The 144,179-nt window shown below is 36.6% G+C and overlaps 6 protein-coding genes and 2 non-coding genes across 8 annotated transcripts; 2 read left to right on the top strand and 6 right to left on the bottom strand.

Moving 5' to 3' along the window:
- Positions 1 to 69,664: 69,664 nt before the first annotated feature.
- Positions 69,665 to 78,356, bottom strand: LOC145627121 (uncharacterized). Its single transcript, XM_081679518.1, has 5 exons — positions 78,091 to 78,356; positions 76,871 to 77,075; positions 74,742 to 75,036; positions 70,945 to 71,994; positions 69,665 to 69,967 (listed from the first exon to the last, which is right to left on the bottom strand). Exons 1-5 carry the CDS (start codon positions 78,183 to 78,185, stop codon positions 69,861 to 69,863), a joined length of 1,752 nt encoding a protein of 583 aa, XP_081535644.1. The 5' UTR covers positions 78,186 to 78,356; the 3' UTR covers positions 69,665 to 69,860.
- Positions 78,357 to 78,479: 123 nt separating this feature from the next.
- TRNAF-GAA (transfer RNA phenylalanine (anticodon GAA)) lies at positions 78,480 to 78,552 on the top strand. The gene has a single exon. It is a non-coding gene; the product is annotated as a tRNA-Phe (tRNA).
- A 6,857-nt stretch (positions 78,553 to 85,409) lies between these two features.
- TRNAF-GAA (transfer RNA phenylalanine (anticodon GAA)) lies at positions 85,410 to 85,482 on the top strand. The gene has a single exon. It is a non-coding gene; the product is annotated as a tRNA-Phe (tRNA).
- Positions 85,483 to 85,702: 220 nt separating this feature from the next.
- On the bottom strand, positions 85,703 to 87,636 carry LOC145627120 (peptide-N4-(N-acetyl-beta-glucosaminyl)asparagine amidase A-like). Its single transcript, XM_081679517.1, has one exon. It carries the CDS (start codon positions 87,634 to 87,636, stop codon positions 85,828 to 85,830), a length of 1,809 nt encoding a protein of 602 aa, XP_081535643.1. The 3' UTR covers positions 85,703 to 85,827.
- Positions 87,637 to 89,912: 2,276 nt separating this feature from the next.
- On the bottom strand, positions 89,913 to 103,575 carry LOC145627119 (uncharacterized). The gene is made up of 8 exons (XM_081679516.1): positions 103,034 to 103,575; positions 101,266 to 101,400; positions 100,610 to 100,801; positions 95,187 to 95,248; positions 94,919 to 95,076; positions 91,104 to 91,252; positions 90,874 to 91,011; positions 89,913 to 90,293 (listed from the first exon to the last, which is right to left on the bottom strand). Exons 1-8 carry the CDS (start codon positions 103,382 to 103,384, stop codon positions 90,108 to 90,110), a joined length of 1,371 nt encoding a protein of 456 aa, XP_081535642.1. The 5' UTR covers positions 103,385 to 103,575; the 3' UTR covers positions 89,913 to 90,107.
- Positions 103,576 to 106,948: 3,373 nt separating this feature from the next.
- Positions 106,949 to 131,170, bottom strand: LOC145628048 (uncharacterized). The gene is made up of 4 exons (XM_081680376.1): positions 130,824 to 131,170; positions 112,660 to 114,367; positions 112,112 to 112,528; positions 106,949 to 112,015 (listed from the first exon to the last, which is right to left on the bottom strand). Exons 1-4 carry the CDS (start codon positions 131,168 to 131,170, stop codon positions 109,883 to 109,885), a joined length of 4,605 nt encoding a protein of 1,534 aa, XP_081536502.1. The 3' UTR covers positions 106,949 to 109,882.
- LOC145628049 (uncharacterized) lies at positions 109,475 to 109,864 on the bottom strand. The gene has a single exon (XM_081680377.1). The coding sequence runs from the start codon at positions 109,862 to 109,864 to the stop codon at positions 109,475 to 109,477; it is 390 nt and encodes a 129-aa protein (XP_081536503.1).
- A 1,783-nt stretch (positions 131,171 to 132,953) lies between the features above and the next one.
- On the bottom strand, positions 132,954 to 134,354 carry LOC145628047 (uncharacterized). Its single transcript, XM_081680375.1, has 4 exons — positions 133,807 to 134,354; positions 133,366 to 133,685; positions 133,273 to 133,324; positions 132,954 to 133,086 (listed from the first exon to the last, which is right to left on the bottom strand). The coding sequence occupies exons 1-4, from the start codon at positions 134,352 to 134,354 to the stop codon at positions 132,954 to 132,956; spliced, it is 1,053 nt and encodes a 350-aa protein (XP_081536501.1).
- Between the last annotated feature and the right edge of the window lie 9,825 nt (positions 134,355 to 144,179).

Below are 144,179 nucleotides of genomic sequence, written 5' to 3'. Positions count from 1 at the left end.
AGTGTATGTAGACGAGAGCTCGACAAAAAACAGTTGTGGTGCAGGAATTATTTATGATTCTCCTGAGGGGGACAAATTTGAATATGCACTACGGTTCAAGTTTCAGGCCTCGATTAATGAGGCGGAATATGAAGCCCTGCTAGCTGGAATCCGCAAGTGTAAGGCAGCAGGGGCAACAATTATTGATGCCTTCTCTTATTCACAGTTGGTTGTAAGCCAGTCTCAGGGTCAGTATGAAGCTACCCATCCGACTATGATCAAATACCTTCAGGCATTCAAAGAAGAGGCTAGGACACTTGAAGAATTTCATCTAAGTCAAGTTCCCAGGTCTTGCAACAACCAGGCGGATGCCTTGGCCAAATTGGCTTCTTCCGCCTGCTGTGACACGCCTCGATCAGTCTTTTGGGAAGTTCTTAAAAATAGAAGCATATATGAAGAGCCCATTAGAATCCTTGACCGAAGCTCTACCTAGATGGATGGCATCCGGGCTTATCTCACAGACGACATGCTCCCGGATTCACCACAGGAGGCAGCCGTCATGAAGAAACGAGTTGCAAACTTTGAGATGAGAAATGGAGAACTCATTATAGCAGGGATTTTGAAACCTCTTCTGAAGTGTGTTACCTAAGAAAAGGGGAAGGAATTTCTTGAAGAATTGCATGTAGGATATAATGCCTCCCATATAGGCGACAAATCCTTAGTCGTTAGGGCCAAGCGGCAGGGTTATTTTTGGCCCACCCTTGAGTCACACGCTAAAGCGATGGTGAAAAAATGTGACAATTGCCAAAAAAATTGGCAAGCTTATTCATCTTCCGGCTACTTACCTGATGGCAATCCACAGCCTAGTCCCGTTTGCTAAATGGGGCATGGAAATTTTAGGTCCTTACACGCTTGCACCAGGCGGAAAAAGATATATTCTGGTGGCTGTGGATTACTTCACCAAGTGGGTGGAGGCGGAGGCGGTAAAAAACATCAAGAAAAAGGATGTCATCTCTTTCATATGGAAGAACATCATTACCCGGTTTGGGGTACCTATGTCTATGGTGTTTGATAATGGACCTCAATTTGAAACGCCTTAACTCAAAACTTGGTTGGGAGATCAAGGGATTTTAAATTATTTCGCATCAGTAGGCCGAACCCAAGCAAACGGCCAAGTTGAAGCCTTCAACAAACTCATCTCAGACAGCATCAAGAAGAAAATTGAAAGAGCCGGTGGCTTATGGGCAGAAGAATTAATTCATGTCCCATGGGCCATCCGGACAACTACGAAAGGGGCAACCAATGAAACCCCATTTCTCGTAGTATATGGTGCTGAAGCCGTCTTGCCCGTTGAGCATTATGGGCCGACTCTACGATTCATGCTTTACAATGAAGAGGAAAATTGGGAGGCAATGCAGCTAGCATTGGATTCACTCCCGGAATGCAGGTGCAATGCTGCCTTGCGACATGAGATTTACCGTCTGAGAATGACTCGTGCCTATAACAAGAGAGTGCACAAACGACCCTTTAAAGTTGAGGACTTTGTGTTACGAAAAATGGAGGCAATCGATAGGGCCAATGAACTTGGAAAGCTAACTCCAAATAAGGAAGGCCCCTATTGGATCTATGATGAAGTTAGGAATGGCACCTACCGCCTGGAAACTCCAGACGGCAGACGCTTGCCTAGAACTTGGAATGTAGACAACTTAAAAAAGTACTACTTCTGAGGGTGTAAATTTTTTGTAAACAAGAAGTCTATCAATGAAAATTTTCTTTTTGTTTCAATTACATTATTATCTTTGTCTTTACGCTGTCTGGGAAATGCATAGACGGACTTTAAATGTTTACTTTAAAAAGTTAAGTTTGAAACTTGACAACATAACAAACTAAGCACAAAAAAGCTTAGTGGCTTCACAACTGGTCTTGATTAAGACATGAGGCCAACGGCCGGATGGTTGCTCATTTTACAAAATCGTCTGTTCCAGTATGAACCTTGGCGTCCTCCGACACCCCTCCGGGTGCAATCGTCGTAGAGAGCACTATATAGTTTTCTCTACGTATAAACACAGACGGCAAAGATTGAAGGACCTAATTGGTGAACTCATAGCCGTCTGACCCGAATAATCTAAAGAGCGACTAAGTACGCATAGACCGGATGTCCTCGTACATCAACTGGCTATCGACCTAAATTCGTACTTAGATTATTTATTCCAAAATTTCACAGGTCTCCCTGTTGGGACTAATGAATTTTGTGTAATGGCTATGCAACCACCCCAAACAGTTATTTACAACCTGGGTAAGAGGCTGGAAATGTCTGTTTCAATGCTCGGCTGTGCACTTGGTTTGGGGCAATCACCATTGTGATTGATTGGCTTATAAACATCTCATACTCCTCAAAATATCAAACGTTTCCCAGCCAATCAATCAATTTGAAATAAAACCAACCACACAGCCGTCCAGGGGCAAGAATAGCTGGATTACTATCTGTCGCATGCTTTTCATAAGTTAGGCAAAATATCAAGTATATATGCAAAATTCAATTAAAAAATTAAAATTCAAACGCAAATGCAAATATGTGCAAAACCGACTAAGTCGGAATACTTCATAAAAAGAAATCGGCACAAAGGCCGAATAAAATTGTTAACCGGATACACATCCGATGAAAAAGAAAAGAAAACTTGTCAACCCGACTCCATAGTCGGCAAATTTAAAACATACTCAGCACGCAGGCCGGAAAGAAAGATTAATGGCATACTGCCGCAGAAAGAACGGGTGGCTGACTCAAGGCTGCTTCTCCGGCTGGTCCTAGTCGGTGGGGAGGGATCCTTTAGTTGCATCAGTCGCCTGGGATTGATTGGCTAGGGCCTCAGCATTGACATCAGCTGTTTGGGGCTGGGAGGCTTGATTCTCTTGGCCTTCAGTTTACTCCCCATCACCATCTGAAACTTCATATCCCAGTTCAGCTGCCCAGGTCTTGAATGGAGGCGGAGCTGCCTCTCCCAGCACTTGGACATCATACACCGCAATGGCGTAGTCATACCTAAGTTTGTAAACCGCAAAATCTATGTATAGACACCCATTTGTGTCTCCTCAAACCCAAACCCGATGATGATTACATTTCACGTCGAATCATAATCGAATGAAGTGAAAGTGTGGAAAGTCTAGTGTTGTGGATAGTTTTAATTTCTTTTCTTTTCTTACTGTTTTTAAAAACCTATTTTAAAAAAAACAGCCAATCCAATTTGGTTGGTCCATGATATGGGTCCAATAGTAGTGTAGTTGGATGGGGCTTGAAAAGAGCTTTCTAATGATATATAGTAAGCCCAATTCCGATGAATATTGAGGAAGTTATAGCCAAATTACTAAATTGGGCCCGGTTTGAGCCTTATATGCTGCCCAATGATATGGAGGAGGGCCTAATATGGATTTATCATTCCTAATGCAAGTAGGAATAGTTTTAGTCTTCTAGATTCTTCTAGAAGGTTCTTTTCGTTCCTAATTCAATTAGCATTGATAAATTGACTTTTGTTTACTTTTTAGAGTTTTAATCAGAATAAATGAATGTTTTTGAGGAAAATACAATTTTATCCTTATGTACGGTAAATTTCTATCTGATTTTAGAAAACGCGTCAGAAATTTAATTAGCGCAAAACGCAAGCCATTAGCGCCCGGCGCCTGGTGCTAGCGTTAGCGCCTGGCGCTAATGTCAGTGTCGGCGCTAATCAAGTTTTATTCACGTCAGAACTCTTATTTGTTTTTTTTTTTTATCTTTTTTTATCTTATTTGTTTTTTTATCAAGTTTTCTCTATAAATAGCCTGCTAAAAACCCCGTTTTGAACAACCGAATCTACAATCTACAATCATCAACTCTCTCTAAGCTAAAGCTTCTCTCTCTCTTTTCTAAACCTACTTTTTTTACAAAATTCCGCATTCACAAGACCTAGACACACCTAGCATAATTCGAAGTTGCCTTCGCCCTAGACGTGAAAGGTTTTAATTTCTGAGGGTTTGGTCCCAAATCTCTTTTTTAATTATTATTTAATTTAATTATTGTTTATTATTTTTCTTGAAGTTACTAACGCGTGTATTTTGTTATTAGAAGGAGTTACGAGGCATCCAAGTAAGTGCTTTTAATTGTTTTTATTGTTATTATGATATAGAAATTATGCTTAGGTTGTTATTATGATTCCTAATGTTATGTTAGGGTGTTTTGATCTTCCTAGTATCATGTCTAGGGTAACTTTAATATCAAGTATGATTAAAAGTATGATGCCTTTTATGTTCTTCCTAATATTTATGATTGTTAGTATCGTGTTAGGGCTAAAACTTTAATCTTTATTGTTTAGTGACATGCTAGGGTTTGTTATTAATCTTGTTAGTATCATGCCTAGGATCTTGCTATTAATATTATGATTTATTTTTAACATGATTATTTTCATGATTATATTGATTATTATTATTATTATTATGATGATGATTATTATTATGTTGCTTGATATTTATTTGTTATTGCTTGATTACGCCTTTTATGCATGTTTAAAGGGAATTGGTACTTGTAATCACGCTTAATAAGATATTTAATAATCTTGTTTAGGGTTAATATGAATATAATTCAAGTGATCGCCAATAATAGATTTATTTATGTATTAATATTCAATCAACATAGATAAACAGGTTTAGGGTTAAACATATTGATTGCATGTTAGTCAGAAAGCGCACATGAATACGATCAGAATAAAGTAGAGGCCTATCAATAGGGCAGGTTCAATCTCTTTTAGGTTGGATTTGTACCTTCATCCCCGAACTACCAGTCACGATTCCAGGCCTATTGGAGTTGACGATCTCTTGGATCGTTAAGGGGTGTAACCTTCACCTCGTGAACGGTTTACAAGTTCCTAAAACTTGTTGGCGACTCTTTTGCTCTATCTTCTTTCCCTTTGGACGCCACCGTACTTTAGTGTATGACCACAGTGGGGTTCAAGCTAGGGGTAATGCTTGAAATATTCCCTAAAGTTTTTGGCGACTCCGCTGGGGATGATTTCTATTTTAATTACTGAAATTTATTTCGGCAATGATTTAGAATGAGTGGATGAGACTCGAAAAGTTCTAAGCATTTCATGTGCGTAATTTTGATGAATAATATTGTCATATGCATAAAAAAGATCTCATTGGAAATACTGTCCGTAATGAGTTAAAACATAGGATTTTTACCCACGTAGGAAACTTGAGGAATATCTTTCACAACTAGGATTAAAATAACACTGCGCGAAACTGGAAAATTTTATCGAGCACAGAAAGCTACTGAGAAATGTAGGAACTACCGTTAACGAATAGAGATTAGCGCCAATGTTTTTACTTTAGCGCCAGACGATAGCCTCAATCGCCAGGCGCTAAAGCCAAAAAGTGGCGTTAGCCTCTTTTTGCTGGCGCCAAGTTCTTCCAATACCGAGCCAGAAATATGCGTTCTAATTTCGACCAGTTTTTACCATTGTTTGCTCGATCCTACTTCCTGATTGAGTTTTTCTCACTTTTTTCAAACCCATATGTGTTCTACATATGGACATAACCCTCTGGGAATTCATGCTCCATCTACCTGATTGAACGCTCTGAGTAACAAAGGGTACATCCGAGAATGTTGAATTCACCAAACCATGGAAGCGAGTTTTTCTAAATTCGCGGTGTCCCATCCACTCGCGCCAACCCTTCACGGCTTGGCTTCCGCGCGGTGCATCCGGAAAATTAACCATGGACCCTCTATTGACTAACCCATATCCCGAACTTTAGAGAACTAGAGCCATGATTAGGTTGCAAACTCATTGCATCATATTGTGCCTACTTGACTAATTGTGCATTATTGCTTGTGCATACTCTATGTGTTTTTTCCTAACCATTTGTTTGACTTGTGTTAAGACAAAATAAACTGCTTAATGGCTAAAAAGACTTTGCCTAATTAATTAATTAATTTTGGTCTAATAGTTTAATCAGAGTTGACTTAGTACGACTTTAGGTATACCCTATAGAGTAATAATACCGAAAGCAGTTCCAGATCAACGTTCCAGCACTGGCGTCGAGATTTGGACTGCAGCGCCACTCTGTGGAGTTTAGCGCCTGGTGACAGCTCTGTCGTCTGGCGCTACACTACACAGTGCGGCGCCAGTCCTGTCTTTTTGGCGACAGTTCAATATATTGCTCGAGTCATCACTTTGTATCTAATTGAATAGTTTGCTAATAAATTCGATTATTTTTATTAATAATAATTCCTTGTTAGGTCATTTATCGAGTCTAAGCACCAAGTCCCATGGTCTTACACAAGAGTCAAAGCATGTCACCTACACTCACTAGTCTTAGCACACACTTTGAGTATATGTCACCATGACCATGTCTTAGGTTCATGCATAAGTCAGTTTTTTCCGTCGTTCGAGTTGGGGGTACATTCTATTCCTAATTATTCATATCCCTCCATCCACATCATTTTTCTTCACATCACAACCATCTTTCTTCACTTCCTCCATCCATTTCATGTTGAATCGAGTTTGAGTCAAATAATTAACAATGAATATCCCTAATTTCCCTCCCTTTCCACAGTACTTGGTCGAGGAGAGAAGGACGATTAATCAAGGACAACCTCTTTGTTCAAGTCTTACTTTTTGATAAACCGATTCGTCAAAAGAGGAAAGCTAAAAAGATAATGGCAACTCAAGAAGAAGTCAACGAACTTAAGAATCAATTGACTACCGTGACTGAGGCATTGAAGGTTTTAACCTTCAAAATTAATGACCCTATAAAGCAACAACAAATGGAGATCATGCAAGAGAGCTTGAGCAAGCTATCTAGTGACTACAAATTTCAAGGCATTAGTTCACAAGGGGTCTCAGTGGACAAGGAGCTCCTTCCGCAGAATTTCAATGCCAACGACATCCCGAAATTCAAGGCAACTGACAACCCTTATTTTCATGTTGGAGCTTTTGAAACTATAATGAACATTAAAGGGATTGATAAGAAAGTCTTTCATTCCTTGTTTTCCTTATCTCTTGAAACCGTTTGTCAACAATGGTTCTTCTCCCTGGACAAAGAGAAAACCTCTACCTGGGAATCGATAGTAAACGCTTTCATTGATAGGTATAAATGCAATATCCAAGTCGAAACTGATTATAGACAACTTGAAATGCTAAGACAAAAAGAGAATGAAGGATTTACTTCTTTCTTTAATAAGTGGAGGGAAACTTCCGCTAAGATGATTGAGGTCCCCACCGAAAAAGAGTCTGTGAGGATGTTTATCAAGAATCTCCAAGAAAGGTATTCAAAGCACTTAAAATATCAACACAACTTGAATACTTTCAGAGCCGTCTATGACATAGGTATCGAGATCGAAGAGGACCTCGCAAAGAAAAAAGCTACTAACAATAGTAACCACGATGGTTGGAAAAGAAAGAAGAACGACAATCCTTTTTCTTCCGAAAACGCCCACTCTAGTAACAATGTTAGTACCTTTGATCTCAGTGAAGTTTTAGCCATGGATAACCAAGGATCTAAGAATAAACTAAGAAATGACTTCACCCCCATTGGGATAAGCTATGATACTGCCTTTGATCGACTCCATGCCAAAGGACTCATTACTCCCATTGGACCTATTCAAGATCCCGCACCTGAAAAGAGATTGCCTAGTTGGAATCCAGATGAACACTGCAAGTACCATCAAGGTAGGGGTCATGCTATTGAAAGCTGTTGGAAGCTAAAGGAGGCTATCCAACATTTGATTGATAATAACAAGCTTCCCATGCCTCCATCTAACAAGAAGAGCGAGTGATGATAAAGCAAACACAAGACAAGAGGCGAGCTTCAACGACAAGATTTCGTGACCTTTTTTTTCTATTTCTTTTTTTATTATTTTCCCTTTCCCCAATAAGTCTAGCATAGGCACCTTTTTTATTCCACTTAGATTAATTTTGTAGATTCTTTCTTTTTTCCTTTTGATAAAATGAGCATTTATTTTCTTGCATATACATTGCATCAAAAAAAAATCCATGTCAAACTAAGCACAAGGTATACCAATGATTTGAGGCACCCCTTGTAGCCACCTCATATTACCTTTTACCCTTCAAATACGCAATCCTCTCTTGATAAACCACTTTTGAGCCTCGTCTAACGATAGACCTTTCTTTCTTCAACCCATATCTACCAAACCTTAGGATGGGACAGTGTGCAACTTATGCAATTTTAAAAACGCTTGAGCGATTTCAAAAAATTAAATAAAAATAAGAAAAAAAAAATAAATAAATAAAAGTGTACAAAAGGGCAAGTGTTCCAATGTCTTTGACATGAACATGTCTTTGGTAAGAACACGTCTCAGATTGCGTCTCTTATCGAGTGCTCGGTACCGTGCCAGAGAAACATGAATGCCAAGTGAGTGATAGACCGCATGATCGGGATTGCCCACACTTATAAAAATAAAAAATGCTAAAACAAAATAAAAAGTGAGCTAAAAAAGAGTATAAACTCAAGCATAAAAATATAAAGATTCAAAAGAAAGGTTGCTCACCTTGGGGGCTTATCGAGGGTCTTGAGCTTTTTTCCCTTTCTTCTATAACCTTTAGCCTAACCACGTTACAACCCTTAAAAAAGACCTTTTTTGAGGTATACACACACTTGTGCGAGGTTCGACTAGAGCTACGTTTGGCCTGATTCCTAACGGATATGTAGGCAACCTCACATCGAGGTGCGGCCGTAATAAAAAACTACATTCATATTTACAGTCGCACATCATGGTCATATCAAGTGCTCATCCCTATTCATGTAGAGCTAGACTTGGGGGCTTGATCCTTACATCATTAGCTTACCTAGCCTAAGAGTCACCACCATTTGACTCTTTAAAAAAAATAATATCTTTCCACATACTTGGCCTTTGCGGCCTAACTTTTGTGTCACTTTCACACACTGCACAGATACATGACCAAATATACCTTCCCTTAGGAACCCTTTTTCATGGAATCTTAACACGACGTTGAAGCATACCTTGTCATATCAACATCACTCATCAATCATAATTGTCATTGCATCACGAAGTATGAAGTGCTTAGCCTCCGTGCCTAAGTTACCTAAATACTTTCATCATTGAGTCAATCATTGAGATAGCCTAGGATGGATTAATCCTTGCACCTTGAGAGATAGTATCAAACAACATTTGACTAAGCTCATTCAACATGCACCTTCAAAAACTTTTCTTCATTCTTTTTCGTGTCTTTCTTTTTCGGGAGAAAGTCGGTACCCTCCACAAAAATGACGGAAATTTTTTTCTTTTTTGCATTTTTGAGTCGCACGATCACATTACAATGCACACACGGTTCATGAGTCACACGTGTCATTTCACTTCAAGTCGAGTCAATTACAGTAAGTCAAGTTTATACCTTGAGTCATGACAAGTCAATGAGTTGAGTCGAAACTAAGTCTTAGGTCAACCCTAAAGAAAGATAAGCAAAGTCCTATAGTCAATTATATAAATGCAGGTGCATCCCAGCAAGCGAGGACATTCCCGAATTTTTTCGAAAAAAAAACCGCGAATATGACACAGGAGATTCCTCCGAGATAAGAGGAATTACATTGATCGGTAAATTGGAGATGAAGAGCTTTAATTTACAAAAGATTTGAGCGGATTTGGTTGAAAGGAAACGACCAAGTTCAAAGTTCAGAGCGAAACCGAGCAACAGCGGTAGTAAAAGCAAAATAGGAAAGACCCGACTCCAGCGCCAGATAATGACATCTAGCGTCTGGCGGCAGATCCCAACGTCTGGTGACAGAGCCAATTCTTGGCACCAGTAGAATTATAGCAACGACACAGCTCGAAGCCTCTCAGAACAGCAATTTCGGGTTCCTTGGTACGCCAGTTAGCCCCTATAAGCATTTTGACATGATTGAGTAGTCGATTTGATTACGATCGCAAATAAGTGATCGACCTGAGGAAAGATCGTCTCACTTAGCTTAAAGCGCCTAAACATTGGCTCATCACAAAGGCACCGACATACTGGTTAAGAAGCACCGACGTAATGGTTCACAGCACCGACATACAGGTTCACAATTCAAAGTACCGACATACTGGTTTACAAGCAGCAGAAGAGCCGACGCACCGTCTAAAGTAATGTTCAAGCGAGCTTTAAAGATCGAAAAGCGTTGGTCTTCGGTAATTTTCTTCGGAACATTATCGCAACGACTGAGGGTGACTTCAAGAGAGGTTATTTTTCGACAGCATTTGCTAAGATTGTGGAGGTTGTCACCAAGATTTGAGAAGATAGCACGAGATGGGCGGTCTTTGACATCATTCGCTAAGAATGTGGAGGTTGACACCAAGATTTGAGAAGATACCACGAGATGGGCGGTCTTCGACGGCATTCACTAAGATTGTGGAGGTTGTCACCAAGATTTGAGAAGATAGCACGAGATGGGCGGTCTTCGACAGCATTCGCTAAGATTGTGGAGGTTGTCACCAATATTTGAGAAGGACGGCACGAGATACGCGGTCTTCGACGGCATTCGCTAAGATTGTGGAGGTTATCACCGAGATTTGAGAAGAGCGGTTCATGATGAGGCGGTCTTCGACGACTTTTGCTATGATTGGAAAGGTTGTCACTATGATTCAAGAAAAGGTTCGAGATGTAGCAACTGATCGACGACGTTCCTTATATTGCGGAAGATCGTCATAACGAGCAGCAACATGGCGTTCCCTATTGTGGAAAGTTGTCACAACAACGAATGCAACAAATCGGTTACCTCTAGAAACGTGTGCTCTACGGTGCAAGATACGCGTTTCCTAACTCTCTTATCTGTTTAACTAACGCTAGTTTGCAGGTATCAGCGTTACAAGAATGATTTAGGATCGCAGAACGTTCTGAATCATTCTCCGACCCTATCGATACTTTGACTTTCGTTTTCGAAACTTGCGTTTCTCCAAACTCAATCAAAGTGGGGGCTTCTGTAGACACCCATTTGTGTCTCCCCAAATCCAAACCCAATGATGAGTACCTTTCACATCGAATCGTAATCGAATGAAGTGAAAGTGTGGAAAGTCTAGTGTTGCGGATAGTTTTAATTTCTTTTCTTTTCTCTTTGTTTTTGAAAACCTATTTTTAAGAAAACAGACAATCTAGTTTGGTTGGTCCATGATATGGGTCCAATAGTAGTGTAGTTGGATGGGGCTTGAAAAGAGCTTTCCAATGACATATTATAAGCCTAATTCCGATTAATATTGAGCAAGTTATAGCCAAATTACTAAACTGGGCCCGGTTTGAGCCTTATATACGGCCCAATGATCTGGAGGAGGGCCTAATATGGATTTATCCTTCCTAATGCAATTAAGAATAGTTTTAGTCTTCTAGATTCTTCTAGAAGGTTCTTTTCGTTCGTAATTCAATTAGCATTGATAAATTGACTTTTGTTGACTTTTTAGAGTTTTAATCAGAATAAAAGAATGTTTTTGAGGAAAATACGATTTTATCCTCCTGTACGGTAAATTTCTATCTAATTTTAGAAAACGCGTCAGAAATTTAATTAGCGCCAAACGCCAGCCATTAGCGTCTGGTGCTAAGCTTGGCGCCTGGCGCTAGCGTTAGCGCCTGGCGCTAGCCTTAGTGCCTGGCGCTAATGTCAGCGTCGGCGCTAATCAAGTTTTATGCACGTCAGAACTCTGATTAGTTTTTTTTTTATCTTTTTGGCTGATTTTCTCTATAAATAGCCTCCTAAAAACCCCGTTTTGAACAACCGAATCTACAATCTACAATCTTCAATCATCAACTCTCTCTAAGCTAAAGCTTCTCTCTCTCTCTCTTTTCTAAACCTACCTTTTTTACAAAATTCCGCATTCACAAGACCTAGACACACCTAGCATAATTCGAAGTTGCCTTCGCGCTAGGCGTGAAAGGTTTTAATTTCTAAGGGTTTTGTCTCAAATATCTCTTTCAATTATTATTTAATTTAATTATTGTTTATTATTTTTCTTGAAGTTACTAACGCGTGTATTTTGTTATTAGAAAGAGGTACGAGGCATCCAAGTAAGTGCTTTTAATTGTTTTTATTGTTATTATGATATAGAAATTATGCTTAGGTTGTTATTATGATTCCTAATGTTATGTTAGGGTGTTTTGATCTTCCTAGTATCATGTCTAGGGTAACTTTAATATCAAGTATGATTAAAAGTATGATGCCTTTTATGTTCTTCCTAATATTTATGATTGTTATTAGTATCGTGTTAGGGCTAAAACTTTAATCTTTATTGTTTAGTGACATGCTAGGGTTTATTATTAATCTTGTTAGTATCATGCCTAGGATCTTGCTATTAATATTATGATTTATTTTTAACATGATTATTTTCATGATTATTTTGATTATTATTATTATTATTATTATTATTATTATTATTATTATTATTATTATTATTATTATTATTATTATTATTATTATTATTATTATTATTATTATTATTATTATTAATATTATTATTATTATTATTATTATTATTATTATTATTATTATTATTATTATTATTATTATTATTATTATTATTATTATTATTATTATTATTATTATTATTATGTTGCTTGATATTTATTTGTTATTGATTTATCACGCCTTTTATGCATGTTTAAAGGGAATTGTTACCTGTAATCACGCTTAATAAGATATTTAATAATCTTGTTTAGGGTTAATATGATTATAATTCAAGTGATCACCAATAATAGTTTTATTTGTGCATTAATATTCAACCAACATAGATAAACAGGTTTAGGGTTAAACCTATTGATTGCATATTAGTCAGAAAGCACACATGAATACGATCAGAATAAAGTAGAGGCCTATCATTAGGGCAGGTTCAATCTCTTTTAGGTTGGATTTGTACCTTCATCCCCGAACTACCAGTCACGGTTCCTACAGACCTATTGGAGTTGACGATCTCTTGGATCATTAAGGGGTGTAACCTTCACCTCGTGAACGATTTACAAGTTCCTAAAACTTGTTGGCGACTCTTTTTCTCTATCTTCTTTCCCTTTGGACGCCACCGTACTTTAGTGTATGACCACAGTGGGGTTTAAGCTAGGGGTAATACTTGAAATATTCCCTACACTACGTATGGGTAAAGGAGGCTCCTAGCAATTTTCAGGCGGGCCTCATTAATTATCACGCTCGTTTTCCTCCACCAGGTGGCTTTGCTCCTTGGCAATCTCATCCTGCTGCTGGTTCCTCAAGTTGACCAGCTCCACTCCCAACCGTGAAACGTATGCCCGGAACTTTGTGTTCTCTTGATCAGCCCCCTCCAATGCCTTGAGATCAAATTGAGCATTTTTTAGTTGTTGCTCAAGGTCATTAGTGCGGTTGTTGGTAGCATCATTAGCAGTCGTCAAGTTCCGGATCAGCTCCTCTTTTTTCAACTCTACTGCTTTAATCTTTAATTCGCACATATAGTTAGCATATTCAGCAGAGTTGAGATTTTGAGTGGCCCTCTTTTTGGCATCATTTACCTCTTCTTTCTTCCGCCTAAAGGGGCCCCGTAGCCCAACCACCCTCAGCATTACCTAAAAAGAAGGGTTTAGTCGGAAAGTTCAATACTTAACAAAATAAAAGCATATTGTTAAGTTGAGATCAACTTACCTCCGCCAGCTGGCTCATTCTCCGGTTAAAGTCCACTACCTGCATATCAAGCACGGAGTTCTTCTTAGACCGGGTGAGGATCCTCACCATCCGTTTGGCAAACCCAGGAAGATCTGACGTGTTGGATATAACATCTACACCATAAGAAGTACTTGGTGAGAGGGATGCAGCATAGTTGGCATTCATTCGTTGCCGGCTGCAAACTGAACCTCCCGAAGGGTCGACCATAGTCTTGACTCGCATAAAGTCAAGCGGCCAAGGAAGTTCAATCCGATTCTTACCTTGGGTTTGAGGCTGGGGTTTTGGGGCATCATCCTCCCCAGTCGTTGCCGCACTAGCTGCAACATTGGGTGGCTGGCCACCCTTCGATGCTGTAGAGGCATCCGACGCATTCTTTGAGCTCTCTGAGTTATCACTCAGAGTCTTCATAGCTGCAGGAGTTTTTCCCCCGGTCGTAGGACAATCCAGGTTGGCAGAAGAGGTTGATTGGGAAGGGTTCTTCCTGGCGGCCTTAGCACCGGGAGTCTTTTCCAACTCATCGCCCGGTCTCTTATTAGTTTTAATATTGAGCGGGGCATAGTTTTGCTAGCACCCTGCAGAGAAAAGAGTCAATAAAATTACAGTCGGCAAAATGCTGGAGAAAAGTTATAGTAAAAGCAAGTCAGGCGGTCTTACCCCGCCCTTTTTGGCCTCCTTGGCCTCGGATGCAGCCTTCTTGGATTGCAGCTGCTCTTTGCGCAGCAGCGCAGTAGACTTAGCCGGTGTCTTTTCCGGGTCCACCATTTTCAGCGCTTCTTCTACAAGGAGCAAACAAACAGTTAGACAAAGCAATTAAAAGAATTGAAGTAAATAGGCAGAGATGGCAATTCTCCAGATGTATAGTGGGTCTACCCTTGGTGAACATTGTGCTAAGTCCGCAAGAGGACATGAATGCCTCATCCTTGAAAAAATTCGGATGGGGGATCCAGTTCTTTGGCACGACAATATGAGTCCCATCCCCTAAGGGCTCAGTCGTGGTCTTACAAAATCCCGGCTCCATTATTTGTTCATGAGCTTTGGAAGAGATGCGGGGAAGGGTACATTTCCTTCCTAGTAGAGCCGGTTCCCTATTATACTGGCGTAGGGTCCGGTTGTGACTCAGCCTTGGAGAGGAGATCAGATAAAACTTCTCCTTCCAGCTGGTCCATTTGGACACTTTGTCCAAGGACATTAAATATTGGGGAAGTGTGGTAAGAGTATACCACGCCCCATGACCGCCTGAGGCCTTGCTCATGTAATGCATGTGAGCAAAGGAAGAAAAGCTGGGCTCTAAATCCTAAAACTCGCAGGCGGCAATGTAGCTCAGGATATTGACCTATGAGTTTGGGGTAAGCTGCCAAACGCCTACGTCGTACCCCTTGAGAATTTTCCTAATTCCCCTATGAAGAGGGAAGCGGAGGCCGACTGCAATTACCGCCTCGTAGCAGAAGAAGTAATTGTCATCATTCTCTATTCCATCATCCCAGGCCATTACCGGATCCCTAGGCGGGATCTCAATTATCCACCCCTTTCCAAAGGGATGCTTCTCTTTAAAAGACTCAAAGCCGCTCTGTAACAGGGCGATGTCACCCGGCAGCATCCTAGTCTTTTTGGGGTCTGGGAACGTTAAAGCTTTAGCCGGCTGCTGGTAGTCTGCCGTAAAATCGTCTTGATCGGAGCTAGATGCATCTGCTCCAATCTTTCGGCGGCCTCGTCACTGCCTGCCTCCTTCCCTAATCCATGAGAGGAGGCGGCCTCTTCACCGCCTACCTTCCTCACTCTTGAACTATTTGAGGAAGAGGGAGCCTCATCATCGGAACCACTCCTCTCCTCCGATTCCCCCTGTTCCCCATCCGGAACAGCCTCATCCGCGGGCACTTCCCTAGCGCTCCGGCTTCTTGGCTTAATAGCCGTTTGTTTTACTCTAGCCATTGTGTCCTGCACAGACACAGAGAGGGAGGAATTCGGGGACGAGCACAGCAGTTCCGATAGTCCTAAAAAGGCACCCCCTGTTCTAGATTCAGCCGTACCGGGAGACCGGCTGAATGTCCTAGGCAGTGCCGAGTGTCTGGATTGAGAGTCCATTTTTATTTTTAAAAGAATATGTATATAGACGGAACAAGAATGTATTTAGATGAAAAAGAAGAAAAAAGCTGAAAGAGGGTACAGGCGGCTACCTAACTTAGATTCTGAATTTTCTAAAAATTGCAAGCAGATGGTGACCGGGTGTTGTAAGTGAGCACACGGAAATCTTAAAAAATCTAATGCAAGCGGGATCAGAGAATCTCTCACTAGAATCTCACTTTTTCTCTCTAGAAAAATTCTCAAAGTTTGTAAATGAGGGGAGAGTAGGGGTAAAACCCTATTTATAGAGGGGTCTAAACGGGGGCATCCCCGTCACATCCCAGAAGGTGAATAGACGTTATTATTGTTCACTACTCACAGGGGGACGCGTTTCACAAGCGTCACGTGGCCCGCCACGTCACTCCTGTGAGGGGAAAATGTTTAGGGTAAAAATACCATAGACACGTACTTGGACCAATGAGAGAGGCCCACGTGTGAAGCTCTGGCAGGTCACCATAGGCCACTCACCAGCTGACACGTGGCAACCTCAGAGAGTAATCAGAATTTTGGCCTTCAAAGGCCCAATTCCCGAGGAATCCGCACTTTGGGGCGCAGCCTACAAAACCTAGGTTAGAGTGACTTAGGGAGGGACACTTTTCCCAATGACCCTATAAATAGGGAGATATTACCCCAATTTAGGGACACATTGAATCATTTATTACATCCACTTTCTCTCTCATCAGAGAACACCTGATCTCGGAATCCGAGTAGATCCCACCTAAATTTCCGCACTTTTTCCTTTAATTTCATTCAAGTTCTAACTTGAATGAAACCGGCTAAGAGAAAAAGTGGATGTAATAAAGGAAAAAGTGGATAATTCAAGTTCGGCGTCAAAAGTATTTTAAAACTTAATTATTATTTTTGGATTTTGGATAAGATTTATCCATTTATTTTATTTTAAAAACCGGATTAATTATTTACATATATTTCTGATATTTTAATTAAACAAAATTATATTTTTCTAATTTAATTTAAAAAGGTCGAATCTCCCTGACTGATTAGCTAAGATATTCAAATTTTCTAAGTAGAAAATCTTATTTTTCTTAGTTAAATTATTTAGTGAATAATTGTTATTTTCCTAATTAATTATTTTACACAATTTATATTATTTACATAATTATTTTTAATCCTTAAATCTAGAAAAATTATTTCCTAAATTCTACATAAGGGATCCGAAATTTTGAGCTATGGAAACTCAAAATATTCGGTCACCTTGGTTGATTTATGGGTGATTTATTTTGGTAATTTGTATTTTTAATTATTTTCCTTAAATCTAGTTTTCCTTAATTTTTATTTCTTATCTACTAAATATTTGATCGTCTTATTTTCCTACCTTATTTCATCTTTTATTATCCCCCAAATAATCTCTTTTTCCATATTATTTTCATGACAAACACACTTTCCTAAATTATATTATTTTTAATCACCTTAATATCAAAAGTTTACATATTTCTCTATTCACTTCTCCAAGTAATTCCTTAATTCTTTTTACCATAATTCTTCCTACATTCTCCTACCATAATTCTCTCATTCATGATCCTATAAATACCCCTTCATAACTCTCATATTCTTGACACCAAAAACCTAATTCTCTTCTTCTCTCTTCTTCTTCTTTTCCCTAAACCTTTTCATACTTTCTTCTCCTCTTTTTACACAAATCATCCCGTTTATCTTTGAAGTTAGTTTTCGGGCACTTTTGGTCAGTTTTTGGGGTATTGACGTATAACAAAAGATTGTTCCTCTCAAAAAATCCTTGAGGTTAGGCTCAGGAATCACCCAATTCAGAGTTATATTGAAGGAGTTATGACCTCTGCAAGTTCTGCCTATTCTTTCCAACGAAAATTCAATTCTCTTTAATCTTATTCCTTTATCTTCTTCATGGTTAGTTTTCTAAAATAAAAATATCAATTTCAAGGCTATAATTTTATATTAAAGTAATATTTTAAAAGTGTTTTATAGTTCATGCGCATTAGATTTGAGTTTATGTTGTGATAACCTTATGGTTATGTTATTTCCAAGGTGTATTCGTGATTGACTTTGAAAGTGCGAAGTATTGATTGATATTCGGAATCAAGGTTCTTGAGGTTCTTTTTGTGTGGTTTTGCCAACAAGGATAAAGGTACGTTAGGTGGCTAAATACCTTGAAAGTGATTGGTTTGAATAAGCATGTTTGAATGATTTTATGATGATTGAATTAAATTAATTGAATTGAATTATATGATTTATGAAATAATAGTATGTTTAAATTATTGGTTTTAATAATTGAATTTTAGTATTCATTTTATATCATGTTTTGAATAATTAAAATTATTATTCATGTTTAAAAAGGTTTGATTTTGAAAGCATGTGGAATTTAATAAAAAGGAGTTTGAATTCTTATTAAAAGTTGGAATTATTGGATTTAAAGAGGATTTATTGAATTATTATTATTATTATTATTATTACTATTATTATTATTATTATTATTATTATTATTATTATTATTATTATTATTATTATTATTATTATTATTATTATTATTATTATTATTATTATTATTATTAAAGCTTTATAAGCATGTTAGTAATCCCACTATGCAAATTTGGTTTATTTGATAAGACTTTGGACTTTGTATGACCGAGTCTTTCCACAAGAATAGCCTTGTAACATGAGAAAAATAGCTTGGGGGTGTGCACACTTGGGTGAGAAATTGGATTAAAAGGAATTTGTTCTTAATAAAGGAATTGGTTTTATTAACAAAGTAGGACAAAATATAACTTTATTACACCAAAAATAAGAAAACGGCTAAGAGAATTTTGTACAAATTCAGCCCCTCTAACAACCTAAGTGGCTGGCAGAGAACAACTGTCATAACAGATTTGATATTCTCAACTAAAAGACTAAAATGCCCTGCTATACCCTGATCATTAAAGTAGGTAAACATTTTTGTAAAATACTTAAATTGAAAGTATGTAAATTGTTTGATAAATGAAGATAGTTGCATGGAAAATATATACGAAGTTTGTATTTAAGAAATAGTTGAAATGTAACCATAAAAGAGAAATGCCAAAAAAAGGAATATGTAACATTTCTTTAGGAACGGAGGGAGCACTCACTTCGTATTTTATAACATGCTCACTTTCTCCATGTGTGGAGTTTTAGGAGGAATAGTAAAGATTAGTAAAATATGATGGAAGTGGAGTTAGTAAAAGAATAAAATAAAAATATAAAATGCAAAAGTATAAGTGGGTAAAATTTTAAAATATGATATGAAGGGACCACTAGTGAGGGGGGAAAACAATAAATTGTTGTTAAAAGTTTCCAAAAAAAAGAAATGGAGTTCTTCTTTTGTTATAGTTTTTTTTTTTTTTTTACATCAAGTTCTTCTTTACCAAACCTATTAATCTAGAGCACTCAATGCCTTGAAAATAATGGCCCAATGACATGCAAGCAATATACTATAAAATTCTCATAATATTCTAACACGAATCTCTTTATTTTTATTAACATATTCAACTCTCCCTTCTTTGCAGCCTCAATTTTTTCCTTTTCAATCATTAACTTCGAAGCTTTGAAATTTTAAGAATTTATTACATTTAAAAAATTTACAATAAATTTTGAGAGAAATTTTAATTTCTCTATTTTTTGTTTTTTGGAACTTAGATAATGATGTAGAAAAAGCTTTAATAGAAATTTGTATTTATATTAGAGATTAGGAGAAGATAAGGGGTCAATGAATTAAATGATGAATGTGATTAATAAATTGAATTGAAATATGGAGAGATAAGGGAAGGTTAAATAAAATACAATTTGTAACTTAAATTATTGGAGGTTATAGAATGTAAATAATTATTGAGAAATAAAAGGGAAAGTTGGAAAATTTTCTATGTTAATATTAGGAGAGAATGATTATAAAGAAAGGTTATAGGGGAGAAGGACAAATGAAATCTTTGGTTTGTATTTTAAATACTAAGTATAGACATAGATAGTATACTAAGTATAGATACAGACAACATGTGTTCGTTTATATTATTTTATTGAAAAAATCGAAATGAATAATCCCATCTTTGTCTCATTTGCTTAACAAATCTCACATTTGCCCCTGTCTGCTCAAAATGTCCCTTTACCGGTTTGTTAACTTGGTATCCTATCAAAAAGATGAGTTGTTCATAAATATATCAGATTATATCAACCTAATTATACGTAGACCTCAGTCGATATTAATTACTTTTTCTTTTCAATTGAAATCTTTATTCCTTGAATTTATCTTTATTTCAAATCCTCATTCCTAATTTCAAAATTCAACAATATTGTATGTTTTTTTTCTAGTCAATCAATAATAGTCGATAGTAAAAATAATCTCTAATTTTGTCAAGGTAAAATCATTTTTTTAATGCCTTAATTGTTTTGATTTTAAGAAAAAAATCGGTTTTTCACTCATGCATACATGTGTATATTTTTAATACTTTTGACTTCAAATTGTGTGTGGACCTGTTTGTTTCTTTTGAGCTTCTCTTGATATTAGTTATGATTTTAAAATCCAGTCAGTATGTGCTATACATTGCATAAAATTGTCTAACACTGTGTGAATCAACTGAATAGTTAGTGGTAAGATTAGTTATCCCATATATATCAAGTATATATAGCTTGTTATTTCTCTTGTTAGGTCACCTTACTTTGTGTTTGTCAGTTTGTGTGATTGATGCGATTTGTTATTTCAATTACTTTGGCTTGAGATTCATTAGTAATTTGATTATGATTCACGTATTGCGCACATGATAGAAGCTATGTTCTTTAGATAACCTTCAGATGATATTTAAATACATTTGTTCTCTTTTTGTTCATCCATGTTGTTGCCTTTGTCCATTCATTGATACTTAGATACTCCCTCCATTTTTAAATACTTGCTTCATTTCTCTTGGACATGTATGTCGATACTAATCTTTAATAATTAATAAGTAGAAATTATAACAATTGAAAATTAATAATCTATTCATTGAGACGATTCCAATAAGTACCTAGAAGACTATTTTTTTTAATGTATAAATCGCAAACATTAGTCAAAGTAGGACAAATGAATAGTGAAAATTATAGAAATGGAGCAAGTATTTAAAAACGGAGGGAGTACATTTTAAGCCTCTTTAGCCCCATTCTACTCCCAAGTACAGCTAGCTTAGAGGAGCTTATTGATGTGGTGTTGTTGTTTGTCGTGGTCAAGCTTCATTTTAAGCAAAACATGCATGGCGGGATAATTATCGATAAGTGATAGGATGTATCTATACTTGAGAATTCTTACTTGGAATTAAAATATTGGTAATATGTACTTTGTTGAAAATGCTAAGAAATTTAAAGAAAAATAAAAGAAGGAAAAAATATATATTCATGATGACGTATAGCTAATTTCAATCGGGTTTATGAATATTTTAGAGAAAGTTGATGATTTCAATTGAAGAAGTTTAGCTAATTATTTGATTATGTTCACGTTAGTGTTTTTCTCCCCAACTCTTTCACGTTTTCCTAAATATTATCCTACATTCCTAGTTTTATATTCCTTAACCTTAGCCCCATTACAAGCTTATAAAATAATTTTGATTTGCATGTGTGCTTTGTGATTGAGTGAACATTATCACTTGCTATCATGTTACCATTTTGTTGCATTGAATATTTATATTCTATAAGGTGTGTGGCGACAACTAACTTCATCGGGAAATTGTTTATGGCTAAGTTTGGTTTAAGTGTGGATCGTGATCGACGTTGAGTGGTTCCATTTGTGTTCGAGCTAGATTTTGGAATTAATAACTTTAGTTGGATTGTTTGCTCAAGAGTTGAGTTAAGTCGGTCTTATTCTGGTTCCCCTAAAGTCTTTTTGTCTCTTTTCACCATCTTGATTTTAGTGTTTCTTGGAGACAAACAATGGTTTAGCTTGGGTGAATTTGATGAATCATGTTTATGTAAAATTCTTAGACACATTTATGCTAGTTTTATATCTTATTTTTAGTCTTTTTAGTTTATTAAAATAAATTAATCACAAAGGTTCAACAATATTCATTGTATTTCTCATTCATCTTTATAGCCACAATAGAAACTATATATAACAATAGGAATATTACAACCGTAATGTAACACCCTAAGTTAAAATAAGCTCACTAGAAGATATTGTCCACTCTAGGCCATGTCCTAGCCTGCAAGGATTTGCTTTGGTACAGGAAAGAAGTGTTACCTAAAAGGCCTATACTAGGTTGAGGTATCAATCCCCATATAAGGAAGACTTTGTTCTCCTCAACTTCTGATGTAGAGGCCCCATAGGAAGTCTTACCTTCATGGATTTCCTTATTTTGGTTAAATTCTTGTCATGATTTCTATGTCTCATATTGCATGCACTAGTTTCTATTCAATAACTGTGTTTTATGTGAATGTTCGTCTAAAGTATAGTAAGTCGAATTTACAGCTTCGATGGAAAGTTAGAAATAGATATTTATATTTCAATGGCTGGCTTATAATTGAGATACAATTATATAAGACGACGATCTGATAACATGTAATTTAAGTAAAGTTCCCGAAGAACTTATATGACATATTTAAATATACAGTTGTAGGCGTCATTCGAAGCACGTCTACATTAAGCATGTTTTGAATATGTTTGGAAACCTTAGGAAGTGGGACTTGACATTATACGATTAGGGACAAAGATAGTAGGGAGCCGCCAATAAGTTTTTAAGGAACTTGTAAACCGTTCACGGATCATTTAAGGAAATCACGATAAAAGGGACAACGATATCCAACAACGATTGACCCGTGAAGGTTACACCCCATTCATAATCCATTAGATTACTAACTACATATGGTTCAGAACCACGAAAGGAGGATTGTGGATGATGGTACAAAGTGAGTCATGGAGTCACATTCGCCCGTATTGGCCTCTACTCGATTCTTATTGTGAAAAGTGATTCGTGCGATATTAAAGACGTGCAAACAAAGATTCCATTTGCTGCAAACTAGTATTAGGTTAAAATGGTTGAATATTAATGAAACACATAATTCTAAAATATTGTGATCAATTTATTAAACAACAAGATTAGAAAGGAACCTAAACCGATTGTCTAAATTATCTTATTAGTTGTGAATTTCAATTACAGATTCCCATTAACATGCAATATGGTGATCAATAAATATAATAAAATCAACATCAACATTGGAAGCAATTAAACATAAAAATAACGGTTAGTATATGAAAAACATAATTAAAATCGTTAGAAATATAAAAGGAACAAAAGGAACATGATTCCTTACTTTGATTGCGTTTGCTTGCAATATAGAACAATAAACGCGTTAGTAATATTAAGGAAAATAATACAAAATAATGGAAATTAAATTAAGAAAAATTTATCAAAACAAACTAAAAGAACCATTTTGTGAAAAAAGTCTTTTAAAAGCTTTTTGGTTAAAAAAAACCACCACATTCATTTTTTTTTAAAATTTTGCGAGAGAAAACCTATTTTACTAATTACCCTCTAATTAAATTAATTAAAATCTAATTTCTTCTAATTAATTTATAACCCTCCAAATTATTAAATAAAACCACCACCCCTCCCCTTCTTTCTCCCTTTCCCCCTCCCCTTTCTCCTCCTTCCTCCTCCCACGGAATCAAACCCTTCCCCCGCCGGACCTGCTGTCCGGATCCCGCTAACTTCTGCGACCTCCTCCACCCCTAGATGGCCCTCCCTTTACCCCCTAATCACCGCCCAACAACCACCTTCTTGATTTTGAAAAACCCTATAAAATCGATTTGGGGGTTTTCAAATTTGTGCATCTTGCTTGCAATTGATGATTGTTTTGGATTTGATTTTGTATGTATGTGATGGTAGGGTGATTTAGAAGCAAGTTGCAATTGATTTGGACTTGATTTGAGCATGTTTGAGTAAATTAAAAAGATCCAAAAATCCAAAGGGAGGTGGTGGTCGCCAACGAGGATAAGGGGGATAGGGATGGTCCACCGGCGGCAAAGGTAGGTCGCCGGAGGTAGGGGATGTGAGTGGCGGGTCCGGTGGGTGAGGAGGTTACTTCCAAGGGAGGAGGAAAAGGAGGAAGAAGGGAAAGGGGTGGTTAGTTGGTTGTTAGGGTGGTGATTTTTTTTTTGTATAAATTAAATCTAATTATTAAGTAATTGGGTGGGTTAGAGGTTAATTAGAAGACATGGGAGGAAATTAGAGTCTAGTTAACTTTTTTTTTTTTTTTTTTTTTTTTTTGAAAACAAAGACACTCCATAAAGCATATATATTAGTAGGAAAATCAGCCACAACCAATATACAATTAGGCAACTATACCTGGTGGAATGTCATTAGAATACAATTGCTCATAGCTATAGCCATCTACAGGACTCAACCTAGCCACATAGTGGGAAGCACAATTTCCAACTCTTTTAACATGAGTAGAGCTAAAATAATTGAAATTACTGCTAATAAAACAAATATCATCAATGACCAGATCAGCATGAGATCGTCCTCTTTGGGTTGCATTAATTGATCGCACAACGTTGACAGCGTCAGACTCAAGCTCCACCCTTCCCCACCCCTACTCTTGCGCTAATAATCGACCCATTCTTACTGCTAAGGCCTTTGTTAACGCCACCGAGCAAACACCCTTCACCTTCCTCACCATAGCTGCCACCATCATACCTTCATTGTTCCTAAGACATCACATCACATGCCCTCCTACATCCTACCACCTTCCTTGCATATTTCTCATAATCCTCCACCAAGCGAACAAACCCCATTACCCCCACCTCCTTACTCTTCCACGGCTCACCAAACACAACAGAGTTGCGATATGACTACGCCCCCATGCTAAGGAAGCAAAAAGAAGTAAATCCTTCTTACTTAACTTCCTTTGGAGCCATTAAAACCAGTCAAAAAAATTCGATGTGGGAGCGTATGCAAGGAAATCAGCAAAAGGTGAATGATCACAAATATCACGAACATTTGGACACTCGAAAATGGCATGTATAATGCTCTGCTCTTCCCCTTTACATAACCCACACCATCCCTCACTTCGAATATGGCGATCACGCAACCTACCCAACGTCGCAAGCGACCCTAAGCACGTTTTCCACAAAAAAGTGTATAGCTTAAGAGGGCCCTCAGTATTCTAGATATTATTCCAACCCTCTGCCATATCCCCACCAATTCGAGTCATCCAACTTCTCGCATAGCCGAGCCTGGCTAGCCAATAGCCTGATTTTATAAATCCCACATGAATTAGGCCACCAGTACCTTGAATCTGAAGTGCTACAAATGCTCACAGGAAGAGACAGAGCTAACAGAGTATCCTCATCCATAAGATGCTGCTGTAGGGCACTCAAATTCCAGCATTTGTGAGTGCTATCACTAAGATCAGCCACTCGTAAATGCATCGGGCTTTCCACATTGGGAGTAGGAAACACATTCACATAATCACCAAGCAGCCACACTTCATCCCAAACATTAATACTATGACCGTCACCCACTCTCCATTTTAACCCATCAAGCACAATGGACTTTGCACCCAAAATGCTTCTCCACACATAGCTCGGGTCAAATCCCCTATTAGCCAAGGCTACCAAAAACTGACCTAACCCGAAAACCCGACCCGAACCAGACTCGAAAAAAGTAGGTTAGGGTTAAGATTTTCGACCCAAATACTTAAATGGGTCGACACGAACCTGAATCCGAAATTAAATGGGTTAGGTTAAGGTAAAAAATCTCAACCCGAAAACAACCCACTTAACCCAAAAATAAAAATGAAGAATGAAAAAAAAACGAACAATCTTGATTGAAATTCAACCCAAGCCCAAATGTAACTAGTATCTAAAACCCTAAAGGGCTAAAATCCTAAATGCCTCTCCTCAGTCGTTTTAAGCTCTCCCCATTTCTCTCTCACTCTCTCTCTTCAATTCTCAATGTTTCAAACCCCCCAAATTTATCTCAATTTTTCCATCCTTAGATCTTCCTCTACTTAATGGTTTTGGTGTTTAAACATTCACCACTTCACCCTTCAAGGTAATTCGCTATTTCGAATTTCTTTTTTATACTTTTTTGTTTGTTTGTTTGTAATAATATGGTTTATTTAGATGTTTGTTGTTATTATATAACTAATATGTTGAAAATTGATGTTGTTAAATTCTTTTGTTGTTTTGTTGATATAAATTATACGTGATGTGTATATAATTTTTTATTTATATTGTTGGGTTAGAAGTTTTTTTTAAAAGTAATTCAGTTTAATTTTGTGAGCATGTTTTTAGGGCCTGTTCATATTTACTGAACTAAGCTGAACTGAACTGAACTGATTGGAGCTGAACTGAACTGAACTTAACTGATTGGAGCTTAACTGAATTGAACTGAACTGAACTGAATTGAAAAATTAAAATGCATAAAAATATATGAAAATGTTTATGAAAATTAATGATAATATATATAGTGGATTGTGAAAAATATAAAAGTGTTTTAAAAATAACTCTGTATTTTAAATTATTAATTTTTGTGTATTATATTTTAAATATTATATAAAAATAAAAAGTATTCTTCAATATTTTACTGTAGTCAATCGTTGCTTGTTGTACTCTACACAATTTTGTTCGTTTACATGAACTAGGGATTCCATTCACGCACCAAGTTGAAGTCATAGGACCAACAGAAGATCATACTATGTACGATGATAACAGAAAAGCAGCTGTGGATATCGTACGAAACCAAATAACTGATCATATATGGGAGTCAATTCAAAGGAATGCCGAGGTAATGGAGCAACTTAATGAAGAAGAAGAAGATGAAGAACTAACCGATTATGAAAGCTAGTAACTGTTGTGTAGTACTCTCATTTTGTCAATGAGTTCAACTATAAAAAAACATGTGACCATTTTGAAGGACGAATATAATTTAAAATAATAATAATAATAATAATAATAATAATAATAATAATAATAATAATAATAATAATTATTATTATTATTATTATTATTATTATTATTATTATTATTATTATTATTATTATTATTATTATTATTATTATTATTATTATTATTATTGTTATTATTATTATTATTGTTATTATTATTATTATTGTCGTTGTTGTAATATGCTAAAACATCTAAAACAAAAAAATTAACAACTGAACTGAACTAAACTGATTAGAGCTGAACTGAACTGAAAATAAGTAAATATGAACAGGCCCTTAGCTTTTTTTTTTTTTACTTCTTTTTGGTTTTTCTATGCTATTAAAAGCCTGATTTGATGTTGTTTTAATTGCTATTCAAACCATAATATACGGTATTGTATTATTCTGTTTTGGTTGTTGTTTGTGTTTGTTATATTTTTGTATTGTAGGGATTGAGTCCTTTAATATTGGTGAATTTTCATCTTTTTAGCAGATTTGGATCCTCATATGCGCCACATACATCGCCCCTGCTTCAACTTGCTTCAATCTATATTGTGTATAAAGTTTGTATAAAAAATAATAAACATCGGATGCTTTTGAATTCTGGTTGTAACATTAGTATACTATATTTTGGTATTTAATCTTTAATTAAATTTTCTATATAATGTAATTTAAAATTCAAGTCAAGTCAAAACAGATTACATTTGGGTTGATCTGAACCCGGTTAATATTAGGTCATTTTTCAGGTCAAAATAACCTGATTTAAACCCAAATAATTAATCAGGTTATCTTCGGGTTGACCCAAACCCAAAAATATCATGTTCAGGTTGGGGTTCTCAACCCGAAAACTTAAATGGATCAGGTTTGGGTTGGGGGGTAGCTGACCCGAAATCAGTTAACCCAAACCCGAACCCGACCCGACCTGATCCGTTTGCCAACCCTACTATTAGCCGAAATAAAGTCACAAATTTTATAACATCTAACTTTCAACACTTGATAGGTTAGAGACTTAGGATTACAGAGAAGCCGCCACCCTTGCTTCCAATAGAGCTTGGTTAAAGATTTTTAAGTCCTTAAACCCCATGCCTCCCATCGACTTCAGCAGGCATAATTTTTCCTAGCTCACCAAATGTAGTTTGTGTTCCGTCCCTTTAGCACCCCACCAAAAACGAGCAATCATACTATGGATTTCATCAATTAAATTATCTGGAATTCGAAACAAACCCATCATATAGGTTGGAATTGTTTGAGCCACTGCTATGATTAAAGTCTCCTTCCCTGCTTGTGAGAGAAGTGTTTCCTTCCAACCTTGCATCTTCTTCCAAATCCGCTTCTTAAGACACGTAAAAACCATCTTTTTTTATTTTCCCATGATAGTAGGCAACCCTAAATATTTCTCATAAGATACTACTTACCTCATTCCAAACACTGCCAAGATGTCTCTCCTCCTTCATGCCTCCGCATTTTTACTAAACGACACTCCAGATTTATCAAAATTAATTTTTTGCCCTGATGCTCGCTCATAAGTGCTAATAATTCTAGAAATTTTCAAACATTCCTGAAGAGTCGCTCTAGAAAAAAGAATACTATCATCAGCAAAGAAAAGATGGGAAATCCTCAGAGCTCCCCTACACCATGGATCAACTGGTTATTCGACGCTTGAACCAAAAGAGAAGAGAACGCTTCCTGTAGACACTGAAAAATGTCTCCCCAAAACCAAATTCGATGATGAACAACTTTTCACCACTATTATTGGTCGGGTTGAGTTTTTAATCCCGAGAGTGCTTAAAGTTCAAATTCGATCAAACTCAGTTCATAAAATCAGTCCTAATGTTTAGTCAAAGCATAGTCCAATTTCTATTTTGGCCCAAACCTTTTTATTCATTTCATATTATTTATTATTTCAGCCCAATTAATAAATAATAAATTGAATAGCCCGAAATTATGAGACGGCAATTAAAAATGTTGAGCGTAATTAGGGTAAAAGTGAATCTGGACGCAAAAATGGAATAAATTCCACCGAGTCACGGAAACAGGTGCCGCGCCACAAGAAATCTTGCCATGTCATGGCATATTTTCCCGTGTCACGATGTCCATCCTATGACACGGGGCTGTTCCGTGTTTTCTCCGCGTAAATCCTTCACGCGCTTTTATCCTTTATAGGTCAATTATATCCCGCGTCACACCAGATTTCACCGCGTCACACTAAAGTGTACCGTGTCACGACATAATTTGCCGTGTCGCGGCATTATTATTTAGGGTTTTATCTTTTTAAGGTTCCGTGTGTTCCCTCTGCTCATTTTCCCTATACATACCCCCTCATTTCTATTGTTTGGGGCATCAATTAACAATCTCTTCTCTCTTCTATGCTCTAGCCTAAACACTAGCCTACCTTATTCTCTCAACACTAGTAGAAAAAACATTATGGGAAGCGGTTCAAACCCCCTAATGGGAAGCGGTTCTGAACCGCATGGGTTTAGGGGGCTTGCCAATTACCATGTAAATGGCAAGCGGTTCAGAACCGCTTCCCATTTGGGGGGAATGGCAAGCGGTTTGGCGCCAAAACCGCTTGCCATTTGCACTTCACATAACATTATGTCCAGTGTAAATGGCAAGCGATTTTGGCGCCAAACCGCTTCCCATTTGTAATTTTTTTTATTTATTTTTATATATATAATAATTAATAATAATAATAATATTACTAGTGACCTGTTTTGATATGCACATTAATCTGTAATTTTAAAAATTATTATTATTATTAATATTATTATTAATTAATATTATTAATTAATATTAATAATTAATAATAATTAATTAAAAATATTACAAATTTTGGAATAATAATAATTCAATAACAATAAAATGCATAATAATAATAACATATATAAAACTCATAAATAATGTATAGTACTAATTACAAATAAGTAATATAATGTACATATGGATTTAATAAAAATAAAAAAGATATAGTAACTAAATATTAATTGTTCATAAATAAAAAAAAAAAAAAAAAAAAACACAATCTCATTCATTATCTAACTAACACATATATATTATAGAATCTACCTAGATGCCATCAAATGTAACAAAAAAAGTCCACATGTCGCGAATTTCATCAACTTCTTCCTTTGTCAAAGGGTCTTCCCTTTGAATTTTACAAACCTTTGAAAAGAAAAAAATACCAAACATTAAAAATCATTCATATATTACATAAAATTCAAACTAATAATTAAAAAATAATAATGTATATATGTTAAATATTTCAAACATCATTCTAACTTGCCCGATTTAGCATTCTACTAAGTTTTAGGACGACTTTTACCAAAAAACGCCTATTTCACTACTACTTTGCCAGATTTCTACATTTCTTATCTAATGAGCTATTTATCTATCATAAAATGTCAATTACAAATAGTCTTAGGTGTGTAATGTTTGAAATCATAGAAAATTAGCATTCTACTAAGTTTTAGGACGGCTTTTACCCGAAATCGCCTATTTCACTACTACTTTGCCCGTTTTCTACATTTCTTATATAATGAGCTATTTATCTATCATAACATGTCAATTACAACTAGTCTTAGGTGTCTAATGTTTGAAATCATAGCAAATTAGCATTCTACTAAGTTTTAGGACGACTTTTACCCGAAATCGCCTATTTCACTACTACTTTGCCCATTTTCTACATTTCTTATCTAATGAGTTATTTATCTATCATAACATGTCAATTAAAACTAGTCTTAGGTGTCTAATGTTTGAAATCATAGCAACTTAGCATTCTACTAAGTTTTAGGACGGCTTTTACCCGAAATCGCCTATTTCACTACTACTTTGCCCGTTTTCTACATTTCTTATCTAATGAGCTATTTATCTATCATAACATGTAAATTACAACTAGTCTTAGGTGTCTAATGTTTGAAATCATAGCAAATTAGCGTTCTACTAAGTTTTAGGACGGCTTTTACCCGAAATCGCCTATTTCACTACTACTTTGCCCGTTTTCTACATTTCTTATCTAATGAGCTATTTATCTATCATAACATGTCAATTACAACTAGTCTTAGGTTTCAAATGTTTGAAATCATAGCAAATTAGAATTCTACTAAGTTTTAGGACGGATTTTACCCGAAATCGCCTATTTCACTACTACTTTGCCCGTTTTCTACATTTCTTATCTAATGAGCTATTTATCTATCATAACATGTCAATTACAACTAGTCTTAGGTGTCTAATGTTTGAAATCATAGCAAATTAGCATTCTACTAAGTTTTAGGGCGGCTTTTACCCGAAATCGCCTATTTCACTACTACTTTGCCCGTTTTCTACATTTCTTATCTAATGAGCTATTTATCTATCATAACATGTCAATTACAACTAGTTTTAGGTGTCTAATGTTTGAAATCATAGCAACTAAGCATTCTACTAAGTTTTAGGACGACTTTTACCAAAAATCGCCTATTCCACTTCTACTTGCCCATTTTTTACATTTTTTTCCGTTTGGAATTTTTTTTTCACAAACATTTCCCATAATACACTAACAATGCAAGTACGCAAAAATTACACAAAATTGCATGAGCGGCTCGGTTTCTTGAACGGCTGCTGCAGCTGCCTTGGGTGCTGCCTGAGCTGCTGCAGCAGCTACCTTGGCAGCTGCCTGGTGGCTGCTGCAACTGCCTGTGCAGCTGCAGCAGCTGCCTGTGCAGCTCCCTGGTGGCTGCTGCAGCTGCCTGTGCAGCTCCTACGCTGCTGCTATATTGGCCTGTGCAGCTGCCTGGCTGCTGCTGCTGCTGCTGCGGCTGCCTGGCTGCTGCTGCTGCGGCTGCCTGTTCAGCTGCCTAGGCTGTTGCAACTGCTGCCTGGGCAGCTGCCTAGGCTGCTGCTGCGGTTGCCTGGAAGCTGTTGCTGTTTGGTGGCTGGCTGCTTGCAGCTGCCTGGCATAACCCGAGGCAGTTGCCTCGGGTGCTCACTTTCCCATTTTCTGCATTTTGTATCAAATAACCTAATGGCTTTAGAGCGACCCATATTAACTAGTCTTGGGTGTCTAAGGTCTGTAAGCGCATCAGAAGAAGGTTTTACTAAGTATTTGGACGGCTTATACCCAAAATCGCCTATTTGACTTCTACTTTGCCCGATTTTTACATTTCTTATCTAATGAGCTATTTCTTTTTCATAACATGTCAATTATAACTAGTCTTAGGTGTCTAATGTTTGAAATCATTGCAAATTAGCATTCAACTAAGTTTTAGGACGGCTTTTACCCAAAATCGCCTATTTGACTTCTACTTTGCCCGATTTTTACATTTCTTATCTAATGAGCTATTTCTTTATCATAACATGTCAGTTACTACTAGTCTTAGGTTTCTAATGTTTGGAATCATAGCAAATTAGCATTATATTTAGTTTTAGGACGGCTTTTACCCGAAATCGAACCGGAAAAAAGTAAAAACAAGTACCTCCTCAATGTGTTGGGCTTCAGTGCACCTATTGACTATGTCATGCATAAACCTCATCACGTAGAGGGCACAGTCAACGCCGTTGTCTTGTTGCGCACACTAACATGACACAAAGTTACAATAGTCATGCATAGCCATAACTCAAGGCAATTTTATTAAATAAATCAATATATCAAGGCTTTACCTTCGCATATTTCCACGTGGGACCCGCGATCGAACGACAATTCAACTTCTTCATAACACTTCAAAAAAATAAAAAACAAACGATTTAGGAACATAGCCACTCAATCACTTAGGTGATGATACAAAACAATATATAGGAAGCGGTATGTACCTATTCAATAGGTTATTCACTAACAACTTCCTTGGTGGCCATATACGAGCCGAGCCAAAGTATTAGATTGTGTTATTGGAAACACAAATCACCATAAGGCTCCAATGTAGACTACATGTATATTAAAGCAAATATCAATCCATCAATTGTTATGCGTCAACATCTATACTTAACAAACAAATTAAGAGTGACATATTTAAACTTACTCCTCAAAACAAGGGGCTAATAAGAACTTGTTTCCCGCACGCATTGATTCTCTAATACCCCGCTCAAGGTAATCTATCACATCACGAGGGTTATGCAAGCATTTGGTTACGGAGGTCTGTTCGGGGCATAACCACCCAACTGCTGCTTCACCATCGGGTTTACTAGCAAGGAGCTCCTGTAGTGACCTTCAAGAAAGTAATGTGTGCAAGTAATTACTAGTTGCATTGTTTTGGTACGAAAATATCAAAAATACAATATGTTTAGAAATAGTCTCGTTAATTTACCTCATGAAAGTTTGAATGATGGAAATGTTAAGCATGGAACTGGTTAGAAATTCCGTCACATCCTCTCTAGAAATGTATGTGATCGCATCCTCATCATAGTGGAACAATGCCTTAGGCAAGTTCACTTGAATATGTGTACCCATAGGCAACTCACTAACACAGTTGTGAAGAAAAGCACATGCTTTCGAAAGCGACCTAAGGACATTGGCTTCTACGAGTGGAGTACATGAAGCTCTCGAACTCTTCTTCGACACTTGTCCTTGTTCCATCTTCGGAGGACCTTCTTCCTTGGATTTTGGCTTCTCCACCTTCTTCCTTTTAGCGGACTGAATTTCCATAGTAATCTAGTAGCATAAAAGAACATGGTCATTGCAGAAAGCACATGTTAATCTAGTTACATACAAGTATTTACATACAAGTAGTGTTTACTTACCCCTCCTACCAACCTCAACCGATCACGTGGCCATTGCACAAAGCTCCCGGTCGCGTCACGCAGCTTAAAAAAATCATATTCCTCTCTAGGCACCGGTAGTGGTAAGTCCTCAAACCCAGCAACTATAGAATCGATCCCGACCGAGATGTAATGGGTGCTAGTATTAGACTCAAAATGGACCTTGTCAAAAGATTGTGCACTACCATACCCCACCAACTGCAACTGTCCACCGGTGTTTTCCCCGGGGTGAAGAAGCTCACAAGGCGTCTCTTCCTACATATTTGGTTAGGAGTTAGGACATAAGTTAAGAAATAACAAACGAAATAAGAAAAGTTGATTGCGTAGTGAAGTTCACCTTAACATCTGGGAAAGGTTCATGCATCGGATTTGCTCTCTTCAGTGACTCTGCATCCATAGGACTAGGATCCTGCAAAAGTAAAATAATTAAACATGCAAACGACCTCATTAGACGAACTTCATATGACGTAATTCGTAGTTGTACTAAAATTACCTCTCTCTCAACTACTGGATCGTCCTCAGGGCCTCCTGGGTGACTACATGAGTCTACTGGGGTACTCGAGGGAAATGGCAAAGGCGGCAAGTTCATGTGCTTCAGAATGGCATTGAATTGACTTTGCATCTGTTCTTGCAACTCCGCGCGTATCTCCTCCTTAATTGATTCCTTTTCCTTCTCATCAATCCGATGTGGCAAATTAATACTTGATATGCTTTTTGCTGATTTGGTGTATTCTGAACCCATCATCTTCTCCCACCCTAGTTGTTTCCCGCCAAAACCAATTACTCGCCCCGGGTGGTATGGTTTTCCCAAAGCTAAGGTGAAAGGATCATGTTCGATGCTTGGAGTCAGCTTGCCTTCAATCACTTCCGAAGTATGCTCGAGCTTTAACAACACAAAAATTTATCAGATCTAAGTACAATGTACTTGACAAGGAAATATAATTAATAAGTAGAAAAATTTGCTTACAAGTGCATCTGCTACTACTTTCTTATCCGGTTGCATGACATACTTGCCAATTTCCTTGTCCATCCCATGCATAGCACACCACCAGTCAATTGCACGATTAACCAAAGTTGTGACCGTGGAAGAAAGTGGTTTATCAATTGATGACATTATAGATTTGGGGTATAGACCCGCTTTGACCCACTTTGGTCTTGACTCCGCAAAGGTCTTACAACCCATATGATGGCTATACAATTTCTTTCCGGCATTGATTCTAGCTTGTTCGCTTTTTTCCTACACATTCAGAAATATATGTTAGCATCAGTAATTGTAAGAAACTAAATATGAGTAGTCGACTCTATTGATAAATAAAAACATACAAGTGCGGTCCTAGTAGAAGATTTTTCCACAAACTTCTCCCAATCATCCACCGTTATTTGTGGATATAAATCCCACGGTTTCTTATCAGGTTTCTCTTCTTCTCCATCTGCAGGCACATTTTTCTTTGGTCTTCTCTTTCTTCTCTTATGGATCCATCTCGTCCTCAAGTAACTCTTGAAGTTTTTTAATCTCTCTTGTACAAAAGCTTCAAAGACTTTTCTCTTGGCCGACTCATCAAGAATATGGAACATACTCTATAATTGGCGCAAACATCCACGTTAGGCAAGAGAAAAAAAATGAAAAAAAGGGGAAAAAAACCCGGGAATCGGGCAAGGTAGCAGCCCAAAATGTGTACCCATTTATATCATATCCCTCAAATGAATGAACATCTTCCTTTGGACCATAAGCTAGCCACTTTATTGTATCAGACACAGTCTCATCCAATTGACGCACCACACGATCATGGAACCACTTCACAAACATCTTATTATGCAACTGCATTAGTGCTCTTTCCCCTTTTGATGGATATTCAACACGCAAACTATCCATGTGCTCTTCTAAATATGGGTGAACCTCCGCAATATGATGAAGCACAAATAGGTGAGCTTGCATGATTTGATCTCGAGCAGCCCAAATCCTTTTTGACCCGATTGTGCCATGACCATCAAGTCTCCCTTCATGTCGGGAAGTGGGAAGCCCAATAGGTTCGGCAACGGCAACATACTCTGCCACGAAATTCCCAATCTCCTCGGACACAATTCCTTGTATAATACTGCCTTTCGGATGGGCTGGATTTCTTACTTTATCTTGCAGTGTACCCATGTGTCGTTCAAAAGGGTAGCACCACCTCATAAATACTGGACCGCACAACTTAATCTCACGAACCAAATGCAGAATCAAATGCACCATTATGTCAAAAAGTGAAGGTGGGAAAAACATCTCAATTTTGCACAAAGTTACCACAACAGTCGCCTGGAGAGCATCAAGTGTAAAGGGATCAAGAAATTTGTTGCAGATAGTATTGAAAAACCCACAGAGGCTTGTTATAACTTCTCTCACGTGCTTTTGTAAAATACCACGAAGTGCAATCGGTAGGAAAACTTGCATCATCATGTGACAATCATGGGATTTCATACTTGTCAACTTCAATTCTCCATTTAAGGAAACAAACCTTTTCATGTTTGACGAGAACCCAGATGGAAGCTTAATGTCATACAAACAAGCACAAAACCTCCGTTTTCTTCCTTTGATAATGTGTAGCAAGATGGAGGTAAATACACCTTTTGGTTCTTTCCTTTTCCATCACCTTTCTTCTTTGCGATACCCGTGGCCTTTTCCTTGCGCTTCCCCTTACGGTTTTGACCACTATCTTCGTTTCCCTTTTCCTTAACCTTTGCCATCCCTACCTTAGCTTGAACCCACAACTCCGGACGAACACCCCACTCTTGCAAATCTAACCGCGCACTCTTGCTATCCTTCGTTTTTCCAGGAATGTTCATAATTGTCCCCAGAATTGCATCACAAACATTCTTCTCTATATGCATCACATCGAGACAATGTCTAACATCATGTTCTTTCCAGTACTCAAGCTTCCAAAAGATTGATTCCTTTTTAAAGAGAACGTGTGGGTCAATTGGTTTCATTGTTTTACCAAAAACACATGGAATACCCTTCACTCTCTCATAAACCTCCTTTCCACTCAATGGCCTAGGCGCAACCCCCTCCTCAACTTTCCCATCGAAGGCCTTTTTCAGCTTACGATACGGGTGATCGCACCTAAGAAATCTTTGGGTCCTCACGTACACATCTTTGCCATAGTGGTCAAGGTACACGTTCGGTGTGTCATCAATGCAAATGGGACATGCTTTATGCCCTTTGTTCTTGTACCCGGACAGATTGCCATATGCAAGAAAATCATTGATGGTCCACATAAGGGCAGCACGCAAAAGAAACATCTCGTTCTTATGGGCATCATAAACGGTAACACCTTCGTCCCACATCTTTCTCAAATCATCAATAAGGGGCTCAAGGCAAACATCAATGTCGTTTCCAGGTTGCCTTGGCCCCGTTATCAAAAGTGAAAGCATTATATATTTCCGTTTCATACACAACCACGGAGGAAAGTTGTAAATCACTAAAAGTACCGGCCATTGCTGTGTTTAGTACTAAGAGTGCCAAATGGATTCATACCGTCCGTGCACAACCCAAGCCTTAAATTTCTGACTTCACCACCAAATGCCCTAAACTTCATATCGATGTTCTTCCATTGTGGAGAGTCAGCAGGATGCTTCAACAAACCATTTTTCTTTCTTCCCTCAGCATGCCATCTCAGGTTCTTAGCGTCTTTTGGTATTGAAAATAGACGCTTTAACCTTGGGATAATAGGAAGATACCACAACACCTTGGCAGGAGGTCCTTTACTACCAGCATTGCAGCTTGATCGCTTGTAACGCGACTTACCGCAATGTGGACACTCCTCCAACTCTTCATATTCATTTCGATACAGAACACAGTCATTAGGACATGCATGTATCTTTTTATACTCCAAACCAAATGGACACATTAGTTTCTTTGCATAATAATAGGAATTAGGAAGTTCATTTCCATCTGGCAACATATCACATAACGCAGTCAACAAAGAAGTGAAAGTAGTGTCACTCCAGTTATGCTTAGACTTAATGTTAAACCGTGTAAGCACGGCTGAGAGTTTTGTGTATTTTTTGGACCCGGGATACAAAGGCTTTTTGGCAGCCTCTGATAATGACTCAAATACATCAGGTCGGTCACCAAATTCACCTTCAACATCATGCATCATCTCATCCAAGTGATCATCACCACCACCATCCTCGGTGTCATCCCCTTCACCACCATCATCACTCCCATTTTCTTCTTCAACATGAATCTCGGCACTTTCAACATACGTCTCATTGCCAACAACATTCTCCCTATACGATCCCTTCTCACCATGCCACACCCAAACATGATATTGAGGCCTAAACCCATGATATTGTACATGAGCCATGATGGTATTCACACTATTGACCCTTATGACATTATTACAATTGACACAAGGACAATAAAGGTAATTAACACCCGTTCTAAACTGATACTGTGAAGCACTCTTGCAAAACTCTTGAACCCCATTAAAAAATTCCAATGTATCACGTCTAACATACATCCAGCGATCCATTAACGCTTTAAATTGCCTTTAAACATACCAACACATTTAAAACAATGATAAATGTAACATATATTATGTAATCAAAGTACATAGCATATATATCATCCATATATCGTAAAAATGAATGCTCCCAAAAGGTCCTCATCACTCCAACCTAACCCATCCTTGAACGTCTAATCTCACTAGTGAATGTATGTCAACTTTTCAATTTTAAGGAAAATCCGGTAGCATTTCCCCCCAGTTCTCCAAGTACACGATGTAGGTAATAACTTACCTACATATGTACCCAGAGAACATGGTGAGAAAATGAGAAGCCCGGATATTCCTTAAAATCGAAAAAGAGACATACATTCACTACCTAAGTGAGATTAAACGTCCAAGAATAGTCCCAACTGGGGACTATTCAAGATTTTCTCTTATTGAGAAAGACTCAAACAGGTATCTAGGCAAATGATGATGGAAGCATTCAATTATTATTTGCATTTATTTGACATTCAACAATAAACAAGTTCATTCATTTAAATAGGGCTAATAATTAAATTAACATACATACAAAATCAAACTAAGTTTACTTATATATATATATAGCAATCCATTATATTCATACATTGCGATTTACTAACCACATTTAACAAACTAAAATGTTAACTAATATATATTCTATTCATAAATTTCATTTAAAGCTACTCAAATTCAAACAATATATATATACATATGAAACTTGGATTAACTACTTGAAACCCTAACTTGAAATTTTGGAATAACAAACAATTAATACTAATTAATACATATGAAACTAAAATTTAGCAAGAACTCACCCTAATTTGAGAGTGAGAAAGACAAAGATTGAAGATTGAAGAATGCGTGCTTGGGCTCGGTTCAACAACACCCTCGAACATGCACCACCACCAAACACCAGCAGCCTCGAGCAACCACCATCAAACTCGACCAACCAGCAGCAGCCTCGACCCACCACCAGCAGCAGCCTCGACCCACGACCCACGACCCCCAAACGCAGCTTCAATAGCCAAATTAAAAAAAAAATTAATATGAATGAAGTGGTGGTGGTGGTGGCCGGAATCTGAAGAAGTGAGAAGAGAGGTGAGGACGAGGGAGACACAGAGGAGGAGTGAAGGCGGGGAAGCTCAAAAATTTGGGAAGAGAGGAGAGGGTGAATTGAAATTACAAGGAGGGTGTACTGTATATCGAGCTCGCTTTTTTTTTAAAAAATGGTAAGCAGTTCAGCCTTGAACCGCTTGCCAATTTAACTAATGGTAAGCGGTTCAAGGCCAAACCGCTGGCCATTAGTTAAAAGGCAAGCGGTTCGCGCCAAAACCGCTTGCCATTTCACTTCCCTCTTTTTTTTATTAATCTAATGGGAAGCGAATTTTGTAAACCGCTTGCCTATAACCGCTTCCCATCACATTTATTATACTAGTGCAAAATACCTTACTTAAGCACTCCAAGGAGTCCGTACTTTACCCGAGGTTTTATCCTTAAACCAATGCGTGAAAGGTAGAACTGTTAGAGGGTTTGGCCCCAAATAAACTCTATTTAATTTAATTTTAATTATTGTTTATTTACTTCCTTGAAGTTACTGACTTGTTTATTGTTTTATAGTTGCAAGCAAGCAAAATCTAAGTAAGGAATCATGTTCCTTTTATTTCTATATTTTTCTAACGATTTTATATTTCTAGATTTATTGCTAAATTGCTTCCAATATTAATGTTTATTCTATTATTATTTTTTATCACCATATTGCATGTTTAAAGGGAATATGTAATTGAAAATCACGCCTAATAAGATAATTTGGACAACCTGTTTAGGTTCCTTTTTAATCTTGTTGTTTAATCAAGTGATCACGATATTTTAGAATTATATGTTGCATTAATATTCAACCAATTTAGTCTAATGATAGTTTGGAGCAAATTGAATCTTTGTTTGCATGACTTTGAGATCGCAGGAATCACTTTTCACTATAAGAATCGAGTAGAGGCCAATACGGGCGAATGTGACTCCATGACTCACTTCATACCATCATCCCCGATCCTCCTTTCGTGGTTCCGAACCATATGGAGTTAGTAATATCATGGATTATGAATGGGGTGTAACCTTCGCGGGTCAATCGTTGTTGCCTTTCGTTGTCCCTTAATCGTGGTTGCATTTTATGATCCGTGAACGGTTTACAAGTTCCTTATAAACTTGTTGGCGGCTCCCTACTTTATTTGTCCTTAATCATATACGTCAATTCCCACTTCCTATGAGTGTCAAGCATATTCACACATGCTTTAAATTAGGCGCACTTCAAACGACGCCTACACTTCCGCACACAACAAAAACAAGTAAGGGAAAATAAGGACCGTTGTCTCAACCCCTGAGTAGGAACAACATCACTCATGACTAACACATTCCACTTAAACGAATACATTACCGAAGACAGACACCCCATAATTTTTCGAACCCAGTCACTCGAAAATCCCATCTTATCCATCACCCTTTCCAAAAATGACCACTCCACCCAATCATATGCCCTACTCACATCCAATTTTAACGCCATTGTCCCTTCTCGTCCTTGTCCTCTCCTTTTCATCGCATGTAATATCTCAAAACCCACTATTGCATTATCAATAATCAGACGACCGGTAACAAAAACACTTTGATGGGGAAACAATTGCACCAAGAATCACTTTGGAGAAACAAATTGCACCAAGAATCACTCGCCAAAAATCTGTCTAGTCACTCTCGAATAACCCGGTTGGATCATTTCCTCTACAACAGGTGTATATGTTTCCCCTATATCCCAAATCCTCCAAGATACACAACTCAACCGCCTCCCTAAACAAGTCCATTTTCCTCTCGCTTCTTGATTCACCCCCTTGGTTTTCTTCTTCCCGCAAAATCTCATTAAAATCCCCAAAAAAGACAACCTTGATTGAAATGGTATTTTTCAAAGACTTCATCAATTCAAAGGTCCGAATTTTATTTCCTATCTCGGGCCACCCATAGATACCCACCGCGGCCCATCTCGGTACACCACAAGCATTTTGAACCAATACAGCAAAACGATGGGCAGAAAAAGAAATAGTATGAGCATTGAAGTCATTCCACCTTAATCCCATACCTCCGGAGTTACCAATACTACTCAAGCGCACCCCATCCGTAAACCCACACCAATTTCGAATTAACTCTAATTTCCTTGCTTCTATTATAGTCTCCATAACGAAGACTATATTTGGGTGCTCCTCCAACACCAATTTTGGAGGGCTCGAACTTTCCGGGGATTGCCGAAACCCCAACAGTTCCAACTAAAGATTTTCATTGTTGTTTGCAGGGTTGGCTACCACCAACCTCCGCTACTTTCTTTGATTGATAAATCATGAGTATCACTCCACTCTTCTTGGATTTCTTGCTAGTATCACCTTTAACCATGTTCGGCCCCACTTGATCCTCTCCTTCCTTTCTTTTCCATCTAGATAGAGGAACAACAATCTCAAGCACTCTATCTTTGTCCATCTCTTAAGCGATGTTAACCTCACTGAGTTTCCTTTTCTGACCAGGAGCATTCTGTAATGACCTAATTGCACCCACAGATTGCTCATTATTAGTTATCCTCTTTTCGTTATGTACAACCCCTCCCTTGCCCCCACTCCCCCCCTCACACCCTCCTCACTCTCCTTCCCACTTTCTAGCAAACCTCCCCCCCTCCCTTTTAAGATCTCCCCTTACCTCCTGCCTCTCATTATTCAAAGACACCACATTCAACATTTGAGTTGTAATCTCCCTCCCTTCTTTCATTACCTTCTCCCTCATCGTATCCTTCTTAACTACAAACAACTTCTTAGCACACCCCTTACTCTCAACCCCAACTGTACTAGCCCCTTTACTCGTCTTCCATGGGGATGCCACACACAAATGATCACCAAACCTAAAGTGTACACTTCCCTCACCCCCATCGTCATCACAGTCTTTTTCTCCATGACCCAATTTCCAACACACATTGCAAAATAAGGGTAATTTTTCATATTTAATTGACACGACTTCTTTCAACCCCCTCTCATCTTCAAATTAATTGAATCCTTCAGCGGTTTACAGTATAATTATGTTAATTAGAGGATAATTAAGGAAATAGGTTTCTTCTAGCAAAAAACTAAACGTGGTGGTTTTTTTAACCAAAAATCTTTTAAAAGGTCTTTTTCGCAAAATATTGCTTTTAAAAGGTTTTTTTACAAATAAATAAAATTAAAGTAGAGTTGATTTGGAGCCAAATCCTTAAAAAATTCTACCTTTCACGCTTTGGTTTATGTTTAGAACCTCGAGTAAAGTACGGACTCCGGGGAGTGCTTAAGGGTTATATTGTGAAAGAAAAAGGAAGGCTAAGCTAGTATGTAGGCTAAAGCATAAGAGAGACAGAAAGAATGATTTGGTGCCCCGGAACTAATGAAATCAGCTTTGTATTTATAGAGAAAATATGAGGGGTGAGGTAAGGAACCCTAGAAACGAAGGCACCGCGAAACAAAACCCTAGAAAATTGACGTGTCACAGTAGAATTGTCGTGACGAGGTAGAAATTGCCGTGGCGCGACAAATGTTGCCATGGCGCGGCAGAAATTGCCTTGGCGCGACAAATTTTTCCATGTTGTGGCATTTGTGTTTTTCTGGAATTTCGTCCAAGTTCATTTCTATCTTTTATTTTGCATTAAGCACATGATAAATTAGGCGTTGTTTCAGTGTTACGGACTTGTTTTATGCTGAGGGCTTTAATATTTATTAATTAGGCTTAAATAATAAATAAGATGAAATGAATTAAAATCAGTTTATTGGGCTGAAATGAGGGTTGGACATAATTTAAATAAATATACACAGATGAATGCTCTCTCAATTTCTCACATTTCTCTTTAGTTTACAACAATATTGATTAATTGAAAGAATAAAAAGAAGCTGATGGAATATTTGAATATGATTTGAGGAATAATAAAAAATATATGCATGAGTGCCATGAAGAAAGTAAAATTTAAATGTAGTAATGGAGAGTAAATGTGAGAATAAAAAAAAAAAAATTGAAAATAGTATAATTTTTCCTATGGTTATTTCATTAAATGTCACTAAATACTTATAAAATTCACCAAATGCCATTAAGATTTTAAAAATTCACCAAAAAAACATCGGACTTTAAAAAAATTCACCAAATGTCTATTAATGACTAACGGTCATTAACGCCGTTAGTTATTAAGATTAAATCATGATACGTGTCATGATATGATTGGTTTATTTGAAACATTTGTTTTAATTAATAAGAATATTTTTTTCTCAATTTTCGTGACAAAAATTGTTTGGGAAAAGTTTTAGGGGTCATTTTGATCATTTATGTAAACTGTTAAATTGTGACTAGAAATCTAGTGGGTTGACTTTGAACGCAGATATCTCTCAAAATACAAGCAATTTTGAGGTGATTCAAGTTGGAGGTGATAGCTTGGTTCAAAATCTTTCCAACAATAGGTCATATGCCCGATTCCGATAAGAAACGAGAAAGTTATGACCGTTTTACAAAACCCTGACGAAGCTGGAAATTTGCAACGAGGCTGCGAGCTATAGCTCGACCCTATGAGGACTTGCGGCAGGCATGAACTAGCTTCCGAGCTATAGCTCGGTAGTTAGGTTATTCTAGGATAATTTATAGAATATTTCCTATAATTATATCTTTTCTATGACGGCTATTTGAGTATACTTGGGGAACAATCTTAGGGTTTTATTAGGGTTTCCTTGTGTTATAAAAAAACCCTTTAGTTGATCATTTAGAATATACCTTTTTTGAGCCATTAGATTTAGGACTCCTTGTATTATTCTCTTGTTTCTTTCTCCATTATAGTGAAGAATCTCTCGAATCCCCCACCCATGGATGTAGGTCTATTTTAACCGAATCGCGTAAATCCTTGTGTTCTTTGTATATCTTCTTTATTGTTTTTCTCAATTCTTATTTTTCATTGATTTGTTCCTATAGACACCCATTTGTGTCTCCCCAAAACCAAACCCAGTGATGAGTACCTTTCACGTCGAATCATAATCGAATGAAGTAAAAGTGTGGAAAGTTTAGTGTTGCGGATAGTTTTAATTTCTTTTCTCTTCTCTCTGTTTTTGAAAAATTATTTTAAGAAAAACAGCCAATCCAGTTTGGTTGGTCCATGATATGTGTCCAATAGTAGTGTAGTTGGATGGGGCTTGACAAGAGCTTTCCAACGATATATTATAAGCCCAATTCCGATGAATATTGAGGAAGTTATGGCCAATTTACTAAACTGGGCCCGGTTTGAGCCTTATGTGCGGCCCAATGATCTAGGGGAGGGCCTAATATATATTTATCATTCCTAACGCAATTGGGAATGGTTTTAGTCTTCTAGATTCTTCTAGAAGGTTCTTTTCATTCCTAATTCAATTAGCATTGATAAATTGACTTTTGTTGACTTTTCAGAGTTTTAATTAAAATCAAAGAGCATTTTTGAGGAAAAATACGATTTTATCCTCCTGTACGGCAATTTTTATCTGATTTTAAGAAAACGCATGAATTTCTAAATCAGCGCCAAACGCCAGTTGTAGCGCTAGAATTGGCGCCTGGTGCTAATGTTGGCGTCTGGCGCCAATAGCCAGCGTTGGCGCTAATTCAATTTTATTTGCGTCAGAACTCTGTTTTGATATTTTATCTTTTTGGATGATTTTCTTTATAAATAACGTCGTAAAAACTCCGTTTTCATGGATCAACAATCATCCACAATCATCCACGATTAAGGATGGCAATTCTAAATGGATATCCGCAAATCCGATCCACCCGAAATAAATAAATGGAAGAAAATCCGCATTAAATGGATGAAGCGGGTGACGAATCGGGTCGGATTCGGGTGGGGCTCCGTTTCATCCGTCACCCGATCCATCATCTGTTTATCACCCGATCCGCAGTCCATCCGTATATATATATATATATATATATATATATATATATATATATATATATATATATATATATATATATATATATATAAATCCCAATTTTCTTATATACTAGTATACTACACTATGTATGTACTGTATATTTCTAAAAAAAAAAATTCTAAAAATTCTTTAATTTTATTTTAAAAAATATAAAACCTCCCTCAATTCCTAATTATGTAGTACCGAAATAAGTTCATGATTCCGTTAAAAAAAAAAGTAAGTTCATGATTATTTTTATTGCTATAGTTTGGAATAAAAATTTAATTAATGGTTTACTTTTTTAAGTTTAAAATTGGCTAAAAGCTTTTTTTTTATTCTAACGTATTAGATTTTATAGTTAGAGTAGGATTATAATTATCACCCGTTAAGCATCCGATCCACCCGTTTCATCCGCGGATGACGGATGGATCGGATGCGGGTGATGGGTTTTGCGGGTGACGGGTGGATCGAGTGGAGCGGATGATTAATTCGGTTGGATGCGGGTGGAGCTCCATCCGACCCGAATCCGATCCGTTGCCATTCCTATCCACAATCATCAGTTTTCATCTACAATCATCTACAATCACGATTTTTCACCAACTCTCATAAAGTTTTCTTGATTACTTTCTTTTTCTCTCTTTTTTCTAAACTAGCTTCTCTCAAATACAAAATTCCGCATTCATTAGATCTAGATACACCTAGCCATATTCGAAGTTGCCTTCGCCTTAGACGTGAAAGAAAGAGATACGAGGCATCCAAGTAAGTGCTTTAATTGTTTACATTGTTATTATGATATAGAAATCATGCTTAGATTGTTATTTTGATTCCTTGTATCATGTTAGGATGTTTTCCCTAATTTGATGTTTAGGGTGACAACAATAAATTACAGTATCATGTCTAGGGTAACTTTAATATCAAGTATGATTGTTATGATGCCTTTTATTTTCTTCCTAATATTTATGATCGTTAGTATCATGTTAGGGTTAAAGCTTTGATTTTTATTGCTTAGTGACATGCTAGGGTTTGTTATTAATCTTTTTAGTATCATGCCTAGGATCTTGCTATTTTTAGACACCCAAATGTGTCTCCACAAAACCAAACCCAGTGATGAGTACCTTTCACGTCGAATCATAATCGAACGAAGTGAAAGTGTGGAAAGTTTAGTGTTGCGGGTAGTTTTAATTCTTTTCTCTTCTCTCTGTTTTTGAAAACTTATTTTAAGAAAATAGCCAATCCAGTTTGGTTGGTCCATGATAAGGATCCAATAATGGTGTAGTTGGATGGAGTTTGAAAAGACCTTTCCAACGATATATTATAAGCCCAATTCCGATGAATATCGAGGAAGTTATGGCCAAAATACTAAACTGAGCCCGATTTGGTTTTTATGTGCGGCCCAATGATCTAGAGGAGGGCCTATTATTAATTATCAAACCTAAAGCTATTAGGATTGATTATAGTCTTTTAGAATACTCTAGAAGGTTCTTTTAAATCCTAATGGAGTTAGGATTGATAATTATGTTTTAAAGAGTTTGAAATTGAATAAAACTACTCCTTTTAAGAATCCTTGTTTTGTACGAAGTGGAATATATTCAGATTTTATTTTCGTGCCTCATAATATTTATCCAAATTTTATATGGTTGGATAGATCTTGAAATTATCTTTCCAATGATATATTATAATATTAAATCCGAGTTATAACGAAAAAGATATGAATGAGACATGAAACTTTATCCAAAACTGACACCCTTCCACTATTTTGGCCATATCTTTTTATCTTCAAAATATTTTAATCTGATTCTAATTGGGTTGGAAAGTAGACTTAGAGCTTTCCAACGACATAATATATTCCTTATTTGGACTTCCGGATCAAAAGATATGATAAAAACAAAAACGCGTGAATTTCTGAAATCAGCGCCTGGAACAAGGCTTGGCGCCTGGCGCTAGCCATTGGCGCCTGGTGCTAGCCATTGGCGCCTGGCGCCAATAAGCTAGTTCTGGCGCCAGCTCTGTTTTGCGTGCGCTAATCTCATTTTGCGTGCGCCAAGTGATCTGTTTTGATATTTTATCTTTTTGGCTGATTTCTCTATAAATAACGTATTAAAAACTCCGTTTTGATTCACCGATTCTCACCAACTCTCATCAAGATTTCCTTGATTATTCTCTCTCTCTCTCTCTCTTTTCTAAACTTTATTTTCACATACAAAATTCCGCATTCACAAGATCTAGAAACACCTAGCCATATTCGAAGTTGCCTTCGCCCTAGACGTGAAAGGTTTAATTTCTGAGGGTTTGGTCCCAAATCTCTCTTTCAATTATTTAATTTAATTGTTTGATTATTATTTTCCTTGAAGTTACTAACGTGTGTATTTTGTTATTAGAAAAAGGTACGAGGCATCAAAGTAAGTACTTTAATGGTTTTTATTGATGTTATGATGTAGAAATCATGCTTACATTGTTATTATGATATTCCTAGTATCATGTCTAGGGTAATTTTAATATTAAATATGATTGTTACGATGCCTCCTATGTTCTTCCTAATATTTATTCTTGTTAGTATCATGTTAGGATTAAAGATTTGATTTTTATTGCTTAGTGACATGCTAGGGTTTGTTATTAATCTTGTTAGTATCATGCCTAGGATCTTGCTATTTTTATTATGCTTTAACATGATTTATGATTATTTTTATAATTGTTTTGATTATGATTATAATTGTTATAATTTATAATTGTTATTATGAATATTATTATTATTATTTTGATGATGATTATTTTATTTTATGATTATTATCATGATTATTTCAATTATAATTTATTCTTATGATGATGATATTTATTGTTATTATAATTATAATTATTGTTATGATTATTATTATGTTGTTTTGATGTTTATTTATAATTATTGCTTGATCAAGCCTTTTATGCATGTTTAAAGGGAATTTGTGCTTGTAATCACGCTTAATAAGATAACTAATAATCTTGTTAGGGTTAATTATGATTATAATGTCAAGTGATCGCCAATAATAGATTTATTTGTGCATTAAATTCAACCAACATAGATAAACAGGTTTAGGGTTAATCCCAATGATTACATGTTAATTAAAAAGAACACATGAATACGATCAGAATAAAGTAGAGGCCTATTATTAGGGCATGTTCAATCTCTTTTAGGTTGGATTTGTACCTTCATCCCCGAACCCTTATTTGGTTCTAGACCTTATGGAGTTGACGATCTCTTAGATCGTTAAGGGGTGTAACCTTCACCTCGTGAACGGTTTACAAGTTCCTAAAAAATTTGTTGGCGACTCTTTTGCTCTATCTTCTTCCCTTTTGGACGCCACCGTACTTTAGTGTATGATCACAGTGGGGTTCAAGCTAGTGGTATTAAAGCTTGAAATATATTCCCTACAGTTTTTGGCGACTCCACTGGGGAGGATTTCTATTTTAATTCCTGAATTTGTTTCGGCAATGATTTAGAATGAGTGGATGAGACTCGAAAAGTTCTAAGTATTTCATGTGCGTAATTTTGATTAACATTATTGTCATATGCATAAAAAAGATCTGTTTGGAAAGACCATCCGTAATGAGTTAAAAACATAGGATTTTACACGTAGGAAATTTGAGAAATATCTTTCACAACAACTAGGACTGAAATAACACCGCGCGAAACTGGAAAATTTTATCGAGCATAGAAAGCTGCTGAGGCATGTGGGAAGTAGCGTCAGGGGCCATAGCTTGGCGCCAGCATTTTAGTCGTAGCGCCAGACGCCAGTATTGGCGCCAGGCACTACAGTTAAAAGATGGCGCCAGTCTCTGATTGATGGCGCCAATTTCCCCCAATACCGAGCCAGAAATATGCGTTCTAATTTCGACCGGTTTTTCGTATTGTTTGCTCGATCCTACTTCCTGATTCAATTTTTTCTCACTTTTCTGAAACCCATATGTGTTCTACATATGGACATAACCCTCTGGGAATTCATGCTCCATCTACCCGATTGAACGCTCCGTGCAACAAAGGGTACATCCAAGATGTTGAATTCACCAAACCATGGAAGCGAGTTTTTGTTCTAAAGCTCGCGGTGTCCCATCCACTCGCGCCAACCCTTCACGGTTAGGCTTCCGCACGGTGCATCTGGAAAATTAACCATGGACCCTCTATTGACTAAACCATATCTCGAACTTTAGAGAACTAGAGCCATGGTTAGGTTGCAAACTCATTGCATCATATTGTGCCTACTTGACTAATTGTGCATTATTTGTTGTGCATATACTCTATGTGATTTTTTCCTAACCGTTTGTTTGATTTGTGTTAAGACTAAATGAACTGATTAATGACTAAAGGACTTTGTTTAATTAATTAATTAATTAATTTGAGCTAATAAATAAACATAAAATCGAGTCATAGTTCCTTTAAGTCAACCCGGATTTTTATTCCCGTATACTGCACAAACGTCAACTTGTTTTGGTCATAACTGGAGTTCTAGGAAGAACTACGGGTCGTACAACCTATGGATCTGTAGCCCCAAGTTTTATCTTTAATTTGGCGTTGGTGTAATCCAAATCAGAGTCACAAATAAAAAGTTATGACTAAAATACCACAGTCTGTCCAGTTTAATGCATATACGTGAAGTCTTAACTTAGTCTTTGCTTGAGTCTAGTCACATAGTCTAGCCACATGGTCATGAAAAGAGTCTTAACATGTCACCTACACTCACTAGTCTTAGCAAACACTTTGAGTACGCATTACCATGACCATGTCTTAGGTTCATGCATGAGTCGGTCTTTTCCGTCATTTGATTTGGGGGGTACATTCTATTCCTAATTTTTCATATCCCTCCACCTCCATCATCTTTTTCTTTTTTTCACATTTTATTCCAATATTCCTTCACTTCCTCCATACATTGCATGTTGAATGAAGTTTGAGTCAAATAATTAACAATAAATATCCCCAAATTCTTTTTCCACAGTACTTGGTCGAGGAAAGAAGGGCGATTAATCAAGGACAACCTCTTTGTTCAAGTCTCACTTTTTGATAAACCGAGTCGTCAAAATAGGAAGGCTAAGAAGATAATGGCAACTCAAGAGGAAGTTAATGAACTTAGGAGTCAATTGACTAACGTGACTGAGACACTGAAGCTACTCACACTCAAGATCGATGATCCCGTGAAGCAACAACAAATGAGTCTCATGCAAGAGAGTCTAAGCAAGCTATCTAGTGACTATAAATTTCAGGGCATGAGTTCACAAGGGGTCTCGCTGGACAAGGAACTTCTTTCGCATAAGTTCAACGCCGCTGACATACCTAAATTCAAGGCAACAGATAACCCTTACTTCCATCTAAGATCTTTCGAAACTATAATGAGTATTAAGAGTATCGATAAGAAGGTTTTCCCCTCTCTGTTCTCTCTATCTCTTGAAACCGTTTGCCAACAATGGTACTTCTCCCTCCACAAGGAGAAAACCTCTACCTGGGAATCGATAGTGAACGCTTTCGTTGATAGGTACAAGTGCAATATCCAAGTTGAAACCGATCATAGACAACTTGAGATGCTAAGACAAAAAGAGAATGAAGGCTTTACTTCTTTCTTTAATAAATAGAGGGAAACTTCCGCCAAGATGATTGAGGTCCCTACCGAAAAGGAGTCTGTGAGGATGTTTATCTAGAATCTCCAATAGAAGTATTCGAAGCATTTAAAATATCAACACAATCTGAATACTTTCAAGGCCGTTTATGACATCGGAATTGAAATTGAAGATGACCTCGCAAAGCAAAAAGCTACTAACAATAGTAACCACGGTGGCTGGAAAGGAAAGAAGAACGACAATCCTTCTTCTTCCGAAAACGCCCACTCTAGTAATAATGTTAGTACCTTTGACCATAATGATGTCTTAGCCATGGACAATCAAGGATCTAAAAGGAAACCCAGGCGAGAGTTCACACCCATTGGAATGACCTACGATGCTGCTTTTGATCGTCTCTATGATCGAGGAATAATCAAACCTATTGGCCCTACCGAGGATCCAACACCAGAAAATCGATCTTCGAGATGGAATCCAAACTCCTATTGCAAGTACCATCGAGGGCGCGGTCATACTACTGATGAATGCTACAGGTTTCAAAACCTCATTCAAGATCTCATAGAGGCAAATAAGATCCCATTGCCTCTAGCTAGCGAGAAGACTGGATGATGTCGGAGCAAACAACACAAGACAAGAGGCGAGCTTCAACGACAAGATTTCATGACCTCTTTGTTCTATTTCTTTTTCCTTTTTTCCTTTCCCCAATAAGTCTAGCATAGGCACCTTTCCTTTTCCTTTAGATTAATTTTGTAGTTTCTTTCCTTTTCCCCTTTTTAATAAAATGAGCAATTATTTCCTTATATATGATCATTTCATTGCATTGCATTAAAAGACAAAAAAACAAAAAAACAAAAAAAAAATAATAATAATAAAAAAAATCACTGTCGAACTAAGCACAAGGTATACCAATGATTTGAGGCACCCCTTATAGCCACATCATATCTCCTTTCACCATTCAAATATACAATCCTTTCTTCATAAGCCACTTTGAGCCTCGTCTAATGATAGACCTTTCTTTTTTTCAACCTACATCTACCTAACCTTGGGATGGGATGGTGTGTAACTTATGCAATTCTAAAAAACTTGAGTGATTTCAAAAGAAATAGCAAAAATAAGCATAAGCAAACAATGAAAACAAGTGTACAAAAGGGCAAGTGTTTCAATGTCTTTGATATGAAAATATCTTCGATAAGAACACGTCTCAGATTGCGTCTCTTATCGAGTGCTCGGTACCGTGCCTGAGAAACATGAATGCCAAGTGAGTGATAGACCGCATGATCGGGATTGCCCACACTTATAAAAATAAAATAAATGCTAAAGCAAAAAGAGCTAAAAAAGAGTAGGAACTCAAGCATAAAAATACAAAGATTCAAAAGCAAAGTTGCACACCTTGGGGGCTTATCTAGGGTCTTGAGCCTTTATCCCCTTCTTCTTTAAACCTTTAGCCTAACCACGTTACAATCCTTAAAAAGACCTTTTTGAGGTATACACACTTGTGCGAGGTTCGGCTAGAGCTACGTTCGGCCTGATTCCTAACGGATACGTAGGCAACCTCACATCGAGATGCGGCCGTAATAAAAATGCATTCATATTCACATTCACACACTTACACCATGATCATATCAAGGGATTTCCTATGCTCATCCCTATTCATTTAGAGCTAGACTTGGGGGCTTGATCCTTACATCATTAGCTTACCTAGCCTAAGAGTCACCACCATTTGACTCTTTTAAATAATATTTTTTCCACACACTTAGATCTTGCGGCCTAACTTTAGTGTCACTTTCACACACTGCACAGATACATGACCAAATATACTTCCCTTAGGAACCCTTTGTCATGGAATCTTAAACGCTGAAGCATGCCTCGTCATATCAACATCACTCATCAATCATAATCATCATTGCATCACGAAGTATGAAGTACTTAGCCTCCGTGCCTAAGTTACCCAAATACTTTCATCATTGAGTCAACCATTGAGATAGCCTAGGATGGATTAATCCTTGCACCTCGAGAGATAGTATCAAACAACATTTGACTAAGCTCATTCAACATGCACCTTCAAAACTTCGATTCTTTTTCGCGTCTTTTTCGGGAGAAAGTCGGTACCCTCCACAAAAATGACGAAAATTTTTTGCTTTTTTGAGTCAACACTATGCACACACGGGTCATGAGTCATACGTGTCATTTCACTTTGATTTGAGTCTAACACATGTGTCAAACAGTTTGAGTCGAGTCAACCTCGAGTCAGTCAATCACAGAGAGTCAAGTTTATACCTTGAGTCGTGTCAAGTCGACGAGTCGAGCAATATTAAACCTTAGGTCAACCCTAAGATAATTAAAGAAATTGGCAAAGTTCTATAGTAAAAAATAAATACAAGTGCAGCAGAATAGGGAAGACCCTATCACAGCGTTCGGCGACAGAGTCAATTCTTGGCGCCAGAGATATTTCGGCAGCGACAGAGTTCGAAGCCTCTCCAAAAGGTGATTTCGACCTCATACAGCAATTCCAGGTTCCTTGGTACGCCAGTTAGACCCTATAAGCAATTTGACATGATTAAGTAGTCGGTTTGATTACAATAGCAAATAAGTGATCGACCTGATGAAAGATCGTCTCACTTAGCTTAAAGCGCCTAAGAATTGGCTCAAATGCAGAAAAGGCACCGACGTATAGGTTCAAAGCAACGAAAGCGCCGACGTACAGGCATAGCGGAAGCAAAGTTCGAGCGAGCTTTAAAGATCGACAAGTGTTGGTCTTCGGTAATTTTCTTCGAAATATTATCGCACAACTGAGGATGACTTCAAGTAAAGTTATTTTCGACAGCGTTCGCTAAGATTGTGGAGGTTGTCACTAAAGATTTGAGAAGATAGCACGAGATGGGCGGTCTTCGACGGCATTCGCTAAGATTGTGGAAGTTGTCACCCAAGATTTGAGAAGATAGCACGAGATGGGCGGTCTTCGACAGCGTTCGCTAAGATTGTGGAGGTTGTCACCCAAGATTTGAGAAGATAGCACAAGATGGGCAGTCTTCGACGGCATTCGCTAAGATTGTGGAGGTTGTCACCCAGGATTTGAGAAGATAGCACGAGATGGGAGGTCTTCGACGACTTTTTCTATGATTGGAAAGGTTGTCACTATGATTCAAGAAAAGGCTCAAGATGTAGCAACATTGATCGACGGCGTTCCCTAGATTGCGGAAGATCGTCAAAACAAACAGCAAGGTGGCGTTCCCTAGATTGTGGAGATTTGTCACAAACAACTGAGGATTGTTTCAAGAGAAGCAATCTTCGATAGTATTCCCTTGGACGTGGAATATTATCAATGCGGATGAGGATTGTTTCAAGAGAAATAATCTTCGGTAGTATTCCCTTGGATGTGGAATATTATCAATGCGGAGGAGGATCGTTTCAGGCGAAGCAATCTTCTATATTAGAAGCAGTTACGGGCGTAGCAGTTTTCAAGCGGGATGGCATTCTCTAGCTTGCAGGAGGTCATCAAAACAGATCGGTTACTTTCAGAGACGTATGCTCGACGGTGCAAGATACGCGTTTCTTAACTCTTTTATCTGTTTAACTAACGTTAGTTTGCAAGTATCGGCGTTACAAGATTGGTTTAGGATCACAGAACGTTCTGAATCATTCTTCGTCCCTATCGATACTTTGACTTTTGTTTTCGAAACTTGCGTTTCTCCAAACTCAGTCAAAGTGGGGGCTTCTGTAGACACCCAAATGTGTTTCCCCAAAACCAAACCCAGTGATGAGTACCTTTCACGTTGAATCGTAATCGAATGAAGTGAAAGTGTGGAAAGTTTAGTGTTGCGGATAGTTTTAATTCTTTTCTCTTCTCTCTATTTTAGAAAACTTATTTTAAGAAAATAGCCAATCTAGTTTGGTTGGTCCATGATAAGGATCCAATAATGGTGTAGTTGGATTTATTTTGAAAAGACCTTTCCAACGATATATTATAAGCCCAATTCCGATGAATATCGAGGAAGTTATGGCCAAAATACTAAACTGAGCCCGATTTGGTTTTTATGTGCGGCCCAATGATCTAGAGGAGGGCCTATTATGAATTATCATTCCTAAATCTATTAGGATTGATTATAGTCTTTTAGAATACTCTAGAAGGTTCTTTTTAATCCTAATGGAGTTAGGATTGATAATTATGTTTTAAAGAGTTTGAAATTGAATAAAACTACTCCTTTTAAGAATCCTTGTTTTGTACGAAGTGGAATATATTCAGATTTTATTTTCGTGCCTCATAATATTTATCCAAATTTTATATGGTTGGATAGATCTTGAAATTATATTTCCAATGATATATTATAATATTAAATCCGAGTTATAACGAAAAAGATATGAATGAGACATGAAACTTTATCCAAAACTGACACCCTTCCACTATATTGGCCATATATTTTTATCTAAAAAATATTTTAATCTAATTCTAATTGGGTTGGAAAGTAGACTTTAAGAGCTTTCCAACGACATATTATATTCCTTATTTGGACTTCCGGATCAAAAGATATGATAAAAATAAAAACGCGTGAATTTCTAAAATCAGCGCCTAGCGCCAGCCATTGGCGCCTGGTACTAGCCATTGGCGCCTGGCGCCAATAAGCTGGTTCTGGTGCAAGCTCTATTTTGCGTGCGTCAATCTCGTTTTGCATGCGCCAAGTGCTCTGTTTTGATATTTTATCTTTTTGGCTGATTTCTCTATAAATAACGTATTAAAAACTCCGTTTTGATTCACCGATTCTCACGAATTCTCACCAACTCTCATCAAGATTTCCTTGATTATTCTCTCTTTCTCTCTCTCTTTTCTAAACTTTATTTTCACATACAAAATTCCGCATTCACAAGATCTAGAAACACCTAGCCATATTCGAAGTTGCCTTCGCCCTAGACGTGAAAGGTTTAATTTCTGAGGGTTTGGTCCCAAATCTCTCTTTCAATTATTTAATTTAATTGTTTGATTATTATTTTACTTGAAGTTACTAACGTGTGTATTTTGTTATTAGAAAAAGGTACGATGCAGCAAAGTAAGTACTTTAATGGTTTTTATTGATGTTATGATGTAGAAATCATGTTTACATTGTTATTATGATATTCCTAGTATCATGTCTAGGGTAATTTTAATATTAAATATGATTGTTACGATGCTTCCTATGTTCTTCCTAATATTTATTCTTGTTAGTATCATGTTAGGATTAAAGACTTGATTTTTATTGCTTAGTGACATGCTAGGGTTTGTTATTAATCTTGTTAGTATCATGCCTAGGATCTTGCTATTTTTATTATGCTTTAACATGATTTATGATTATTTTTATAATTGTTTTGATTATGATTATAATTGTTATAATTTATAATTGTTATTATGAATATTATTATTATTTTGATGATGATTATTTTATTTTATGATTATTATCATGATTATTTCAATTATAATTTATTCTTATGATGATGATATTTATTGTTATTATAATTATAATTATTGTTAAGATTATTATTATGTTGTTTTGATGTTTATTTATAATTATTGCTTGATCACGCCTTTTATGCATGTTTAAAGGGAATTTGTGCTTGTAATCACGCTTAATAAGATAACTAATAATCTTGTTAGGGTTAATTATGATTATAATTTTGAAGTGATCGCCAATAATAGATTTATTTGTGCATTAAATTCAACCAACATAGATAAACATGTTTAGGGTTAATCCTATTGATTGTATGTTAGTCAAAAAGCGCACATGAATACGATCAGAATAAAGTAGAGGCCTATTATTAGGGCATGTTCAATCTCTTTTAGGTTGGATTTGTACCTTCATCCCCGAGCTACCAGTCATGGTTCCAGACCTATTAGAGTTAACGATCTCCTGGATCGTTAAGGGGTGTAACCTTCACCCTGTGAACGGTTTACTAGTTCTTAAAACTTGTTGGCGACTCTTTTGCTCTATCTTCCTTCCCTTTGTACGCCACCGTACTTTAGTGTATGATCATAGTGGGGTTCAAGCTGGGGATTAACGCTTGAATTATTCCCCACAGTTTTTGGCGACTCCACTGGGGAGGATTTCTATTTAAATTCCTGAATTTGTTTCGGCAATGATTTAGAATGAGTGGATGAGACTCGAAACGTTCTAAGTATTTCATGTGCGTAATTTTGATTAACATTATTGTCATATGCATAAAAAAGATCTGATTGGAAAGACCATCCGTAATGAGTTAAAACATAGGATTTTACACATAGGAAATTTGAGAAATATCTTTCACAACTAGGACCGAAATAACACTGCGCGAAACTGGAAAATTTTATCGAGCACAGAAAGCTTCTGAGGCATGTAGGAATTAGCGTCAGCGAACAGAAGCTGGCGCCAGACATTTAACCGTATCGCCAGACGACAGCCATGTCTCCAGGCGCTACAGCTAAATCCTGGCGCCAACCTTTGCTTGCTGACGCCAAATTCTTCCAATACCGAGCCAGAAATATGCTTTCTAATTTCGACTAGTTTTTCGCATTGGTTGCTCGATCCTACTTCCTGATTGAGTTTTTCTCACTTTTTTGAAACCCATATGTGTTCTACATATGGACATAACCCTCTGGGAATTCATGCTTCATCTACCTGATTGAACGCTCTGAGCAACAAAGGGTACATCCGAGAATGTTGAATTCACCAAACCATGGAAGCGAGTTTTTCTAAAACTCGCGGTGTCCCATCCACTCGCACCAACCCTTCACGGTTAGGCTTCCGCGCGGTGCATCCGGACAATTAACCATGGACCCTCTATTGACTAAACCATATCCCGAACTTTAGAGAATTAGAGCCATGGTTAGGTTGCAAACTCATTGCATCATATTGTGCCTACTTGACTAATTGTGCATTATTTGTTGCGCATATACTATGTTTTCTTAACCGTTTGTTTGACTTGTGTTGAGATTTAATAAATTAATGACTTAAAGAACTTTTCCTAATTAATTGATTAATTAATTTGCGTAAATAAAGTCTAATATTTTAATCAGAATTGACCTAGTACGACTTTAGGCATACCCCTGTTGATTAATAACACCGAAAACAGTCTCAGATTGAAGCTCCAGCCTTGGCGCCAAAATATGAGCTGTAGCGCCACTCTGTGGGGTGTGGCGCCTGGCGACAGCTATGTCGTCTGGCGCTACACTGCACAGTGCGACGCCAGTCCTGTCGTTTTGAAGACAATTCGAATTATTGATCGAGTCATCACCTAGTGTCTAATTAACCAGTTTGCTAGTTAATTCGGTTAAATTTACTGTCAATAATACTTTGTTAAGTCATTAATTGAGTCTAGACACTAAGTCACATAGTCTAGCCACATGGTCATGACATGAGTCTTAACGTACCACCTACACTCACTAGTCTTAGCACACACTTTGAGTATATGTCACCATGACCATGTCTTAGGTTCATGCATGAGTCGGTCTTTTCCGTCATTTGAGTTGGGGGTACATTCTATTCCTAATTCTTCATGTCCCTCCATCTACATCATTTTTCTTCACATTCTATTCCAATCTGTCTTCACTTCCACCATCCATTGCATGTTGAATAAAGTTTGAGTCAAACAATTAATAATTAATATCCCCAAATTCCTTTTCCACAGTACTTGGTCGAGGAGAGAAGGGCGATTAATTAATCAAGGACAACACCTTTTTTCAGGTCTCGCTTTTTGATAAACCGATTCGTCAAAAGAGGAAGGCTAAAAAGATAATGGCAAGTCAAGAAGAGGTCAATGAACTTAGGAATCAATTGAATGACGTGACTGAGGTGTTAAAGGCTTTAACCCTCAAAATTGATGACCCTATGAAGCAACAACAAATGAACCTCATGCAAGAAAGTTTGAGAAACCTATCTAGTGACTATAAATTTCAAGGCATGAGTTCGCAAGGGGTCTCGCTGGACAAGGGACTTCTTCCGCATAAGTTCAATGCCACTGACATCCCTAAATTCAAGGCAACAGATAACCCTTACTTCCATCTAAGAGCTTTCGAAACTATAATGAACATTAAGGGTATCGATAAGAAGGTTTTCCCCTCTCTGTTCTCACTATCTCTTGAAACCGTTTGCCAGCAATGGTACTTTTCTCTCGAGAAAGAGAAAACCTCTTCTTAGGAGTCCATAGCAAACGCTTTCATTGATAGATATAAGTGCAACATCCAAAACGAAACAGACCACAGACAACTTGAGATGTTAAAACAAAAAGGAAATGAAGGGTTCACTTCTTTCTTCAACAAATGGATGGAAACTTCTGCTAATATGGTCAAAACACCCACTGAAAAGGAATCTGTGAGGATGTTTATCAAGAATCTCCAAGGGAAGTATTCAAAGCACTTAAAATACCAACACAACTTGAATACTTTCAATGTTGTCTATAACATAAGCATTGACATTGAAGATGACCTTCTGAAAGATAATAGTGCAAGAGCAAAGAAGAACGACCATCCTTCTTCTTCCTCTCCCATTAATGAGGTACATACCACGAACACCTCTAAATCACGAATCCAAAGGTCAAAAAGGGGGTTCACTCCACTTGGTATGAGTTATGAAACAGCTTTCGAGAAGCTACATCACAAAGGACTAGTCATGCCCTTAGGGCCTATCAAAGATCCAGTTCCAGAAGCCAGGCCACCCAAGTGGGATCCTAATAAGCACTGCAAATATCACCAAGGAAAGGGTCACGAAACTGAGGAGTGTTGGAAACTTAAATAAGCTATTCAAGATATGATCGATAACAATGAAACTTTCGAAATTCTAGCCATCGAAGAAGATCAAGAATCCTTCGATCCATCACTTATTATCACACCTGTAGGAGAGCCCATGATCGAGACAGCTTATATAACCTCTCTCGATGAAGTGGCCATGATTGGGGAGGATGAAAGTCTTTTCTAAGGTAATATCAGGGAAGACTCGTCAAGTCTAAAAGAGGACGTTCGAAAACTGCAAGATGTCATTGTCATGCTCTTGAATGTGGTAGAAGGACTAGCAAATCGGGTGACGGTCATCGAACAAAATTCTCGCCAAGGATTTAATGAAGAACTCAATGCTCCAAAGCCATGGGAAAAACGGACCATTGAAGAGTACACACCAATAGGAATGACTTACAATGAAGCTTTTTTACTGTCTTCATGATCAAGGTCATATTCACTTCATTGGTCCCAGTCAAGACCCTCCATCTGAAAAACATTTTTCCAATTGGGATCCAAATTCCTATTGTCGATACCATAGAGGTCGCGGTCACACTACCGAAAAGTGTCTCGCCCTCAAGGATCGTGTTCAAGACTTCATTGATTCAAATCTCCTTCATGTTCCTCCGCGCGACAAGAAGGCCAAGATTAGAAACGATGGTAACAGTGGCTGTAAAGGGGAGAAGAACGACTATCCTTCTTCTTCCGAAAACACCTACTCTAGCAACAGTGTTGGTACTTTCGACCTTAATGAGATCTTAGCCATGGATAATCGAGGATTTAGAAAGCAACAAAAATGGGATTTTTCCCCTATTGGAATTATCTACGATGATGCTTTCGATCGACTCCATGCCAAGGGAATCATTACTCCTATTGGACCTCTTCAAGATCCCCAACTTGAGAAGAGAGTGTCTAGTTGGAATCCAAATGTGCGCTACAAGTACCATCAAGGTAGGGGTCATGCTACTGAGAGCTGTTGGAAGCTAAAGGAGGCTATCCAACATTTGATTGATAATAACAAGCTTCCCACACCTCCAGTTAACAAGAAGAGCAAGTGACGATAAAGCAAACAATACAAGACATTAGGCGAGCTTCAAACGACGATATTTCATGACATCTTTTTTCTTTTTCTTTATTTATCCTTTCCCCAATAAGTCTAGCATAGGAACTTTTCTTCTCCCTTAGATTAATTTTGTAGATTCTTTCTTTTCCCCTTTTAATAAAATGAGCATTTATTCTCTTACATATGATCATTTCATTGCATTAAAAAAAAAAAAAAAAAAAAAAAATCCATGTCGAACTAAACACAAGGTATACCAATTATTTGAGGCACCCCTTGTAGCCACATCATATTGCCTTTCACCTTTCTAATTTACAATCATTTCTTCATAAACCACTTTGAGCCTCGTCTAATGATAGACCTTTCATTTTCCAACCCATATCTACCTAACCTTGGGATGGGACAGTGTGCAACTTATGCAATTCTAAAAAGCTTGAGTGATTTCAAAAGATCAAAATAAATAGAAAGCAATAGCAAAAAAGAAAAAACAAAAAAATAAATAAAAGTGTACAAAAGGGTAAGTGTTCCAATGTCTTTGACATGAAAATGTCTTCGATATGAACACGTCTCAGATTGCGTCTCTTATCGAGTGCTCGATACCGTGCCTGAGAAACATGAATTCCAAGTGAGTGATAGACCGCATGATCGGGATTGCCCACACTCATAAAAATAAAAATAAATGCTAAAGTAAAAAAAGAGAGTAGAAACTCAAGCATGAAAATATAAAGACTCAAAAGCAAGGTTGCACACCTTGGGGGCTTATCAAGGGTCTTGAGCCTTTATCCCCTTCTTCTTCAGCCTTTAGCCTAACCACGTTACAACCCTTAAAAAGACCTTTTGAGGTATACATACACTTGTGCGAGGTTCGGCTAGAGCTACGTTCGGCCTGATTCCTAACGGAAACGTAGGCAACCTCACATCGAGGTGCGGTCGTAATAAACATGCATTCATATTCACATTCACAATTGATCATATCAGGGGATCCCTGTGCTCATCCCTATTTACTTAGAGCTAGACTTGGGGGCTTGATCCCTACATCATTAGCTTACCTAGCCTAAAGAGTCACCACCATTTGACTCTTTTCAATATATTTTCCCACACACTTAGCCCTTGCGGCCTAACTTTAGTGTCACTATCACACACATCACAGATACATGACCAAATATACTTCCCTTAGGAACCCTTTGTCATGGAATCTTAACACAAAGTTGAAGCATGCCTTGTCATATCAACATCACTCATCAATCATAATTGTCATTGCATCATGAAGTATGAAGTGCTTAGCCTCCGTGCCTAAGTTACCCAAATACTTTCATCATTGAGTCAACCATTGAGATAGCCTAGGATGGATTAATCTTTTCATCTTGAGAGATAGTATTAAACAACATTTTACTAAGCTCATTCAACATGCACCTTCAAACACTTCGCTTCTTTCTTTTTCGCGTCTTTCTTTTTCGGGAGAAAGTCGGTACCCTCCACAAAAATGACGGAAAATTTTTGAAAATTTTTGCTTTTTTGCATTTTCGAGTCGCACGATCACATTACAATGCACACACGAGTCATGTACACATTGAGTCATGTTGTGTCATATCACTTTGATTTGAGTCTGACACATGTGTCAAAAACACTTTGAGTAGAGTCAACCTCTTGTCAATCACAGTGAGTCAAGTTTATACCTTGGGTCGTGTCAAGTCAAGCGACATTAAACCTTAGGTCAACCCTAAGATGATTAAAGAGATTAGCAAAGTTCTATAGTTAAAAATAAATACAGGTGCAGCAGAATAGGGAAGACCCTACTCCAGCGCCAGACGAAAATATATAGCATTTGGCAATAGCTTTTAGCGCCTGGCGCTAGATCCCAGTGTCTGGCGACAGAGTCAATTCTTGGCGCCAGAAATATTTCAGCAGCGACAGAGCTCGAAGCCTCTCAGAAAGGTGATTTCGACCTCATACAGCAATTTCGGGTTCCTTGGTACGCTAGTTAGCCCCTATAAGCAATTTGACATGATTAAGTAGTCGGTTTGATTACAATCACAATAAGTGATCGACCTGATGAAAGATCGTCTCACTTAGCTTAAAGCGCCTAAGCGTTGGCTTATCACGGACATAATGGTTCATAAGCGGCAAACCGCCGACGTATTGGCATAGCGGAAGCAAAGTTCAAGCGAGCTTTAGAGATCGGCAAGCGTTGGTCTTCGGAAATCTTCTTCAGAATATTATCGCAGCAAACATTCAAGTATCAAAGCTCCTTTGTTCAGAGACGCGTGGAAATATCATCGAAGCTCTATTGTTCAGAGACGCGTGGACATATCATCAAAGCTCTTTGCTCCAGAGACGCATGGGCATCCTATTTCAAAGCTCTTTTGCTCCAGAGACGCGTGGACATATCATTCAAGCTCTATTGTTCAGAGACGCGTGGACATATTATTCAAAGCTCTTTGTTCAGGGACGCGTGGACATATCATCAAGCTCTTTTGCTCAGAGACGCGTGGGCATCCTATTATTCAAGCTCTTTTTCTCCAGAGACGTGTGGGCATATCAATCAAAATCTCTTTTGTTCAGAGACGCGTGGACATATCATCAAGATCTTTTGCTCAGAGACGCGTGGACATATCATCAAGATCTTTTGCTCAGAGACGCATGGACATATCATCAAGCTCTTTTGTTCAGAGGCGCGTGAACATATCCAAAAAAAAAAAGTTCTTTGTTCAAAGACGAGTGAACATTGAAACAGCAAGATGGCGTTCCATAGATTGTGGAAAGTTGTCAAAAAGCAACTGAAGGTGATTTCAGGCGAAGTTGTCTTCGATCGTGTTCCTTTAGACGTGGAAGATGGTCATAAAGCGGAAGGGGATGATTTCAAGCGAAGTTATGTTCGATAGTATTCCTTTGAACATGGAGTATTATCATAGCGGAAGAGGATTGTTCCAAGCAAAGCAATCTTCGATGGTATTCCCTTGGACGTGGAATATTATCAAAGCGGAGGAGGATCGTTTCAAGCGAAGCAATCTTCAATATTGGAAGCAGTTACAAGCGTAGCGGTTTTCAAGCGGGATGACATTCTCTTGGCAGGAGGTCATCAAAACAACAGAAAAATGCGGCAGCAAATCGGCTACTTTCAGAGACGTGTGCTCGACGGTGCAAGATACGCGTTTCTTAACTCTTTTATCTGTTTAACTAACACTAGTTTGCAGGTATCGGCGTCACAAGAGTGATTTAGAATCGCAGAACGTTCTGAATCATTCTCCGTCCTTATCGATACTTTGACTTTTGTTTTCGAAACTTGCGTTTCTCCAAACTCAGTCAAAGTGGGGGCTTCTGTAGTCACCCATTTGTGTCACCCCAAAACCAAACCCAGTGATGAGTACCTTTCACGTCGAATCATAATCGAATGAAGTAAAAGTGTGGAAAGTTTAGTGTTGCGGATAGTTTTAATTTCTTTTCTCTTCTCTCTGTTTTTGAAAACTTATTTTAAGAAAAACAGCCAATCCAGTTTGGTTGGTCCATGATATGGGTACAATAGTAGTGTAGTTGGATGGGGCTTGACAAGAGCTTTCCAACGATATATTATAAGCCCAATTCCGATGAATATTAAGGAGGTTATGGCCAATTTACTGAACTGGGCCCGGTTTGAGCCTTATGTGCGGCCCAATGATCTAGGGGAGGGCCTAATATAGATTTATCATTCCTAATGAAATTGAGAATGGTTTTAGTCTTCTAGAAGGTTCTTTTCATTCCTAATTCAATTAGCATTGATAAATTGACTTTTGTTGACTTTTCAGAGTTTTAATTAAAATCAAAGAGCATTTTTGAGGAAAAATACTATTTTATCTTCCTGTACGGAAATTTTTATCTGATTTAAAGAAAACGCGTGAAATTCTGAATCAGCGCCAAACGCCAGCTGTAGCGCCTGGCGCTAGCATTGGCGTCTGGCGCCAATAGCCAGCGTTGGCGCTAATTCAATTTTATTTGCGTCAAAACTCTGTTTTGATATTTTATCTTTTTGGATGATTTTCTTTATAAATAACGTCGTAAAAACTCCGTTTTCATGGATCAACAATCATCCACAATCATCAACAATCATCAACAATCATCAGTTTTCATCTACAATCACGAATTTTCACCAACTCTCATAAAGTTTTCTTGATTACTTTCTTTTTCTCTCTTTTTTCTAAACTAGCTTCTCTCAAATACAAAATTCCGCATTCATTAGATCTAGATATATCTAGCCATATTCGAAGTTGTCTTCGCCCTAGACGTGAAAGAAAGAGATACGAGGCATCCAAGTAAGTGCTTTAATTGTTTACATTGTTATTATGATATAGAAATCATGCTTAGATTGTTATTTTGATTCCTAGTATCATGTTAGGATGTTTTCCTTAATTTGATGTTTAGGGTGACAACAATAAATTTCTAGTATCATGTCTAGGGTAACTTTAATATCAAGTATGATTGTTATGATGCCTTTTATTTTCTTCCTAATATTTATGATCGTTAGTATCATGTTAGGGTTAAATCTTTGATTTTTATTGCTTAGTGACATGCTAGAGTTTGTTATTAATCTTGTTAGTATCATGCCTAGGATCTTGCTATTATTATGCTTTAACATGATTATTTTAATTATTATGATTATTTTTATAATTGTTATAATAATTATGATTTATTATGTTGCTTGATATATATTATTGTTATTGCTTGATCACACCTTTTATGCATGTTTAAAGGGAATTTGGTACCTGTAATCACGCTTAATAAGATTATTTAATAATCTTGTTTAGGGTTGTTATGATTATAATTCAAGTGATCGCCTATAATAGTTTTATTTGTGCATTAATATTCAACCAACATAGATAAACAGGTTTAGGGTTAATCCTTTTGATTGTATATTAGTCAAAAAGCGCACATGAATACGATCAGAATAAAGTAGAGACCTATTATTAGGGCAGGTTCAATCTCTTTTAGGTTGGATTTGTACCTTCATCCCCGAACTACCAGTCATGGTTTCAGACCTATTGGAGTTTACGATCTCCTGGATCGTTAAGGGGTGTAACCTTCACCCTGTGAACGGTTTACAAGTTCCTAAAACTTGTTGGCGACTCTTTTTCTCTATCTTCTTTCCCTTTGGACGCCACCGTACTTTAGTGTATGATCACAGTGGGGTTCAAGCTGGGGATGAACGCTTGAAATATTCCCTACAGTTCCGCATTAATCAAACACAGTTACACCCTTATTTTCTAACAAGTGGTATCTAGAGCCAAGGTTTTAAGGTCTTAAGGTTTAGATGTTTATAGATTAGTTTGATTAAATTATGCCAATGATATTTGATATTGAGAAATTCGATATGCAAATGAACTTTGGCCTATGGCAATTGAAGATGAAAGCCATCTTGGTTCAAAGTGGCTGTCACAAGGCTCTTGAAGGTGTATCCAACAAGCCTTCGGGCATGACGGTGGATACATGGGAGGAGATCGATTTGAAGGCTCTTTCGGCAATTCAATTATGTCTCTCTAATGATGTTTTGAGAGAGGTTGCCAAGGAGACGACTTATGCGGGTTTGTGGTTGAAGTTGGAGTCACTTTACATGGCAAAGAGCGTGACCAACCGTCTACTACTCAAATCTAGACTTCATGATCTTCCTCTAGAAGAAGGTAAACCGCTTAAGTCTTATTTAGATGAATTCTTCTCTATTATTATGGATTTGCAAAACATCGATGTTGAGATCGATGATGAGGATATGGCTATTAGGTTGTTGTGTTCTTTACCGCCTACGTATAAGCACTTTCGAGATACTTTATTCTATGGTAGAGATGATTTAAGTTTTGAGGATGTTAAGGATGCCTTAACCCAGAGAGATTTAATTGACAATAAGTTGGTTAATAAATCTAATAATCCTACTCAAAATAATGCTTTAGTTGCTCATGGTGGTAATAAGAATTTTGGTAAAGGAAAAGTTTGTAACTATTGTCATGTGAAGGGTCATATCAAAGCCGAGTGTTAGAAATTAAAGAAGAAGAATGAGGAGAAGTCCAATGAGGACAAATCCGCAAATATGGCCAACAACGATGATGATTATGATTATGCACTTTAGGGTTTCGAGCTTTGGGGTTGCGGTTTCTACGATCTCTTCATGATAAGTTTCCCTTTGAGATCTCTTGGTAAAACGAGAAACCGTGTGGATTTTTGGTATGGAGTCTATGATAGATTACTTTTGATTTTCGTTTGTAATAAAGTAGCAATCTTGGTTACGAATTAGATTTTTTTCTAGTTATGCTATTTCTTATCTCAATTTTGGTACTTTTGTGATTTACCAAGTACAATTGCAATTTAGAAATTCTTGATGTAATTTTTTATTTTTCTAGAATTGTTTACGTTTTTTAGTTTGGTTTTTTTGAGATGAAGAAGTGTTTGAAGAGAGTTTGGTCAATTTTGATAAGCATGCTTGGCGTTGGAACATTATACTCTCAATCTAGTTCATGTGATGGTTTTGTGTACGAAATTTTGTGTTCGGAGACGCACCGGTTCATAAGTTATGGAAGATGTCCGTTTGGTAATAGCCTAATGTGAGTAGGCTTATGGAGTTTTGTTTAAGGTGGAGGTTTTATGTTTTATTATGAACATTACTTCTTATTTTTTGGTTCAAGGTAGAGTTACCTTGTTTTTAGTCGATTTCAAGTCAAGGTGGAGATTGTTAAATTGTGACTAGAAATCTAGTAGGATTGACTTTGAACGCAGATATCTCTCAAACTACAAGCAATTTTGAGATGATTCAAGTTGGAGGTGATAGCTTGATTCAAGAGCTTTCCAACGATAGGTCATGTGCCCAATTCCAATAAGAAACGAGAAAGTTATGACCGTTTTACGAAAACCTGACGAAGCTGGAAATTTGCAATGAGGCTGCGAGCTATAGCTCTATGCGAGTGAGCTATAGCTCGGCCCTATGAGGACTTGCAGCAGACATGAGCTAGTTGCCGAGCTATAGCTCGATAGTTAGGTTATTCTAGGATAATTTATGGAATATTTCCTAAAATTATATCTTTTCTATTTATAACGGCTATTTGAGTATACTTGGGGAACAATTTTAGGGTTTTCTTGTGTTATAAAAGGACTCTTTAGTTGATCATTTAGAATATACCTTTTTTGAGCAATTAGATTTAGGACTCCTCGTATTATTCTCTTGTTTCTTTCTCCGTTATAGTGAAGAAGCTCTCGAATCCCCCACCCGTAGATGTAGGTCTATTTTGACCGAACCACGTAAATCCTTGTGTTCTTTATATATCTTCTTTATTGTTTTTCTCAATTCTTATTTTTTCATTGATTTGTTCCGCATTAATCAAACACAATTACACCCTTATTTCCTAACATAAACAAATTAAGCTTAGGAGTGGGAAAAAAAATAATGTAAATACCCTTTTTGTGTGTTGAAAATATGTCAATTAGCGTGCCGTTATTTTTTAACCATGAAAATTAATCGTGTAAGGTTTTATGAGTCATTTTGAAACTTTATGGATACAAATTAAGCTCGAAATTGGATTTTTTTTATAAAAAAAAAAAAAAAAAAAAAAAAAAAAAAAAAAAAAAAGGATATGCGCCATTTTGTACATCGAGATTGTAATATTTTTTTCGAAAAAATTGCAAAACGCGGAATTTACGTTAATTTTTTGCCAGTTTCGAACTTAATTTGTAACCATAAAGATTCAAAACGACCCCCAAAACCTTACCCAATCAATTTTCATGGTTAAAAAAAAAAATCGAGATTTTTTTGCCACACAAAACGGAACATTAATGTCCTTAACTTCAGAGCAAAAACCTATTTGTTTTCCAAAATTGCCATTGATACATTAAAATTCAACCTACTCATTTTATATACAAAGTATGTATCATTACAACATATAGATCAATAATATAGCAATCTCAAAGCATATGACACGAACATTCTCTTTTTTGCCGATACATGAGCAAAACATTTCAAGCATACACATCATGTGAAAAAACAAGGCATGTAGCTGTGTGCTTGTGTAGTTGTGTGTACAACTTGCTTTTTTATGAGCAAAACATTTCAAGCATACACATAACGAATCCTTATTCCTTTGGATGACTAGGTTGTCTTATCACTCAATGTGCCTCTATGTAGTCCTCCATGCATTTTCAGTTTGAGCTATGTTTTTCATCATCTAGCAACCCACCTCTCCAGTCAAGTAATTTTTACTTCGTATTTTATTTTTTTGAAAAGGTCCCAGTCAAGTAATTAGTCTACAAAAAAATAGCTGTTTTTCTTCAGCAGATCAAGTGAGTAATAGCTTTCTGTAAGTTTCAACTGAGAAAAAAATTGAATTCTCAATACATTGTGGAGCAAGAGGAATCAGATTGCTTAACCACAGAAAGTATAATAAATAGTTTACAACATCATCATAATTTGATACGTTCTGAATTATCTTAAAAGGATTGAAGTAACACAAGATATCACAACATCCACCGGTAAAGAGGGTTTTATAAAACTATTCATATTTGACACACAAAAGAAAGAGATGAACCCTATTTCGCTGTATTTGGGGTAACCTTTAGATGGATTAAAGTAAAGGAAGGATACAAAAAAAAAAAAAAAAAAAAAAAAAAAAAAGGTACTGTGCAGACTCTCTCAAAGATACTGATATTCTTTTATATTTACTAGTTATATTTTATCAGGAAAGAAAACAGGGAAACTAAATAAAGGAGCTTCAACCTAACCATCCTGAAATACGATTTACATTAGCATAGAGACAGTAACAAACAAGAGCAAAGAACACAATAAAACCCAAGGTTCCCACCTGGGCCAAAACCTAGTTCAAATTACACTTTGCAAAAGTGCCAAAAGGGGAGAGGGGCAGAGATGTTCAGTTTGTACATTGAGTTTGACCATACAAGGTCTTAAAGGAACAACTTTGCTTGTCAAGGAAAATTAGTTTCTTCTTGAAAGCACTTCTCTTCATCCAACCCCCCCCCCCCCCCCCCCCCTCTTTCTTTCATAACAAAAATTGAAAAGGGGTCATTGATTACGAAGGTTATGTCTTATAACATTTATCCATCATCCTTAGGACAAAGAGACGAAGCAAAAAACAAAGAATAAGAATATTTATGGAAGGTAAAGGTTTCTAAGGCTTCTGGAAGCATCAAAGTTTAATGCATAAACAGAAATCAAATTAACCAATTATCCTGCCAACAATCAGTTTCATTTTGCACCAAACTTTTTCGATCAACATCACACAGTATCAAACTCAATCTAGTTGTTAATTACAATAAGTCCATCAGGGAAGTGCATATCAATTTCTATGTACATTTTATAATCTTAAATAAAGAACCAACCTGGGAGATAATTCAAATGGAAAAGGTATAAAGGGCTTAAGGGAATTTTGTAAAGTGCAAAAATCCTTCATCAACATGACCAAAATTCATCAATCTTGAATTTTCTAAGAGGTTGGCCCTAGCTAACAAGATTAAGCATACACAGAAGGACAAGAATATTGGTAGATTCATTAAAATATATTAAGATATAACATACTAAGTACTTTTCTAAAAAAATAATAATAATAAAATAAATAAAAAAAAAAAAAACCAAACCCTGTGTTTAAAAGTTTCCTGAACAAAGCAAAGTAGCGATGGAAAGGCATGACTTACGATTGCACCTGAGCTTACAACTTAATTTCTGATTAAGTGCAGGAAGAGAATCTAAGCCTTGGTGAATATCGTGTGGGTTGGTTCTTGGAAGACATTGACTTTTTTTGAGATCGCATATCAACATCATTATTAAGTTCAGCTGCAACAGAAGATCAAAAATTAGGTCTATAGTTACAAATTTTACAATACTTGATAAAACAAATATCATTGCAAAGTATAAAATCTGTCACTGAATCTGAGTGCATAAGAGTTCCACCGTGGTCAGAAAAGAACTGGATGTTTTCCTCCAAGAAAACAAAATAATGTTACCCTCATGTTATAAATAAAAGCCTTCACTCCCTATCTAATTTATAAAGACCAAGTGTATTTTAGAGTTCACGAACAGGTTATACTTCTTTTTCAGTGGACGATTATGCAGGACATGAAATAACAATCAGACTAAGCTATACACAGAAGTGGATATTTTCAGTACTATACTTCCACCAATGAAGGATTCTTCTTTTCTCAATACTGTTGAGATTTGGAAGCTATATTGTAAAAAATTGCTAGCTGTCTTGCAGAGATAGATACATTACTAATTAAGTGACAAATTTTCATAGATTACAAAACATCATAAGGATTTGTTACGTTACCCAGAACATTCTATCAAAAAGTTAACATGAAGATTTATATAAGAAAATGAACAATGGTATAGAGTGCATAAGTAAACCATTATCAAAGGATTTTATATTGGCAAGCAAATGTACAAGTCACACAACCTAAAACCAGATCATTAAAATCTTAAGGAGACATAATTACATCCATACCAGGTGGGTTAGACCAGGGCAAATAGACATAGACACAAAGGACAAACTTTAACCAGATATAAAACTAAATCACTTCTCTTATGAGGTGTTTGTTCGAATTTCATAGGATGGTAAGCAAAAGGCTAATTCCTGAAAAGAAAATTGATAAGTAGATATCAGCTCTACCAGCTGTAAAGTTTGAGCTCTCTCATTCATTGGAAAATTGATAATAAGCTTTACGTAAGTTAATGACCATGAGGAAATACAGAACCAGTATAAAGAGACAACAAAAGAAAGAAAAGAAGACAATTCATAGAGTAGAAGCAAGAACCTGCTGTCTTTTGTCTCTTCTCAACAGAGTTTGACCCCTTCTGCTTCTTGTTACTTTCTGCTGATTTCAACTCAGCATTGATCAGTGGAAAGGTCCTTTTCTGTGTTGATATCATAGCTTCAGAACCAACATTAGAATGATCTGTATGAACACTTTCACTTTCATGTTTATCTTGCAATGGTTCTTCGGCGCAGTCATCTAAAACTCCAGAGTGTCCAGTCCCTGCACGAGCTGTTGAACGAGTTACTCGAATTGTACTGCTTAAGATGGTACCCTTTGCCCCTTCATCAAGGGTTCTGTTTCTATTTCTCACATCTAAAATCTCTGTCTCTTTTTTTACTGCAGAACAAATTGACCGGGTTGATCTTATCTTCCTGTCCTGCAAATCTTCACTATCCTTGTTAGCCATATTTCCTTTCTCTTTAAGAGCCGTAGAGCGAGTCACACGAACAAATGTTGCATCTTTAGCTGATGTGGTTCCATTATCTTCATTTGTATTTGCACTTTCTCTGTTCATTGCTGAACGAGTTAATCTCCTTGCAACCACAGGAACGGCAGATTCCTCTCTCATCAAGGATGATGAACTGCCATCTGAGTCAATAGAGGGTTCAATTTTATTAGACCTCTCTATAGGCAATCCATTTGACAATTTTGCATGAAGCATCTTGTCTGAAAACCTTGTTTCATTTGTCACAAGTGTTTCCCTCTTGTTTATAATAAAAGTATCAGAGTCCCTAGAATTGTACACACAAGAGGAAAAATCTAACACAGAGTCACATTTTCTTTCTTCATGAAGAACAGATTCAATCTTTTGGGGAAGTTTTGATACTAATGAGGCCAGAACTGCACGAGCAGCAAGAGGACTGAGAGGAGACTGATTTTGTACAGATTTCTCATGAGATGATGGTGCAGAAGTTATAAGATTGTCAATTGTTGATTGTGTTATATCTTGTCTTCTTGCGGATCTTAATTGTCTCCTTCCACAACTTACTTGAACACATTTATTCTCTCGTTGTGAAACAACCAGTTTGGTCCGACCATTGCTTTCACCTAGAAATTAGAAAACAGAATGTTAATTTCACAAGTAAAAACTATATCGCTTTAGCACATCTTAGGGCCTGTTCTCTTCAGCTTATTTTCAATTCAGCTCAGTTTAGTAAATCAGAATAGGCCCTTATTCAAATGAGAAACCAAATAAAATTGTTGACAACATATCGGGGTAACCATGTGGATTTTACAGCTAATCATCGAAATTTCTATATCACATATGAAATTTTTACCAAAGCCACTAAGGAACAGTAAAAATCACCTGGTACGGACAAAATAGAGGTAATTACTAAAAAAATTTAATTCTAGAGCTCAATTGGTCAAGAAGTCACCCCCAAAAGATAAATACCAATATTTAGATGCATCAAATCTAAATTTGCACTCAAAACCATATGTAAGGTTATAGTGTGATTGCTATTATGAAGTGTCTTTTGAGGTCTTACTGTGGCCATTAAGATATTCATAAGCTCGATGAAGTGAAAACATAAGTTGGAGCATCTAAGTCATAAGTGAAGTGAATTTGGATATTGAGTTAGGGTTAAGGATTATTGTTTCTTGTAGTCAAAGCTTATAGCTTAGGTTGTATGGAGTTATGGACTATTTAAAGGCAAATGCTAGACTGTGATGGACTCCGGTCAGCCTATGTGAGTCTACACTAGGAGGGTCAAACAAGGGCATCAACTAGGAGGGTCAAACAAAGGGGAGCAATTCCAATTAACTAGAAGACAAGTTTAATTAAGAAGAAGAGAGGAAGGAAAGCAAGCAACTTTTAGTATGTTCTAATATGGTTTTTCCATTTTCGTTAATGTAATCACATGTAAACCTTAAGATCATCCTTGACCATTAGTATAAGTAATTTAGTATGTGAAATGAGGAGGGTATTCAGAAAATTGTGAGGAAACACTTGGAGAGTAGCAACCTAAAGTTGCTTGGAGATTGGCAGCCTAAAGTTGCTACTTGTATCCGCCCATTGTCCTGTTAATGAAGAAGCGGTCCTTCTCTATGTTTGAGTGTGTTAAATTGTGCTTGCATTACATTGAATTAGCTAGTCTATAACATAGATATTGTCTTCAAATGGACAAGGAGATGCTTAGTCATTCCCTCAATAAGACATAAGTAGGAACACTAGTCCATATCTAAGGAAATTTAAGTTTAAAATTAATGATGTCAACTAGTGTGCGGTCCGGGCGTTGCACCGGGTTACCAATTTGATTAAATTGTTTCTTTATGAAATATATTATCATCTATTATGTATATATGTTATGCATAAATGTTAAACATAATGTTACTAATTAACAAAGAGTATAGAAAACAATTTTTAATACTTTATTGTTTGAGAAATGTGATTTTATTCCTCTTAATTTTTTTTTCAAATTGTTTATCTCGTTTTTCTTTTAATTGGTGCGTGTCATTTATAGTTATATTTATTTGTATAGATGACATGAATTATTATTAGCTAAGATGGTAACGAGCGAATGTTTTGTTAATTGGTAATGACATGTCATTAAGTGATGATGTGACACAATGGCATAAGAGGGGAATGACGTGGCACATAAACGATTTTAGGAACGCTTTTTAATATATAAGTATAGATGCTATCACTTAGTGACCCATTTTCTTCATATCATTACCTTCCACCCAAGCCATACCTGGCTTTCTATGACTTCTTTTAGAATCTTCAGAGCCCTAACATCTAGAATTTAAGTCACATGGTTAAAAATATTATTTTAAGTCCTTGGACATTAGTGATAAGCATATTTCTACACCATTACTCCTTTATGAATGCATGATGTACTTTAACACTCTTATACTACCTCCGTTTTTTATTATTTGCAATAAAGGGGTTTTATTTGTGAGACATAAAAAATTTCTTGATTGCAAATAATAAGAAACGGAGGTAGTTTCAGAGCTAACACAATTGGGAAATATAAAGTGAAGCTAAGAGACTCCTACAGTCCAATGAAACCAGTATATCAGATTGGGCCTACACGCACATCTTTTGTGAAATTTTCAATGGGCCATACTTGTTCATTATGCTACTCCCTGCATCCTTAAATAATGACTCTTATTTACCTTTTGCACACTTTTATAGGGAGGTGAAAAAAAAAAGTTGGGGTTGATTATATAAAAATAAATATAAAAAAGAGGATGGTGGGGTTTGGTTGATCAAGAGTGAATGAAAAAAGAAAAGAAAAGAAAATAGTGAGGTTTGGTTGATTAAAGTGAATAAAATATAGATAAAGGTAAAATGAGATTTTTGTACCAAGAAAAGGTTTCTGGGAGGAATGAGACTTTCATTTGGAGATGGAGGGAGTATTATCTCTGTAGCTCATGAAAAACGAGATGCAAAACAAATTATAAATTGCAAAAGTTGCATTACATACCTCCATAGCGTCTACCCCTGACATATGGCAGGTTCAATCTTGGCATATTCTTACCAAAACTATTCTGCATGAAGCCTAAGTGGCTACGCCGATATCTGAAGATCATATGCATCACTCTTATAACACTGACCCTCATCTCCCTCCCACACCCCGAAAAAAAAGAGTAATGTTTGACATCCAAGTTGAATATTACTATAAAGAAAGGGAAGAGACTATCTATTGGAGGCTAAGAGTAGGATTACAATGGAGAAATATGAAGGAACGAAAAGAAAGAGAAGAAACTATCTACTGGAGGCTAAGAGTAGAACCACAAGGGAGATATATGAAGCAAGGAAACATGACTAAGATAAGTTACAGCAGTCATACCATCAGTCATGCTGCCAATTCCTTCAATATGCTTCAATAACCCATGAAAATCAAATTCGCTTTCAGTATCTTCAAAAGTTGAAGGGGATGCTGATGAAGTAGATAAATGGGATTTTTCCTCTGTAGAGTTTAAGAAAGCAGCAACAACTGGATGAGAATCAATGCTTTCTGTAGCTAAGTTCATGATGGAGCTAGATGGAATACTTGAAACTCCATTTTCAGTATGTTCAGAAAGCCATTTAATCATGAAAGTGCATCTGCAAGAAGCCCTTTTGGAATGTCTCACTCTTATTGCCTGCCAAGAAGAGAAAGAAAGAAAGAAAATAATAAATTTGGAAGTGAAACAGCAGAACGGTATCATTAATCCAAATCTAAATGGAACTCATCACACCAAGGAAAAAAAATAAAATAAGAATCTATATGATATATTAAAAGCAACTCCAGACCACGATGAATTACATCAGAAGTATTACCTTATTAGCTATCTATATACTTTCATCTCAAATATAAATAATTTGAAATGTAGTGTTAAATTATAACTTTTTTTAAACAATAATCATAAATTTTTGATAATACTCATCCAGTTAATGAGTACTTGAATCATAACTAGCAAGATATGGTCATCCGTAGATAGTAAATTCCTAAAAGGATATACAACAATATTACACAAAATCATACAATTCACAAGCTAAAGTATTCAAAGGCTTTACAAATAACTATGAATAAGTAAAGGATGAATCAACCTACCATAAAGTGTTAAAAGTAACAATCCAAAGCATCACCCGGGCCACACACGAGTTATTGAACTTATAGATGTACAATAGTACAGCTGTAGTTTCAGAGGGGGGCCTTCCACCGGGGCCAGGCCCCCCGTAAATTATAATAACTAATTAGTTAATGAACTTAAATACCCTATATTTAGTGAACAATTTTGAACAAAAAGTAAAATATTGGAGTATAGTGATCAACTAGATGAAGCCCGTGCGATGCATGGTTTGTTTGAATTTTGTTAAATAATTTAAATAATATATATTATGTGCTAAAATTTGTTATATATTTAGATAAAATTCTTGACATCAAATGATAATATTTTATATTTAATTAATTTAAATTGGAAAATCTCAATCGCCAATTTTGGTTACGTGTCATTTAAATTGTTTAATTCTAAAATAAACTAATAATCTCGTATTTAATTGGCTACCACTAAAATTTATTATCCTACGTGGCGTGCTAGAAAAATTAACTCCTACGTGGCTTTCTAAAAACTCGGGAAAAAACTCCCCTTTACATATATATATATATATATATATATATGAACAAGAAGTAAAATATTTAAATTCTGGCCACTATAATATTTTCGGCCAAGATCCGCCACTGTGTAGTTTGGTTATCAATTGTTATTTCATTAGGAAAGTAGATATAAAAGGAGATAATAGGCCATTTATTATTGAAAAATAAGGGTGATACACGATAGCAGGGTATTTTATTTTATTTTTTGAATGCGAAAGAGAGAAGAGCCCTAACATTTTGGTAGTGGAAAGTGATATGTATAATAACACGGTCTTTTCCAAAATAGTAGTGTGAGAACTAATTTGGGCTGGATGAAAATGAAAAGTGTAAGAACAGATTTGAGTCATTTGACTAGCAAGAGCAGTTTTAACAGCCTGCTCCAAAACAGCATAACATAAACAATAAAATAGTGTAATGGTTGCCAGAGCCACAGCCACACTATAATCTTTCATAATTTTCTCAAAGCCACAATATAATCTCTTAGTTCCCACCAAATACAAAACAAAAAATGTTTGCATCCAAGTCAAGAAAGCTCTTCCAATGCTATTGATAAGTTTTTCCAAAAGGAATTGTCATAAAGCAACCTATGTTCTAACTCCTAAGTACCTTTTGCATTATGAAAGATCCCTAGTAAGCTTTCTAATACAGCATGAAGCATAAGAGATGTCTTGATCTATCATATCTCAAGCTAAAGAAGTAAGCTCAACTACCCTTGATTACAACAGGGGTAACCAGCATTTCTGACAAGGCCACACCACACCTGCACAGATGCTATTTCTACCACAATAATAATATAAAAAAAAAATTTATTTAAAAAAAATCTTGGAAAATAGATTTACCTTTTGCACTACTGCATCAAAAAAGAGCCTCTGGTAGTTTCTCTCACAAGCAGCAACAACATGTCTCCCTTCCTCAATACAACAACAATCATCCCCCTGCACGGGAATTGAACGTACACGAAGACAAACTCGTGCATCTTCTACGTCTAATATCACATCTTCTGAAACTTGACCTTCATATTTCACAGAAAGTCCTCCACCAAAGCTATTTGACAATTGATTGGAACAAAGTCATTTAAGCAAAGAAATGTAATAATTAATACAAAGTAATATGTATCTCAAATAAAGACACAAGAATTGATGTGATAAGAACAAGGTTAAAACAATGCATATGAGTAGATCTGATCTTTAAATTATTTGAACAAACATAAAATTAATATTATAACAACTAATACTACGTAAATACTTTGATGGGTGATTCTAAGAGACTATATAGAAAGTTCTAACTTCTAAGGAACTCCGGTAAACCATTTAACCCCTATAAAATGTCAGTCAAGTGAGTAACAACTTCCTAATCCTATGGCCACATTTCATGTTACTAACCGCCTCCTAACATTTTCAACAACATATAGTGCCTTTAAAAATTCTTAACCTTCAAAAACCATTGTCGTCCATGACATCATAACAATACATACTAGATACTACTATCCAACATGAAAGGCTTCTACCTATTCTTCAATTAGATTGGCTAATCGCCATTTTAAAACTTGCCACAAGTTCAGCTAGCATGCATGTTACCTATTTTAGATTTTTTTTTTTTTTTTCCAATTCAGAATCAATCCAGATTCATCCAAAACCTCCTTTCCTTTGATAACAAAGCTAAATTCATAATCAAAATTGATATTTAAAATAATTTTGAAAAACAATTACAAAGTAATAAATAACATAATCAGGCTGATCAACTCCATATGCATGCTTACACAATAATCAAATTTCAAATTAAGTAATAAATTACATCTAAATTTATATAAAATCAATTCTAAAAGTTCATCAATCGAATTTCAAAAAACTACAATTAGTAATTATCAAAATTCAAAACAACAACACAAAGATATAGCAACTGTCAATTGATCCTTTAAATCCCTAATTGTTAATTTACAAAACATCGAAATGTTGCATTTAAGAAACAAAAATTACAATTGATCTTGAAGATAATAATAAAAACAGCAGCAGCAGCAACAACAACAAAACTGGTAGCAGTGAAAGTGAGAAGAGATTACCAGAGAGAGACTTGACAAGGATGCCAAGAGCCGTCAATTTTACGCTTAACTTCAAGCTGAACTTGAGAAGTATCTGCAATGGTAGAATCCGCCATTGATGAAGCTTTAAAGGAAGCTAATTATACATGGAGTTTTGGAAGCTTCCACAGTTTCAGATGTTGATGAAGAAGATGAAGTGTTTATATTCAATTAAGCATTGTAAGAAAAATTAATTTCCAGTAAAATGATACCTTCTATGAAAGTACGAAGTAATTACTTGAGTGAAAGAAGACAGGTGAAAGTCGAGGAAACTGATACGGAGTAATATATAAATAAATAAATAAATTCACTTTCAATTATGTTTTAAACTATGTATTAATATAAGTATTGTTGCATTATTGTAATAACTGGCGGGGATAGCTCAGTTGGGAGAGCGTCAGACTGAAGATCTGAAGGTCGCGTGTTCGATCCACGCTCACCGCATTTTTTATTTATTTTCAATAAATCATCTTTATACTTCCTATAATTTTACTCACACATAATTAAGCTATTAAAGATTGAATAAATATATATGCATTGACACATACTAATAAGTTAATAGGATTTTCAATAAGTCATCTTTATACAATTATACTTCCTATAATTTTACTCACACATAATTAAGCTATTAAAGATTGAATAAATATATATGCATTGACACATACTAATAAGTTAATAGGGTACGGAAAACAAACATACTCCTTGTAAACCAATGAATAATAATGCATAGGTATATGCATTATTGCATGGGTCAAAAACTAATAGCAGTATAGTACAATTATAATATGAAATTTAAATACAACCTTAATGAATATTTTTACTACACACCTTGTGGGCAATTAGTATAATATAAACCAAGCTAAGCTTGGTCTAGTGAGAAATATTGCACTTTTTAACCCTGAATTAGGGGTTCAATCCCCACTAGAAACATTTTAAGGGTATGGATCTTTTTCCCTACATACTCCCTCACTTTTAAAGTGTCTAATTAGCAACTACTGAACCTAACTATTGTGAGAAACAAGGAGGAGGTTTCATTGGGTATTTCACCTTACTTAGAAAAAATAATAAAGTATATAATTGGTGTATGTAATATAAAATTCAATTGATCTAATGCCAAATTTGATCAAATAATTAGGATTGATGGAGGTGTATTCAGATATGAAAACAGGTCCATTTCTGAGATTTTGGTGGCCTAAGGGCGGATAGAAAAAATTGGAGTCCAGACTGACTAACAATTGAATTTATTAAAGGAAAAAATTGGGTATGAAAAAAAAAACGTAATACTTTATTTAATGCTATGAAATTTTATTAGTACAAGAACACTTATACAAAACATTTTCTAGATAAACATTATTAAAATAACACAATAAAAGTAAAGAATAATATCACCAGAAATGCTGGTAGTAAAACCAAAAAAATTGCAAATTTTAATAGCACTAAGTAAACTATTTAGTATAATTGAATAATACATTAATATATATGTAATTTATAAAAAATAAAAAATAAAAAAAAAAAAAAAAAAAAAAGATATTACTAAAAATTCATGTAGAGGCGGTGGTAGAGCAGTAAGCCAGTAAGCAACATTTGACAATTTGATAATTCATAATCATAAATCATAATTCAAACAAAATGCATGAATTATAAGTCATAAATCGTATACATGTATAATTCATGTAAAATTTAATATTTCAAAAACTTCTCATGTAAAATTGAGTATTTCATATATTACAATAATTTATTTTTTTTTGGGTGAAGATATATTATAATAAATTAATAAGTATGAAAATGTAATTGTCATATAAAGTTGTCCTATGAAAGTCTGTTCTATACACATAGGTGTGCCGTAAAACCGGGTCATTTGTTCATGAAATAAATGAGCAAAAATAATAACCGAGGGTGTACAGTCCACTAGGGTGTATATAACAAATTCTATTTTCCTAGCATATTTTATTAAGAGTTGAGATGCTAAAAAATTAGAGGATAATGAAAAATTAATTGTTTTACATTATGCTTAATGGTTATGAAAGTTGACAATGCAAGTGTATAATAACACGACTAGCATTGACAGTCCATGTGAAACGTATGTAAATACTTCGTAACAACTTTATATAATATAAGAAATACGGAGTATTAGCATTCACATTTGAATTACGTTACATAATAATTTCTAACAGAAAATATAAACAATAATGGAGGTGCAAGTTCTATTAAACAGCAATAATAATGATAAATTGATGTCTGATGATGACTAAGACGGAGGTGCAATATAATCAGAGGTTTTTCAGTGCGGCAAGCCACATGGTGCGGCACGGTTACTTGTATTTTAGGGTTACTTGTATTTTGGGGTTACTTGTATGATGTTACTTGTATTATGAGGTTACTTGTATGGGTTACTTGTATCGTGAGGTTACTCGTATGTGTTATTTGTATTTTGAGTAACTCCAGACCAAAATCCCATACCAAACCAGTAACACCCTACAAGTATCCCCGGCCCTAATCAAAACCAATAACAGCCATATAAGTGTAACACATGACAAAACCAGTAATACCCTACAAGTAACCCCGACCAAAACCAGTAACACCCATACAAGTAACCCCATAATACAAGTAACACCTACAGGCCCATGACAAAACCAATAACACCCTATAAGTAACCCCGACCAAAACCAGTAACACCCATACAAGTAACCCTATAATACAAGTAACCTCTGACAAAACCAGTAACACCCTATAAGTAACCCTGACCAAAACCAGTAATACCCATACAAGTAACCCCAAAATACAAGTAACCCCTATAAGTAACCCCTGACAAAACCAGTAACACACTACAAGTAACCCTTGCCGCACCATGTGGTCAGCCACATACAAAAATTTGTACAATATAATTATATTGACATTATATTGACATTTTGTAGAAGGAGAACAAGTACCACTTCTATAAATAGGGCATTTATTTCCATTGAAACTACAACTACAAATATTCAAAATAGAATATTCAAAAGTGAAACTTTTACTTAGATATTCATAGATATCTGAAAAATGGGGGGAAAGCACCATAAGATGAATGTATTCACAATCTTGGTCTTCTTTGCATTAGGTAAATTTGATTTACTACTCGGTTTAAATTATTACTTTTTAATCCTTGGAAAATCATTGTGTTTAATTTCATTGTTATCCTATAATATATTTAGTAATGATAATAAGATTTGTCCTATTCGGTATGTGTTATAATCTTATACAAGTTAGTTAGACCCGATTAATAAGCTAAACACTCTGAGGATAAAGTGGAAGGTTAAGTGAGCAATCCATACTTGATAGAAGTTGAGCTCCAAATTCTACATTTTTTACAAAAAAAATTGTAAAACAAGACATATTATATGTATTGTACGACCAAAATTATATTACAACCAAAATTATATGTGCCCGTGGGTTGTGGTGTTTGTAACTTGTGACTTTATGAGCAGACTAAAAAAAGATTTTGGTTTGTACATACTTTGACTAATTGTACAATCAAAATACTTCCTTAAACTAAGGCTGAAGGACGCAATTCTTACCACTAAGAGAACATTTGGTTAGAAAACTGATATAGGGTTTAAAACATAAGGAATTTCCAATCATATACCTCATACAATTATACCTAAATTATGTGAACCAAACACCACTTAATTCAATCGTTGCTTGATTTTAACTCTATGAGGCTATGATATAGACATATAGTATCATATATGTTTAATTAAGAATGAAGATGATTTGAATATTTGATTGTTCATATGCTAATTAAACTCATACCCTAATTTCAATTACTTTGTACTAACCATATACTCCATACATGTATATTTGCAGTACAATTAATGTATAATGGGAAAATGGTGGAATCATGTGTTCTCGCTGGAGAACATTGTGGTCCTATTGACTGGTGTTGCGGAGGGTACAGCTGTACGGATTCAATTTTTGGAGGTGTATGTAAAAGTGGTAAGGCATAACATTATAACAAGTATATCTTTGATTAAATTAATTTCCAAAAATGAATTGAATTTTATAATGCTAAAAAAACTAACTCAGCTAAAAACTTAAGATGATGGTTAGGGCCCAGGAATATATTTTATACTCAACAACTTCCCTCATACGAGAGCCCGTTGGGAATTTAAAAAGAGAGATGGATGATATTTGAACATGTGACCTTTGTGTCACGCTGGCTCTGATACCATGTGAAAGAGTCAATTCAACCAAAAACTTAAACTGATGGTTAAGGCTCGGGAATGTGTTTTATACTTTATCACATAATTTGTTTATATTAATCTCTAAAGGATATAAAAACGGTGGCGGACCTAGAAATTTGACTTTGGGGGGACAATTTCGATAATTCAACTAACATCTACCTTTTTTAAAAAAAAAAAAAACGAATACACAATACAAATAATTCGGGTACATATACTTGTTTAATACTCTATAAACTAATTGAAGAACATTTCAACATTTAATAACCTAATTGAAGAACAATTCAATATTCAATAACCTAATTGGAGCACAATTCAATATTTCAATTTAGAAATTAAACTAATTCACCCTAATAATTCAATTCACAAATCAATTAACTAACAATTCATTTCACAAACTAGTTAACCAAATAACTCTCTAATTCACAACCATTGAACATTCATAATTGATGAATTCAATAACCTAATTGACTTGGTGGGGCGGTTGAAATAAAACATCCCATAATAAAAGGGAATAATGTTACAATATTCAATAACTAATTGAAGAACAATTCGAACCCCTGACGTAGTTGAATCTCATATTGGCCCCTTGTTGTTTTGTTTCTAATCCACTGCGAACTTAGCTAAGGAAAACTTGTTATTTATTTCTTACACTCAATTGTATATAACTATTTTTCCTTTTTTTTTTGTTCTTTTCCTCTATTTTTTTTTTCCGAAAGTGGGGGGACAATTCCTTTGTTCCTTGGTGGGTCCGCCCATGTATAAAAGGTTTATTCCACAACATACATATATTAAATTCATTTCTTATAAATCTAGATTTATACTTTTTTTAAACATGCTTATAATTTCATGACACCTTTTTATTCATCCCAAATATATATTTACTAAAATTTTTCATTCATATTGTTTTAACTAATAAGGTATTGAGAATTTTCCAGTCACAAATTAAGTAGGTTTTTAGTTCAATTTTTATAATTAATCTCTTATTATTTCTAAGTAATTTTCATCAATTTGCTTTTGAAATGAAAATCATGTGTGTAATTTATGAATTTTAGTTGTTTACATTTTTTTTTTTGAGAAAATTGTTAAAAAGGACCTTTTAAGTGGTCGAATTTTTGAATAAGGACCTTTGAAGTTAAAATTTGTGAAAAATGATCTTTTAAGTTGTACTTTGTTTGAATGGGGTACTTGGGTGAGCTTGTATGCATGGTGGTCAACACCGGAGGTTCGGGGTTGACTATCACGTATAAGTCACGTGTTTTTTTTTTAAAAAAAAAAAACAAAAAAATTTCCCAAATTTCCATCATTTCTCGACCGAACCCGCCCTTTTATATAATATTTTCACTGAGGTCGGGAAAGGGGGGAATTGTTATTATTTTTTTTTTTTTGAAAATAAGTCATGTGACTAATATGTGATAATGAACACCGGCATAGCTCCAAGATTGACCACCTCGCAAGCTCACACAAGTACCACATACAAACAAAATATAACTTAAAAGGTCTTTTTTCACAAGTTTTCATTTAAAAGGACCTTTTTCAAAAAATCGATCATTTAAAAGATCCTTTTTCACAATTTTTTTTTTTTTTTTTTTTTTTTTGACGAAATTGTTTACATATATTTGAAACACAAATTCTTATATAGTATATGGTTATCAGATCAGCTCCATTGGTCTTTTTTTTTTTTTTTTTTTTTTTTTTTTGTGAAGAATATCAGCTCCATTGTTGATGCATGGTTTCCACACTTCAAATATACAAGTAAAAGACAATTTATTAACAAGGGTTACTATGATGATGATCGAAGGTTGTTATCTTGATGGAAGGGGTTAATCCAATAATGGAAAAATGGGTTCAGGATTAAATTATATATAATTAGTAGATCAGACCTATTCTATCTTTTATTATTGTAAAAACAAGAGAAGATGGGTTACTTAAAAGAACATGTGGCGTTGTTACTTAATTTTAAATAATTGATGTTAGTTTTCTTATGAATGAAATAGAATTGCTCAAACGTATGGATAAAATAAGGTTATTAATTCGTATAAATGAATTATAGTAATGTTGTATGTTACTCTTATAAACAATGTGCTAACATTTGGTTGTTGTATTGCAATTCTGTAGACGAATGTGTACCTGCTGGGGGAGTGTGTGAGGTTAGTTTTATTGGTTCACACCAATGCTGTGGAAGATTGGTTTGTGATTATGAAGTGAGAATTTGTTATTCATCAGATGATTAAATCCAATCTCCAACAATTCAACAAATATCCACTTATCCATTTTTCAAAAAAATAAAAAAAATAAAAAAAATTCCACTTATCCATCATGCATGCATTGGACGACCACTTTATTTTCATGCTAAATCAAAGCTTTAATTTACTCCACTTCATTATGAATTTTATGTAATGTGTTTTCATTTTCCTTGTACTTAATGTATCATGTATGTTGTACTTCTCCCATCCGTTGGCAATCTGGCATTTGGGATCCCAACATGCATGAAAATAAAATTAGAGTTGATATTTATATACAACTTTTGCACAATATGTACAATTGTACATCTATATTTTACATTTTCTCGCTTATATTTATTTAGTTTTATATCAACAGGGATATCTTATTACATTATCAGGGCTAAACAACGGATACTAGCATATTTTAGCTTGATTGGTAGAATATTAACGGTGACTTATTAGTTAATTCGTAATAATTGTTGTAGTGGTTCCTAATTTCCTATGCCCTATCTCCCAACTCTCACTTGGCAAAATTTGATTTGCAATAAGATTTATCCTGCCGTCATTTTCCTTAGATAACTGACATTTGATATTTTTTTTGAATAGTAACAAGTTTGGGGTATTGTATGAAAATCTATTCTTTTTTTACAGTATGAAATTGTCAAAATTGATTCTAATCAAATGTGTCCATGAATCATGATCTTCTTCAAAAATTAGGCAGATGATCATTGCCAAATAGGAGTAGAAAATACCGAATCTTTTTGAGATTATATTAGGTAAATATTTATCTTTTGGAAAATTTTGGCACTCACAAAGATTTTCACCTTGAAATATTAATAAATAAAAAGGAATCAAATATGCGGGGATAGCTCAGTTGGGAGAGCGTCAGACTGAAGATCTGAAGGTCGCGTGTTCGATCCACGCTCACCGCAATTTTATTTTACACGTGTTTTTGTCATGAATTCCTAATTTTCTACAAGATCCAAGAGTGTATTTAATTATTATATGATGAATCTTAACTATGATATGTCACAACAATGTGAAAATTAATTTCGGACAAAGAAATTCATCGCAAATCGAATTGTCACGAATCGATCCTTCTCAAAGTTAACATGAGCTAACAATTTACAGAGATTAACCAATTTACAACCATAATTATCTCTTACAATCTTCGCTTCCTTAACTCGGAAGCTGTATTTATTATAACATTGGCATCCTTATTTATAGATACCAAGCAAAGAACAAACAAACAAAAAAATCGAATGTTGAAACTACTCTTACAGTAGTGTAACACGATGATTGGAGAAGCGAGGAATGTAACCTCGGGTTTCAACCTTACATTTATCTTTCACATCATCGAAGACAATGGTGTAGTTGTAGCTGCTCACATTCCTAAAGTAACAAAATTTACCAGTGTTCTCATTATAATCATAAACCTGATGTGTACTTCCCAATCCACCAGACACCAAATTGTTCTTCACCAGCATATTTCCATCCCCCTTTTGCCAGTTTCGCAGTGTGCTTGAGGAAAGCACGCCAGCAGCAGCCAATGTCTTATCCTCGTCGAATCCTAAGGTCACATTGCTCAGCAAACTATAGGTGTTGTCACCTTGATCAATCTGGTTGGTATTCACAAACAACGGAAACTTCTTGTGTGATTCGATCTTATACAGCGGAGAGGCAGCAGACTCTATGTTTGCAGAAACAGTGGTGTTAAAGTGAATAGTCTGATTCACTGCCTGAAAACTACCATCATTTTTAAGCACATTAGTGTTTTGGAAATCGAATTCTTGAATCGAAACTGTTGTGATGTTCCCCTTGGAGGATTCTACCCATCCTTTCGACACTATAGACCTACTTGCAACAGCTTTAAACTTGCCATTAAGACCTTTGAAATGTGATTTCGTCGACAAAGTTAGAGGGTCAGCATTGTTCTCCAATAACTCCCCTTTCACAACTTTCACTTTATTGTCCAACCAAAGATGCAAATTAGCATCAACATACCACACATTCAATGCATTCGTAACACTAAACCCGAGATCATGCAGTTTTCCATCCAACAACTTGCCCAAGAACGGAGTGATTTCAATGTCATATGTAGGGAGATCAAACGATCCAATTGCGCTAATCGGCCTCCAAAGGAGGGGATTAATTCCACCAGTGAAGATTACAGTAAAAGGCCAAACAGCACCAATCAATTCACCATCTAAACTCACTAAAACCTCCCTAAAAGCCCCATTTCCAGGCGTATTACTACTCAAATTATTCGCCAACAGATAATCATTCGGCAAATTGGTATACCAAAATTCATCATTCTCATGAAACGAAACATAAACTTCTAACACAGCCCTATAAACATTCCTCGGAATCGACACTTTTTTCGATTCAAAATCAGTGGAATTCTGAATTTCAAACCACAACCCATCATTCAATGGCAAATTCCTCGAAATGGGTACAATCAAATCCGCCCAATTTCCATACAAATCAACAGAATTCCGATGATCATTCACAACAGGGTAATAATGAAAAGTGACATTGACATGATAAACACCAGTATAAGTTTGATCAACAAGATTCCCAATATAAACAGCAAGAGTCTGATTAGATTGCGAAAGCAAAGAAGAATACTTAGTAATATCCTTACGAACCTTCCAGAAAATACCGTCGCGCGTAGGCTCGGCAGTGCAGCTACGAAGGAGCTCAACCCCAGAGAGCCAAACACCGAAGATGCGGTCAAATTGGCGGCCACGGCAAGCGGCGGAGAACTCGAGGACGACGGCGGAGTAGTGGGAGAAGGGGCAGTGAGAAGGGGGGGAGTAGGGCGCGGTGACAGGGGGGCGAGAGTAGGTGTTGGCGAAGTCGTGCGAGAGGAGGAGGTGGGAACACGGGGTGGTCGTGCGGGAGGAAGGTGGTGGTGTGGGTTTGGTGACTTCAAAGAAGGTGGTGGGGTGAGGGGGTGGTGGTGCGGTGGTTGAGAGGGTGGTTATGGAGGGGGTGAAGGGTGGAGGACGGTGGGGTGGGATGGCCGAGGAAGAGTGGAGGAGAGAGAGTGAAGTGAGGAGAGAGAAAATAATGATTGGATGCATTTTTTTTATTTTTGTTTTTTTGTGGAGGTCAACTTGGAGAATTCATTGAATTTTATATTGACATGGTTGTTGCTCATTTATGATAGAATCATGGGAGTATGTAATTAGAAAAGATAATAAATTGAATTTAATCCAAATTATATTCATATGAATCATACGAGTATCATATTAATTTATATAATAAGATCATAAAGTTGATAGAAATTGAATTTCCATTGAAATATTGAATATTGGTGGTAAAGTTAACATAGATAGAATGCGTATGATAGAATTTAAAATATTTTAGGAATATTTTTTTATATGATTTTGAAAAAAAGATTACAAATACGTTTTATAAGAGATATGATTGTGTAAAAATTTAGAAAATTAGAAGTAATATAGATTTATGTAATGTGAAAAAGTCTTGGGGTGATATGGAAAACTTAAAATTGAATCATTTCTACATCAAACAATGTACATAACCACCAGTTACTCAATTAGCAATAAATGATTTTTTTTTTTTTAAGGTAAGGAGAAAGACGTTGATTGTACCTCAACCCTCACGATTTTTTTGGGTTCGGTTTTTTTACGGGTAAGACACTTTAAGATTGAGGGGGAAAGATAAGGGATACTCACCCAAATGTCTGTAGTGGGAAATTGGGAATGAAACCCCAACCTCAAGATTGAAAGGTAACAATCTTACCAGAGTTACCACTAGATCAAACTTAGCTTGGTGGAATAAATGATGTGTTAGGTACTCCCTTTACCAGCATAGTTTGGTTAATTTATCAATCTCCAAATAGTGAAGTGGCGTTATATGGTCCTCTCACAATTCCTTTACTCTTACTACTAAATACTAATCTGCTATTGTTCGATCATTTTCTAATATTGTATTCCAACTACTTGTATTTTGCCTTACTTTTTCACATCCGACCTAATTTACCCGTGTTGCTTTCTGCCTTTGATGGTGAAATCCATGAGCAATTGTGGTATCCCATGTTTTTAAGATTCCAAACACAATTGTAACCTAATAACCTCACATAATACCCGGGGGCGCTCATTAGCTTTTGCCTTGTATTATTACGGAGTATATCTTACTATATTTATCAATATACTTGCATGTATCATTACTACCATACTCCCCCTGTCCTAGAAAAAAAAAATGGACTTAAATGCAGTGGTTGATAGAGTAAAATAGTGGTCTAATACAAATAAAATATTATGAGACAAACTTATAAAAGGATGAGCTAAAAAGAAAAACACAAAATTTTAAATAAAACATTGTATAATAGAGAGATGGAGTTCATCAAATGACGCATCAGTTTGGGCTGTCCTCGATTACAGGCATTGAAACAAATATATTTATCATTATATACGACCCTTGTAGTAATCAAACATTGTCAAATTTAGTATTCCCTCCGTTTTATGTAGTTTATCCTACTTAGATATTTATTGTGATACAAAATAGGTCAACATAGGAAGAATAATACAGTACAGTACTTTGTAAAATTCAGAGCAATTATATGAATAATAAAAATGTTATTACCCATGTTTGCCCTATTTTTCTTTGGAAAACTTTTGTATACACCCGGTTTTCAGTAATTTACTGTACATCGGGTACACTTTTGTCAGATTTAGTGTCACTTTTGTCAAATTTATCAATAAAGCATAAATAACTCTTATATATGTCACGGTAACTTTTGTGCGTTTTAGTGTAACTTTTGCACATTTTATTGTCACTTTATAAAGTGACAATAAAATGTGCAAAAGTTACACTAAAACGCACAAAAGTTACCGTGACATATATAAGAGTTATTTATGCTTTATTGATAAATTTGACAAAAGTGACACTAAATCTGACAAAAGTGACACTAAATCTGACAAAAGTGTACCCGATGTACAGTAAATTACTGAAAACCGGGTGTATACAAAAGTTTTCCAAAGAAAAATAGGGCAAACATGGGTAATAACATTTTTATTATTCATATAATTGCTCTGAATTTTACAAAGTACTGTACTGTATTATTCTTCCTATGTTGACCTATTTTGTATCACAATAAATATCTAAGTAGGATAAACTACATAAAACGGAGGGAATACTAAATTTGACAATGTTTGATTACTACAAGGGTCGTATATAATGATAAATATATTTGTTTCAATGTCTGTAATCGAGGACAGCCCAAACTGATGCGTCATTTGATGAACTCCATCTCTCTTTTCAGGATATTATCAGAACAATCAAATTATTCATCCTTTTAAGTGCAACAATTAAGCAAAAGAACGACTATGTCTAATTTGAGTTTCTAAAAATGAATAATTTACAAGTTTTTCATCATCCCTGGAGAATTAATGCCCAGGAAAGTGTTGCAACATACTTCGATCGATCTGACTTGCATCAAGCACATGTATACATGGTTACTATTATAAATACATGAGAATTGTTACAGCTTATAAAATACTACGTACAAAAGAATGTAAATTAAATCAAATTAGTGAAGTGATCTGTTTAAAACCGACAATTGACCGGAGTCTCCATTCAACAAAAAGACCTCTAAAGGCATGTATGATGAAGACGACGTCATCGACGAGCTGAATCTGTACGTAGGCTGTAGAATCTTACTTCCCTTGGCACATTGAATTGTTAGAATTCGTGGTCCTGTTCTCATCTGCCACACCTGTATCAGTGAATAAGTTGCGTTCAGACATCATTGAGAGCATATCACAAATATGAAATATCCATTAGTTTGAGTTCTAACATTCCTATTCTGAATATAGTGTTCAATTTATAGATCTAAAGCAAGCTCCCACGCCAAAACACATCTTGCCAAAACTTCCCTCCCTTGAACCCCGACAATGGCTTCCTACAAATGTCATAGCAAGGTCATGTATCGGACTTGTGGGATCTCATTAGTGTTGCAGATAAAATAGCAAACAAGACTCCAAAAAGTATGCTTCCATGAGTAGAAAATGAACAAAAGCCCAATAGTCTTATCTATGAACCAGACCAAAGGGGAGGTACAAGGCCTGTTGAACCAAGTTTTTGCCAAAAGCTCAAACACACACAAGTGAAACAAAAAAGAATTATATAAAATGAGGGGAAAAGGGACACAATTTGTATTGATGGATCAAAATGATAAAGGACCAGATACAATCTGCCCAATTTTGAGAGGTGGGGGAGCTCCTAGGTGAAATTTTTTACTTAGTGAATGGTCTCTTCTGCAAGATGACAAACATAATTACTGATTTTGCCAGTACCTCGATGATTCCTTTTTTCGGAGCATGAATAGCAAGACACAAGCAATAATCGCTCTTCTTGTACTCGTGATAAGAAGTTGATGCAGGATCTTTCTTGACTAGCATCTCCATGAAAAGGCAGTTGGCATCACGATATCCCTGGTATTGAAAAAAAATAACATGAAGAATTTACATTTGGTTCTATTAAAGGACCAATTCAATTGAAGTGAGCAGTGGAGCACAGAACTCACCTTCCACAATCGAACAACGACAAGAGCTTGAGTGTCTAAGAGCAATATACGACCAAGTGAATCCGTAATAGCAGCCAATGTACCGCTAGGTGACAAGGTCAGCTTCTCTCCTTTTCTTGGCGGATCTTTCAAACAAGTCAGAGAAGCAGCTGTCACACCAACAAGGCAATGATTCAGCTCAAAATTAATCAATAGCAACTTGCCCTCATTTTGTTTTGTATATATTAGTAAAATAAAAAGGAAAAAATCAAGTCAAAGTTGGTATATGATTAGCGCGGAAAAGTCAAGAGCAATGCATTCAAATAGGAGTTGCAGAACTGTGGGAGTATTATTTTACCACTAGACTGCATCATGAACCTTGTAAATAAGTGCCTAGCTTAGGGGGATGTGTGGGTGTGAGTCCTGTGAAGGGTCGATTGTTAGTTTTTGTGCTTCATTGTTTCACTCTTTTTGCATTGTTGTTCATGAGTTTTATGTGGAATGTCGGATGTGAAGGCTTTGATGAAGCTTTTGGTTATTGTGGTTAGTTTTTTATATGCCATTTACCCTAGCTAAAGTGTGCTTTCATTAAGTTGATGTTTGATCTTTTTTTATGATTATATGGCACGTTCAGACTAGAACTATTGCATTATAATGTAAATATTCTCACTTTTTTCACTAATGCATGTAGGTACTTTTTTCTGCTTAATTTTTTTAGTTGAGTCTGGTTAGATTAATTGAGTGTGCTTTGCTTGATTGAGTTGCCTTGGTATGGATTGAATTGATTTGATTAGGTTGATTGTTCGACTTGATGATAATGATGGTGATGTTGATGAGATGAATGGATGAATTTTGCTGCCTTTAAATCCCAACAAAAATCCATATTTGCTTCCTTTGAAATCCAAAGCCCTAAATCCAATTTTTTGTAGTTAAATTACTTTTTTTCCCTCCTCTCTTGGGGGAAAAAAAATGATAAAATCTCAAACGTCTACAAATTCCTTATTTTTGTAGTTTCCCTATGATGAAATTGATGAATGCATGGTTATTTAATTTTATTCCTTATTTTTGAGAGTTTGAGCATGAATTTCGATTTGAACCTGGCTAATTTCACTTTAAAAAATTATTTTTAGAAAATGCAAAATCTCGGTTTAGGGGATTTGTAGTAAGATAGTACTGCTTTTCCAAGTGATTTGAAACCCGAATAAGTAATTTTGGTGAGTAATTTTGAGCCGTCTATCAATTAAGCCCTCCATCATTTGGCCTTTGTTCTTTTCATGTGTGGTTTGTTATTCCTCGTCGAGGCCATTTAGATCAAGAACTTGCATTGTGACTCTTGAAATCGTGACTCAAAATGTTTTTAAAAGATAATGTCTTCGCAAGAGTTAGCTTTCTTTATTGTATATAAATGTTAGTTTTATTTCATTGTTTTGTTAGACACTTGCCCTCTTTGCTACCCCCATATGCAGCCTATTCCTTCCTTCATAGCCTCATTACAAGCCAAAGCCTTTATATGTATCTATTTTGACACTTATAGGCTAGTGGAACATGTTTCCCATTGAATGGAAGTAGTTTCTGCAAATATCTCACAAGAAAAATGAAAAGGATAAAAAGATAAAAGAAACAAATGAAAGGAAAGAAAAGAAAAGAAATGAGGAATGTGTGTTGAAGAATGGAAAGAAAATAACAAAAATGAAAGATTATATTATTCGCTCCACGAGAGTAGGTTTTGACCACCACTTCCCAAATTTAATCTTACCTTAAACCTCATCACAACCCTAAAAGCCACTTATATGATTTCAACATGTTAATTGAGTTTTTGCCGGTGGAGAGAGTCACTTTTCAAGCATATATGGAAGGGTTGGTTTACGATGAGGTGATTGTGTACTTGAGTGTTATTCATTCTCTTTACTTTTCTAGCTCCTATTTGGATGCTTGGGATTAAGGCTTTGGTTGATTGATTAATTGATTAATTTGGATGCTTGTGATACCAATAAATAGAGCCGATTTGAACTAAGGGAAGGACATGATATGAATGTTTGCGCCAACCGGAGTTAAGCGTTACTCTAATTGGTTCTAGTTTGGAGTTACTCTATCTTCCTTCTTTAACATCCAATTTACACTGTACTTTCTTATAGTGGGAAAATTTTTTGAATCTTTGCATGCGTGATCTTGTAAGGGAACCTTATCAAGCTTCTTCCCATTCCTAGTAATACAATTGCTAAGGGATAAGTAATTAGCTAGCGAGGAGGAGTTTGATAAATGGACTTTTAATGCATGATAAATAGTGTTTTTAGTTCACTTTTGTAGTTCTTCCCCCTAATTTAACTCTTTTCAACTAAATCATTGGAGAATTAAGGAAGCTTCGGCTTCCTTATAAATACTACTATATTCTTTCATCTGCTTATCTACTTCACCTTTGTTTCTTTTCCTTTAATTTAGAATCCTTTTCTCTTTTGATTATCAATAAAGTAATAATGGCCTTTCAAAGAACTTACACCATCTGAATATAAGGCCATATAGTCTCAACCTTTCATTAAAAAAAAAAAAAAAAAATTATAAGGTTACTTAAAGCTCCTTCATAATAGTTGGACCGGTGCCATACTTTCCTCATCACTCAATCTTATTAAGATAAGATTTTCTGATCATTCTAAATTACAATACATTAAAAGACTCGAAATGGAGATATATCACAGGGTACCTATTACAATCAGTCATCAGGCCACATACTTTTTTCTCTTCTGGTCATTGAATTAAGTTACTAGTTTGCTTTCCTTCTCGTTCCCTTTTTTAAAGCCCATTTCATCATCTGGTCATCGGATAAATTTCTAACAGCCTTTTGAAGTACCCACCCTGTCTGAGAGTAATGCCACATAGCTCAACCCCTCAGTATATCCTTTGTGGCACAACTTAACTAAAATACATTCATAATTGTTGGAGCACTCTAATACTTTCCCCATAACTCAATCATAGTAAGATGACAACTTTGTCTGGTCATTTGAAAATGGAATATGCGCCTATTAAATATAAAAAGATTCATAACATGAAGAAGTATATCACTGGAAAACTGGATACATCATAGTCAGCCATCAAGCCTTGACCTTGTCTATTACTCCCTCTGTCCCCAATTGTTTGCCTCAAACTATAAATCTACTTTATTAAGGCTTTGGGCAAAAAATGGTGCACATGGGTTGACACAAATATCAATGAGGAGAGAGATAGAGAGAGTGCAAGTGGGAAAACATGCCAAAAATAGTATGGGGCAATCTTTTGGGGACACCTTAAAAAGGAAAGTGGAGCAAACAATTAGGGACAAAGGGAGTATTACTTTCAGAATAACAATTACCCCCACACTACAAGTCCTTAACAAAAATATTGGCTCATAGCCTTACTCCATAGTATCACTTAACTTTTACTCAATCCATCAGAGTTTCCCTAACAGTTATTACTTCTAAAAGCCCTTTTAGAAGCAGATATAACTTAAACCATAATTTGGCGAGATTTTTATGCTGAGAGAAGCAATAATTGTGTGGATCACTTCACCTCAGGATAATTACCTGTGAGTATGATTCAAATAGATATGAACTCTACTGGAAAGGAATATGTAGAGAAAGACAAAATGCTATTCCCTTTGACAGAATTAGCAATATAGCATCTGATAATGTCTGTCAACAGTTCCAAAATTAAACATTTGATTACCGTGACCAATGGCCAAGGTGAAAGGTGCCAGCATAATCACTAAAATAGAGTAATCAATTTCAAGCCTCACTTCTAATTAAATTGCATTCTTCTAACATATGCATGATTTCGAAATTTTGCAGAGAAACAAGATGTCTTACCTCGGGCAAAAGACTGGGGCTTTGGTTCAGCTTTTTTTGGTGATGCTCTGTCACTTCTCCATAACAATTTGGAGAATGAAGCTATTGTTGAGAATGTTGCAGGAACAACTTTTGATAAGATAGCGCCAACAAGAGATCTATTTTTGTCTTCCGAAAGCCTGTATTAAATTGAACGCCTCATTCAAGCATGCTTTTAATATGAGACAACAGTAGTTTGATAGTCAAAGTTGAATAAATAAGCACCTAACACTCCAAAATATAAGTATACCTGTATGCTGAAATGACAGCATCATTGCCGATTGTGACTGCACGATAATAGCGATGGCTTGACTGCTCAAACATAAAAGCAGCTGAATTCAAGTACCAGAATAACTTCAGACAGCTTCCATAGGTCATGGATATACAATGAGTAACAACGAAAATCTATTTCTCTTATTTGGAAAGGGAACTTAACGTGAGAGAACAGTTTTCAAAAATTAACAGCCCTTTTGATGGAACTTTAAGATTAAGCCATTTAACTGCAAACACACAGCATGGGGTCAGAGACAGCTATGAACACACCTCACAAATTACAACTGATCCAAATACCACCAGACAATGTTCACAATTACAGTGCAATCACCATGTCAACTGTACCTTCCATTCACCCCAGCCAGGTTGCTTCCATCAAGTTGAAACTTCCAACACCTCTACAACTGATACTCAGCACCTCCCTTCATAATATATACACTTCTACATAAGGCATTTTGGTCATTTACAAAATCACCACACCCCTAGAATTGAATCTCCAAAAAACAAAAATCAACTTAACTTAAAGAGAGAACAGCAGATGGTATTTTTACTCCTCAACCCCCCCCCCCCCCCAAAACAACCCACAAAATAATGGAGAGGTATAACAATGTTAAATTGACAGAGTAACGAGTTTAGGTGGCCACTGGAGTTTCCTAATGTTCTCAAATCACTCATGAGTCCTTACTTCCTCCCCCACCCCACACACACTGACACACGTTGTTGAATGTGCAAATTGGAATTGTAGGATGTGTTACTGTTTTCACCATTATTTTACAGCCCTGATTAATACAAACTAAGTAGAAATCTTTGTTCACATGCCTGTATAAGTACCAGAACATTGCTTTTTGGGAATCAAAGAGTCCATAGATATAGAAGGATTAGGAGCAGTTAAACATGGGCACGGGCCGTGCCGGCACGGCACGGCGGCCCACCTGGGCCGTGGGCCGTGAACAATTTTCTGGAATTTGGCACGGGCACGGCACGTGGCACGGTGGCCGGCACGTGGGCCAGCACGCTGGCACGACCCGCCGGCACGGTACGAGGCACGGTCGGGCACGGCATGGCACGGCACGAGCCCGCCAGGCACGGCCCGGCACGGCACGGCCCGTGCCAAATGACCGTTGGAAAACTAGCCGTTTTTGGCCGTTTTCCAACAGCTATAAACGGCTAGTTTTCCACCCCATTTCCCACCCAAATTCCCTATAAATACCTCATATTTTCCTCCAAAATTTTCACAATTCATCAACTCATCTCTTCTCTCTTATTCTCTAATTTTCTTACTCTCAAATTCTCAATTCTCAAATTCCTACAAATCCTACAATCTTGCTCTCTTTTGTGAAAAGAAAAAAAAATTCCTACTCTCTTATAAATTTTACATTTTTACTATTATTACTTTTATTAGTCTACTACCCAAAAAAAAAATTGTTATATTTACATTCGGGAAATTATAAATTCGGGAAATTATAAGTTCGGGAAATTATAAATTTGGGAAAGCATTGAAGCGTCATTGTAAGATCTAACTCAACTTTTTTTTATTTGTTATTGTTATTGTTAGTTGTTAATCTTGTTATTGTTATTGTTATTGTTATTGTTGTTATTATTATTATTATTGTATTCTTGGAACTACTTAATTATATAAAAACTACTTTCTATTTTAATTGTGGGTTATTTGGATTGTTGAAATCTGTCTAAGGCGGGACCTGGGCTCTTGACAACGTCGCTCCTAACCTCTCCTACCTGGGATCTCATTGATCCAAGTAATCTACTATTATTATAATTATTTTTAAAAATTTAATTTATATAAAAACTACTTACTAATTCTTATTGTTATTGTTATTATTATTGTTGTTAATTGTTATTATTATTGTTATTGTTACTTTGTTATTGTTATTTGTATTATTATTATTATTGTTATTGTTACTTTTATTGTTATTATTATTAATATTAATCATGGCATCAAACCCGAACACTTCAATGCCTATGCCCCCCCCCCCTAACATGTCCTTTCCCTCCCCTAACATGCCCTTTCCAAACACTTCCACCCCTTTCTTTCATCCCCAAACACGGGAGGGCAAGAACAAATGGATGATATGGCTCCTTGGACCCAATTTCAACAAAGCCAATTTCAACAACATGAATTTCCTTTTCCTCTTCCTTCCCAAGGTAGCCAAACACAAGCCTCCGGGTCGAGTGAACCATCCACCCAAATGCCCAACACCCAAAATCCTAACATATTAGAGTGGTGTACCGAAGAGGATTTTGCTCAAACCAAAAGAAAGAATGAAGTTTGGTCACATTATCAATTAAGTAAAAATGGACAAAAAGCCAAGTGTCGGAGTTGTGGTAAAATTTTCTCGGCCGATACCAAGGGAGGGACGGGACACCTTAGTAGACATTCAAAAAAATGTGGTGGACCATCTAGTGATCCAACCCAACCCAAAATTTCTCAATTCCATCCACAAGGCTTCATTTACAATTATGAGAGAGATAGGGATGAACTTGGGAGAATGATTGTACATGCCGAACAACCTTTTCTTTTCGCCGAAAATGATGTCTTCAACAACTATATTAACCGAGCACTACAACCAAAACACAAAAAAATCTCCCGAAAAACCGTTCGATCTGCTGCCATGAAGACTTATCTAGAGTACAAATTGAAATTAGTAAATGAATTAGCTAATCTTCCTAGTAGAGTTTCTTTAACCGCCGATGCATGGGATGGTGGATACGGACTCCACTATTTATGTGTTACTTGTCATTGGTTAGATAATGAGTGGTTGTTACAAAAACGCATCATTCATTTCAAAATGCTTGAATACCCTCATACCGGTCTTAACATTTCACATCATTTAATGGAAGCCATTGATGCATATAGTCTTAGGGATAAAATCATGTCTATGACTTTCGATAATGCAACTTCTATGACATATAGTGCGAATTTGGTCAAATCCCAATTGACCGATGTTATATTAGATGGAGATGCACTTCACGTTAGATGCATTTGTCATGTTTTTAACTTGTGTGTGAAGGATGGAACACAAGCAATTGGTCCATTTTATCACAAAATAAGGAATGCTATTATGTCTATTAATAGCTCTAACATGAGATATCAAGAATGGAAAGGTTTTTACGGGCAACAACGGATAAAAACCGTAAAAATAGCACCGGATTGTCCAACTAGGTGGAACTCCACCTATGAAATGTTGAGTCGGGCAATCGAGTACAAGGTTCATTTAACACTTTTTTATAATATGAAATTTCCACAATGTGCTTTACTAGAAGATGATTGGGTTAATTGTGAAAAATATATGCAGTTTTTACAATTACTATATGGTATGACACATTGTTTTTCTTCTGTATATAATCCTTGTTCTCATTCTTTTCTTAGCAATGCATGTTTACTTGCACAACTTTTTGCGGAACACCGATCACAACATGTTTATCATGGATATCTTCCATCCATGGAGGAAAAATGGCGTAAATATTACACCGATATTCCTATGATTTATATTTTTGCTTCTATTTTAGATCCTAGGCAAAAATATGATGGCACCTTTTTATTAATTGATATTTATTATAGTAACATGAATTTTGAAGATGATGTTGAAACTTTTAAAAATAAGGTGACTAATGAGTTTTTTTCTTTATATAGAGTTTATGAAAGTAAATATGGAACCGTGTCTCGATTTGCTCCTTCTCAAACATCCAAAAATGTAAGTAAACGGGCCAAAGGTTTATTTGCACAAGCTGCTAACATGATGTCCAAGTTTTCAGGTACGGAATCATCATCAAGTAAGAGAACACAAAGCGATGTTTCGGAGTTGCAAATGTACTTAAGTTACGACTTCATGAAAGGCATGGACGATGAAGAGAAGTTTGGCCACAACATCCTCGATTGGTGGAAATCACAAACCGTGAAACATCCAATTTTGTCGGCAATGGCTCGTGATATTTTTGCTATCCAAGTCTCCTCCGTTGCCTCCGAAAAAGCTTTTAGTGCGTCGGGACGAGTTTTAGACGATAGAAGAACAAGACTAAAACCCGAAACACTTGAAATGTGTGTTTGCTTCAAGGATTGGTTGGATGCCGAAACTCGTTCTCAAGATCGTACTTATCCACAAAACGACGACGATGAAGGAACATCGACTTCTTTTAGTTCTCATACTTCTCAATCAACTCAATTGGCGGATGAACTTGAACCTCTAGGAGACGAAGACGAAGACGAAGACGAAGGCGAAGGTGAAGGCGAAGACGACCAATAATAATTACATAATTACATATTTACATTATACACTATTGTATACTTTTTGTATTATCGAACTTCGTATTCCGTATAATAAATGAAGTTATTCAATATTCATACACTATTGTACGATTTTTAATTATCATTACTTATTAAGTTATTTTGTATTATTGAATTATCGTACATTCGTACCGGCTACCGTCATATAATAAAATAAGTTATTCTTCAATTTTTTGTGTTTTCGGATTATCGCACTCGTATTTTTTTTTATTATATGCATTGTTGTTTTTTGCTAAATTAATAAAATTGTTTTTATTTGTTTATATAAACTTAAACATAATTATTAATTAGATAAATAATTTATATAACCTAAATTAAAATAAAGTTGTTCAAAAAATAAAAACAAAATATATTAACATTAACATAAACATAAATTAATCACATATATTAAGTTGTACTAAAAAAAAAATATATCGTTTAATTCGTTTTTTTTTTTCATTTATTAAAAAAATAAAAAAATTTTAAAAAATAAAATTAAAGGGTGGCACGGTTTGGCCCGCGGCCCGGCACGGCCCGGCCCGCAAGGCACGTGGGCCGTGCCGTGCCGTGGGCTGGGGTGTGCCAATTTCAGGCACGGCACGGCACGGCCCGCCACGAAGCCGGCACGGCACAGCCCCCACCGCGGCACGGCCAGGCACGGCCCGCGGCGGCACGGCACGGCCCGTTGCCCATGTTTAAGAGCAGTGCTAGAACTGTGTTTGGTAAGGTTTGTGATGCATTGTTATCTATGATTTAAACACTAGCTCTTCATCTTTTCCTACAAGAGCGCTAAATACTAATAAGGTGTGCCTATTGTAATTCTGATGGAGATAGATATCCACATATGTCCTTTTTGACAACTTGACATGCAAAAAAATGTATACTTCCACCACAAAGAGGTAGAAGACCACCATTTACTGCTGCTGAATTAGGTCAGCATTGGAAGATCAGATATAAGATATTTAGAGTGTACTTCAACACTTATGACAACCATTAAAGTTGAAGTAGTTTGGCAGGAGAATATTGTAAAACAGCAGAGAGATAAAAAAAAATATACAAAAGTTCTTGATCCATTCAGCAAACATCTTAATCTAATGGAAAAACAATAGAGTAAATACCCCAAGCTCCATTAGTGGAGGTGGCATAACACCTGTGATTGCTGCATCAGCACAAGCTCCATATTTATTAACGCTCCACAGCTGGTAAGGAACTCTCTCAAAAGAATTCTCAAAATCATCCAAGTCCCTTTTCTTCCTCTTTTGATCCCAAAAGTTTGTTTGTGTTTCTCGAAACCATCGCCGCAGCATATCCTGCATCACAAAATGAGGGTAAGATCAACTGAAAGTCATATAAGATCTATGAAAATTGTACCAGAGAGAGAGAGAGAGAGAGAGAGAGAGAGGGGGGGGGGATAAATTGGATATCATAAAAGTAAAAATCTTTAGAATCAGAACAGGATCATTGTAAAAAATAAGATATATTGGAGTTTTAAATAGTTTACTAGATATATCATGATATCCAACATAACTTGCACCAAATATCTCCTTTTCAACATCTAGAAGGGAAATTGACAAGCTTCTGGTTAGATTAGCAAATTAGTGTATACCAACGGAGTGACATAAATAGACAACTCTTTCAATGGAAAAATGAAGAGAAGTAGAGGGGAAACAGCAAACAAAGGAGGCAATAACAGTTCTTCAGAAATCTCCAGTACAGAACTTGGACAATAGAAAGCCTACTATAACTTCGTTATTATTACTGACAGACAAATCACCTGTAAATCAGATCCATCAAAACGTGCAATCACTCCATCCATAACGATGCAAACCTCCTCATTTGATATATCTTGAGAAATATCTCTTTTTGTTCCACGAACTCGAAGCTTCAAAATCCGTGTAGGATATATTATCTGCAAAGATATTTGAGCAGATTACGTCTAAGTGGAACAAAAATAAGTTCTTAAAATCAATCATAAACCTTCACACTCAAGGCAGGCTGGCAGGCACTGGGTCAACATATGAGTAAAGAGGAAATAACTTGTGAATAATTTCATGATTTCAGATTTAAGCCAATGCAATGAGATAAAACCTTGCTTTCCATTTGAGCAAGCATTTTTAGACAGCCTGCAAAATTACTAAAGATAGCTACAAACAGAGCAGGATAAACATTTCAATTACATCCTCGGGTTTTTTTTAGTTGCATCACTTTGTTTTCACGGACTCCTAGGCAATTTTTGGAGTACAGGGAGGTAGAGAGAAAAAATAAATGGGGCCCATATGGTAGGAGAGAGATAGAGAGAATTTATTAGTTAAAAAGCTAAGGAAAGTGATGCAACTAATTTAAAACTTCCTCTTTAGGAAAGTGATGCAACTAATTTAAAACTTCCTCTTTAGGAAAGTGATGCAACTAAAAAAATGCGGATGAAGTAAAGAGGTTGCCCAAAGTCCCAAGCCATGAGATACTACCTAAAGTACAATTCTTAGTGAAAACAAGGGTGAATATGAATTTGTATCAAAGACCCAAGCATGCCCGTAAATGCCCTTCAAGGGCTTCAATCAGCTCAAGCATCATAATCAAATTTTCTAACTTGTGCATGATCTGAAAGAAGTATACACAATTTCAAAGCAATAGCTCAGGGTTGTGCCAATTCTCCCACATAGATCTCTAAAATAGCTTATTAAGGGTTCTCATGAACAAATTTATAATACTTCGTATATACTTACTACTTGTTGAAGGGCATTAAAAAACTAAGAAACTACAAAAAAAACATCAAGCTCAACAGACTAGGTGGGTGATCATTGCATGAGCGAGAACAAATTAATAATATTTCGTCTACAAGGGACTGTCGAACAGCCCACTCTAAACCTTTTCAAGTTCCATTTCTAGTTCAATCAAACCACTTGCACCCCTCCCCTACAAGTGACCATCTAACTAATACTCCAACAGCAAAAAAAAATAGAATCTAATTCCAGGAAAGATGGTTCAATCCACCACAGCCACCGCCTAACGATTTAGGAAAGGCCCTAAGACGGAGCAACTAATCCTACCAGCCTACACCCAACAAAAATTTCTTAGCTTTTTCATAATTTTCCCACTTTTACTTTAAACTCGAGCTTACTGCATCACTTATTCACTACTACTGCAGATTTCATATTAATTCTAATTCCTAAGGCCTACATTTATTCAAGCCAACCATCATGCATAGAACAATCAAGCCTTAGCTCAGATCAACCAACTCGTTAAGTGGCAACAAGCCTACATTGGCCATAAAATCTGCAATTACAAAAATTCAATATAGGATTTCCTATCTATCATCCAAAAAACATAATATTCACAAAATAATTAATAGCATTGACACAATGTATCCCCAAATCAAGGACACAAATACAGCTCTACAACCCGTGATCGAATCTCGTCTACATCACTACCCCTCTTAGCTCCCTACACACCCGAAAACATCCCCAACTCCCCCACCCCAACAAATTAAAATCCAATTACCAAAATCAAACATGAAAATTTAGTTAAGAAAATAAAAAATTCACCTGTTTATGGATCAAACCACCATCCAAAGAATAAATCAACAAATACCCAGAAGAAATCCCAACAGCAAGAACACGAATATCATCAAAAACAAGCCATTCAATGGCAGTAATATACTCCCCACCAATTGGGGAAAGCTCAGGGTGGATCTTAACCTTGATATTATCAAACGGGTCATCGGACCACCCGAATATAAGTATCAAAGACTTGTTTGAAAGAGCAAGAGAATGAGTGTCGAGTGCAGATAGAATAAAGGGGTTGTCAACTAGCCATGATTCTTTGCCTGCGCCCAATTCACTGAGTTCATCGCAGGCTATGCACCCTAATGGGGTTGTGTGGTTTCGTTTCGCCATGTGAGGGAGTCGATCATGGAGGAGAGAGAAAATGGAGATTGAATGAGAATGGAAAAATGGATTGATGCCCAAATTCAGGAGCAAGGAAGAGATGATACTAGGAAAGTAGGAAGACCAAATTGTTAAGGAATCGAATGAGATTGTGAAAGGGAAGAGAAAAGGTGAAGATTTGAAGAACCAAAGAAGATGGAGCGTGCACAATTTTTTTTTTTTTTTTTTTTTTTTTTTTTGTAGAGAGCCAAAAGGACGGGATGAGAATCGATCCGGGATATCTTAGAATCGAGAGGAAAGCTTTAACCAGTTGAGTTAACCCTCACTCTCTTAAAGCGTACACTATATTAGTATGAGTTGTACTAGTATAACACATTAACACATGTTCCAACCTATAAATACAAAGTATAGAATTTGAGTAATAAAAACAAATAATTTTAACATTATCAAATCTATTAAAAAATCGTTTTAATTATCAAATTAAAAGTAGTTAAAATAAAAAAAAAAAAAAAAAAAAAAAACAATACATTAATAATAATAATTAAAAAAAACACACAATATGCACACATAAATAAAGCCTAAAAGTTACGAGAGGTTGTTATATACATCCGGGTGTATCGTATACCCATGAGTATTTTTTTCTCATCTTGATGATTACTTTTCACTTTTTCATCAAATGAAAAGTAAAAATTAACCTAAGGTTAGTAGAGTGTATGGCACTCCCGAGTGAATGTAATAAATTTACCTTTGGTCTTTGGAGGCCTAATTCTACCTAATTTTACATGGTATCAGGCCACAAACTTTCTTTCAACTAATTATTAGCCATGGCTGGCGGTGATGAAACACCACCACCACCACCTACAAAATTTGAACCCAATTCACCATATTACCTCAGTTCGCAAGATCGGCTGGGGGATTTCATCACTCCTACTCACCTTACAACAAACAATTATGAATCTTGGGTTGCCGACATGCAGACGGCATTAGAAGCTCAAAGAAAGTTTGAATTTTTAGATGGCTCGATCAATGCACCATCACCCCCTTGTACGAAGTCTGATTGAACGGCTATCAACGCAATGCTAATCTCATGGATCACCAATACAATAGACCCCAAATTAAAATCAACTATGTCCAAATTCATGGAAGCTAAGCCTTATTGGGATCACCACAAGCAACGATTTGCTCAAACTAACGGTCCACGCATTCAACAATTGTGCTCCTCCATAGCAAAGTGTGAGCAAACGAAGTTAATGCCTGTCTCTGTGTATTACGGCAAGCTTCATTCTTTGTGGCAGGAATTGGATCGTCACGAGTTGTTAATTTCCTGCTTTTGTTGTGCTTCTTGTTCGGCTTGGAAATTGCACTTAAGGTTTTTAAAGCATATCTTAGTGATTGTTTTAAAATGAAAGATCTTGGTTCCCTAAAATATTTTTTGTGCATTGAGGTGGCTCGTAGTTCGTCCGGATTATTTTTGTGTCAGAGAAAGTATACTCTGGATATTATCTCTGAAACAGGTTTATTGGGCGCAAAGCCTAGTGGGTTTTTCATGGAACAAAATCACAGACTCGCCCAATCGCCCATGCTAGTGGCGAATTTCTGCATAATCCGAAAGCTTATCCTCGTCTAGTGGGACGGCTCATATATCTCGCGGTCACTCAATCGGATCTAGCCTACTCAGTTCACATTTTGTCACAGTTCATGCAAGCACCATGCATAGAACATTGGGAGGCGGCCTTAAGGGTTGTTCGATATCTCAAAGGATCTCTCGGCCAAGGCATATTACTGGGTTCAGATAGTGAGCTCACTTTAGAGGGATGGTGTGACTCAGATTGGGCGGCGTGTCCGTTAACTTGACGCTCGTCGACATGTTGGCTAGTGTTTCTAGGCGGAGTACAGGTCTATGAATGGAGTCACTTGCGAATTGAAGTGGCCTAAGGGCTTATTATTGAGTTTGGATGTGCAACATCCTAAAGCTATTAAATTGTTCGGTAATAGTGAGTCAGCATTGCATATTGAGAGGAACCCTGTGTTTCATGAGCATACGTGTAGGGGTCGCTCGAAGTGCGCCTACGTTAAAAGCATGTGGTGAATATGCTTGGCACTCATAGGAAGTGGGAATTGACATAATACGATTAGGGACAAGGAAAGTAGGGAGCCACCAACAAGTTTTTAAGGAACTTGTAAACCGTTCACGGATCATAAAAGGCAACCACGATAAAGGGACAACGATAGGCAACAACGATTGACCCGTGAAGGTTACACCCCATTCATAATCCATGAGATTACTAACTCCATATGGTTCAGAACCACGAAAGGAGGATCGGGGATGATGGCACGAAGTGAGTCATGGAGTCACATTCGCCCGTATTGGCCTCTACTCGATTCTTATAGTGAAAAGTGATTCCTGCGATCTCAAAGGCATGCAAATAGAGATTCAATTCGCTTCAAACTATTATTAGGCTAAATTGGTTAAATATTAATGCAACACATAATTCTAAAACATTTGTGATCACTTGAATTAAATAACAAGATTAAAAAGGAACCTAAACCAGTTGTCCAAATTATCTTATTAGGCTTGATTTTCAATTACATATTCCCTTTAAACATGCAATATAGTGATCATAATAACAATAGAATAAACATTAATATTGGAAGCAATTTAACAATAATAGCGTTAGTCAAATCAAATATAAAATAGCTGATACGACTATCGCGCGTCTACCAAATATAAACCTAACTAAAACCTCCTAAAATGTAGTAGGGTAAGCTAGGGTCGATCCCACAGAGAATTGGATTATCAAATTATTACTTGTGTAAGTTAGAAACCCCTGTTTTGAAGAAACAATGATATGATCTAATAAATAAACTACTGACTAGATAACAAATAAAGCACGGAGAAGTAAACTAATAAAAATTAAAATACGATAAAATCAAAAATAATGAAATAGGGAATCGGGAGATGTATTATAGCATTGGAGTATCAATTATTGCTCATCGAATTATACGAATTACATTTATATCTTAATGTTAACCAAGGAACACAAACAAGCATTCAAAACTTCCCTTAATTGCATATATACCAAACAAGCTCTCGGAATATTGTCTAACTAACTAATAATCTAGAACAAGCTCTCTAGACTCGATTAATTAGCCGCATTAATAACAAGGAACTAGTTAACTTAAGCCACGAGTCTCACAAGCTCGGACTTGTGCAACTCAAAGGGTTGATAATCTTAGGTGTGAGACAAGTTTTAGTCACCAATCACACACCTAATCACTACTAATGGTATTAGCTAGAACAATTACGGATCACAAGCTAAAATTCTAGTCGTCAAACTAACAAATTATACTAAAGATGGCCGGTCTCAAACATAATCAACTAGTTCGTAATTCAAGCGGATTATCAAACCAATTAAGAATATAAACATAATACCCAAGGACTACAACATATCAATTCTCACAATCCAATAATCCAATGCATAATTGATCTCCCTACCCCCCTAATAATTTAGCCTAACATAACAAATATTGAGGTTATCATACTAGAACATATAGAATTCATAGTCAAACTAGTTAACAAAGCAAAATAGAAATAGATACTAGAAATTATATTAAGCAATCAAAGTATAATTCCTAGGAGTAACTGACGCATTCAAGAACAAATTAAGGAAACACTAACTTTATTATTTTCATTTTCTAAACAAAACTTCTACTGCTAATCCAAAGTAAAAACAAGTAGCTGACAATTGAATGTAAACAAAATATATAAAATACCAAAAGCTTCCAGTAGATGATCAGAGTAACCATGCACAGAACCAAGCCACCTCTGTTCACTCGTCTACCACCTCTGTTCACTGTTGGATGTCGCAACTCTCCGCCGAAATTCAGATTGTATTCCCTCAATTTTGCTCCCCAAAATTACGGATCTGATAACACTCAAAAACTTCCCTAACAGAAAGATAAGGAACTAGCCTTTGATTCATCTCCGTTGCTCCGAGTATTTCGCTCCAATAATTATCCAATTTCATCTTTATCATCTTGTTTGACGGTTTGTTCTCCGTGAAAGTCGGTGAAAAACTCTATGCTTTGCTGCAAGGAGAAATGTTCTTGAGCTGCCTCTTTTCTTCACTCAGCTAAGTAGGAAGATATTTTCATTCAAGGCCCAAATGTAAAAGCCTACACAATAAAACAATATTGGGCTTGAAATATTTGAGAGTCAACTGGCTTGTAAATTTTGCTTCTCTTAATCACAGTGGCGTAGAATGCAATTTGATGCCGATATTTTCTTTCTTGCAAACAAATAAATAAAATAGTAGTAACTCATGTATAGGATAGAAAATTACTTATTATACTCTTAAATTATCAAATGCCAATATAAAATCAAGAGTTTAATATATAAAAATAATATACTTTTACGGTCCTATCAAACTCCCCCAAGCTTATAATTTTGCTTGCCCTCAAGCAAAGACATAAAATTACTAAGGAGCTAGACTCTTGATATAACAATTTGCAACCTGACATGTTCCACTCACTCTACTTCGATCAATGACAGCTTCAAGTCAAGTATATATGCAGGTGGAAAATAAATTTCAAGAATTTATGAACCAAAATACCAACTCTTAAATAATCACAGCCTAGTTTCCATCAAGAGAGTAGCAGAATAACTCAAAAGATCATTAGGACACAAATTAAGGATGAAATGGGCCAAGGTAAAGTGAGGTTTGAAGAGTATATATGAGTGTGATGGTAGAGTAAGAATCGTAGAGCAACAATTATCATCATGTATACTGAATTAAATCCCACAATTTTTTATTTTTATTTATTTTTTATTTTTTTATTTTTATTTTTATTTTTTTTAATGTTTCATGACTCTTAATGCCATGTATCTGTCAAGCAACCCATGTAACGAGCTTTCAACCAATGACTCCCGGTCCAGTTGGCCCAAGGCACTAGGTTTGAAGAAACCCCTACGGATTTACTAACTCGAGTTACTCAACTACGATACATAAAACACCACACGTACATATATAGGCTCAACTGCTTTTTTTTTTTTTTTTTTTTTTTTTTTTTTTTTTTTTTTTTAAGCCCATACATTGGTACATAGAGCCTTCAATATGAAACTTTTTTAATAAAACAACAACGGATCAAATCAATATAACAACCATAATCTTCTTCACACTGCATATGCTCTACTAATCTTAGAGTGGCAAATTTCAAATTTCAGACAATGACTCATAAGTGTAATCAGAAAAATAGGCTAATAATTATCAAATCGGGATTTTTAATGGATCATGTCATTGCTAAGCTTCTTGGCTTATGGGGTGCAAATACCTTAATGCCTAAATCATTTCTTTCTTATTACAACACCACAATATTGACTTCCATCAGGCTGGTGACTGTTTAAAGAAATTAGTTTTTCAAAAAAAAAAAAATTTTATTTTTCTGCATACATACAAGTCTATAAGCCAAAGTTAAGCATTGTAGAGTGGATATGGAATCATATATGCAAAGCACTGTCCAAAAACAAACTGTCAGACTCAAAACCAAGAAATAGAACTGAATGCACTCCCCCCAAGCTTTATTCACACATTGCCCTCAATGTGTGACTTAAAGAATATAAGAACATGATGAATAAAGAGGAGAAATAGACAGAGAGAAGGAAACGAGCTCACTGGATGCAGTTGGCAAACTGTGAACATGGCCTGTGTAGCTCCCTGTTGGCATCCCCCAAGCTTGGGCCTGCTCATTACTTGCTGTAAACACTATCGAATATGTCCGGTTTTGTTTCGGGTTAGCTGTGACTCCACCAGCAGTTGATTGTTCCAGCCAATCTCACTGTCGTGCAACAACGGACACCAAATAAAAGCAGAATTAGTTTCCTGAATCTTATAAGGGGCTTAAAAATAAGAAAAAGCAATAGATCTCTCTCTCTCTCTCTCTCTCTTTTTTTTTTTTTTTTTTTTTTTTTTTTTTTTTTTTTAAGAAAGAAAACAGAAATATAAACTTAAAAATAAAATGACAAAAACAAACAAAATAAATTTGGGCTGCCTCCCAATAGCGCTTTATTTATCGTCGTTAGCTCGACGCCTTTTCAGCATGCTAGTTGTCATAATTTGGAACTTCTAGCTCCATCACTTCAACGTTTTGGACCTGATGACCCTCATAGTACGGCTTGAGTCGATGGCCGTTCACCTTGAATTCCTTCCCCGTATCTTCACTGCGAATCTCCACTGCACCATGCTCATACACCTTTGTGACAACAAATGGTCCCACCCATCGAGAACGGAGTTTACCAGGAAATAGTTTGAGCCGGGAATGGTAGAGAAGAACTTTCTGCCCAACTGTAAATGTCTTCCGTGAGATGCTTTTATCATGAAATGCCTTAGTCTTCGCTTTATATATCCTTGCATTTTCAAAAGCATCATTTCGGATCTCTTCTAACTCTTGTAACTGAAGTTTTCGTTGCTCACCCGCTGCATCCATTTCCATATTACATTGCTTCACGGCCTAGAAGGCTTTGTGTTCCAACTCCACAGGAAGGTGGCAGGGTTTACCAAACACAAGCCTATACGGAGACATCCCAATGGGCGTCTTATATGATGTCCTGTATGCCCACAAAGCATCATTAAGGCGGAGACTCCAATCTTTCCTATTTGGATTTACGGTCTTTTCAAGGATGGACTTGATCTCTCTGTTAGAAACTTCAGCCTGTTCATTTGATTGTGGGTGGTATGCAGTAGATATTCGATGAAACACATTATACTTCTTTAAGACAGCCCCTACTGTCTTATTGCAAAAGTGTGTCCCCTTATCATTGATGATGGCCCTTGGAAATCCGTATCTAGCAAATATATTCGATTTCAAAAATTCTGCAACCACTTTAGAATCATCAGTACGGGTGGCTATAGCTTCCACCCATTTTGAGACATAATCAACAGCAAGCAAGATATATTGAAAGCCAAAAGAAGAAGGAAAGGGTCCCATGAAATCCATACCCCAAACGTCGAAAATTTCACATATTAAAATGGGGGTTTGGGGCATTTCATTCCTAGGACCTAGTGTACCTGTTCTTTGACAATTATCACAGGTCTTACAAATTTCATATGCATCTTTGACTATGGATGGCCAGTAGAATCCACTCTCTAAAACCTTGCGTGCAGTTCTCTTAGGCCCGAAATGTCCACCACATGCATAAGAATGACAGAAAGTTAGTATTGAAAGAAACTCAGAGTCAGGTACGCACCTTCTGATCAATTGATCAGCACAATACTTCCAGAGATACGGGTCATCCCATATGTAGTATTTTGCTATGCTTCGCATCCGGTCCTTTTGTGCTTTAGTGTAGCTGACTGGAAACTTCCCGGATACAAGAAAATTCACTAAATCAGCATACCACGGAGTTCCTGAGATCAAAGCATGAAGTTGCTTGTCGGGGAACTCTTCATTAATTGGAGCTTTACCTTCATCTGCTACAACAATTAACCTGCTCAAATGATCAGCAACACTATTTTCAGAACCTTTTTTATCTTTTATTTCAACATTAAATTGCTGAAGCAATAAAATCCAACGTATTAGCCTAGGTTTTGATACATCCTTTGACCATAAATATTTTAGCGCTGCATGATCTGTAAACACAACAATTTTAGTACCCAATAAATAAGACCTGAATTTGTCTAAAGCAAAAACTACAGCTAAAAGTTCTTTCTCAGTTGTAGTATAATTAACTTGAGCCGCATCCAAAGTCTTCGAAGCATAGTAGATAGCATGGGGAACTTTTCCAACTCGCTGACCTAGCACTGCCCCTACAGCATAATTAGAAGCATCGCACATCAGCTCGAACGGAAACTCCCAATTAGGAGGTTGTAGAATAGGAGCAGTGACCAACTTGTCTTTCAGCTTGTCAAATGCTTGCTTACAGGCCTCATCAAAATGGAACTCCACATCCTTTTGGAGTAGTCTACATAGTGGCTGCGCAATCTTAGAGAATCCTTTAATAAACCTGCGATAGAAACCTGCATGGCCAAGAAAAGAATGAACTTCCCGCACACAGGCGGGGTAAGGCAGAGAAGAAATAAGGTCTATTTTAGCTTTATCGACTTTTATTCCTTCAGAAGACACAATATGGCCTAAAACTATACCTTGTTGAACCATGAAATGACATTTTTCAGAATTAAGCACAAGGTTAGTTTCAAGACAACGTTTAAGAACTAAAGTGAGATGTTCTAAGCAACTATCAAAAGAATCTCCATGTACAGTGAAATCATCCATGAAAACTTCTATAAAATTTTCAAGATAATCTGAAAAGATGCTTACCATACATCTCTGAAAAGTTGCCGGAGCATTGCACAATCCAAATGGCATACGACGATACGCAAATGTGCCATACGGGCATGTGAACGTCGTTTTTTCTTGATCCTCCGGAGCTATAGGAACCCGCACATAACCTGAATATCCGTCAAGAAAACAGTAATAAGCATGACCAGCAAGACGTTCTACCATTTGATCAATAAAGGGTAAGGGAAAATGATCTTTTCGAGTCATAGAATTAAGTTTCCTGTAATCTACACAAACTCTCCACCCATTTTGCACTCGAGTGGGAACCATTTCTCCCTTATCATTCTCTACCACTGTAACTCCTGACTTTTTCGGGACCACTTGCAAGGGACTGACCCAAGGGCTATCTGATATAGGATATATCACCCCCACTTCAAGAAGCTTCAATACTTCTTTCTTTACTACTTCCATCATAGGTGGATTAAGTCGTCGCTGCACTTGTCTCACAGGTTTAGCTCCCTCTTCTAATAAAATTCTATGTTGGCACATAGAAGGGCTAATCCCTTTAATATCCGCAACTGTCCACCCTAAAGCTGTTTTGTGCTCCTTGAGAACTTGCACCAGCTTTTGCTCTTGAGTTGGAGTTAGGTTACTCGCGATTATGACTGGAAGAGTGTCAGTCTCTCCCAAAAATGCATACTTCAAGTGGTCAGGCAGAGGTTTTAACTCTACTTCAGGTGGCTGTACAACAGAAGGTAAAAGTCTGTTAGATGTGACAGGCAATTTCATAAATTTATCTGCATACCTTCCTTGCTTATTTGGAAGCACTTCCAAGGAGGAGAAAACTTCCTTGACATCATTTTCAAGCTCAAAATGTTCCTGCAGGTTAGTGTATTGCACTTTTTCCACAGGTTCAGTCAAAACAACATCTAATGCATCATGACCAGAGAGAAAAAATACTTGCTCGGCACTTGTCTAATGGCTTCCAGTAAAGGTATGTTCACCTCTACCTTGCGAAATACATATAGCACCTCCTTTTCCATCTTTTTCTTCTTATCCTTAGAAGTTAACCTGCTAGGGAAAGGAACAGAAGAAGAAAAATGGTCAGTTTTGGATGAAACAACATCACTTACCTTAGAGGGCTGCTTATTTTTTTCTGGAACAACAGTCTCCTGTTCCTCTTGGTGTTCTGCTAGCGTTTCACTCCTGCTTTTTTCTGGAACCTCCAGCTGCTTGCCACTTCTAAGTGATATGGTGCTTGCATTCTCCTTCGGATTTCTCTCTGGTTGGCTAGGCAACTTGTTAGAATTCTGAGCTTGGAGTTTTCCCACTGTGTTAGCTAACTGAGAAACTTGGTTCTCTAAGTTCTTTAGTCCACTTCTTGTTTCTTGCTGAAAATTCAAAGTGTTGTCAGCCATTGCCTTCACGATTTCTTCCAGAGACATGCTACCAGATTGTGGCTGGGAAACTAGCTGATTTTGAGGTCGCGGCTGATATTGCGGTTGTTGATGAAAACCAGGTGGAGGATTAGATGCTTGTTGTTGCTGGAAAGCTGGTTGTCTGAGGTTGGAGTTGCCTGCCTGCTGCTGAACATTGCCATATCTCAGGTTTGGATGATCTCTCCACCCCGGATTAAAAGTCTGAGAGAACGGATCATAACGTCTTTGCTGTCCCTGAACACCACCAACAGAATTCACTTGTTCTTCTTGCATAGTAGGGCACATATCAGTAGGGTGTCCTACTATGGAACAGATGCCACATGCCTTTTCTTGCCCTTTTTCGATCATCACTCGCTCCACTAATGAAGTGAGTTTGGCTACTTGTTGTTCGAGGTTAGAACTCACCACTTCATTAACTTGACGTACAGAAGTGGACTTAATATTTCGACCTCCTCGATACTGAGAATTTGCAGCCATGTTTGCAATCAATTTCTTTGCATCCGCGGGTGTTTTATCAACCAAAGCTCCACCACTTGCAACATCAATAAAGTTTCTGTCCGACTCCTTGAGCCCTTCATAAAAGTACTGCACTAGTAATTGCTCACTGATCTGATGGTTGGGACAGCTATCACATAGCTTCTTGAAACGCTCCCAATACTCATAAAGTGTCTCCGGATCTTCTTGTCGAATTCCACATATTTCCTTCCTGATATTGGCTATTAAAGATGCTGGAAAATATCTGTCAGCAAACACTTTCAGCATCTGATCCCAGGTTGTAATGGTTCTAGCAGGTACCTCAAATAACCACTCCTTGGCAGCGTCGGACAAGGCAAAAGGAAATGCCTTCAGCTTGAGTTGATCTAGGGTAACTCCAGCTGGTTTCATCCCTGCACATGCTATGTGGAATTCCTTTAAAAATCTCTTCGTCTCATTCATGTGGACTGACCCCAAAGAATTAGTACGGAAACCTGAAAATGTGGGAAGGGCTCTGATCAGTCCAGGCTTGATCTCAATTTCTGTCCCATCATCTACTATGCACAACAAATTTGGATCAAAAGTTGGAGCTGCAAGCTGCTTGAGTGTTTGATCACCCATCTCAAAAATCTCTTCACTTTCCTCGTTTGAAGACGAGCTTTCGCTTAGAGGCAACGAAATGTGACAAGCTTGCTCCAGTATTTGAGCACGAGTCCTTTTAGCTACTGGAAGAGTAGAAAAAGGATAAATTATCAGTCCCTGATTCCTTGCTGCAAAGTTTCTTAATCTTTGATGCTTCAAGTTTCTGTCACACATACAAAAAAACAAGGAACTAGGTGACAAGTTAGTAGGAAAAGTTAGAAAAAAAAAACACACAAGAAATAATGAAATATAACGCCAACTCCCCGACAACGGCGCCAAAATTTGATACGACTATCGCGCGTCTACCAAATATAAACCTAACTAAAACCTCTTAAAATGTAGTAGGGTAAGCTAGGGTCGATCCCACAGAGAATTGGATTATCAAATTATTACTTGTGTAAGTTAGAAACCCCTGTTTTGAAGAAACAATGATATGATCTAATAAATAAACTACTGACTAGATAACAAATAAAGCACGGAGAAGTAAACTAATAAAAATTAAAATACGATAAAATCAAAAATAATGAAATAGGGAATCGGGAGATGTATTATAACATTGGAGTATCAATTATTGCTCATCGAATTATACGAATTACATTTATATCTTAATGTTAACCAAGGAAAACAAACAAGCATTCAAAACTTCCCTTAATTGCATATATACCAAACAAGCTCTCGGAATATTGTCTAACTAACTAATAATCTAGAACAAGCTCTCTAGACTCGATTAATTAGCCGCATTAATAACAAGGAACTAGTTAACTTAAGCCACGAGTCTCACAAGCTCGGACTTGTGCAACTCAAAGGGTTGATAATCTTAGGTGTGAGACAAGTTTTAGTCACTAATCACACACCTAATCACTACTAATGGTATTAGCTAGAACAATTACGGATCACAAGCTAAAATTCTAGTCGTCAAACTAACAAATTATACTAAAGATGGCCGGTCTCAAACATAATCAACTAGTTCGTAATTCAAGCGGATTATCAAACCAATTAAGAATATAAACATAATACCCAAGGACTACAACATATCAATTCTCACAATCCAATAATCCAATGCATAATTGATCTCCCTACCCCCCTAATAATTTAGCCTAACATAACAAATATTGAGGTTATCATACTAGAACATATAGAATTCATAGTCAAACTAGTTAACAAAGCAAAATAGAAATAGATACTAGAAATTATATTAAGCAATCAAAGTATAATTCTTAGGAGTAACTGACGCATTCAAGAACAAATTAAGGAAACACTAACTTTATTATTTCCATTTTCTAAACAAAACTTCTACTGCTAATCCAAAGTAAAAACAAGTAGCTGACAATTGAATGTAAACAAAATATATAAAATACCAAAAGCTTCCAGTAGATGATCAGAGTAACCATGCACAGAACCAAGCCACCTCTGTTCACTCGTCTACCACCTCTGTTCACTGTTGGATGTCGCAACTCTCCGCCGAAATTCAGATTGTATTCCCTCAATTTTGCTCCCCAAAATTACGGATCTGATAACACTCAAAAACTTCCCTAACAGAAAGATAAGGAACTAGCCTTTGATTCATCTCCGTTGCTCCGAGTATTTCGCTCCAATAATTATCCAATTTCATCTTTATCATCTTGTTTGACGGTTTGTTCTCCGTGAAAGTCGGTGAAAAACTCTATGCTTTACTGCAAGGAGAAATGTTCTTGAGCTGCCTCTTTTCTTCACTCAGCTAAGTAGGAAGATATTTTCATTCAAGGCCCAAATGTAAAAGCCTACACAATAAAACAATATTGGGCTTGAAATATTTGAGAGTCAAATGACTTGTAAATTTTGCTTCTCTTAATCACAGTGGCGTAGAATGCAATTTGATGCCAATATTTTCTTTCCTGCAAACAAATAAATAAAATAGTAGTAACTCATGTATAGGATAGAAAATTACTTATTATACTCTTAAATTATCAAATGCCAATATAAAATCAAGAGTTTAATATATAAAAATAATATAATTTTACGGTCCTATCAATAGCCCTAATCATGATACTAGCAATATTAAAATAAAGGGAAATTCTCTTTGGTAACACCCAATTTCTTATATTTCTCTATGGTAACTTGGAAAAAAATTTATTATCTTTGGTAAACTTGAATTTTTGGTTACCAAGGAGAATAACTATTTTAATTAAAATAGCTAACCATGGTTAGTTTCTAATAATTAAATAATTTTTTTTTTTAAAAAAAAGAATCCTCCCCCACCAGCCCAACCACCCTGTTCTCCTCCCCTCCGCTGCCGGCGTCGTCGATTCACCTTACGCTGCCGACAATTTGTCAGCCGACCCTAGCCCGACACCAAGACCCACCCCCGATTCCCCCACCAGGACGCCCTCTTCCCCTTCCCCCACCACGACCCTAAACCGGCGAATGAAGTTTTAATTTGCGCCTAGTTTCTCATCACCCCCATCAGCGATTCCCCACCATTAATTGAAAACCTACAAATTCTTGAAGTCTAGTTAGTCGTTTGCCATTGTTACAGAAATTCGAGGTTGTTAAGCTTCTGGTTAGTTTCCCCTAAGCTTCAATTGAATTCAAATTTGGGTTTTTTCGGCATGAAAGGCTTTTAGAGGGTCAAATTGGGGAGATTTCAAGACAAATTCAGTGGATATCGTTTGAAATGGAGAGATTGATTAAGGATTTGAGGGGTTGTTTAGGGAGGCAAGGTACGGTGGTGGTTTATTAGAGGGAAGGAGAGGCGCGACAAGGGTGGGGGAGGCTAGCGCATGGTGAGGGAGGGGCGCCGGTGTGCGCCGATGCCAGCGTGGGTGGCGGCAGCTTCGGCGGGAGAGAGGTGGCTGGCTTCCGATGAGTGAAGGTGGTGATTGAGAAAGATGAGGAGGAAGAAAGAGGGGAGGATGAAGATAATTATCTTGATTATTGAGGGCATTTTAGTAATTTAATTATTTAAGTGAATTAAGTGGGGGTATTTTAGGAATTTCAAGTTTTTTATTTAAAAAATATGCTAACCATGGTTAAGAATTAACTACATTGTTTCATTAAGTTCACCATTGAAAAATTATAACTTATTAAAGTTTACCAAAGATAATAAGAATTTTTACAATTTACCATTGAGAAAAATAAAAACTATAGTGTTACCAATGAGAATTTCCCTAAAATAAAATAAGAGTAATTAAATTAATTAATTACTCGCATTCCGCACGTTCTTTTAAATTGCTTATTAACTTCAATAAAAAATATAAATCAAATGAAAATTAAATTAAATTAATGTATATTTGATTTGATCCAAACCCTCAGTTAATTATACCTTTCACGCCTTGATTTAAGGACGGAATCTCGAGTTAAGTATGAACTCCTTGGAGTGCTTAAGGGGAGTATTTTGAGAGAATAGGATGGCTATTATTTAGGCTAAAGAGGGAGAAGAGAATTATTTGATGATCAATCTTATTGATCCTTAAAAAAGGGGAGATATGACCTCTATTTATAGAGAAAAAAGAAGGGTCGAAAAAACAAGATAAGATCCAAATTAAATCGGAATAAAACTCGATAGGCTACATTTTTTGCGGTTTTTGTTTTTATCATATCTTTTGATCCAGAAATCAGAATAAGATAAATAAGATATCGTTGGAAAGCTCTTAAAGTCTAATTTCTAAGAAAATTTGAATCATATTAAAATATTTTGTAGAATAAAAGATATGGCCGAAATAGTGAGACGATGTCAGTTTTGGATAGAGTTTGATATTTTATTCATATATTTTCCGTTATAGCTCGGAATTGATATTATAATATATCATTGGAAAGATAATTTCAAGGGATATCCAACCATATAAAATTTGGATAAAAAATATGAGGCACGAAAATAATATATGTCTATCTTTGAACGTCTTTCAATTGAAAAGAATTAGGACTTTCAAAAAAAGAAAAGTTTTATTCAATTTCAAACTCTTAAATCTTATCTTTTCAAAAAGGATAATTAAGATCTTTTAGAAACTTATAGAAGCTTCTAATTAATACTAATTGTTTTAGGAATGGGATTAAATAATTTGGACCCTCCACATGATCATTGGGTCGTAGGTAAGGTGGGCTTAGGTTCGGTTTGGGCTCGTCTTATTATTTTGGCCATAACTTATTCGTTATAACTTGGATTTGGGCTTATAATATATCGTTGGAAATCTCTTTTCAATCCCCATCCAATTATTAAATCATTAGATCCATAGTATGAACCAAAATAAACTGTATTAAACGTTTTTATAAAAAGGAAACAAAATGAATGGTTTTAAAGGACACGAAATGAATTATTTTGGGTTTAAAGGCACGAAAAGAGGAAAATAAGTTATGGTTTGGGGAAATGGGCTAGGATTTGGGTTGGTTTATGAAATGGAAATATGGATATAAGCACTCCAAGATTAAATACTCAACTCGACCAATAATGGTGGTGAAAGGTTGTTCATCATCGGGTTTGGTTTTGGGGAGACATTTTTAGGTGTCTACAGAAGCCCTCACTTTGACTGAGTTTGTAGAAACGTCAGTTTTTAAAACGATAGTCAAAGTAGTCGATAGGGATGGAGAATGATTTAAGACGTTTTGCGATCCTAAATCACTCTTTATACACCGATACCTGTAGAAAAATGTTAGTTCCACAAATAAAAGAGTAAAGGAATAGAATGCTTATCTGACACCAGTGTATCGGTGACAAATGAGTTTAGTAGCTTCCTATACTTGAAGGAATCCACCGAATGACGTTTCGCTGAAACACTTTCCATGCCTGAGGAAAGTCGACTGATGAGATTGGTAGCTTTCTAAGCCTGAAGAAACCTACCGGATGATACTTTCCATGCTTGAGGAAAGTTGACATATGAATTTGGCGCTTTTCTATGCTTGAAGAAATTCACTGAATAACACTTTCCATGCTTGAGGAAAGCCGACAGAATAATTTGGCGGTTTTTCTATACTTGAAGAAATCCACCGATAATACTTTCCATGCTTAAGGAAAGCCGACTTGGCAGTTTTCTATACTTGAAGAAAAAATCTACCGATAATGCTTTCCATGCTTGAGGAAAGACTTGTCTGATGATGAGATTGCAAGTCTCTGTGTATCAAGAACCTTGCACCATGAAACGATGGTGGTTTGATTGTCCCCGAACGTGGGCTGTAAATGGTTCGCTTGTCCCCGAACATGGGCTGTAGATGGTCCGCTTGTCCCCAGACGTGGGCTGTAGATTGTTCGCTTGTCCCCGAACGTGGGCTGTGAATGGTTTGCTTATCCTTGAACGTGGGATATAAATGGTTCTCTTATCCCCAAACGTGGGCTGTAGATGGTCCGCTTGTCCCCGGACGTTGGCTGTAATTCAGACCTGGAAAATAAAATTTGCCAAGGGACTCGTATAGACTATGATTGACTTGACCAAATGAATTGACCAAGTCTGACATGACATGTGTATAACTTATGGTTGTGTGTGTATATGGTGTGTGTGTGCAAACACAAGCAACAGAAAATGCAAAAGTAAAAATTTTCCGTCATTTTTGTCATGAGACGAGTGAGGGTACTGACTTTCTCTTGAAAAAGAAAGACGTGAAAAATGAAGTTTTGTTTTCGAACTTCCCTTGATAAAAATTTTGAAAAAGTTTTTGAACTTCCCCAAAAGAAAATAATGAAAAAGGGAAGAAGTTTTGAACTTCCTCCTTAAGTAAGACGAAATGAATCGTATGGATTGAATTGCTTGTCTTGAAAATAATGTATGCATGATGAATTTTCTTAGGCCAGGAGGCTAAGGACAATTATACCATGTGATACGATAGATGAATGAACTTAGGTCATGGAGCTAAACATCATATATGGTGTAAAGAAGTGATCTTGAACGTCACTTAGGTCTGGAAGCTAAGCACGTATATAGATGAAATGATTGATGAGTATTGCATATGAATGTTTCTTAGGTCAAGGAGCTATGCATGATATGCGTTGTATTAAAAATAATATATATAAATGTTGCTCAGCACATTATGCGATGCGTGAAACAATGTACATTGCTCAGGTCAGGAAGCTAAGCAAGTATATAATGTTTCTTCTAATAAATGTTGTCTTGAAAGATGATGAAACATGCACATTGTTGAAACAAGATTTCATGAAAAAGGGTTCCTAAGGGAAAGATGATACGGATGTGTGAGTGAAGTGTGTGAATGTGATACTAAGGCTGGCTGCAAGGGTTATGGTGATGGAAATATATATGAGAAGAGCCAAAGATGATGACTCTTTAGGCTGAGTAGGCTAAATGATGTGGGTTCAAGCCCCCAAGTCTAGCTCTAAATGGGTAGGGGTAAGCATTGGATATTTTTTTTACTCGATCATGCATGGATATGGATATGAATGTGGCCGCACCTCAATGTGAGGTTGCCTACGTATCCGTTAGGAATCAGGCCGAACGTAGCTCTAATCGAACTTTGCACAAGTGTATGTATACCTCAAAGAGGTCTTTCAAGGGTTGTAATATGGTTAAGTTGATGGTTTAAAGAAGAAAAGGGTACAAGGCTCAAGACCCGAGAGAATCCCCAAGATGTGTAATTGTGAATTTGAAAATTTTAAATTTTGCAAGTTTATTTGTTTATTTTTTATTTTTTTTGCTTTTCGTTTTTTTTTCCATTATTTTGAATCAATGTGGGCAATCTCAAATCATAAGGTCCATCACTTACTTAGCATTCATGTTTCTCAGGCACGGTACCAAGCACTCGATGAGAGACACAATTTGAGACGTGTTCATATCAAAGACATTGGAACACTTGCCCTTAGACATTGTTTTATTGTTGCTTTGCTACTTTTTTTTTACTTGTTTTTTGAATGTTATACAATTACACACCTTCCCATCCCAGGGTTAAGTGAATGTGGGTTGAATAAAAAAAGTTCAATCATTAGACGAGGCTCAAAGTGGTTGATGAAGAAATGGATCTGTGATTGAGTGGTTAATGGGGAATGAATGGGTTGCAAAGGTACCTCAAATCATTGGTATACCTTGTGTTTGGTATGGCAATTTTTTGGTTTTGTTTTTTTTTTTTTTTTTGCTAATCACATGATTGAATGTAAGAATGAGATGCTCGTTTATAAAGAAGGTAAGAAATGTGACACATAGACACATGGATAAGGAGAACCTATGCTAGACTTTATAGGGGGAAGGGTTTGAAACAAAAGAAGAAGAAAACATGAAATCTTGGAGAGAAGCTTGCATCATGCTTTGTCTTCATGGTTTTTTATGATTTACTTCTTGTCGCCAGGTGAGGAAAAAAGTTTGTTGTTGTTATGCTTTGATTGGAAGGAAAGAAGGAAGGAGTGACGTTCCCCTTATTCTTCCAACTATTGCCTAGTGATTTTAGACTTAAGTACTGTGTAAGGATAATTTCACTTAATGCACTCACTCAATACTCGGATTGGAAAGGAAGAGTGTATGAAACAATTTTGAAATATGATGGGAAATACTCCACTCATTCCTATTACGACGGAAAATGACGCATGCATGGTCCTAGTACACGATCATAAACAATATAGTGCATTACTCGAAGACAAAGTGTGTGCAATGACTCAACATGTGTGATTAGGTGATGCTATAAGACTCGTGGTATGATCGTATGGCTAGACATGAGGACGTTGTGAATAACAAAGACCTAATGACGAAATAGCACGAAACACTAAAAGACAAACTAACTTGATTAATTTTGTCCAATTTTAATGTTTATGCTATTTACTAGGTGAAAACGGTCCATTGGCAATCATTAGTCATAAATAATATCAATAACAATCAAAGACAAAGAACACATGTTATGGTTAGCACAAAAATCGATCACAAGATATTAGGAAAAGAACTAGAATTCTAGAAGAGTCATGACTCATGGGTATAAAAAAAATAAAAAAAAATAAAGATCTATAATCCTATGTTATACGAGTTGACACGGATTAAAGGACTTGGCTAAGACTGGCTTGACACTAAAAGATATAAAAAAAATTAAAAGAAAGAAAGTTGAAGCTAAAAAGACAACTAAACTGGACAGGCTGTAGTATATAAGTTAGGAAAAGTTGAAAAGAATAATCCCAGCTTTGCTCCATCTACTCAAAACAGGCCAACCTTTGCGTATTCTGGGAACAATCCCACCTTTCATCCTATTTTATCAAAACAAGCCTTTGACCTATTTTCTAAATTGTTAACCGGTTTTAGCAAGTGACATGCCACGTGTCACTTACTAATTGGCCCAATATTTTTAAATTATTAAAAATTAAAAATATAAATATAAATAAAAAAAAACCCAACCCTAGCTCAGCCCCTGAACGACAACCATTCCCCAACCCCTGAGCCGCCCTTGCCTGAACGACTATCATCGTCCTCGACTCAACCCCACCCCGCCGGTCTTAAATAAATCCGCCACCTCAACAACCACCCTCATCTTCCCCTTCCCTTGAAAATTATTTTTGTTCACAGTTAATTTATTACCCAACATTTGATTTATATTTGGTGATTGTGAAATAGGGTAGATGTGAATTTTTGTGGGTATTAGCAAAAATTGAGGTTTTTATTGTTTAATTTAAGTTTGTAATTGAATTTTTCTGGGTAGAATTGTGGGTAAAAGCTGCTACCTGCCTTACTTGCTTGAATGTTCCATTAATAGCTAGAAATGGTAATGTGGGGGTTGGTGGAGTACGTATCAAAGAGGGATGGTACACTAATGTGTGGTGTCAGGTGGGGTTTCACGAGTTGTGGTTGGTGTTTTGAGGTGGAAGTCAATTGTGGTGTGGCGATTGTATGTGATGCAGTGGTGCTGGTGGGTTTTAGGGGGTGGGGTTTCGTGGGTGATGAGAGAGGCGGTGCTATTGGAAGGGTTTTCGTGGCGGTGAGGGTCAGCGGTGGTGTGAGAGGCGTCGGTGGTGGTGGGTTAGTGGTGAGTGGTGACATGGATGGAGGTAGTAGAGGTACTAAATGGTTTCTTTTTTTGTTGAGCCATTGACTTCAACCTGATATGGAAATTTACTTGATTAAGGGAAGAAGTTTGTAGTACAGAAGAAGTGGATTAAAGGGTGTGAGGTTGAGAGTGTTGGGGAGGTTGTCTGTATACTGCCTGATCACAAAACGCAAAACCTCGTATTTGCCCGATGCTTTTACATATTTGATGTGTTGTCTGAGAGTGTCCTATGCTTTTGTAGAATTAATTTTAGAGTTTGCAAGTGTTCATGTCACATTTCGGATGTTCAAAAGAATGGTATTTCAGACACATGGAATTCAAATTTTTTTTATGGATGACATGGATGGAGGTAGTGGAGGTACTAAATGGTGGTAATGGAGGTGGTGGGCAGGGAGGAGGGGATACGGAGGCGGGGTAAGGTGAGAGAGTTGTGCCTTGATGAATTGGTGGCTGGTGGCCGTGGTGGGGAACTAGTGAGGGAAGGGGAAGGAGGGAAAAGGTGGTTTTTTTTTTGTTTTTAACTTTATTTAACTTTATTTTATTTTAGGGAGGAAAGATAAAAAAAAAATAAAAAAAATAAAAATTTAACCTCTTAAAAAAGTTGTTGGTAAAAGGGCTTGTTTTGAGAAAATAGGTATGAAAGGTGGGATTGTTCCCAGAATACGCAAAGATTGGCCTGTTTTGAGCAGATGAAGCAAAGGTGGGATTATTGTTTTCAATTTTTCCTATAAGTTATAACTTTTGATCTGTGACTCTGATTGAGACGAAACCAACTCTAAATCAAAGATAAAACTCGAGGCTACAAATCCATAGGTGGCGCGACACGTAACTCTTTCTATAACTCCGGCTATGACCAAAACAAGTTGACTCTTGTGCAGGATACGAGAATAAAAATCCGGGTTAACTAAAAAATAAAAAAAATAAAAATCTATGGCTCGACTCTAATAATTAAAAAAAAAGGGTTTGATAAGAGAAAAATAATAATTAAAAAAAGTCAATAAAAAAATGCACATATAAGCATGTCGTCACGCATGATGCAATGAAGTTCGCAACCTAAAGTCAAGTTCTATGTTCGACTATGGTCAAGCTCTTGGGTGTCAAAGGGTACCATGGTTAAGAGTTTGGATGCGTTAGCAAGGCAGCCTCCCTTGAGGGTGTATGCCAACGGGCGGCTCCGCGAGTTCGTGATGAAATCAAACTCGACTCCATGGTTTGGGTGGATTTAAAAACTCAGATGAACACTTATTTCCATGAGCGTTTTCGGGTTGATAGAGCATAAATCCCCCGGGCTAGCCACATACGTAGAACACGTAATATTGTAGCAAAATAGATAAGCTAAAATGCATATGCAATGTGACAATGCCAATTAAATCCCAGGAATACAATTCAAGAATCTTTCAAGTCTCATCCACTCATCTCAATTACATACCGATCACTCAAATCGATAAATAACTAAGAATCCTCCCCAGTGGAGTCGCCAAATTGTAGGCGTCGCTCGAAGTGCGCCTACGTTAAAAGCATGTGGTGAATATGCTTGGCACTCATAGGAAGTGGGAATTGACATAATACGATTAGGGACAAGGAAAGTAGGGAGCCGCCAACAAGTTTTTAAGGAACTTGTAAACCGTTCACGGATCATAAAAGGCAACCACGATAAAGGGACAACGATAGGCAACAACGATTGACCCGTGAAGGTTACACCCCATTCATAATCCATGAGATTACTAACTCCATATGGTTCAGAACCACGAAAGGAGGATCGGGGATGATGGCACGAAGTGAGTCATGGAGTCACATTCGCCCGTATTGGCCTCTACTCGATTCTTATAGTGAAAAGTGATTCCTGCGATCTCAAAGGCATGCAAATAGAGATTCAATTCGCTTCAAACTATTATTAGGCTAAATTGGTTAAATATTAATGCAACACATAATTCTAAAATATTTGTGATCACTTGAATTAAATAACAAGATTAAAAAGAAACCTAAACCGGTTGTCCAAATTATCTTATTAGGCTTGATTTTCAATTACATATTCCCTTTAAACATGCAATATAGTGATCATAATAACAATAGAATAAACTTAATATTGGAAGCAATTTAACAATAATAGCGTTAGTCAAATCAAATATAAAATAACCCTAATCATGATACTAGAAATATTAAAAGAAAATAAGAGTAATTAAAGTAATTAATTATTCGCATTCCGCACGTTCCTTTAAATTGCTACATCATGAATAAACTGTTATTAACTTCAATAAAAAATATAAATCAAACAAAAATTAAATTAAATTAATGTATATTTGATTTGATCCAAACCCTCAGTTAATTATACCTTTCACGCCTTGGTTTAAGGACGGAATCTCGGGTTAAGTATGAACTCCTTGGAGTGCTTAAGGGAAGTATTTTGAGAGAATATGATGGCTAGTATTTAGGCTAAAGAGGGAGAAGAGAATTATTTGATGATCAATCTTGTTGATCCTTGAAAAAGGGGAGATATGACCTCTATTTATAGAGAAAAAAGAAGGGTCGAAAAAATAAGATAAGCCAAATTAAATCGGAATAAAACTCGATAGACTGCAGTTTTTGCAGTTTTTGTTTTTATCATATCTTTTGATCCAGAAATCAGAATTAGATAAATAAGATATCGATGGAAAGATCTTAAATTCTAATTTCTAAGCCAATAAGAATCAGATTAAAATATTTTGTAGAATAAAATATATGGCCGAAATAGTGAGACGGTGTCAGTTTTGGATAAAGTTTGATATTTTATTCATATATTTTCCGTTATAGCTCGGAATTGATATTATAATATATCATTGGAAAGATAATTTCAAGGGATATCCAACCATATAAAATTTGGATAAAAACTATGAGGCACAAAAATAATATATGTATATCTTTGAACGTCTTTCGATTGAAAAGAATTAGGACTTTCAAAAAAAGAAAAGTTTTATTCAATTTCAAACTCTTAAATCTTATCTTTTCAAAAAGGATAATTAAGATCTTTTAGAAACTTATAGAAGCTTCTAATTAATCCTAATTGGTTTAGGATTGAGATTAAATAATTTGGACCCTCCACATAATCATTGGGTCGTAGGTAAGGTGGGCTTAGGTTTGGTTTGGGCTCGGCTTATTATTTTGGCCATAACTTATTCGTTATAACTCGGATTTGGGCTTATAATATATCGTTGGAAAGCTCTTTACAAGCCCCATCCAATTAATAAATCATTGGACCCAGAGTATGAACCAAAATAAACTGGATTAAACGTTTTTATAAAAAGGAAACGAAATGAATGGTTTTAAAGGACACGAAATGAATTATTTTTGGTGTAAAGGAACGAAAAGAGGAGAATAAGTTATGGTTTGGGGAAATGGGCTAGGAGTTGGGTTGGTCTATGAAATGGAAATATGGATATAAGTACTCCAAGATTAAATACTCAACCCGACTAATAATGGCGGTGAAAGGTTGTTCATCATCGGGTTTGGTTTTGGGGAGACATTTTTAGGTGTCTACAGTACGAAACACATAGAGGTTGATTGTCATTTTGTTCGCGATGCAATTACTGAAGGTAGGTTTAATTGGCGGATATATTCACAAAGGCACTCGAAATGGCACAGTTTGATAATCTTCTTTCCAAGTTGGGCATTTTCGATCCTCATGCTCCAACTTGAGGGGGGTATTATTAGGATATATTTAAGAAATATCATATATTTAATTAGGAGAATAATTATTTGTCATATCTTTTCTATTTCCTTATCGTCTATAGTTTCCATGTTCATCTAGAACTAGGACTCTAGAGATTTTATATTATATATTTCGACAGTATCCATCAATGGAAGCCAAGCTATTTTCTGCCTAATTCTACCTAATTTTACAATCTTGAATAAATGCGAAAATACTACTGTAGTATTGTAGTAATACTTATCTTCCCAAAAATTCCAATAGCCGATGATGATAATTATAATTTGCAAGTCTAATTTGTTACTTCCTTGATGCGTGCCATTTATGGCACTCTTAGGCTAGGTTTTCTTCATATTTTAATGCTCGTGTTTAGTCTTTTATGTTGTGTTTTTAGGTAACAATTCTTGATTTGCGTGTTTGTGTGTTAGTTTAGAGAAATGCGTGCTTTTAATGGTTTTCTTATTATTTTATTCATTTCTCGACTACTTCTCTCGCTTCTCCGTTTCTTTGACTTGTTTTGTAGGTATGTCGAGTTCCCCGGCATTTAATAATCAAGGAGGGAGCTCAAGTGCATTTAAGGAATTTAACAAAGCCAAGTTAGGGAAGCCAAGCATGCAAGTCAAGCCAACCAAGAAAGCTTCGCAAGCATTAGTTCCTTGAAGCCGCCCCGAGCAACCGCACCAAAGAAGCGAACCAGCAGCCGCCAAGCACCGAGCAGCAGCTAGCGCACAGCAGCCCAGCCTACAGCCGCGGGCCCTACTGCCGCGGGCACAGGGTCTGCCAGCGCGGGCGCGGGTTGCTGCAGCCCAAAATCTCTATTTTCGAGCAGGAACTCTCTGTGGGAAGGCCGCGGGCACCCCGCGGGCGCGGGCTTTGGCCGCGAGCACCCCGCGGGCGCGGGCTTTGGTCGCGGGCGCGGCTTCCCTCGTGCTCTGTTCTCCTCCGTGGGCGCGGCCGATTTCTCCGTCGGCGCAGGTTTCTGGGTTTTCTTTGCGATTTCTTTTCTTTTCTCCGTTTGTATATATATATTGTACGACTTTATTTATTCTTGATATATGAAATTCTTTAGAATAGAATAGTTTCTCTCTCCTCTAAGGAGGATTAGGTTAGTTTAGGAGTTCCTCTCTCTAGATTATGAGTAGTTTTAGAGAGAGAAAGCGAGGGATTCTAATGGTGATTGAGAGATTGAAGATACAAGGGTGACAATTGTGTTGAAGATCTTCTCTATTATCAATGAGCATTCTTAAATCTAGCTCACCTTATTGCTTTGCTTAATTTCATATTTGTTTGGTTTAATTTTGATGTTTGATTCTTGATAGTGTAATTGTTCTTGATATATGTTGATTCTTGTTTTCTTTAGTTGTTTGTTGATAGATGATGATATTTGGGTGAAATTTGTATGATTGATTAATTGTGATTAATTTGGGAATTGGGTTGATTGATTGTTGAGATTAAAGTGATTAATGAAGGTTTTCATGTGTGTAATTCGATTGGGCCTTGAGAATTATGTTAGATTGCATTGTAATTGCTAAGGACATGTACAATTGATTTAGTGCAATTATCGATTGGTTTTGAATGTGATTCTCTTAGTTTGTTATTCATAGTGAACCCTAGCTTAACAATTAGGAGATAACTCTTTGATTCCAATTGATTGCTCTTATCATTATTAGTCTTCACAACCTTTGATTGACATGATCTTCCCAAGTTGTTGCAATTGACATGATTACTTGTTGATCCCCGTTCCTAGTGTTATATTTCCTTCGTTACTTGTTTTTGTTAGTTGTTAGTATTCTCTCTTACCTTCGTCTTTTAAAGTAATTACACAATTGGGCCTACATTCATTTCTTATACTAGGCTATTTCTAATACTCAACCTATTACACTTTTTGTTTGGGCGGGTACTAGGGGCCAGGCCCATGATGGCCCCCTTATGGTCCGCCTCTGGTTTAAAAAATTTTTTATCGGAAGTGTATGGCATTTTTGTAAATAAATTAATAATTTTTTAATTAATGTAGGCTTCATAGTTAAGGGTAGTTGGATAAACTAATAATTATTATTGTGAGGTGTTAAATACCGCCAACAAAAATAATCAAAATCGCTGACATTTAGTGTAAATGAATAATTATGCCCTTAGTACTTCACCATTATCTTCCCTCTTGCCACCAATCATAACACCTTAACACCACCACACAAATCGGCGATGACCACCACAAGCACACTGATCGGCAACGACGACCACCACCACCCTGACCGGCGACCCACCACATCCCCCTCAATGACGGCACACTACCTTCCCTCGCCGATGGAAGGTGGTAGTTTTTTTTATTTCCGATCGCGGTAACCGGAGCCCAAAAACCGGTTACTAGCCACGATAACTGGTTTAGGGCTCCAATTACTAGTCACGGTAAGCGATTTTGGGCTCCGGATACCGTGGAAACCAATACCATGCACGATAATCTGAAGAGGCCATTTTTGGAAAATGTTACGAGTAATAGAAGCGGAGGTAATACTAGTAATTATTGGCATAAACTTGATAAGGATGATGAGAATCGATCACAAGATAATCTGGAACTGAGATACCGTGGAAACCAATACCATGCATGATAAACAAATATTTATCTTTCCTTATTTTAGTAAGTTTTGGGCTGCGAAATGACAATTTTACCCTTAATTTTTTAATACATCCTAATTAAACTATAAATCTGTCCTCGTGACATTAAACAACCCTAAGGTTAATTAATTTCACCTTACCACCAAATTCATTCCCCTCTTTCATCTACATTTAACATCTTCCTGCATAAGTTTTCTCTCTCTTCCATCATAATTAAACATCTACATTCAACCAACACCTTCAATGGCAACCACCACCTTCATTATCCCCTCAATTCGATTGTTGTCCTTTGCTTGTCGGCGCCTTTATTTTCTCTCTCTTCCTTTGCTTGTTATTTCCTCATTGCTAATGAAACCCAAATTTGAAGGTGCTATAGTCAAATGTAACCATTAAAACTCTAGATCTAGAGTTTTAATGGTTAAATTTGGCCAATTAAAGCTTTAATTGATGATAGAGAAGGGTTACTGGGTTTGTGGTTGGTTCATTTTTTTTTTGGTGGAAACGAGGGGCAAGCCCCTAAAATAAAGAGAAAGCTAGAAACTAAAACAAGCACAAAAACAAAAACAAAAAAAGAAAAAAAAACTACTACTAATTAATTCTAGCCACCCTCCTCGGGGTCGCTACACCCCTTATATCCTCCAATAAAACGGTTCAAAGATCCTCCGGGACCGCCTCAAAGATGATAAAAGATTGTTCCATGGTCACACCAAAGTTCGCAAACCAGTCGGCTACCCTATTAGCTTCCCTGTAATAATGGCCGATAGTGACTTCCCATCCTTGTCTTGCAATCAGGGTTTTACACTTTCGGAGAATATGAATAAAAGGAGAGTTAGAAGGAATAGGATCTTCTAACATATGAACCACGACTAGGGTGTTCATAAATCGGTCCGGGCCGAAAAAATGGACCGGACCACCCCGGATCGAACCCGGACCGGACTGAATTAATCGGTCAGGTCTTCGGGTCATGATATTCATTTTTCCGGTCTTCGGTCCGGTCCAGTCCAAAACCCTATAAAACCGATTTTGGACCGGATCGATTTTTTTATTAAAAATATGTGTGAAACGTTAAATAATGGTTAAAATTATCCTTAATAAGCTTAGTACACTTTAACTTTATAAACTTTTTTGCACTAAACATAAAAAAACAGACGTAAAAATGACGTTACAATATAGTTTTTCCAATTTTTTTTTTTGTGTTTTCCTTAACTTTATTAAAATTTTAGTATTTTTTTTTAAAAAAAAATCCTTAAATCGGTCCAAAGCGGGTTTTAGACCGATTCATTCGGTTCGGTCCGGGTTCGGTCCTAACTTAATCGGTTCGGTCTTCGGTTCTTAAAATTCTAATTTTCGGTCTTCGGTCCAATCCAGGTCGGTCCGGTCCGGTTCGGTCTTGGACCGATGAACAACCCTAACCACGACCTCAGAGTCCACTCGAACTTGAACCTTACGATGACCCGCATTCCACGCAATGTCCAAGCCCCTCATCACATCTAGTAATTCTGCCTTGGTACACGTGCAGACACCACGCCTAATAGCAAAAATTTCGTGTACCTCCCCTGTATGACTTCGTATCACCCCACCAGCTCCAGCCGCACTCGGATTTCCTTTGCTTGCTCCATCTGTGTTAAGGCATACCCAACCCAAAGGAGGCACCTCCCATCTAACATAGACTTCTTCTCTGCTCCTTTTTCCCTGCTTCCTTAAATCCGCTCGATCATATGCACATTTTATATCTCCCACCATTGCTAATATGAAGCACGCTTGATCAATTGGAATTTCTCCTTCCTTGTCAAAGCTTCGAGTGTTTCTCCACTTTTAGAGCCACCAACAGGTGACCACGAATATCACGTTCCAATCTTCCCTATCATAATGCCCTGAGCAGGTGAGGTTTTTTAAGATCCAATCCTCTAAAGGTTTCTAGAACTCTAAATCTTCAGTCCTTACCCCAAGCTTCTTCCACACCATCACCGCTGCAGGACACGATCTAAGAATATGATCAACATTTTCCTCTACATACCCGCATACTTTGCACCTCGGATCAATGGTCAAATGTCTCAAGAACCGAGCATAATTCGTCATTAGCCTTTCTCTATAAGCCAACCAAAAGAAGAATTTCATTCTATGAGGTGCTCGGATCTTCCAAATGATCTGGTCTTCCATGGTGTCTTATCCTCTACCTCATCGTCCATCTCCTGTCGAACAATGGCCAAGGATGACTTCTAAGTGAAACCTCCAGATGGTGAACCTGACCAGGACACACTGTCTAAAGCTTCCTCGTCCTCAATCAGCTCATGGGACTGGATTACATCAAGCATCTCTTGGGGTAGGTAGTCGCCAAAAACCTCGAAGTTCCATCCCCTATTGTTGTCCCACATATCCTACACTCTAAAGTCTTTAATCGCAGCCAGGGGTTCAGCCATTACTTCTTCAATTACAGGACGTTTGGCAGCCCAGGTGTGATACCAAAATAAAGTGTTTCGACCATTGCCTACTACTGAACTGATACCCTTCTTCTAGAGGTCTATATTTTTAATGATCCCTTTCCATGAGTTCGAGGCATCACTCTTGTGCTTGAACATATCTATATCACAACGTCCCTCACAGTATTTATGCCGGAGTACTCTGTACCAAAGCGCATTAGGTTCCGCTAAAACCCTCCAACCGAGTTTAGCCATAAACATGGCATTCGATTGTCTCATAGACCTCAAGCCCAAACCACCATCTCTCTTTGGTTTTGTTACTACATCCCATGAGACTAGGTGGATTTTCCTCTTCTCCTCTGTACTTTCCCGTACAAAAGCTCTTGTTTTTTTTTTTTTTAATCAATTGTATCACAAATTCCAATTGGAATTCTAGCTGATTGCATAGTGTACGAGGGTATCAAAGATAAGCATGCTTGAGCCAAAGTCTTCCTACCTGCTATGGAGAGAGTTTTGGATTGCCAACCCCCTAATTTTGCATTCACTTTGTCTACCAAAAATTGGTAGGTGGCCTTCGTGACCCTGCCATTTATTGTTGGGACCCCTAGATATGCTCCGAAGTCCTCTATGCTCTCCATTTCCAGTTCACCACAAATTGTATCCCTTACATCAAGGTTGGTATTTGGTGAAAAATAAACTTGAGATTTCTCATTACTCACTTTACTTTCTGATGCACCACAAAATTTCTCAAGGCACTTCTTCATTAGTCTTGCTTGGTCCAAACTAGCTTCAAAAAATAATATTAAATCGTCTGCAAAAGCCAGGTTAGTAATAGGAGGACCTCCACGGCTTGCCCTCACCGGTTTCCAGCACCCAAATTGCAGCTCCCTATCAATCAAGTGAGTAAGTCTCTCCATACATATAACATAAATATATGGAGACAAAGGATCTCCTTTTCGAATCTCTCTTGAAGGAGAGAATTGAGGGGTCGGTTCACCATTCCATAGGATACTTAGCTTCGCCGAGGTAATGCACATCATAACAATTTCGATCATACTCTGGCGAAGCCGCAACTCCATAAGAGATTCTCTAATAAAAGACCACCTCTATCGATCATAGGCCTTCTCAAAATCAATCTTCACAGCCATAAACCCAACTTTTCCTTGTTTCCTTCTCATAGTGTGAAGCATCTCTAGGGCAATTACCACATTATCAGTGATTTGGCGTTTCGGAACAAAGCTACATTGGGTAGGAGAAATCAACAATGGAAGCAATGGTTTGAGCCTATTCACAATCACTTTTTTTTTTACAATTTTATAAGTTATATTGCAGAGACCAATCAGCCTAAAGTGATTTCCTTCTCCGGCACATCCATTTTCGGAATTAACACTAAAAAGGAATCATTGATACCTTCTGGGAACTCACGCCCCTCCAGTATATTTAGGACCAATTTCAGCAAGTTTGGCTTCACCAATATCTAAATTTTTTGATAGAACAAAGGCTGGAAACCATCCAGACCTGGTGCTTTGTAGTGATCTATACTCCTTAAGGCTCCTTGAATCTCACATATAGTAAAAGGACGAGTTAAAGTCTCGCAGTCATCATCACTAATTCGCGAGAAATAGTCCTTGAGAAGCACCACATTTGGCCCATTATACACTTCCTCCGAAAAGAGTTGCTGCCAATATTCCATCACAGAATGTTGCACTTGAGCAGGATCAGTTTCCCATTCCACCGCAGCATTCTTGAGAGTCTCTATGTGATTTTTCTTTCTTCTAATGATGGTTGAGAGGTGAAAATACCTTGTATTCAGGTCACCATCGCATATTGCATCTGACCTAGATTTTTGAAAGCAAAGGGTTTCTTCTTGCACAAGCACCTGATTCATCTCGCTTCTTAACTTCTCCTCTAGCTTCAAAAGATATCTTGGTCCGCTTGCTGCCAATGATTTTTGTATACCCTCTAACCGAGCCATGAGTTTTGATTTTTTTCCTAAAGATATTGTGAAAAATATCTTTATTCCAATCCTTCAACTTTTGAGCAAATTCGGTCAAGTATGGCGCCATATCTGCATTTTTATTCCAATTTGATTCCACAAATTTCTCAAATTTTTCATGGTGAAGCCAAGCTGCCTGGAACCGAAAAGGTTTCAAAGCCATAGGGATAGGCGCGAAGCCACTAGTACTCACTAAAATCGGGCAATGATCGGACGTGAATCTTTGGAGGTTTCGGACAGCACCCTCAGCAAACTTCAATCTTCGTTCCTCATAATCCAAGCCTCTATCTAACCTCGCGGATTTATAAGTTGCCGCAAATAACCCCCTTGACCATGTATGCGCCGGCCCCGAGCATCCAAGATCGATCAAGTTGTTATTATCAATCCATTCACAAAACTCTCTATTCCTCCTTTGCATATCAGAACCTCCATTACCTGATCTTTCTGACATATACATAGTGTCATTAAAGTCCCCCGCAAGAAGCCACGGGCCATTATACCCTCTCTTCATGACCTATAAATGTCTCCATAATTCCTTTCTATAATTACTATCCGGACTGGCGTATATCGCTGAAAATAACCATGGGTCTTCACCATACTTCTCAATTTCTACAGTAATGTGTTGCGTATGATTGTCCAACACCGTCACATTCACCAATTCCTCCCTCCAAAACAACCATATACCACCACTAAATCCTTGAGCATCAACACGAGTGTGACTTGAAAAACCAATCCTATCACAAATTTTTTGCACTTTATCTCCAATTATAAGAATTTCGACCAACACTAAAATAGTTGGTCATTAATTCTAATTAGCTCCCTAATTGCAGCTAATTTGCTTCCCGCACCTTGTACATTCCAAATCATGATTTTATCGACATATTAAACATTGGAAAAACAGGGTGGAGGTCGTAGATATTCAAAGGAATATTAGGCAAGAGACCTATGTACGCGTCCCTCAACGCGTTCATAGGTACCCTTGTTCTCAAAGGTATCTCCACCGTTATCAACATGTCCAGAGGGGTGTGTTGTGGTGTAAGGAATGTGTTCACCTGAAAGGAAACCTTGTTGGCCGTTGGATGTACCTTGACAAGAGTCGGTCCCTCCATTGAATGATCTACCGAAGCCGCATATAATAGGGGAGTGCACACCTCCAGCGTGATTAGGATCCGGGGGGATGTCATGCTTCTCAACAACCGACAGGCTAAACTCGTATCACCCAATCAAAAGTAATTCCTAAATCCTCTAACTAATGCAGATAAGGAAGTAGGGTCGAATCCATAGGGAAACTGGTCTTTCTATTCCTAATTAATTAAAGCAATGTAAATTATTAAGTAACAAATTAATATTATGAAAGGGAAACTAAACTACGAAGATTAAGGGTAAAGAGAAGTCAATTAATAAAGGACCTAGGGCATAGGTTCACCAATAAATAACATTCCAAGGTAAAAATATAATAATCAATCATCAATGCATAAATTAATCAGATCATAAAGGGATTTCGCTACGTATTACAATCACATAATTAATCTACCAGTATTAAATTTGATTTCTCAAATATCGACTAAACCATTTATAAATTAACCTGCCTATTGAAACTAAGCCTAAATATCAATTCTCATCTCTCAAATCTCGAATCGATATTGTTAAACTCATACATAAAAGACCAGCGCTAATCTAGTTGCAGAGCATTAAATCAATCAAAAGGAAATTAATCAAGCATTGTCAATCAACAACAATAAATTACCCTCTCATATTATTCATGGATCCCCATAAACCATAGAAGGAAAACTACTCACACATAATTAAAACTAAACTAATCAAAGTAATTAAACAAGTTATGATGAAAGAAATAAAATAAATAATTGAGATTAAAGTAGAATAAATCGTTACCAAAGTAATCTGAATTAAAGAGTTGAATTAAGAGCAAGGTTAAGAATAAAGTTATAGAGAGAGAAAATAATCTAAAAACTAAGTAGAGAGAGAAAGTCTAATTGAAGGAAAAAAAATCGAAGTAAAAAGAGAGAAAGAGAGAGTTTTATAACTAAAAAAAACTCTAAAACGTATTTATATTAAACAATTAATTAATCCTAATTAAAACAAACAAAAATCGCCGAAGTCAGCTCCTCAAAAACCCGCGTCCGGTCGGGCGCCACACTCTTTTGCAACTTGGACTTCTCTATTGGGCTCCTATTCTTCGGCCCAATCCGGATTTCCTCTTCGGGTCTTGAATACTCGATCAAAATGCCTCGGTATCACATGCACTAAGCCCTTAATCACAGGTTCGATGACTCTAACCGGCTCTGGGCTACGAAAACTGGTCGTGCTCCTACAATGCTCGTATTCGCTCCATAAAAATCCCGGGAAAATGCTCCAAAGGTGAAAATCCCTACAAAACTCAAATAAAACTACGAAAACACTAGAAAACACCAATTAGTAATAAAAGTGGCTCTAAAAAGCCAAAAACACTACAAATTATGACCAAGGGACGGGGGTAAAATACTATATAAAATGGATATATCAAACTCCCCCAAGTCAAACCTTTGCTTGTCCCTAAGAAAAGATCTCATCAATGAATAAATAAATACATGCCTCACCCCAAATAGTCAAAATCAAGAATAAACAATTCAAGGCAAATCTAATTGTAGACACCCATTTGTGTCTCCCCAAAACCAAACCCAGTGATGAGTACCTTTCACGTCGAATCATCATCGAATGAAGTGAAAGTGTGGAAAGTTTAGTGTTGCGGATAATTTTAATTTCTTTTCTCTTCTCTCTGTTTTTGAAAACCTATTTTAAGAAAACAGCCAATCCAGTTTGTTTGGTCCATGATATGGGTCCAATAATAGTGTAGTTGGATGAGGCTTGAAAAGAGTTTTCCAACGATATATTTTGAGCCCAATTCCGATGAATATTGAGGAAGTTATGGCCAAATTACTAAACTGGGCCTGGTTTGAGCCTTATATGCGATCCAATGATTTAGAGGAGGTCCTAATATGGATTTATCATTCCTAATGCAATTAGGTTTGGTTTTAGTCATCTAGATTCTTCTAGAAGGTTCTTTTCATTCCTAATTCAATTAGCATTGATAAATTGACTTTTTGTTGACTTTTTAGAGTTTTAATCAGAATCAAAGAACGTTTTTTGAGGAAAATACAATTTTATCCTCCTGTACGACAATTTCTATCTGATTTTAAGAAAACGCGTGAATTTCTGAGTTACTGCCAAACGCCAGCTGTAGTGCCTGACGCTAGCCTAAGGTCAGCGTTTGGCGGTAACATCGTTTTTCCCGTCAGTACTCTGTTTTTGATGTTTTATCTTTTTGGTTGATTTTCTCTATAAATAACGTGCTAAAAACTCCGTTTTGATTCACCAACTCTCATCAAGATCTTCTTGATTACTCTTTCTCTCTCTCTTTTCTAAACTAGCCTTCTCTCAAATACAAAATTCCGCATTCATTAGATCTAGATACACCTAGCTATATTCGAAGTTGCCTTCGCCCTAGACGTGAAAGGTTTTAATTTCTGGGGGTTTGGTCCCAAATCTCTCTTTCAATTATTTAATTTAATTGTTTGTTTATTATTTTTCTTGAAGTTACTAACGTGTGTATTTTGTTATTAGAAAGAGGTACGAGGCATCAAAGTAAGTACTTTAATGGTTTTTATTGATGTTATGATATAGAGTTCATGCTTAGGTTGTTATTATGATTTTCCTAGTATCATGTCTAGGGTAATTTTAATACTAAGTATGATTGTTATGATGCCTTTTATGTTCTTCCTAATATTTTTTCATGTTAGTATCATGTTAGGGTTAAAGCTTTGATTTTTATTGCTTAGTAACATGCCAGGATTTGTTATTAATCTTGTTAGTTTAATGCCTAGGATCTTGCTATTAATATGTTTTAACGTTGATAAGATTATTTTAAGTATGATTATAATTGTTATAATTATTGTTATGATGATTATTTTAATTATTATTTTAATTATTATTTATTTATGATTATTATGTTGCTTGATACATTATTTATTGTTATTGCTTGATCACACCTTTTATGCATGTTTAAAGGGAATTGGTATTTGTAATCACGCTTAATAAGATAATTAATAATCTTGTTTAGGGTTAATATGATTATAATTCAAGTGATCGCCAATAATAGTTTTATTTGTGCATTAATATTCAACCAAAATAGATTAAACAGGTTTAGGTTAATCCTATTGATTGCATGTTAGTCAGAAAGCGCACATGAATACGATCTGAATAAAGTAGAGGCCTATTATTAGGGCAGGTTCAATCTCTTTTAGGTTGGATTTGTACCTTCATCCCCGAACCCTATTTGGTTCAAGACCTTATGGAGTTGCCGATCTCTTGGATCGTTAAGGGGTGTAACCTTCACCTCGTGAACGGTTTACAAGTTCCTAAAAAACTTGTTGGCAACTCTTTTGCTCTATCTTCTTTCCCTTTGGACGCCACCGTACTTTAGTGTATGATCATAGTGGGTTTCGAGTTAGGGGTTAGTGCTTGAAATATCCCTTACACTAATAAACATTCTTCAACGTCAACCAATCTCATTCATCCAATCACTCATCCTCCATAACAATTGTTAAATAGAGCAAACTACAAGAGCATATAGAATTCAAGACTAGTGCTCACACACTCGACTTTCATTTATGTGACGAGTAAAAGATGTACTCGAACGCTCTCCATCCTAACCCCTTTAATGTGAACAATGCCCTCCCAAACTCACAACACTCGTGCGTTTAAAAGACATACACTCAACCTAATAGTCGACTCGAAATATGTCAAGTCATTCCTTGCATCGATAGTCAACACATTCACATTCGCACGACTCTATGCACAAGGTCAAAAGGTCTTAAAGCTTGTAATGTAAGGCTAGGGTAAAAGGATAGGAAACATTTGGGAAAATTTGAGAGAAAAGCCATGCTTAATGTAGGGAATATTTCAAGCGTTACCCCTAGCTTGAACCCCACTGTGATCATACACTAAAGTACGGTGGCGTCTAAAAGGGAAGAAGATAGAGCAAAAGAGTCGCCAACAAGTTTTTTAGGAACTTGTAAACTGTTCACGAGGTGAAGGTTAAACCCCTTAACGATCCAAGAGATCGTCAACTCCATAAGGTCTTGAACCGAATAGGGTTCGGGGATGAAGATACAAATCCAACCTAAAAGAGATTGAACCTGCCCTAATAATAGGCCTCTACTTTATTCTGATCGTATTCATGTGCGCTTTCTGACTAACATGCAATCAATAGGTTAACCCTAAACCTGTTTATATATGTTGGTTGAATTTAATGCATAAATAAACTATTATTGGCGATCACTTGAATTATAATCAAATTAACCCTAAACAAGATTATTAATTATCTTATTAAGCATGATTACAAGTACAAATTCCCTTTAAACATGCATAAAAGGCGTGATCAAGCAATAACAATAAGTTTAATCAAGAAACATAATAATAATCATCAAAAAATTATAATCATGATAATAATAATTACAATCATAAAATTATAATCATAATCAAAACAATTATAAAAATAATCATGAATCATGTTAAAACATAATAATAGCAAGATCCTAGGCATGATACTAACAAGATTAATAACAAACCCTAGCATGTCACTAAACAATAAAAATCAAAGCTTTAACCCTAACATGATACTAACAATCTTAAATATTAGGAAGAACATAGGAATCATCATACTTTTAATCATACTTGATATTAAAGTTACCCTAGACATGATACTAGGAATCATAATAACAATCTAAGCATAAACTCTATATCATAACATCAATAAAAACCATTAAAATACTTACTTTGATGCCTCGTACCTCTTTCTAATAACAAAATACACATGTTAGTAACTTCAAGGAAAATAATAAAACAAAACAATTAGATTAAATAATGGAAATAGAGATTTGGGACCAAGCCCTCAGAAATTAAACCTTTCACGTCTAGGGCGAAGACAACTTCAAATATGGCTAGGTATACCTAGATCTAATGTATGCGGAATTTTGTATTTGAGAGAAGGCTATTTTAGAAAAGAGAGAGAAAGAGAGTAATCAAGAAAATCTTGATGAGAGTTGGTGAAAAATGGAGATTGTTGATTGTAGGTGAAAATTGATGATAATTGGTTATTGTAGGTGAATGAAAATTGATGAATCAAAAAGGAGTTTTTACGACGTTATTTATAAAGAAAATCAGCCAAAAAGATAAAATATCAAAAAAGAGTTCTGGCGCAGATAAAATCTGATTAGCGCCAACGCTGGCTATTGGCGCCAGGTGCCAAGCGTAGCGCCAGGCGCCAATGCTAGCGCCAGGTGCCAAGCGTAGCGCCAGGCGCTACAGCTGGCGTTTGGCGCTGATTAAGAAATTCACTCGTTTTCTTAAAATCAGATAAAAATTGTCGTACAGGAGGATAAAATCGTATTTTCCTAAAAAAACGTTCTTTGATTCTAATTAAAACTCTAAAAAGTCAAAAGTCAATTTATCAATGCTAATTGAATTAGGAATGAAAAGAACCTTATAGAAGAATCTAAAAGACTAAAACCATTCCTAATTGCATTAGGAATGATAAATCTGTATTAGGCCCTCCTCTAGATCATTGGGCCGCATATAAGGCTCAAACCGGGCCCAGTTCAGTAAATTGGCCATAACTTCCTCAATATTCATTGGAATTGGGCTTATAATATATCGTTGGAAAGCTCTTGTCAAGCCCTATCCAACTACACTACTATTGGACCCATATCATGGACCAACCAAACTGGATTGGCTGTTTTCTTAAAATAAGTTTTCAAAAACAGAGAGAAGAGAAAAGAAATTAAAACTATCCGCAACACTAGACTTTCCACACTTTCACTTCATTCGATTATGATTCGACGTGAAAGGTACTCATCACTGGGTTTGGTTTGGGGGAGACACAAATGGGTGTCTACAGAATCCCCCACTTTGACTGAGTTTGGAGAAACGCATGTTTCGAAAACAAAAGTCAAAGTATCGATAGGGACGGAGAATGATTCAGAACGTTCTGCGATCCTAAATCATTCTTGTAACGCCGATACTTGCAAACTAGCGTTAGTTAAATAGATAAAAGAGTTAAGAAACGCGTATCTTGCACCGTCGAGCACACGCCTCTGAAAGTAACCGATTTGTTGCCGCTTTACTGTTGTTTTGATGACTTCCTGCCAAGGGAATGCCATCCTGCTTAAAAACTGCTACTCTTGTAACTACTTCCAATATTGAAGATTGCTTCGCTTGAAATGCCCCTCTTCCGCTTTGATAATATTCCACGTCTAAGGGAACACTACCAAAGATTGCTTCGCTTGAAACAATCCCCTTCCGCTTTGTGACCATCTTCCACGTCTAAGGGAACATGATCAAAGATTGCTTTACTTGAAACAATCCTCAGTTTTTTTTGACAACTCTCCACAATCTAGGGAACCCCATCTTGCTGTTTCGATGTTCACTCGTCTCTGAACAAAGAGCTTCTTTTTTTTTTTTGGATATGTTCACGCGCCTCTGAACAAAGAGCTTTATAATAGGATACCCACGCGTCTCTGAGAAAAAGAGCTTGAAAGAAATGTCCACGCGTCGCTGAACAATAGAGCTTTTGATGATATGCCCACGCGTCTCTAGAGAAAAAGAGCTTGATGATATGTCCACGCGTCTCTGAACAATAGAGCTTGAAATACATGTCCACGCATCTTTGAACAAAAGAGCTTTGATGATAATGTTCCGAAGACCAACGCTTGCCGATCTCTAAAGCTTACTTGAACTTTGCTTCCGTCATGCCAATATGTCGGCGGTTTGCTGCTTGTGAACCATTATGTCCGTGATGAGCCAATGCTTAGGCGCTTTAAGCTAAGTGAGACGATCTTTCGTCAGGTCGATCACTTAGACTATAATCAAACCGACTACTTAATCATGTCAAATTGCTTATAGGGGCTAACTGGCGTACCAAGGAACCCGAAATTGCTGTATGAGGTCAAAATCACCTTTCTGAGAGGCTTCGAGCTCTGTCGCTGCTGAAATATCTCTGGCGTCAAGAATTGGCTCTGTCGCCAGACGTTGAGATCTAGCGCCATGCGCTAAAACCTGCTGCTAGACGCTGGATGTTGTCATCTGGCGCTGGAGTAGGGTCTTCCCTATTCTGCCGCACCTGTATTTATTTTTGACTATAGAACTTTGCTAATCTCTTTAATTATCTTAGGGTTGACCTAAGGTTTAACGTCGCTTGACTCATTGACTTGACACGACTCAAGGTATAAACTTGACTCGCTGTGACTGACTCGAGGTTGACTCGACTCAAAGTGAAATGACACGTGTGACTCATGACCCGTGTGTGCATTATATTATGATTGTGCAACTTGTAAATGCAAAAAAGCAAAAATTTTCCGTCATTTTTGTGGAGGGTACCGACTTTCTCCCGAAAAAGAAAGACGCAAAAAAAAAAAGAATCGAAGTGAAGTTTTTTAAGATGCATGTTGAATGAGCTTTGTCAAATGTTGTTTGATACTATCTCTCAAGGTGCAAGGATTAATCCATCCTAGGCTATCTCAATTGTTGACTCAATGATGAAAGTATTTGGGTAACTTAGGCACAGAGGCTAAGCACTTCATACTTTGATATGCAATGATGATTATGACAAGGCATGCTTCAGTGTTATGTTAGGATTTCATGACAAAGGGTTCCTAAGGGAAGTATATTTGGTCATGTATGTGTGCAGTGTGTGAAAGTGACACTAAAGTTAGGCCACAAGGGCTAAGTGTGTAGGAAAACATATTAAAAAGAGTCAAATAATGGTGACTCTTTAGGCTAGGTAAGCTAATGATGTAAGGATCAAGCCCCCAAGTCTAGCTCTAAGTAAATAGGGATGAGCATTGGAGATCCCTTGAAATGACCATGATGTGTGAATATAAATATGAATGCAATTTTTTATTACGGCTGCACCTCGATGTGAGGTTGCCTACGTATCCGTTAGGAATCAGGCCGAACGTAGCTCTAGCCGAACCTCGCACAAGTATGTGTATACCTCAAAAAGGTCTTTTTAAGGGTTGTAACGTGGTTAGGCTAAAGGTCTGAAGAAGAAGGGGATAAAGGCTCAAGATCCTAGATAAGCCCCTAAGGTGTGCAACTTTGCTTTTGAATATTTGTATTTTCATGCTTGAGGTTTTCTACTCTTTTTTAGCTCTTTTTTTGCTTTATTTATTTCTGCTCTCTTCTTTTTTGCTTTTTCATTTTATATTTTTATAAGTGTGGGCAATCCCGATCATGCGGTCTATCACTCACTTGGCATTCATGTTTCTCAGGCACGGTACCGAACACTCGATAAGAGACGCAATTTGAGACGTGTTCTTATCAAAGATATTTTCATATCAAAGACATTGGAACACTTACCCTTTTTGTACACTTTTATTTAATATTATTTTTTTATTTTGATCTTTTGAACTCACTCAAGCTTTTGAGATTGCATAAGTTACACACCATCCCATCCCAAGGTTAGGTAGATGTGGGTTGAAAAAAGAAAGGTCTATCGTTAGACGAGGCTCAAAGTGGTTTATCAAAAAAAAGATTGCATATTTGAAGGGTGAAAGGTAATATGATGTGGCTACAAGGGGTGCCTTAAATCATCGGTATACCTTTTGCTTAATTCGACATGGATTTTTTTTTCTTAATGCAATGTAATGAAATGATCATATGTAAGAGAATAAATGCTCATTTTATTAAATAGGGGAAAAGAAAGAATCTACAAAATTAATCTAAGGGAAAAGAAAAGGTGTCTATGCTAGACTTATTGGGGAAAGGGTAAATAAAAAAAAAAAGAAAAATGATGTCATGAAATCTCGTCGTTGAAGCTCGCCTCTTGTCTTGTATTGTTTGCTTTATCATCACTCGCCCTTCTTGTTAACTGGAGGTATGGGAAGCTTTTTATTATAAATCAAATGTTGGATAGCCTCCTTTAGCTTCCAACAGCTCTTAGTAGCATGACCCCTACCTTGATGGTACTTGCAGCGCATATTTGGATTCCAACTAGGCAACCTCTTCTCAAGCAAGGGATCTTGAAGAAGTCCACTAGGAGTAATGAGTCCCTTGGCATGGAGTCGATCGAAAGCGTCATCGTAGCTAATTCCAATAGGGGTAAAATCCTTTTTTTGTTGCTTTCTAAATCCTCGATTATCCATGGCTAAGATCTCATTAAGGTAAAAAATACCAACGCTGTTACTAGAGTAGGTGTTTTCGGAAGAAGAAGGATAGTCGTTCTTCTTCCCTTTACATCCACTGTTACTATTGTTACTAATCTTGGCCTTCTTGTCGCGCA

This window comes from Chenopodium album, chromosome 4 (assembly GCF_948465745.1).
Source record: "Chenopodium album chromosome 4, dcCheAlbu1.1, whole genome shotgun sequence".
NCBI classification, from domain to species: Eukaryota; Viridiplantae; Streptophyta; class Magnoliopsida; order Caryophyllales; family Amaranthaceae; genus Chenopodium; species Chenopodium album.
Note: the sequence above shows the minus strand (reverse complement) of the source record. Positions and strands in the feature narration are given on the sequence as shown.

Coding starts and splice junctions, on each gene's coding strand:
- LOC145628049 (XM_081680377.1), bottom strand. CDS start 109,864: ATGGAAATGGATGCAGCGGGTGAGCAACGAAAACTTCAGTTACAAGAG.
- LOC145627121 (XM_081679518.1), bottom strand. CDS start 78,185: ATGGCGGATTCTACCATTGCAGATACTTCTCAAGTTCAGCTTGAAGTT. Junction 75,037..76,870: donor TTGATGCAGTAGTGCAAAAG/GTAAATCTATTT, acceptor TCTTCTTGGCAG/GCAATAAGAGTGAGACATTC. Junction 69,968..70,944: donor GAAGAGACAAAAGACAGCAG/GTTCTTGCTTCT, acceptor CTTCTGTTGCAG/CTGAACTTAATAATGATGTT.
- LOC145627119 (XM_081679516.1), bottom strand. CDS start 103,384: ATGGCGAAACGAAACCACACAACCCCATTAGGGTGCATAGCCTGCGAT. Junction 101,401..103,033: donor GTGGTTTGATCCATAAACAG/GTGAATTTTTTA, acceptor ATATCTTTGCAG/ATAATATATCCTACACGGAT. Junction 91,253..94,918: donor GCCCCAGTCTTTTGCCCGAG/GTAAGACATCTT, acceptor TTGGTGTGACAG/CTGCTTCTCTGACTTGTTTG.
- LOC145628047 (XM_081680375.1), bottom strand. CDS start 134,354: ATGAAGAGAGGGTATAATGGCCCGTGGCTTCTTGCGGGGGACTTTAAT. Junction 133,325..133,365: donor AGATCACTACAAAGCACCAG/GTCTGGATGGTT, acceptor CAAAAAATTTAG/ATATTGGTGAAGCCAAACTT. Junction 133,087..133,272: donor CCTAAATATACTGGAGGGGC/GTGAGTTCCCAG, acceptor TACCCAATGTAG/CTTTGTTCCGAAACGCCAAA.
- LOC145628048 (XM_081680376.1), bottom strand. CDS start 131,170: ATGGTGGGAGATATAAAATGTGCATATGATCGAGCGGATTTAAGGAAG. Junction 112,529..112,659: donor TGCTATATGTATTTCGCAAG/GTAGAGGTGAAC, acceptor ACTAACCTGCAG/GAACATTTTGAGCTTGAAAA. Junction 112,016..112,111: donor ATCCACCTATGATGGAAGTA/GTAAAGAAAGAA, acceptor GTCCCGAAAAAG/TCAGGAGTTACAGTGGTAGA.
- LOC145627120 (XM_081679517.1), bottom strand. CDS start 87,636: ATGCATCCAATCATTATTTTCTCTCTCCTCACTTCACTCTCTCTCCTC.